The following is a 144,179-nucleotide window of genomic DNA, read 5'->3' as shown; positions in this document are numbered from 1 at the left end:
AACACACATGTGCATACGTATACGCATACATGCACATGTACAATGTACGTACCCGCTACTTATAGATGTATAGAACGATGATACATATGCACTTGTAGGCAATGCATACAAAGTTGGAAAACCTGTCTATAGCGGCCACCTGTATATACAATTGTAACGGCCACTTTTTTGTTTCCCTTGGGTGGCCGCTATAGACAGGTTTGACTGTACTATGATTTGATCATTGTTATTTGCTATCTATATTGTTAATACTGCTTTTCTTTCATTGCTAGACTCAAGTATTATTTATGTGTTTATTTTACCATCAAGCGCAGTGTTTATAATAACTATTAATGATGACAATCCTTTCGAGGCATGCAACTTTGGCAAATTGCCGCTGGCATTCAATGCATTGAGTAGACCAGAGCTTTTGCGTGCTATTTTCAGTCATAAATCTTGGCAAAACTTTTGCTGAAATTTTGGGTTTTACAGTATCCAACCTGAGACTGGACCATGAGGAAGAAGATTTGGGGAGTCGTAACGCTTCAGTATCTCTCTGGCTGAAATTGTGAATGAGACACGTTTCTTCTGGCGAGCTCTATCACTGCCTGAAACAGAAGAAAATACAAGTCAGATTAGATATGAAAAATATGATACATCCAGAAATACTTCAAATCGAATGTGGTGAACATTGGAAATTTGTGACAACAAAATAAAAACAATTAAGTATGCACTCGGTTTCTCTTTCATTCTGAGACTGGCTACATAAACTCCTTTACAGCAACGATGAATTTCATCAAACCATTATTTATGAAGAGTCACACAAAGCATTATAATATACAAGATTTCATACTGATAAAATTTCAGAGATTGAAGTAGGATTTCAGTATTAAATAGTAGTGAAATAGAAATGGATTATGGATAATGGATTATTTGAAACGTTGTAATGAAATTAACTCAAAAAACACATGGCATCAATTCAATATTTATCCATTCTGTTTCGGAACAACTTGTGCCCAAAAACAGTCGATAAGGTTTCATGGATCTAATATTTGGAACTCCGGAATTCCAGAAAATCTTAAAAAGCTGCCTCTGAACAATTTCAAGAAAAAATTTTGATATGCTCTTGCCTTCTCCTCATTTTAGTCAAAATAGGAAATTTGAATTACATTTTTTTATTAAGTATTTTACATGAGCTGCAATCGGGAATGTCTTCTCGTACTGTTTCCACGTATTTTTGTAGTCTCATTCTATACCTCGTTCTGTTTTGTTTGCTTTGCTTCATGTGATGTTGTTTGTTTTGTCCTCTGTCTTAGTATGTTTTATTCTCTCCATGTTTCCTTGATGTTATTGGTAATTTCTGTTAATTTTAATTTCGTGCTTGTTCAAATAAGTTTCATTCTCTCTGTGCTCATTTTATCATTTGATATTTTAATGTTTGAATCGCAATATGTGCATGATTTGTTTTTGAGGGTACATTCTATTTTAACAAGCCTCTGGCTTTCTCAGAACTGTACCTGCCACATTTTGTAAACATCTTATATCGAAACGATTTTTATTACTGAATAAATGTATGAACTGAATTGAATTGAAGAGGCTTCTCAAGTGGATTATGGCTAAGTAGATGTCTCTGTCTCCGGTTCACTGGGGGGGGGGGGGGGGTACATGAAAAAGCCCTCTTATGCTCATCATTTCAATAACCATTAAACATCACAATGTCTTGCACAAGTGTGCCTGCCCAGGGTGGGCACAACTCTCTCCATAGCAATTACATTAACATTTTAGCAACTGAAGATTCCATACATGTAATGGTCTATTATTAAATGAAAAGTACAGTAATATTACTTTCATGTCAATAACTTTCTAAATTACGCAAGATAGATCAATGCATGTTAATTTACATCTATTTCAAATTATGTTAATTTGAAAGCCTCTTTAATATAAAGACTTTACCAAGAGACTTGTGGGTCACAGAAATAATTCTGATATTCCTTTGTTGACCTCCAATGTTTTTAAACTTATCCAATTATATATTCAACACTGTATATATAAACAATAAAAACAGTGAGGCATAAAACCACAAAGAAAACATCAGACAGTTTCAGGCAATTCATCTACTAAATGGGTACTGGCATAATTTTCCAGATCTTTTGATTTATTATCTATCTTTCGATTTATCATTTATTTATTTATTTATCTATTTATCTATTTATTTTTAATTTATTAATTCACTTATTTACTTAACTATTTACTTATTTATTCATTTATCTATCTATCTTTTTAATCATTCATTTATTCATTCATTCATTCATTTATTAATTCATTTATTTATTTATTTATTCATTTATTCATAACTTTCATGCAAGCTGGGCATTAGAGTATCTAACCTTGGTCAGGGCCATGAGGCAGAGGACCCACAAGCAGGTATTTCTTCTTTTGCGCTGTGGCTGCAGTAGAAGATGAGGCACCTTTGTTCTTCTCCTGGGGCGCTTTATCACCACCTTCAAAAGAAAGAAAATTCAAGTTACAGCGCTTAGGGAAAATGGACAAAGATGCACTCGTATAAAAAAACAAGGTAAATGTAAAAGTTATGATCCGATTATCTGTCCAAATAAGGTGTCCCCTCCCATCCTCCCACAAGTATAACTTCTGAAACTTAAAAAAATGAAACCCCAAATTTGAATCATCATTGATTTCCACTTTTACTACATCTCGGGTCGCTTGGCTTCAAATTTTGAGACAGGAAACTTGCAAATTGCAGCCTATGTTCTTTTTTGTTGCGCGAAAATAATAGCTAGTTACCATTGAATACTGTATACGCTATATATTTCGCGGGGGTTTTATTTTCGCGAATTTCGCGAGTCGAGAGCTATTCGCGAAATTAACAACACGCGAAAAATATTACCTTCCAAAATGAATCCCTTGCTTTGATGATACGAACATTTCAGTACTAGTATACCATGTCACGGCTTACCGAACAGACCATACTGGCTAAGCTTGTTTACGCTCTTCCACGTCTACTTACGAATACTGTAGAGAGCCAATCCATTATCGCAAGGGGACCATTCGTCAGAAATCTAGCGCGATGGACTTAACCACTTCAAAAATGTTGAATTCTAACTTACTAGTTTGCAGAGTTTGGTAAGTTTTTTTCATGCAGTGTATAACTAGTATCATTCTTATTTGCTAGTAAGTTGAAAATTCACACTTTCTTCGCCACTTCATATTTTCTCTGGTCCCCCAATTGCGAATTTAACCACTCGCGAAAATGTGTGACAGCGACAATTCGCGAAAATTTATGTACGCGAAAATTATAGCGTATACAGTACTACATCTTGATTAGGAAATATTTTTGATTGCTTTTAAATACAGTGCGCTCTGCTTTAACCCTAACTAGGCCAGGCTATTTAGGTGTTGTAGTTGATAGAGCCGGGGAAGGGGGCCTCCCAGGCCCACCCCCCCCCCCAATCTCAACCGTCGATCGCGCGATCGCGATGAAAATTGGCACACATATTGCCTATGATGTAATCTAAAATACCTTGAAGTTAACTTTTCAAAAAAATTATCATTTTTGCTAAATTATGCTAAATCATGCATAATGATGCATGAAATCAGACAATCTGGTATAAATCACAAAATAAAGCTAAAAACAGGCAAATTTTTTGTGTAAATATCCTTAAATAGTGTCCTTATCACATGTAATAAAAAAGACTGTGATATCAGAAAAAGATTCTTAAGTATTTTATTGTTTTTTGAATTTCTTATGTATTTCTTTGTTTTTTTGAGTTTGTATGTTTTCCTTTGTTTTTTCGATGAAAAAAAATTTTCGCTCCGAACAATAAAATATGTTATTCATTGATTTTAATCAATAAAACACCAAAATAATCATGCTTTTATGAAATTTGCCTGTAAGCACAGTTTGCATTGAAATTGTACACGAGTTCACGTTTTCGAGCAATTTTTGGTCTGACATACATGTACATATTTAAGCGTAACTTTGGAACCGCGCGCCCGAGTGTCGCAAATTTGGTGTCAAAAGATGCAGGAGACTCAAAAGAAAAAAGTCATGAAACGTCGAGGCGAAAGCTTTTTGCGATTGCGATATATCGCGCGGAACGTTGGGGGGGGGGCCTCGGAGGCCCCCCGGCCTAGTTATAATAATAATAATAATAATAATGTATCAATTTATAAAGCGCAAAACCTATAGACATATGTTCTTCTGCGCTGCAAAAGCTTCTGATGTGCTTGATAATAACGAACATTTAATGAAACGGTGTGTTTTGAGTCGTGATTTAAAGACTGCTACTGTTGGGGATTTCCGGACTTCTAATGGTAGATCATTGCAAAGTTTTGGGAGCTGCAAAGGCAAATGCTCTGTCTCCCAATGTTACTTTTGTTTTACATGTTGGAATCTGTAAAAGAAGAGTGTCCTTAGAACTAAATTATGAGTATGTCGATGAGATTTAAACACTAATAATTCGGATATGTAACTGGGGGCTTGACCGATAAGTGACTTATACACAATCAACAAGATCTTAAACAATATTCGTTTACGAATCGGAAGCCAGTGTAAATCTTTCAGAAGAGGAGTAATCCTTGAAAATCTAGGTTTGTTACAAATAAGCCTTGCACAGGAGTTTTGGACTTGCTGCAGGTGCCCAACTTGAGAATCAGGGAGTCCATATAATAACCCATTACAATAATCCAATTTACTAACAATACATACTTGGACAATCATTTTCATACTGTTCTCATCAAAATATTTCCTGATACGTCTAAGGTTATAAATCATATGGTATGATGATTAGGGTTAATGGGCTATTTTTTACATGATTTCTGCTTTAGTGGACTATTTCTTTACATGATTAAGCCTAAAAGGTCCATGAGGGGAGAGGGAGGGGTGGAATCTGCCCCCCCCCCCCTTGACATTTCCTGCAATACATTGTATTTGTGCAGCATGAGGCCTTGTCCTGAGTCTTCTAGATCTCCTTTTTCTTTAAGTCTCGCGCAAACTTTTGAGACCAAATTTGCAACATCCGCATGGACTGTTTCTGTAACAAATGTCACCCCAAAATGGGCACAATTTTGTGATTTTGCATACAATTTCTTTGAAAAAAATGTGTGCTGTTATTAAAGTCATAGAAACCTCATAATTTTTACTATTTATCATTTTGAATGATTATTTCTTTGCTATGTATGGTGAAAAATTGGTCAGAGACAATTTCGAAAAGAGAAAAAACAAAACAAAAGCTGAAAAACAGTGAAATAGATAACTAAATTTTGACTCTCGATGATTTTGCTTTTTAATAGTGTTCAACTTGATAGAACAATATCTTGGATATTTTATTTCCAAAATGAATTAATCTAAATTTAACATTGACACTGACAACAAATCTCAAGTTGCAATCTTGTATATCATAGTGTGGATGTGGAGTGTTTCAAATTTATCTATTTTGTTCATTCCACGTTTACAACAACTTTACATGATAACTTATCTTTTTGAGACATAAAACTTTCACAAACTGTCACTGGTATTCAATGTATTGAGTAGACAACTAAGCTATTCTGTGCTATTAACTTTCACAAAACCTGGCTCCTTGTGAAATTCGCAAAGGTTTCATGCATGCTAAAATTTTTGGTCTTGCAGTATCTAACCTGCGACTGTGGCAGGAGGAAGAGGGCCTTGCTTTGGAAGCCCTTTCTGTTGCTCTGTGGATGGCGTTGTGGCTGAGTCATCAGTGGTCTTCTCCTGGGGTGCTTTATCTTTATCTTAAACATAAGAAAATTCAATATATAGAGTACCAGGTAGCATAAAGAAAATAATATGATATGATATAATACAAGGCAAGTACCAAATTGTGTCTCGCCCATTCGCGTACAAGAAATCTTGATACTTTTCTAACTCCCAGAAGTTCATTGACCCACCTATGACCTTTGACCTTGTGGTGACCTTCAACTTCCCAAGGGACATTTACCATCCAAGTTTGGTCACAAACGTACAAAGCAATCAAAAGTTCAGAGCCATAGTCGAAACACGCCATAAAAACTTAACAATGGGCCCTAAAAATTTGTTGACCCCTTTCTGTGACCTTTGACCTTGTCATGACCTTCACCTCCCAAGTGACATCTACCATCCAAGTTTGGTCACAAACGGACAAAGGGATCAAAAGTTATGAGCCATAATCAAAATGCACCATAAAAACTTAACATTGGGCCCTAAAATTTCGTTGACCCCTGTCTGTGACCTTTGACCTTAAGGTAACCTTCAACTTCCCAAGGACATCTACCATCTAAGTTTGGTCACATACAGACAGATACATCAAAAGTTACAAGCCATAAACGAAACGTGCCCTAAAAACTTAACATTGGGCCCTAAAGTTCATTGACCTCTGCCTGTGCCCTTTGACCTTGAGGTGCCCTTAATATTTGATACAATGTGTAACTTTGTATTTATACTCTTCCCTCCAAGTTTGATTGAAATTGAAATCCTCAGTAGAGAGTTATTCAAGTTTTTGTAGCGTTACGGACAGACGACGGACGGACGGCTGACGGACGGACGACGGACGGACAGACGCCACAGGCGATCCCTTAGTCTCCCCACACCTCAGGTGGGCTTGACAAAAATGGAGTAAAACAGAATGCAACTATACATGAGACCATACATCACAAAACGAACAAAAAGTCACACCCCTTGATTTCACGCGAGTACTCAAAAAAGGTGAAACTGGTCAACAAAGTCAATATTGGGATTTTCATAGTTTGTGGAAGAGCTACCCTTCTTCTACATTATTCTTTACTTTGGGATCATGGGAAAGTGCATTTTAAGCAGTTTTTCGAGTAATGAGATCAGGTACAGTATGTCTTTAGAGGCCCCTCTTCATTTCCTAACAACCCTTTGCACACTCTTCACTTCCAAGTCTAGTAAAACTTTTTTCCTATATAAGGGATAATGCTAATGCTTTGAAAGTTGGCACTAATCATGACCAGATTAATTTCACCTTAATCTGATTACATGTATCTCTTCATTGTTACAGCTCCAGTGGTTTACATCCTGTTTTTTGTCCCATTCATCGCACAGCTAGCACAGTTTGGTGAAATTAAGCACTTGAATAGACCCTGTAACTTCAGGGCCTCTTTTCTCGGTTCACACTTTTCCAGAGTGTGTGCTTTTTTGCCAATATTAAGATATGTTAGGAGACTCCATTTAAATTGAGCTACCTAAACATTTTACAGCTTGAATATATAGTCTGCTCTTTCAGAATCTGCCCTTTACTAAAAATCCATGTATGGCAAGTTTTTGTTGGTTTTGATGGTCGCAAGTTGCCAAGTGGCATTTAATGCAATGAGTAGAGAAGAGCATTTGCGTGCTTTTTACTATCGCAAGTCTTGGCTCCTTGCAAAATTTGCAAAAGTTTCAGGCATCCTAAAATTTCCTGTTGTAGAATACTGTATATGTCAAATATTTCATGAGGTTTTCACTTTTGTGAATTTGTCAAGTCAGGTGCAATTCGCGGAATTTAAGACACGTGAAAATATTGACTCTGATCCCGATGTGAATGTGATGTACGCCTGTACATTTCTCCGTTCAGAACAAGATTCCACAACTGCGAATCTAACCACTCGCGAAATAGTCGGGAATTCCCCAATCGCGAAAATTTATGACGTTTACAGTATCTCACCTGAGACTGGAGCATGAGGAACAGGACCTTGAATCTGACTCTTCTTCTTCTGGCCCTTTGTCCTTGTGTGGCCTTCGACACTTCTCTGGGGCGGTGTAGCTTTATCATACAAAGAAGAAAATTCAATGAATAGTACATGTAGTACTTACCAGGTAGTACAGAAACAACATTGCAAATACGGATGGACAAAAAAGGTACAGATTCTGTGCCTAAATAAGGTTTTTCCCCCTCCCCCTCCCTCAAATAGTATACAGTTGTATATGTAACTCTTGATTTTTTTAGAAGAAAATAACACCAAAAATTTGAATATTGATGATAGCAATGATATCAGTATAATAATGATAATAATGATAATAATAATAAAAATAATTACAATCGTCATTATTATTAATATTATCATTATCATTATTATTACTACCATCATTATCATTATCATTATTATTATTATCATTATTATAATCATTTGAAATTGTACTGCTCAGAAACTGATTCCATTACATATGCTCAAGGTGCAAACATGTGTGCAAGATGCAAATTACATTCAGGTAGCAGGTGTACATATTTAGGGAAAGAAAACAAGGTGAAACAGTACAGGACAATGAAATTGCAGGATCGCAGGATTCTTCACTACCCATTTTATAAAATTGCGCGGCTGACAGTAACAGTGTGTAATGACACTTCTGTCCTGAGGGAGAAAGATTTGCAGTGAAACCATGTGTATACAGTATACAAGGAGTCCTTAACCAGATCGTTGTTTGGCAGAAGAGCCTAGAAAGAAGAGAGTTGAAGAGGGAAGCGACGTATGGAGGTTGTAAGGAGGGAAAAAAGTGAAGAGTGGGGGACAGTAATGGGCTAGAAGTTGAAGTTGCACTAGTGGAGATGGTAGAGAAAGGAACAGAGAGAGTGGTAAGGAAGAATAGAGTGAGAATCAAGTAAGATGTTTGGACATCGTTAAGAGGAAGATGAAATAGAAGGGAAGAGGAAGAGGGAGAAATTGAATGTTGGAAAATCATGGAGATAGGAGAGAGAAGTGAAGATTCATGAAACCAAGAGAAGAACACAGTCAGCGAACAATGTGGACTATGGAATGCGGAATCAATGAAGAAAGGATGAATAATCTCGCGAAGGAAAGGCAAGTCAAAGAGAGATGAGACTATGTTGAGAGAAGGGAGAGAGAGTGCAACTTCAACTTCTAGCCCATTACTGTCCCTACTCTTCACTTTTTTCCCTCCTCACAACCCCCATATGTTGCTTCCCTCTTCAATTCTCCTCTTTCTAGGCTCTTCTGCCAAACAATGATTCGATTAAGGACTACATACACATGGTGTCACCACAAATCTTTCTCCCTCATTTACTTCACCATGCAAACCTTCAAACAACAAATAACTTCTGTCCTATCTGCATACATGTTGTGATGATCAACCAATAGGATAGCTACATCATGATTTGGGAAATGAAAATCTTACTATGGGGCTGGGGTTTATTATAACAGAAAGTGCTTGCATGTACCCCTAGATTGTTTCACGCATTTCAAACATGGTATCCAACCTTTCTTTGGATCACAAGGACGAAGAACTGGTACTAGCACCCACTGCCAATTCTTTGGAGGTGGCCCGACCGTTGAGACGTCTTTGCTATAGTGTAGCTCAGGAAGCTTAATGGCACTCTCAGCTGGTGGAGTGTCACCTTCAGTGCTTTCCTCGGGCACGTCAGTGTTTGCTGGTGGAGTAGCCGATGTGTTATCTTCAATAATTTCCTCTACGTCATCTTCAATAATTTCCTCTACGTCATCTTCTATAATTTCCTCTACGTCATCTTCCATAATTTCCTCTACGTCGTCTTCAATTATTTCCTCGGGTATGTCAGTCTCTGGCTCTGCTGGAGGAGTAGCCAATGTGTCATTGTCGGTCCTTTCCTCGGGCACATCAGCACCATCTTAAAATGGAAGAAAATTGAGAAGATAAATTCTCTAGATACAGCACAGGGGAAATAATGTTGAAGACCATGTCCTTACAAAATGAATGCATGAAAGCCAATTGTACACGAATTACTAAAGAATCAGACACTCCGAACTCCAAGCCCCTTCTGATCTGGAGATTCTCCCGTCTGACTCTGAATCCACCCTAGCAAACTGGAGTCTCCTCTCCTGGTTAGTGGTGGTCCAACTTGATGGGCAGCAAGTCCCTTGCTCGGTCAGGGTTGATGGATGCTTTCTTATAAAGTCTCAATGCTCATGCTACATGTATCTCAGCCTTTTTCTTTTCTTTCTTTTTTTTTAGACATTATACTTGAGTGACCCGCACCTCGTCATAGTTAATGTTTGCGCATATTTGAATCACATTTCGCCACTGAAATTCTCTGAAATCCAACTCACATACAGGAAAAATGCTGAAAATTCCAATTATGGAATCACAAGTTCACTGATCGATAACAAAAATTTGCAGCTATCGTCGTCAAATGCTAACGATGCGGAATAGTTGTGCGCAAAGGAAGGGGCCTGTAACTCGTCACCAGCGCTCCCATAGACCAGGGAGGTGTAAGAAAAGGAGAGACAACTCGTTCGTAATTCATGCAAACACATGTTTGGTTTCAAAGCGTTACAATGGGATGTCTATCATTCCACTATACGCTTTGAAGTCATGCTCTGCACCGCTCTAGTTGCAAGGCGAAGTTCGGAGACGAGGAACGCATTTCACCTTTCGTTGAATTACAAGCTTTATTCCCTCGTAAAATTTTAAATGAAATACTCGAATTGATTTAGAAGAGTTTAGGAAAGAATTCAATATTATGAACATGTATTTCTAGTTTCTTCGTAATGCGCAAATCGAAACGAAATGAAAATTAGGCCCTCTTAAAAACCTAATATTTTTCTATAATGCGCACATTTCCGCATGTTAGTTCTTTATCCTTTAATCTGGGATATTTTGATCTTTCAAATAAAGTACTTCGCTAAAGCGTGCTCCAGCGTGCTTTTAAACTATTTGCTGTTAAAATTGTCAGTTTTACACTGCATTTTGGTTCGCTGCTCCAATTCAAGGTACACAAATTCATTGTTGCCATCACATTGAAAGAGAGAGAGCGAAATGCAGTAGGGGCAAGTATTCTAGATGTGAGAGCGCTAGTCCCGATTATTGATGCTCTCTTTTGTCAAAGCACCTGATTTCCACCTGTAGTTAAGCGCATAACTTTTCGGCGGTGCCGCGCATCCTTCAAAGGAGAGCAGGAGTTGTCTCTCCTTTTCTTACACCTCCCTGCATAGACTTAGCACGGAAAAGATGTAAGTGGGGAAAACCGTGATGTTCCCATAGATACGTACGTGAAAGATGCGTGCCAGTGACTTATAACATGTATTCCTATACCCTATTAAAATGTCAGATTTTCGCGAAAAACTGTTCGGTTTTCACCACAATTTGCTTGGTTGTGGTAGCCTTGCCAAGTTTCAAGCGTACCGAACACAGTCCCGGGCATGAATTTTTGTTTAGTACGCTCAAAACAATTTTAAGCGGGGTGACGGTATTCGGGCCCCTGACAAGGTGCGGGCACCTCACTATACAGTCTAGACCATACTCTACAATGGCAGTAGGGGCCTACATTGTAAGTAATATTAATTCAAAGATTCAATTTGGCTTAAATTAGACTTCAATTAATAACTTTAAGCACATTTTATTCTATTCATCTTATTAGACCCCGTTTACAGTGCGAGGCTCGGCCGCGGCCGAGCCGCGGCCGAGCCCAGCCCCGCTTGAGTGTAAACGCGCAAAAGGCCAAATGCGAGGCCAAAATTGGCCTCGCATTTGGCCTCGCTCTGGAGGTGGGCCCTGCCTCTTCTTGGTGTAAACGCAAACTGGGCCAAATGCGCGGCCAATTGCGCGGCCAATTTTAGTCTGCCTTCCAGACCCTCTGCCCGTACTATTTCGCTATTCACGATATTAACCCCCTCAACGTGGAAAACTAGTATAGTTTAAGGTGGTTTTGTCCTGCAAAGGATTTTTCCTTCGGCAAAGGCCTTTGCCCGAACGGCGACTTCGTCGCCACGGAATTCATTTGGCAAAGGGTCTAAAAACCAGACAATACCAAATTGCGTTTGTTTATAAGCAGAGCGCCACTACGACAAAATATTGAAAGGTTTGAATCAAAAGCGCGGCCGAGCCCAGCAGTGTAAACGGACAAAATTGCGAGGCTCGGCCGCGCAATTGAGGCCGGACTCGGCCGCGGCCGAGCCGCGGCCGAGCCCGGCCCCGCACTGTAAACGGGGTCTTAGTTTACTAGTATTTTCATGCATGCATTGGCTGGAGATCTCCCAGGAGAGTTGGACTCTCTGCAGCTCCCAGGGGCCTAACGACGTTAACAACTTATACATGTAGTGGCCTAGACCCTAGCTAACGTTAACGTTAGATGTTCCATAATTATCTACTAAATTATAAAATGGGTTCAAGAATGCAGCCAATTGGAAGCGCTGAAATGAGTCACGTGTGCGTGCATTATTTTCTTACTAACATGCACCGCCGTGCAAAAAAGCGTATAGTCACTGACGTCACAATGTTTACACTAGCAGTACGTGCACACTCAATCAGTTGTTATACAACTATCGTTAAAAGTGTGTCGCGCGCGCACTACTACTATACGCGCTGTCAATCCTGTATGCAGGGCTCGACACTAACTTTTTTGTTTGGTGGCCCGATGGGGCCGCCAAAATCCTCAATTTCACATTTTTGGTGGCCCGAGAGACCAATTTGGTGGCCCCGAAAAAAAAAACAATAAAAAAACATTAAAAGTCCTGTTTTTTTTAATGAGTCAAATATCTAAGTTTTATCCAGTCATAGTAAGAATTGGAAGTTGGACATACATCTACTCATAAATAAACCTCAACAAACTCGCAACACTCACTCTCAGGCACTCATTCAGTCCTTTTAATCCATCTTTTAAACAAATATAACTGCTAATTTCCGGCGCAAAAAGTTACAAATTAATTGTCGTACTTTTAAAAAAATTTTGGTGGCCCGAGGCGGGCCACCAAATTTGCCCTTTTTTAAAATTTGGTGGCCCGACTTTCAATTTTGGTGGCCCCGGGCCACCGGGCCACCGTTAGTGTCGAGCCCTGCTGTATGTAATGTAAACAACTTCTAACAATTACTAGTTCGGGCTGCCAGCCGGCCTTTCTTGTGCATTTACATGTGGTGTATCCCACATACCGGTACGTATACGTACAGTAGGGTCTACTTGAGTACTTATTAACTTATATGTGCGGGATTTCCGAGTGCGACGTGCGTAAATGTTTGGGACGAACATCTTCGGACATCTTGACTTTTGAGCGAGTGCTACATGTAGCTGACTGGTATTGACCCACAAAAAAGTACATGAAAAATGCGGTTAGTTTTCGACCCATATCTTTATAAATCAAGTACAGTTGAACCTCTCGTATCCGGACAAGTCGGGACCGGGGCTCATCCGGATAAGGGATTTGGCCGGATACGGGAGACTCAATGCTTTATACATGTACATATACACATGTACCGATGTAGCCCATTGTAGTACCACATGTAGTAATGTGTATACTGCAACCTTTTCATTGTTACATTTGGGGATGTTTCGGGATGTTGAAATGTCTGAAGGTAAGCAATTTTGAAGGAAATTTGATGTAATGTATGTTAATCATATTGGAAGTAATATGTAATTCATGTGTGTTTGGGTAGGAGTTCTCAAGGAGTTGGGAATCCCCCTTTCTTCCCGTAATTATTAAAAAAAAAAATCACGGCGAGATTGTGTCCGGATAATAGAGAGATCCGGATAAAGGGAGGCCGGATAATAGAGGTTCAACTGTAATACACAGGTTTGAGTTTGTGACGTTAGTGGAGATGCAGCTCACTGGAGTCTCGGGTATTTACAATGTCTGGATGTGCTGGATGCGTGATGTGATGTGACGTCCAACCGCGGGATGATTCCAGGAAAGCGCCAAAACTGGCAAAAATTAGGGGACAGCGCGGAATTGACAAAGGAAGTGAACTCGTCATACCTACAAAGTTATTAGTTTGCTAACAAACTGGAGTACCCACCTACTCTATCACTCAGTGTGGAATAGTAATAAGGAATATATGGACATGTATGCACAAGATCAGATTAGTACTGATTTCATTTTTGTCGTATACGAATTTGTGTAAATAGATGTCAGACTTCAGCTTCACGAGGCTGATTCGCGCGCGGAGATGTGGGAGCCGCAGAAAAAAGCACCGAAAATATTTTGACGGATCAGGCCGCTAGGTGCGGCAGTCTGGCCTTGTGCGAACACGCTGGCACCCGTGTTTTGATGGGCGCTCTGCATCGGTTGATTAAAACTCGATTTTTGAAGAAAAAAAACAGACAGGATTTTTTCTTCCATGAAAATCACTGTGTAAAGTTGCGACAATTTATACGTCAGATGTGAAATGAAAAAGAAGTGAATAGGGGTCCTCTTGAGGTCTTTCCCCAGGGTCCGTATGACTAGCACTGTTAAAGATAATAAAAAGTTTTGGTACCTCAAAAATTTCCTTGTCTTAGTTTGTGTTTCAGATTAAAGTACCTTTCATATAACGAACACTGTGAGACTTACTCGCCCCAAAGTGCTCTCATGTCTTAGTAATCATGCAATTAACTGCGACCAGCAGCCCCATACGCATAGCGACCAGCAGTCCCATACGGATAGCGTAATCGGGCTTCGCATTGTAGCATTCAGGATCATGACAGATTTAGTATCGCGGGATAAATGTTAACTTAAAATCCCAAAAATTCTTCAATTTGAAGACTTACCAATTAAGGTGAAGTATTGAAAACAGGCTTCGGGCAACGTTTGGTTCTACCTATAGTCCCTTTCTGTTCGAATTGATGACTGAATGTGACTCGGCCGAGAGGACCTTGGGAGAGCTACATACACCATGTACACTGAATACTACAGCCAGTACATGTGAACACATCACATGCGCACAAATTTCAAATCCCATATCAACGGATAAGATGTTTGTGTGCGCATGCGCTGGTCGTAGTAGTCAGTGTATGCATCGGTCCATGGTGTACAGTAGCTCTCCCAAGGTCCTCTCGACCGAGTCACATTCAGTCATCAATTCGAAAAGAAAGGGACTATTGGCAGAACTGAACAACTAGCAGAACCAATCGTTGTTCGAAGCCTGTTTTCAATACTTTAACTTAATTGGTAAGTCTTCAAATCGAAGAAATTTTGGGATTTTAAATTGACATTTACCCGCGATACTAATTCGTCTCTGTCATGATCCTGAATGTTACAATGCGAAGCCCCATTACGCTATGCGTATGGGGCTGCTGGTCCCAGTTAGCTATGCGTACATAACTACAATGGGCTGCACGCTGCTGGTCGCAGTCAGTGGTTTTGTACAATATTTATCGCACTGTACAGCGACGGCTCTGGTACGAAACCATTATTGCATGATTACTAAGACATGAGACTAAAGAGCACTTTGGGGCGAGTAATTCTCACAGACAACGTACTTTAACGTGAAACACAAACCAAGACAAGGAAATTCAGGGAAACTTTTGAGGTACCAAAACTTTTTATTATCTTTAACGTTAGAGGAATCTCCGGGGTCCTCATGAGGCGGCCGGGCAGTCCCCTTAATGCTAGCGTTAGTCTTAACAGTTAAGGGGGAGCGCGAGCGGTCCTCACGAGCGGGTTTCCCGGGCCGATAGATTTCATTTTGTGGAAAATTACTTGAGTTGAATAAATATTGCCAAAAAAAAACGTAAGTGTCCGAAAATTGGGGGTTTTACTCTAGAGGTCTAACATTTGTGGAAGGAAGCCCCCCCCCCCCCCCCCCCACCGCCGTGCTTACCTACCGATGAATGCCACACAAATGGGGCTACACCTTGAACCTTGAATGAGAACTCTCCCCAAAGCGAAGACGCTGTCCTGGAGGCGTGTTTTTTTTAGACGGCACAGATTGGGGAAACTAAAAATCTATCGGGGACCCTATCCCTAAACCTAACCCTAATCCTAATCCTAACCCTAACCATCAAACCCTAACCCTAACCCTAACCCTAACCATAACCATAACCAAAAACCCCAACCCAACGTTTTTCCCATAGGTTTAACACGCGCCATGCCCCAATCTGTGCCGTCTTAAAAAAAAAACGCGTCCTGGAGAGGGCTGTGCTGTGCGCAACACACAACACGCAGTGCTATGCACTGGTGGGACTGTGACCTCTGTGTACACGGAGATCCCACGCCCCCCCCCCCCCCCCCCCAAACAGTATGACGTTAACCGTGTACACGGAGCGTCCCGGGGTTAAATTCACGAGTACTAAACGCTATAATTATAGGCGAGCCGCCGTAGTAATTTATTTAGTACGGGCACGCAGTGGTGTAACTATACACAGCCCAGTCGCTGTACATGGTAGTACGTCGCATAGCGTAACAGTGTCTGGTTAGGCTAGCAGTGGTGGGGCCTATTTCACGAGTATGCCAAGAACCTCACCATTTGCCGGATTTGGCTGTGCCGTTGCCTTTGCCTTTCGTTTTGGTCTCGGATTTCCCGCTTTCAGAATCCTCACTAAACTCCTCTTTTTGTTGAGCCCTCTGGTGGACTTCGCAGGGCGTGTGTTGGACACCAGAAATTTGTAGCATGTTCTGCATATGAAGGAGGAAGGTTTATAAAGTGCCGGCTTTCCAAACACAGTCGTCCAGGTGTTTTCCGATGTAATTCTTGCCACTCGAAACCTGTTCCACCCCTTGTCTTTTCGAGTGAACGGTTGCCTACAATATACACACAAATCCCTCGACATCCCCGTACTACAGTTTACACACAAATCCTCCCCATACTCGGTTTCACAGTAAAAGCTCTTCGAATTTGGTAGTTCTACTAGACAAATGACGCACGTTGGTCATCGCATCACAGCAGCAGACGGCGACGGCTTCACCAGACAGCTAGCTCAAGACACGCACAAATGACAAATGTAGGTCGCGCGCGCTCACTAAATTGGATCAAAGTGTAACTCGGTGCCTAGGCTTCTGAAAATGTGTCTTGCATATAGAGCGCCACCTGTGGTTTTGGATAAGTTTATAGGCCAGGGGGAGGGGCGCACCGGGCGTCCCCCGCCCCCTCTTAATTTCCAAAGCGAAAAAGTATAGCTACAAACGGCAGTTTTTTTGATTGCAAAATGTCAAAATTTTCAAGCTCGCTGGCTCCGCTCGCTGGCATTTAGTCGTAATGCCATTCTCCTGAAGTTGCTGCCAGTAATTGCCGGCAGCTCCACCCGGTGCGCCCCCCCCCCCCCCCTTACTGCAAAAAAAAAAAAAAAAAAAAAAAAAAAAAAATATATATATAACTATGTTATATATATATATATATATATATATATATATACATAGATACAAACGGCAGTTTTTGGACTGTAAAATGTCACAATTTTCAAGCTCGCTCGCTCCGCTCGCTCGCATTTAAATTCTCCTGATATTGCTGCTAGTAATTGCAGGCAGTTGCGCCCGGTGCGCCCCCCTTAATTTCGAAAGCAAAAAGATAGCTTCAAACGGCAGTTTTGGGACTGTAAAATGTCAAAATTTTCAAGCTCGCTCGCATTTAATCTTTGTGCAATTTTTTATTCCCCTGATGTTACGGCAGTTGCGCCCAGTGCGCCCCCCCCCCTTAATTTCCAAAGCGAAAAAATATAGCTACAAACGGCAGTTTTTCTACTGTAAAATGTCAAAATTTTCAAGCTCGCTCGAATTGAATTGTTATGCAATTCACCTGATGTTGCTGCCAGTAATTGCCAGCAGTTGCGCCCGGTGACACGCGCCGATACCACCCGGCCCCCCCCCCCCCTTTTTTCCAAAAAAAAACAACAAAAATATGACTAAGAACGGCAGTTTTTGAACTGTAAAATGTAACATTTTCAAGCTCGCTCGCATTTAATCGTTATGCAATTCACCTGATGTTGCTGCCAGTAATGGCCAGCAGTTCCGCCCGGTGCGCCCCCTCCCTAAATTTCCAAAGCGAAAAAATATGGCTAAGAACGGCAGTCTTTGGACTGTAAAATGTGAAATTTTCAAGCTCGCTCTCTTCGCTCGCTCGCATTTAATCGTTATGCAATTCACCTGATGTTGCTGCCAGTAATGGCCAGCAGTTCCGCCTGGTGCGCCCCACTCCCTTGATTTCCAAAGCGAAAAAAATACTGCTAAGAACGGCAGCTTTTGGACTGTAAAATGAAAATTTTCAAGCTCGCTCGCTCCGCTCGCTCGCATGTAATCATTATGCTCTCCTGATATTGCTGCCAGTAATTGCTAGGAGTTGCGCCCGATGCGCCCCCTTAAATTCGAAAGCGAAAAAATATAGCAACAAACGGCAGGTGTTTTTTTTTACTTTAAATTGTCAAAATATTCAAGCTCGCTAGCTCAGCTCGCTCGCATTAATTGTTATGCCTTTCTCCTGATGTTGCTGCCAGTAATTGCTGGCAGTTGCGCCCTCCCCCTTTATTTCCAAAGCGAAAATATAGCTCAAAATGGTAGTTTTTTTACTGTAAAATGTCAAAATTTTCAAGCTCGCTGTCTTCGCTTACTCGCATTTAGTCATTATGCCATTCACCTGATGTTGCTGCCAGTAATTGCCAGCAGTTGTGCCCGGTGCGCCCCCCTTAATAAGCAAAAAATATGGCTACAAAACGGCAATTTGGGGACTGTAAAATGTCAAAATTTTAAAGCTCGCTCGCCCCGCTCGCTCGCATGTAATCGTTAAGCCATTCTCCCGATATTGCTGCCAGTAATTTGTCGTTTCACACCGTCATTCCATATCCATTTAGGGGGACAACCCCCTCCCACAACCCCCCCCCCCCCCCTTGCTCGTTCCGCTTGTTCGGGCTCGGTCGCGTTCATGACATCAGTGTAAGAATTATTACTAGCAGTTTATTTGAATTATACCATTTATAGGCAAATTGTTCAAAAACAATTTACTTCAAATGTACTGATACCTTAAACAAGTGGGACTGTTTCAAGTCGATAAAACACGCAAAATACCTGCATCAAATTGCACCATTTACAACATCAAAATGGAAAAAGTACTCACCGTGGGAGGGGGACACTCCTCCCATCCTCCCCCTCGCTCACTCCTCTCGCTCTTGCTTGGCCGCGTTCATGATATTCAGTGTAAATATTAAACAGGATGTTTATTTGGATGATACTATTTTATAGGCAAATTGTTCGATATTAATTTACATCAAAATATACTGCTTTACTTTAAACAAGTGGGACTGTTTCAAGTCGATAAAACAAGCAAAACATGCATCAAATCCCCCTCGCTCTCTCCGCTTGCTAGGGCTCGGTCGCGTTCATGACATCATTGTAAGAATCAATACAAGAAGTTTATTGAAATGATATAGTTTATATAGGCACATTGTTCAACAACAAATTCCATCAGATTTATACTGCTACCTTAAACAAGTGGGACTGTTTCAAGTCGATAAAAACACGCAAAAAGCCTGCATCAAACTGTTGCACCATTTACAACATCAAAATGCAAAAGTTCTCACCATGGGAAGGGGGGACAACAGGCACTTCCACACCCTCCCCCCCCCCCCCCTTGCTCGCTCCCTCGCATAAACACCCCCCCCCCCAAGATGAAATCCTAGCTACGCCGGTGCCTTTTCCCCGCTAGGTTTACCTAAAAAACAGTAAAAGTCTAGGGATTGAGAGCTTCCTATATTCCAAATGTCTGTCAAAAAAAAAAAAAAAAAAAATCTCGTTACATTAGGGTCAAAACGCACCCTCCTTGAAAAAAAAAAAAGCTGGTGACGCCCCTGATGCACATTCATTCTTTTTTCCTTTAAATCATGGAACGGTACATAGTAATCTGATATTTTCTGAGATTTCGCTGAACGCTGAAAATGATTTTGATTCATAATTTATAGCAAAATAATGCTGAAGAAAAATTAATCTTACAAACAAAATAAGACATGCATGATGAAAAAAAAAAAACTCGTAATTGTTCTATTTATCGTTGATTTTGCTCTTTTTTCTTCATTTTGTTCTTTTTCTTTTAATGTATCAAACCTATAGCTCATGTCTGCATCCCCCTTCCTATTATATTCTGAAGTACAGGCATCTTGTCCTAATTATTGTCCGTGCTCGTATGTCTCGAGATGTGGTGTGCTGCGTTGTATAGTAACTATTTTCATTCCTTAGTTCTTTGTGCAAAAAAAAAAAAAAAAGTTTGTTTCCTTTCTTTTCCTCTCTCCAGTTGCCCTCTAATCTATTTCTTTAGAAAGGTTATACTCTGAGGAGTACATTGTACATGTCAAGCTATTGCTTTCTAGTGAACTCCTACTCATTAAGTGTTATTAATCTGTAATAGTTTGACATGAATTTTGTTATTTCGTTGGTGACAAGGTATCATAAGGTCCTTTGCTTAAGTAGTTTGTATTAAAGATTCCATTTATATCATGTTGAAGAACAAGTGAATTCAATTGAATTGAACTGAAATGAACGTGCTTGATGATGACAAATGTATTATTTATCATGATTTTGATACCGCTAGTTTGCAGGCACACACCCTTGTTGGTCGAAAATGAGTCTGCACCACAGGACCATGGCACTGAGCCTCTCTCCCATGGGAGATTGGCACAACGAAATGTGTGCTCGACCGCTGCATACGCATCGCTCTGACACATTTTCAGAAGCCTAGGCATCGAGTTACACTTTAAGACGGGGGTGCTGTAAGCGCGATCCTTATTTCGATCCTAGGAGCGCGCGTAGGACAGAAAATAGGATAAGGACAGGCAAAATCGGTATGCTGTAAAATCTACTTGATACTGAAATTACTTTTTTGAACGAAATACTTAGTATCTATCGCTCATCATGGCTCATGAAAATACACACGACGCTTAATAATATAGGCATGAACAACCTGTGGAACACGTGTGAAGCTACAAGTCGTGAATGGATCAAAGCATCGGTAGAGCGCCGACTCGTTGATATACACAAACAAAATTTGTCGTCCACTATCTTTGATAATTCACAAACCAAGACTTATCGTATATTCAAACAATCACTAAATTCTGATATTGAGAATTATTTGATTGAACTCCCGAAGAGAGATAGAATTATTCTTTGTAGGTTTAGGTGTTCAAACCATCACTTACCAATTGTTTCTGGGAGATACACAGATACTCCCAGGAACATGAGGATCTGTAGTCTTTGTGATATGAATACACTAGGTGACGAATTTCATTATCTATTTGAATGCCCTGTTTTCGACAACGATAGGCAATTATATCTTAAAAAATATTTTGTTACTTCACCCAATACGTTGAAAATGGAACAAATGTTTAACTCCTGCAATCCTAGAACACGTTCTAATTTTGTCATAAAATAATGATTTTTTTTTCAAGAACTCATAGAAAACTTATGGTAAACATTGTTACTATAATGTTAATTTCCTGTCTGATTTGTCATTTTCGAATATCAATTTTCCGCATTGTATCATCATTTACTGGTGCCAACCAGGACCATCCCTGTTTTTGCATTGTTTTATTATTTTTTCTTGTACAGTTATGTTACAGATTTAGTTATTTGGTTATTTGGTTAATTGCATAGCATTATACAACTTTTTTTTTCTTTCTTTTTTTCTCCAGTAGATTTATGTACCTTCATTGTACTTTTTCATAATTATTATTATTTTTTTGTTTGTTTGTTTGTTTTTTTTGTGTTTTTTTTTTGGTCGATATGTAATCTCAAATGCATAATTCACATGGTTATCTCCAATACCCTGATTGGGTGACATGAGATAAATAAAATTGTCATTGTCAATTGTCATTGTCAATAAAATTGTCAATTGTCATTGTCAATTGTCATTGTCATTGTCAATTGTCATTGTCATTGTAAGCCTGTCCTAAGCCTATCCTAGGACAGTCATTTATGAATAATGAATATTAATGAGGAAAGACAGGACACGCCCGACGCAGTATCTATAAGCCAATCATCTGGCTAATTTTACGCAATGCGCGCCCAAGATCTACATTGCTCAAGAGTGCGCTTCACGCAGCTCTGTGCGAGGAGCTAAAAATGTATTGTCAATCTACTAGTAATTATACAGTTAAGAATACAATTTTGATTATCAAAGCTTTAGCACGCACTTAGCCCACCATAATAAATGTGACCTTACGAGTTCCATTAATTTGCATTTAAAGTTTTTGCAGAAATTAGCTCAAATTTTGAACTTTTGGAGGATGTTGGGGTAAACAGGGATATCATCACTGCATGCCAAACTTCGCCCTTGATTCAAAGTTATTACCTTGATTTTCTTAATTGAATATAAAGAATAATAATAACAATAGAATATAAAGAATAATAATAACAATAGATGCAAATAGATGCAAACAATAGATGCAAACAATAGATGCAAATTTTGGGGCAAATTATTTGTATAGGGCCCCATTTCTCTCTCTCTCTCTCTTCTTTCGATCTTTAAAATAACAACAACAACAATAGATGCACACACCCACACTCACATGCACTCACATTATTCTATGATCGATATGCTTGTAATAATAATGTCTTGCTTATAGTTACTGTTTGTCCCACTTAAACCAAACCAATGTTCCACTTCTCCCAGGAAAAAAAAAAAAATGATAACACAAATACGACGCTTATAGGAATATAGCGTAGCAACCCGTTATGTGGCTAGCATCAAAAGTCTTTTGGTCCGATACATGTGTGCCCCATTCTAAATATCAGAAAGTTATTCGAGAAACTTCATCAAATCACAATTTTTGTCCCACTTAATTCACCCTGCTAGCTCTCCCCTATCTTTATGGTAGTATAGACTTACATGCTGGGCAATGATAACAGAATAAATAAAGGAGATTACTGATAGATTAAACAAAGATATAAACATAGAGCTGCTCAATGATATCCTTGTATAAACACGTAAGTTCACTACATTTTGAAAAAAAAAAAAAAAATGTTAACCCATGCACGAATGGACTGTTAGGTCACCGGCTTGCGTCACACACTACGTACGTCTTGTACGTAATGTGTGCGTATGGATCGTTACGTTACTAGTACTTTTATTCTTCACGCGACCTAGAAGCGCACTGCGTACGTTTCTTTTCCTTTGGTTACTAGATCTTCACAGCAACGACTTCGAGGGTCACGTAATGTGGGCGGCGGAGGTAGGCTGCTTGCACTGCGTCCGCATGACGTTCGGGCAGACGTTGAGCATAATAATAGTGATAACAACAATAATGACAATAATAATAATAATAATGATAATGATAATAATAATAATGATAATAATAATGATAATAACAATGATAATATTAATAATGATAATGATAATTACTATTATCATTATTACAATATCAATAAAATAGCTTTTGTTGTTATTGTGTACATAATGTACTTTTTATTTATCTTGTGCCGAATAAAATGAAGTGTAAATTGAATTGAAAATGGCGAACAACAAACAAATAAACACATACCAGCTAGATAAAGAATACAATTGTTTCGAACATTATGGACTGCAGTTTTAGAATCCTCAGTATGAGAGGAACAGATAACTCTGTTATACGATTCATGTATTTATTTTCTTGTTCATGAACATACAAAATAAGAAACAATACGTCGGCTGAGAATGATAAGGGCTCGTCAGTAGGCCTATATACGCAATAGCCCGGCATAAAGCGCCAGAGAAAGATTGCCTAGAGGCTATCCTTATTTTTGCTCCTAAATAAACTTGATCCTACTTGTGCTTGATCCTACTTGTACTTGTCCAACGATAGTGACGTCAGCGATCCTTATTTCTCTCCCAGTTTAGGATAGGGGCGTAACTTGATATGTAAATTAGATGTAAGTAGATGTTAATGAGATCTTAAGATAAGTGGTATTCTGTAAGCACAAGTAGGATCAAGTTTAGGAGCAAAAATAAGGATAGCCTCTAGGCAATCTTTCTCTGGCGCTTGGATATCCTTACAGAATACCACCCCAGGACAACTCGCCCTCGAGACAGGTCGCCCCGGAGACAGCTCGCCCTCGATTTCCGAGGGCGAGTTGTCTTGGGTCCGAGGGCGAGTTGTCTCAAGTGGCGAAGGAATAAATACTAGTATACCCCGAATGTTTGATTTAATTTCAGACAAAATATGATTGCAAATGACTTTGCATTTATCTGAATGCACACAGTTTCTATTTTTTCTGATTAAAATCATTTTTAAAATGAAAACTATGGCATTTTGTTATCGCATTTTCCCAGCCCTGGCTTGAGATCGCTATAGAATTGCCGAATCGTCCATGCCCGATGTGAGCTCGCCCCCTGATTCTTCTCGACAAACTGCAGTAAATTTTTTGACTTTGAATCAATGGCGTAAATCCGTACTGAGGAGTGGGGGGGGGGGGGGGTGGTCACCATCACCACGATTACAAGCCCATAACCGGACCGGCGCAGCCTTGAGGGGGGGGGGGGGGGAAGGGAAGCTTCAGTGAACCCCCCCCCCCCCCACACACACACACTTTACAGGGATCGGATGTCCCATTCTTTTGCATGGAATAAGTTATAGTGCGAGGAAAGTGGCAGCAAAAATATGAAGACGTTTTGTTCTTGTTGCTTTTTTTTTGCTTGTCAGATGACTTTCGGCGGAAAATGAGACCTTAAAAGTATATGAAAACATTTTTCTTTTTGTTTTTGAAATATCTGTGAGAGGGAGCGGAACGACCGAACGGGGGGAGGGTGTGTATCCCTCTCCCACACGAGGAAGATTTTGCATTTTCAGACCTGAAATTCAGCGATCTGGTGCACACTTTTGGTGAAATTTTGTTTTCTTTTCTTTAAGAAACAATAAGAAAATGAAATATTCACAATATATTATTGAATGACTAAATCGTGGTATTTCAGCTCTTGCATGCTCCGCCTGTGCGACATCACTGTGAAGGCCTCCTAAATAATGGGGCCTATCACCGGCGTAGACAGGATTTGATCTTAATTATAATAGAGGAGCGGTTATGTGCCACGGAGGGAGCGAAGCAAGCGAGGGGGGGGGGGTATGGTAGGGAGGTTTCCCCCTCCCACGATGAAATCTTTTTGCATGAATAATTTAGACATTTTACAGTCCCAAAACTGCCGTTTGTAGCTATATTTTTCGCTTTGGAAACTAAGGAGGGCCGCACCGGGCGCAACTGCTGTCAATCACTGGCAGCAACATCAGGAGAATGGCATAGCAATTAAATGCGAGCGAGCGGAGCGAGCGAGCTTGAAATTTTTGACATTTTACAGTCTAAAAACTGCCGTTTGTAGCTATATTTTTCGCTTTGGAAATTAAGGGGGGCCGCACCGGGCGCAACTGCTGTCAATCACTGGCAGCAACATCAGGAGAATGACATAGTGGTTAAATGCGAGCGAGCGGAGCGAGCGAGCTTGAAAATTTTTGACATTTTACAGTCCAAAGACTGCCGTTTGTGGCTGCATTTTTTCGCTTTGGAAATTACGGGGGGGGGGGGGGGCACACCGGGCGCAACTCCTGGCAATTACTGGCAGCAACATCAGGAAAATGGCATAACGATTTAAATGCGAGCGAGCTAAGCGAGTGAGCTTGAAAATTTTGATATTTTACAGTCTAAAAAACTGTCCTTTGTGGCTGTATTTTTTTTTGCTTTGGAAATTAAGGGGGGCGCACCAGGCATAAACTGCTGGCAATTACTGGCAGCAACATCATGAGAATGGCATAATGATTAAATGCGAGGGAGCGAAGCGAGTAAGCTTGAAAATTTTGACATTTTACAGTCTAAAAAACTGTCGTTTGTGGTTGTATTTTTTCGCTTTGGAAGTTAAGGGGGCGCACCGGGCGAAAACTACTGGCAATTACTGGCAACAGCATCAGGAGGATGGCATAATGGTTAAATGCGAGCGCGCGAGCGAAGCGATCGAGCTTCAAAATTTTGACATTTTGCAGTCCCAAAACAGCCGCTTGTAGTTATATTTTTCGCTTTGGAAATTAAGGGGGGGGGGGGGCGCACCGGGCGAAAACTGCTGGCAATTATACTGGCAGCAACACAAGGAGAATGGAATAATGATTAGTAATGCGAGCGAGCGAAGCGAGAGAACTTCAAAATTTTGACATTTTACAGTCCCAAAACTGCCGTTTGTAGTTATATTTTTCGCTTTTGTTTGTCCCACTTTTATGGGGGAACCACCCCCCCCCCCATCGACGCCTCTTCATTTAAGTGAAAGATCTGCTCCACACTCTTTGATAAATTAGGGAAATATACGTCAATATCAAAAGTGTACAAAGTTTATCGAAAGGGATCCAGTATAGCAGAGCATTTGCATGTTTATGATTGCAATACAACGATCTGGTGCATAATTCTGGCGATATTTGGACAATATTTTCCATTAAGAAAGTTCGAGATTTAATAATGATTCAGGAAATGGAGGGGGTTCAATTATGGCGATATATTTTTTGTTATTGTTTGTTTGTTTGTTTTCTTACATATTTTGCAGATGGTCCCCAGTTACTCGCGTCATGTTTACATGTAGGCCTATACTATTTGACGTTGTCAACGTCTGAGCCATACCTCGCAGTGTATGTCAATGTTACTTTCTTCGCGAGCGAGCGAAGCGAGCGAGCGCCTGAGAAAATTGTGTATACATTTACCTACAAGATAGCATATAATTGTTCAGCTCTGTTACCTGTCTAAGGCCGGCGTACAAACGTCATGCAATATGCCAAAATTTATACATATCACATTTCTGCTTCCTCCATTTTTTTCCTAAAAATTCAGGGGGGGGGATGATTGTACAGGCCATCCCCCCCCCCTCCTCCATTTCAGGGGGGATATATCCCCCATCCCCCCCCCCCCCCCGGGATTTACGCCCATGCTTTGAATGCACCTCTTAGACTTCATTTATGATTCAGGTTTGTACGGTATTATTGATTAATGATGCTAGATAGTTTAATTCGATTAATATTTCACTGTCTTCGTTTATTCAGCAAAAGAAGAAGAAAATACGATCTCGCCCTCGCCTCTTTTTCTCCCGCTGGCGCGGCGTGTATTGTGGGCTGCATTGTGCTCCCGTTATGCCAGAGCTGAGCGTCGCGCGCCCGCGACTCCAGGGTAAACTTCTCTGGCCTCCCGTTGGCTTTCCACTGCCGGTCGGGTTTAAAGGGACTGTACAGTACTGGTTGAGGTAGGGATTCATGTTTTGACCATTCCTAAGTGAGATAATGAAAAGCCTCTTTTGAAATATGAAGGAGCATGTAATTTTAAGAAGGATTCAACGTTTATTTGATGAAAATTGGTTTTCAAATGGCTGAGATATCAAAAAAAGTGCCAATAATAAAAGGCGACATGCCACAACTTTATTAGGATCTCTTTGTTTCACCTTGTTTTTGGATATCTCAGCCATTTCAAAACCGATTATCATCAAATAAACTTTTGATACCCCTTAGAATTGCATGATCTTTGACATCTCATACAGTGGTTTCTGAATATCTCGCAAAACGTTAAAAGCTAAATTCTCACCTCGACCAGAACTGTACACACCAAAGAGATTATACCACAAGAGGGCGTAGTCCAGTAGAGAGGCAGCCGCGCGAGGGAGCTGCCATTTTGCGTTGTGGGAGCCGCCATTGCACGGATCCTGTACAGTAGATGGCAGCGCACTGTTAAATGCGCTCGACTTGAATATTCGGCACAGTGACCTTGCGTTGTTTTATTGTGATGTCACAATGGTCATGTTTAAGCGTCATAATGGTGCTGATGTTGTTTGATTTTATGGCGTGAGTGGGAATGTACGCGAAACAAACGTCATAGTGCTCAACTATGAACTGTCTAGTCTACACCCAAGTTCCCACTGTTAATTTTGCGAACAACAAAAAGGTCTGGACTCTACTAAATGGTTCAAATGATATGGTATCATCGCAGAAACTAATATTTAAACAATTAACCACATTGCGATTCTGAAAATGAAAATGTGTAATGAAGAATAACATATCACTCCAGATATGATATGAGAAGATATGACTTGAACGTAGACTTCGATCCAGTGCCAGGAGCTGAGTGTGCGCTCCCTCTTCAATTTTGGACGCACTATTTGTACGCACGCGTATGGCGACTACTTACTCTATTGACCGATTCTGTGACGCGCTATGTGTATTTTTGGCATGGGCGCAGCCATAGTGGGTGTATCAGCCGACCCCCCCTCCGCACTCCCCCACCCCTCTCCCTACATTAGCACGCGCGCAGAATGAAAAAACTGCTTTAGCCAATAGGCGTCTCGTACTGAGTGCGCGAATGCTTGCTTAGTGCGCGAACCTTTGTTACAAGTGCGTGTAAACATGTTGCCCCGGGGTGGGGGAGAGCAGGGGGGGGGGGGGGGGGGTCGGCTGATACACCCACTATGGCTGCGCCCTGTGCCGTAAAATGTCTGCTGCCCTCAACGAACCCGAATCGGTCAATAGGTATAATCTCTTTGGTACACACCCTTCAATGTGTCGCCGTCTTCATGATTTGAAGTTGAATTTGGTATAATAGTTTTGATGATGAACTTGACTCCGAGTGGGTGAACATAGCCCTAATTTCGATTGATCTCTTAAATGAATGGCCCTCTACATGAACACATGAAACCCCGCCGGCAGTGGAAAGCCAGCGGGAGGCCAGAGGTTTACCCCCGGAGTTGCTGGCGCGCGACGCCAGCAATAGAAACTGTGTGCATTCTGAAATTCAATTTAGGCAGATAAATGCAAAATTATTTTGAAGCAGCTTTTATTTTGTCTGAGATTAAATCAATCATTCGGGGTATATTCCTTCGCCACTTAAGACAAATCGCCCTCGGACCCAAGACAACTCGCCCTCGAAAAACGCGAGCTGTCTTCGGGGTGACTTGTCTCGAGGGTGAGTTGTCTGGCGCCCGTCTATTTCTCTCTCCTCCTACGCGCGGTGTTACAGAATACCAATCGCGTATTTAGGAGAGAGAGTTGTCCTAGGGTCCTTACAGAATACCACCCCGGGTTACACCGTAAACAGGCGAAGCTCTCTGGCAAGGTCTTGGTACTTCTCTATCTTTTCCTTAGAACTCCTTCTCGGCCACTCTGCTGTCTCCCGGTACCGCGACATCGATGATTGTGCACATCTGTCGAGCCCTTTCTCCGACGATGATATCCGGACGCCTGTGCTTGGATGACATACGGAGCCCAGACTAGGAACGGACGGACGTGGGGAGCCTGACCAGCCAGACGCCGGCCGGGCATGCACTGCACTAGCAACGCCTCACATTACAATCGACGTGTATTTGTGCGTGTTCTGATCATGTTTACATATGCATGCTAGATGCTGTCTGCTGAATTGCCATCTGCTGTACGATGCAACGACCAACGTGCGTCAGCTCAAAGCTTTTTGTCTAGTAGAACTAAATTTATCAAATTCGAAGTTGACGAAGAGCTTTCATTTACTGTGATTATGAATCCGAATATGGGGAGGAGGTCTAGCCCGTATGTGTGTGGGGATCCTTTACCTTTCTGTGTAAACTGCCGTCAACCGTTCACACGAAAATACAAGGGGTGGAACAGGTTTCGAGTGACAAGAATTACATCGGAAAACACCTGGACAACTCTGTTTGGAAAGCCGGCACTTTATAAACCTTCCTCCTTCATATGCAGAACATGCTACAAATTTCTGGTGTCCAACACACGCCCTGCGATGTCCATCACTCATTATGGCAGGAGTTTAATGAGGATTCTGAAAGGGGCAAAGCCAAATCCGGCAAATGGTGAGGTTCTTCATCATGCATGTTGCCTCAAAAAGTCTAGAAAACGTGTTTAGGATCTAACATGTTAGGAAACTACACTGCACATCTACTCCTTCGCAGACGTTGTCATTTTTCAGTGGTGGTTGTGCGACTCCTTCATGAATATCTTTTTTAATCGTGGAAAACTAAAATATAAGGAATCCCCATAATCTATGATAATCATCCAATAATCGGTATGCGTATTTTTTTTTAATTACGTAAAAAACCTACCAAAATCCGTCCTTAAAATCAGGTCTGTGAGCGTCCGTATTGCTTCACTCCTCATCTTCTGCGTGTTATTGAATGGCAATCACTCTCCTATGCTACAACGTAGGTAGGATAGTCGGAGGTAGTCGGAGTGACGTCATATCATGAGAGCAGCACGCGCGGAAATACATGGTAGAAGACGACAAGCTTTACGTAACACACGAAACGCATGGGCGTACGTAAAATGCTAACACGGTATCTGGGGTTGAGGGTTCGTGGCTGTTCGTTTATTTTGTGAATCATCGCACAATCTACTCCGAAAAATTCAACAATAAGGTTTGGATACCAACAAAACACCAAATTAACTCAACCATCAGCAACATACGATATAGGTGGGTGGTATTTCCTGTTAAAATCAAACAAAATAAAAGACATTTTTGTGGTCTTGCCGTCAAAAGCGACAGTCGTTTACGTACGTTTAAACACTAGTACATGTCAGACTGCTGTGCTGTGCACAGCGGTCTGGTCAGGCTAGGATCTAGGGTAAGGGCACCAGTATTCGGTCAGCCCCCGGTATTCGGTCAATTATTACTACTAGTCACCAGCCAGTAAGTTCAACTGTACAGACACACACATATCACATTGATTCACATACATGCACACTCATTCACAACAGGAAACTCCCTTAGCCCCCTCTAAAAATCCATCCAAAATCCCAAATTTTACCGTCAAAAGTGCAGAATCGGCGCTACTTTCCAAAAGCGCGCGCGGATAGGCCCAGTCTTAAGAGTACGGGTCGCCGAAAAAGCGCTAAAAATCGAGAAATATTCCGTTCTCTTGCGGGATTTTTTGCTTTTGAGTAACTCTTAGATCTATATCGCAAGCTTGGAGTGTGATGGTATCCTCAAAAACGCAAAAGAAAAACAAAATTTCCGTACGTGCCGATACAGTGTCTCAATGCACAAGGATTGAATGCAAGTGCCGAGTCCCCAGTATTCGGTCACCAACAGGCGCCGCAACATCCCCGATGCAATTTTGCGCCAACAAGGTAGCGCGCGCGCGCGTTTTTCAGCTGCCTTGAACACACATTGACTTTGAACGCGCATATCGCGTGACCGAATACTGGAGCCGGTGACCGTATACTGGGGAATTTTCAAGGTGATATATTTTGCGATTTTGTGAAATTCTGTGTGATATTTAACAAAATAAAAATTGAGATTAAAGAAATTTGATATATTTCACATACATTGCTGTAGATATGATGTATGTATGTATTATTTTAGTTTGAAAAATATTGCAAAAAAGCTTAGGTGACCGAATACTGGGGATGTTACCCTACTTGTATTAATTTACCTTTTTTTTGGTGTGTGTAAATTAGTAGGGTCCTTACGCGTTGCTTCTAAGTAATAAACATGGTCATGACACTGATGGTAACCCTGTTGCCATGGTTGCGGGGTGCTGTAAATAGTAACATACTTTACGCTACGGTACGTATTTGTCCATATGGGGTCGCTGCTGCAGTTAGCTAGAGCCTATTACACTAACAGTTGTTAGACAAACTAATGGGCATATGCCAACTAATGTTAGAAACGAACATCTTGTAGCTTTTTTTTTTTTTATTTTTAAGCTAAAAGTAAAGTAAGGCCTTGCGCCCGCCCTGGTGGCCTGGCTGGCTGGGCCTTGACCGAAAGATCGGTCTGTACCTGTCTGTCGGGGAATGTTCTGCGGAGACTGCGTCTGGCTTCAGCCTTCACGGATCCCAGGACAGCGTTAATGGCAAAATATAAAAGAGTCCTCCGGACAGACGGATCTTTCTGTCTAGGCTGGGCCCTACCCCTGTACCTGGCCCTGCAGAGAGACTCCGACTTCGTAGAGCCCGAGCTCCAACTCTCCCGAGCGAGTCCGGCTTTCAATGGGAGATCTCCAGAGTCCAGTTGATGCATGAATGAAAATACTATGTTAGACTCTAGCCTTTGTAAATCTGAAATGGCATAACTCTTTACTAACCTTAGCTTTATTTGCCATGGTGGAAACCCCCTGGCCCCGTGAGGCTGTGTGCCACATTATTCTGAGACACATACCAAGGAACCGTGCTAACGTTAACGTCATGTAGAATCTAGTCATGCTTTGAGAAAGAATTCTGTTTTTCCAATCTACTTTGCTTCTACTAGTTCTTTATATGGCTAGGTTCTACTCTAGCCCCGGAGACCGCGCTGCAAGACCCAACGCTGCATGTTGGGGCTGGTCGCAGTTAGTTCTACTCTAACTGTTAACTGAGTGTGATTACGGTACCAGTGAGCAAAGTTGAAGAGGAATGTCAAGCTTTGCTTTGATACAAATCTATTTCTACGTATATATTTATTTTTTTAATGAACAGTTGCTACATTACTGAGTGAATAGGCACAACCTTTACACGTGAAACCGTGAGAGAAACTTAGAATTTACATGCAGATTTAGTTGGGAACACTGCTTCAGTGCTTTGTAAATGGAGAATCAATCACTAGACACTAGGCCTACATACCTGTACGCTGTAGACTGCAAGCTGTATGTACTATAAAGGAACAAAAGCGCGAGAAAAGATTTCACTGGGTCTGTAGTCCTACAGTGGGATTAGGCGATTTCTCAGTTGGTTTAAACGGATTAGTGCGTTTGAGCGGAATTATATGCAAAGTTGGTATGCTGTCATTGTCGACTGAGTGGGACGTGCGAACGTGGCACATACAAGTGTAAAGAGTTTACTGTTATCCATTGAAGTCTTATTTATTCCAAAATATTTGATTTAAATTATTGAATTATTACTGACTGCCTTGTAGAGTATGGTCATGTTAGACTGTATGTCTAAAAAAAAAGAAAAGAAAAAGGTTGACATACGTATGTAGCATGAGACTTTTTAAATATAAGAAAGCAGAAGTGGTAGAACCCTATTGACCCATTAAGGGACTTGGCGCACAGCAAGTTGCACCACTACTAACCAGGAGTCTCCAGTTTGCTAGGGTGGATTCAGATGGGAGAATCTCCAGATCAGAAGGGGCTTGGGGTCGGGAGTGTCTGATTCTGTAGTAATTCGTGTGTACAATTAGCTTTCATGCATTCATCTTGTAAGGACACCTTCAACATGTACATGTAATGTATGTATTTCCCCTTAGCTGTATCTAGAATAAAACTTATCTTCTCAATTTTCTTCCATTTTAAGATGGTGCTGATGTCTCCGAGGAAAAGACAGACAATGACACATTGACATTGGCTACTCCTCTAGCGGAGCCAGAGACTGACGTGCCTGAGGAAATAATTGAAGACGACGTAGAGGAAATGATTGAAGATGACGTAGAGGAAATTATTGAAGACGACACATCGGCTACTCCACCAGCAAACACTGACGTGCGCGAGGAAAGGACTAAAGGTGACACTCCACCAGCTGAGAGTGCTATTAAGCTACGTGAGCTACACTATAGCAAAGACGTCTCAATGGTCGGGCCACCTCCAAAGAATTGGCAGTGGGTGTTAGTACCAGTTCTTCGTCCTTGTGATCCAAATAAAGGTTAGATACCATGTTTGAAATGTGAGAAACATTCTAGGGGTACATGCAAGCACTTTCTGTTGTAATACACCCCAGCCCCGTAGTCCCTGTAAAATTTTCATTTCCTAAGTTCACCATGATGTAGCTATCCGATTGGTTGATCATCACAACACATGCAGATAGGACAGAAGTTATTTGTTGTTTGAAGGTTTGCATGACGAAGTAAATGAGGGAGAAAGATTTGTGGTGACACCTTGTGTATGTAGTCCTTATTGTAAACCGAATCATTGTTTGGCAGAAGAGCCTAGAAAGAGGAGAAATGAAGAGGGAAGCGACATATGGGTTGTAAGGATGGAAAAAAAGTGAAGAGTGGGGGACAGTAATGGGCTAGAAGTTGAAGTTGCACTCTCTCTTCCTTCTCTCAACATAGTCTCATCTCTCTTCGACGTACCTTTTCTTCACGGGATTATTGTCCTTTCTTCATTGATTCCGCATTCCATAGTCCACATTGTTCGCCGACTGCGTTCTCATGGTTTCATGAATCTTCACTTCTCTCTCCTATCTCCATGATTTTCCAACATTCAATTTCTCCCTCTTCTTCTTCCCTTCTATTTCATCTTCCTCTTAATGATGTCCAAACATCTTACTTGATTCTCACTCTATTCTTCCTTACCAATCTCTCTGTTCCTTTCTCTACCGTCTCCACTAGTGTAACTTCAACTTCTAGCCCATTACTGTCCCCCACTCTTCACTTTTTTCCCTCCTTACAACCTCCATATGTCGCTTCCCTCTTCAACTCTCTTCTTTCTAGGCTCTTCTGCCAAACAACGATCTGGTTAAGGACTCCTTGTATACTGTATACACATGGTGTCACCGCAAATCTTTCTCCCTCAGGACAGAAGTGTCGTTACACACTGTTACTGTCAGCCGCGCAATTTTATAAAATGGGTAGTGAAGAATCCTGCGATCCTGCAATTTCATTGTCCCTGTTTCACCTTGTTTTCTTTCCCTAAATATGTACACCTGCTACCTGAATGTAATTTGCATCTTGCACACATGTTTGCACCTTGAGCGTATATATGTAATGTATGTATTAAATGGAATCAGTTTCTGAGCAGTACAATTTCAAATGATAAATAATAATAATAATAATAATAATAATAATGATGATGATAGTAATAATAATGATAATGATAATATTGATAATAATGATGATTGTAATTATTTTCATTATTATCATTATTATTATTATTATTATTATTATCATTATTATACTAATATCATTGCTATCATCAATATTCACATTTTTGGTGTTATTTTTTTATAAAGAATTCATAAGTTGTATATTTGAGGGAGGGGGAGGGGAAAAAACCTTATTTAGGCAGAGGGTCTTGTTCCTTTTTTGTCCATCTCATTTGCAATGTTATTGTTATTTCTGTACTACCACACTTTAACCTGGTACTACATTTTTATTTATTTATTTATTCAGTTTTATTAAAAAAAAAGAACAGGGTAGTCACGTTCAGGGCCCAAGGGCCTGCTTTTCAAGTGAGCCCTGTTACAAATAGTACATATTGCGAGTAAAAATCACATAATACAACAGCAACAAAAAAGAAAGCAAACGAACACATAGAAACAAGCAAGATGTGATATCTACATTTAAGTAAAAAAGATACAAAAATTAACAAATTAAAAGTAAAAATAGCAGGAGATTACCATATGCAAAAACAAAATAAATTATGTTACCAGAATGTACAAAAATAATGGCCAAAAAGTGATATGGCAACGAGTAAAAAGTGCACTTTCACACTTTGTTCAGAATATTGAAATGTACATTTAATTTTTTTTCTGTGTATGATAAAGCTACACCGCCCCAGAGAAGTGTCGAAGGCCACTCAAGCACAAAGGGCCAGAAGAAGAAGAGTCAGATTCAAGGTCCTGTTCTTCATGCTCCAGTCTCAGGTGAGATACTGTAAACATCATATATTTCGAGAGTCTAAATTTTTGCGAATGGGGAATTCCCAACGATTTCGCAAGTGGTTAGATTTGCAATTGTGGAGTCTTGTTCTGAACGGAGAACTGTATAGACGTACATCACATTCACATCGGGATCAGATTCAATATTTTCACGTGTCTTAAATTCCGCGAATTGCACCTGACTTGCCAAATTCCCGAAAGTGAAAACCTTGTGAAATATTTGACGTACATGTACATGTATACAGTATTCTATAACTGGAAATTTTAGCATGCCTGACACTTTTGCAAATTTTGCAAGGAGCTAAGACTTGCGATAGTATAAAGCATGCATATAGGCTCTTCTCTACTCAATGCATTAAATGCCACTGGCAACTTGCTTAAGTTTCATGCCTCGAAAAAGATTGCTATTTTTCAGAGTTGGTGTTAATGCCTGCATTGAATAGAATAAAAAAAAAAAGTAATAACAACTGCAACAAAATTAAAGCAGTACAGTACTCTCTTATTCATCAGGTACCCTTTATTGAATCGGGTTCCCCGCCTTATAATTGACTGACAAATTGAACGGCAGTTCCAATGCATGTTAAATTTAGTGGACAATCAGATACGTATTTCGGGTATTGAAAACGAATAGGCATTTTCCAGATATACAATCTATTTCAGGTTTCCCATAGAAAGCCTTCGAACAATATTTGTGTTAACCTGTTGAGAATGGGCAGCATTTCCCAGACACACTTTCCTGAGTATACTCGGGACTGGGCTTTGATCTGTTACTGTCATTGAAGTGGATTTTTGGCACGAGTAATTTTTAACGCTTGACGAGGTATATGTGGTGAGTTTCGTTAATGTTTTGAATTCTGCAGAATCAAGAAATCAACTACGGACACATTCATGTATGGCATGCGAAAGTGTTTGCATGTTTTTATTTCGTGCTAATTTCTGGTTTCGCAAAAGGCATGAAAAAATTCCAACAATTTCAAACAATATCTGTAATATTTACTCCAGTCCCCATTGTCTTTACACACAAATGAATGCAAAATATTGAATTTTTCATGATGTGCCATGTGAAAGGGTGATGCAACTCTTTAATCGCACATAAATCCATGTTAATTTGGTATCAAAAGTTGCGCAAAACTCGATAAAAACGAGTTGTAAAATGGCAGCGCAAAATCTTGAAGTGTTACAAAATAATCACAGTTTATGTTAAGGGGGTCTTTCAGTTCCCCCCCCCCTCCCCGGACTTTTTAGGGTAAAGGTTAATTTGAATTTTCTTCCATTTATTAAAGATGGTGATAAAGCGCCTCAGGAGACAACGAAGGGTAACTCATCCTCTACTTCATCTGCAAAGGAAAAGAACCGATATCTGATTTTGGGTCCTTATCATCAAGTTTCAGGTTAGATAACTGCCAAACAAGACGTTTTAGCATTTGTGAAATTTCTGCCAATTTTGCAAAGAACCAAGATTCACTAAAGTAAATAGCATGCAAATGCTCTTGGCTACTCAGTACAATAAAAGCCAGTGGCAATGTGGAAGTTTCCTACCTCAAAGTGATTGTTATCACTTAAAGTTATAGAAGCTGTAATGATAGACATTTGAAAAAAAAATAAATAAAAAGAAATAATACCAGCAATGGAAGGAAAGCAGAATTGGTGACAGAAATAACAAATAATAATGATCAAGATCTGGTATTCATCTGTAGCTTGCAAGTATTAGAGTTGAAGGGCAAATCATTAATTCAAATTGAGATTTATTTTCTTTGGCAAAATCTTATATTTGCGGGAGGGAGTTGGATTTTTAGCTCACCTGAGCCAAAGGCTCAAGTGAGCTATTGCGATCGCCCTTCGTCCGGCGTCCGTCGTGCGCCGTCCGTCGTGCGTCGTCCGTCGTCCGTAAACTTTTACATTTTTATCTTCTTCTTGAAAACCCCAAGACCGATTTTCATCAAACTTGGCAGGTAGCATCCCTAGGGGGTTAGGAACTCAATTTGTTAAAATGGGCACCATGCCCCACCCAGGGGGCCCCAGGGGGGCCCAAACCCCCCAAAATTAAGGAATCTGTAAAAATCTTCTTCTCTAGAACCAGAAGTGATAGAGCAAAGTTAATACTATGAGTTAGTACATTGATGACTGCAGTTTCAAGTTTGTTCATGGCAGAATCAGGGGTGCCCCCCTTGGGACCCAGGGGAGGGGGGTGGGGAGGGGTCCTAATGGGGCCTAAATTATACATTTTCATCTTCTTCTTGAGAACCCCATGACCAATTTTCACCAAACTTGGCAGGTAGCATCCCTATGGGGTTAGGATCTCAATTTGTTAAAATGGGCACCATGCCCCACCCAGGGGCCCCAGGGGGGCCAAACCCCCCAAAATGAAGGAATCTTTAAAAATCTTCTCTAGAATCAGAAGTTATAGAGCTAAGATAATACTATGAGTGAGTACATTAATGACTGTAGTTTCAAGTTTGTTCATAGCAAATCCAGGGGTGCCCCTCTTGGGGGCAGGGGGGGGGGGGTTTGGGAAGGTCCAAATGGGGGCCTGAATTGTACATTTTCATCTTTTTCCTGAAAACCCATGATGGATTTTCGTCAAACTTGGCAGGTAGCATCCCTAGGGGGTCAGGATCTCAATTTATCAAAATGGGCACCATGCCCCACCCAGAGGGCCCCAGGGGGCCCCCAATCCCCCCAAATTGAGGAATCTTTAAAAATTTCGGCCCTTATTGTACATTTTCATCTTCTACTTGAGAAGCCTGGTCAAATTTTAGTAGAGCTGTGAATAATTTAGATTAGTGACTGCGTGAAAGGTGAACTTGCGATACTCAGGTGAGCGCTAGACCCGCGGGTCTCTTGTTTTTTTACCTTTTTGTTTCATATTTGTTTTATATCATATCATATTGTAGTATATTATATTAAATTATATTATATTATATTGTACTATTGTATATTAAATGAAATTATATTATGTAATATTATATTATATCAGATAACAATATATTTTATCATTATATGTGACCCTGCACCACAAAACCGACAAAAAGTTGCCAGATATGGATTTTTAGTTAAGGGCAGACTCTGAAATAGCAGACTATAAGCTTTAAAATGATGTATAGCTCAATTTAAATGGATTCTCCTATTTGAAACCCATCTAAATATTGGGGAAAAAGCACACACTCTGGAAAAGTGTGAACCGGGAAAAGAGGCTCTGAAGTTACAGGGTTTATTCAAGCGCTTAATGCCACCAAACTGTGCTGGCTGTGCGATGAATGGGACAAAAAAACAGGATGTATACCACTGGAGCTACAACAATGAAGAGATGATCAGATCAAGCTAAAATTAATCATGCTCTATCAACACATTCTGGTCGTGATTAGTGCCAACTTTTAAAGCATTAGCATTATCCCTATGAAAAAAAGTTACTATACTTGGAAGTGAAGAGTGTGCAAAGGGTTATCAAGAAATGAAGAGGGTCCTCTGGAAAGATATACGTTGTACCTGATCTCACTACTCGACAAAGAAGGGGGGTAGAAAAACTGCTGAAAATGCACTTTACCATGATCCCAAACTAAAGAATAATGTAGAAGAAGGGTAGCTCTTTCACAAACTATGAAAATCCCAATATTGACTTGGTTGAGCAGTTTCACCTTTTTGAGTACTCACGTGAAATCAAGGGGTGTGACTTTTTGTTCGTTTTGTGATGTATGGTCACATATAATGTTGTATTCTGTTTTACTTCATTTTATGATATCATATCATATCATTTTCTTTATGCTACGTGGTACTCTGCTCTGTATATTGAATTTCCTTTTGTTTAAGATGAAGATAGAGCGCCCCAGGAAAAGACCACTGATGACTCATCCACAACGCCATCCACAGAGCAACAGAAAGGGCTTCCAACGCAAGGCCCTCTTCCTCCTGCCACAGTCGCAGGTCAGATACTGCAAGACCAAAAATTTTAGCATGCATGAAACCTTTGTGAATTTCACAAGGAGCCAGGTTTTGTGAAAGCTAATAGCATGGAAAAAGCTTAGTTGTCTGCTCAATACATTGAATACCAGTGGCAGTTCATGAAAGTTTTATCCCTCAAAGAGATTTGTTATCATGTAAAGTTGTTAGAAACGTGGAATGAACAAAATAAATAGATTTGGAACACTCGACATCCACACTGTGATATACAAGATTGCAACTTGAGATTTGTTGTCAGTGTCAATGTTAAATTTAGGTTAATTCGTTTTGAAAATAGAATATCCAAGATATTGTTTAATCAAGTTGAACACAAAGCAAAATCATCGAGAGTCAAATTTAGGGTTTTTGAAGTTTCTTAAACATCTTCCATAACTGTACATCAAAAAGAAAAAAAAAAATCAGAAAATTATTGCCATTCTTGTATTCACATTTTATTCTTTTTATGCCTCCGCCACGAAGTGGTGCCGGAGGCATTATGTTTTCGGGTTGTCCGTCCGTCCGTCCATCCTTCCATCCGTCCCTCCGTCCGTCCGTCCGTAATGAATTTTGTGGACAAGGTAACTATCAAAACCTGTTGAGGTATCCTAATGAAACTTGGCATGTATGTGTATTAGGGGGCAAAGTTGTGCCTATCAACTTTTGGGTGCACATGCGCAAGGTCAAAGGTCAAAAGGTCAAGGTCAAATACATAAAATTTCACTATTTCCACCATATCTATTGAATCCCTGAAGATATTTTCTTGAAACTTAGTGTATTCATGTATTACCCAATTAAGATTCTCTGGTGAAAGTTTGGGTCATGAGGTCAAAGGTCAAAAGGTCAAGTAAAAATATTAAAACTTCTTTTTTTTTTCTCCATACCTTGGAAAATTGTTCAAGGTATCTTCATGGAACATAGTATATACATATACTGACTGGAAGTGATTATCTAGAGAATGTAGGGTTCATGGGGTCAAAGGTCAAGTGCAACCCTTCAAAATTTTACTATTTCCCTCCTATCATGCAATGCCAGCAGGGTTATTTTTTTTTACACTTGGTGTATGCATACATGTGTAACCTAATAGAAATTCTCTGGAAAGTTTTTTTTTTCTTCTTTTTTTGCCTCAAAGGTCAAAAGGTCAAAGATCAAGTGAAAGTGCTGAACTAACTTTTTCTTCCATATCTCAGAAGTGGCTCAAGTTATCTTACATATTATGCATGTTCTACCTGAAAGTGATTATCTTAAATTTAGGGTCAAGGGCCAGATGAAAATGGTAACAATTTACTATTCAATTCAGAAATTGCACTTTTTCTCCACACCTGTACCTTGAAAATTACTCAATGCCTAAATGTATGAATGGGTCAAAGTCGAGTTAAAGTCCTTCAATCCCTAGATACATGCTCTCCTATTCATCCAATTAAACCTAGGTCAAGGAAGGTGAACATTCAACACAAATGTGACAAACTTGTCATTTCAATATTTTGCCAATTTTGTGAAAATGTAATCACATATTGTCCACATGTACTATCTAGACCTATTGGGAAAATCATGCATTATGGCGGAGGCATACCAGTCCCCAAAGCGACATTTCTAGTTGGAATTTGTTATCTATTTCACTGTTATCGAGCTTTTGTTTTTTCCTTTTTTTCAATTCGAAATTGTCACTGACCAATTTTTCACCATACATAGCAAAGAAATAATCATTCAAAATGACAAATAGTCAAAATTATGAGGTTTCTATGACTTTACTAACAGCACACATTTTTTCAAAGAAAATGTATGCAAAATCACAAAATTGTGCCCATTTTGGGGTGACATTTGTTACAAAAAAAAACGGTCCATGCGGATGTTGCACATTTGGTCTCAAAAGTTAGCGTGAGACTTAAAAAAAGGAGATCTAGAAGACTCGGGACAAGGCCTCATGCTGCACAAATACAATGTATTGCAGGAAATGTCAAGGGGGGGGGGCAGATTCCACCCCTCCCTCTCCCCTCATGGACCTTTTAGGCTTAATCATGTAAAGAAATAGTCCACTAAAGCGGAAATCATGTAAAAAATAGCCCATTAAAGCAGAAAGCACTGTATTTAAAAGCAATAAAAAATATTTCCTAATCAAGATTTAGTATTCAATTGTAACTAGCTATTACAATACTGTGCATTCCCAATACAAAGAACGCAGTTAATATAAACAAAAATTTTAATTTAGCAATATGGAATTTGCTGGTCTTGATAAGGACTTCTTAACGTGGAGGTCCACTGTATGGTCAGGTAGCAGAGTGAAATTACTGTTATACACGGTGGATAAAAACACAAACTTTGGAGAGATGATCTTTCAGGATCTACTCATTAATGTTAGAGTAGGAGTCCTCTAGAATTTTTTATGCCTCCGCCAACGAAGTGGCCGGAGGCATTATGTTTTCGGGTCGTCCGTCCGTCCGTCCGTCCGTCCGTACGTCCGTACTTCCGTACGTCCGTACGTCCGTACGTCCGTCCGTCCCGTTTTGTTTTTGTCGATATCTCAAGAACCGTGTGGTGGTTTTGCATCAAACTTGGTATGAGGGTATATCCTTGGGGGATGATACTTTGTGTGGATTTTAGGGTCACAGGGTCAAAGGTCAAAGGTCACAGGTTATTTTGTGAAAAAAAAAATTGAAATTTCATGTTTTTCTCCATATCTTGCAAATGGTTCAAGGTATCTTCATGGAACTTAGTATATATGCTTGTACCGATGGGCAGTGATTATCTAGGGAAGTTTGGGGTCATGGGTCAAAGGTCAGGGGTCAAAGGTCAAGGTCAACTCCTCAAAATATAACTACTTTCCTTATATTTATGCAATGCCTGAAGGATTTTTTTAAAACTTGATGTATGCATGTATAACCCAATATATATTCTGTGGGAAGTTTCTTGCCAAAAGGTCAAAGGTCAAAAGGTCAAAGGTCAAGTGAAAGTGCTAAATTGCACTTTTTCCTCCATATCTCAAAAATAACTCAAGGTATTGTCATGAAACTTACATATTTATGCATGTTCTACCTAACAGTGATTCTCTTTGGAACTGTGGGGTCAAAGGTCAAAGGCCAGGTTTCGATAATACTATTTTACCATTTCATACTGAAATTATACTTTTTCTCAATACCTTGAAAATTACTCAATGCATAAACTTGTAAAAGGGTCATTAAGTCAAGTGAAAATCATCAGTTCCCCCAAATACCTGCACTCTGACGTTTTAATCATTCATCCAATTGAACCTAGTTCTAGGAAAGTGAACATTCAGCACATTTGTGGCAAACCTGTCATTTTGATATTTTGCCAATTGTGTGAAACTGTCATCACACATTGTCAAGACATTGTACTATAGACCTATTAGGAGAACCATGTATTATGGCGGAGGCATACACCAGTCGCCGTAGCGACATTTCTAGTTTAGAAATTTATTTTCGTGGTATAAATGCTGAATTTTACTTTGGAGAAAATTTGTGTTGATGAAACTTTCACAAATTGCTCAAGGAGTCCAGAGTAGTGGAAGCAAAATGTGCGCAATTCTGAACAGTGTATTGAATGCCAGTGATGATTTGTGGAATTTTCATGCAGCAAAAAAGAAAATAGGCTGCAATTTGCAAAGGTTTCCTGCCTGAAAATTTGAAGCCAAGCGACCCGAGATGTAGTAAAAGTGGAAATCAATAGTGATTCAAATTTGGGGTTTCATTTTTTCAAGTTTCACAAGTTATCCTTGCGGGAGGATATGAGGGGACACCTTATTTGGACAGGTAATCGGATCATAACTTTAACATTTACCTTGTTTTTTATACGAGTGCATCTTTGTCCATTTTCCCTAAGCGCTCTTACTTGAATTTTCTTTCTTTTGAAGGTGGTGAGAAAGCGCCCCAGGAGAAGAACAAAGGTGCCTCATCTTCTCCTGCAGCCACAGCGCAAAATAAGAAATACCTGCTTGTGGGTCCTCTGCCTCGTGGCCCTGACCAAGGTTAGATACTCTAAAGCCCAGCTTGCATGAAAGTTATGAATAAATGAATGAATAAATAAATAAATAAATAAATAAATAAATGAATAAATGAATGAATGAATAAATAGATAGATAAATGAATAAGTAAATAAACAGATAAGTAAATAAGTGAAGAAATAAATCAAAAATGAATAAATAGATAATAGATCAATGAATAAATAGATCAATAAATAGATAAATTAATTAAATTAATCATGCTCTATCAGCACATTCTGGTCGTGATTAGTGCCAACTTTCAAAGCATTAGCATTATCCCTTATGAAAAAAGTTACTAGACTTGGAAGTGAAGAGTATACAAAGGGTTATCAAGAAATGAAGAGGGTCCTCTAAAGACATACCTGATCTCAGTACTCTACAAAAAAGGGTGGTAGAAAAACTGCTGAAAATGCACTTTACCATGATCCCAAACTAAAGAATAATGTAGAAGAAGGGTAGCTCTTTCACAAACTATGAAAATCCCAATATTGACTTGGTTGAGCAGTTTCACCTTTTTGAGTACTCACGTGAAATCAAGGGGTGTGACTTTTTGTTCGTTTTGTGATGTATGGTCACATATAATGTTGTATTCTGTTTTACTTCATGTTATGATATCATATCATATCATTTTCTTTATGCTACCTGGTACTCTGCTCTGTATATTGAATTTCCTTTTGTTGAAGATGAAGATAGAGCGCCCCAGGAAAAGACCACTGATGACTCATCCACAACGCCATCCACAGAGCAACAGAAAGGGCTTCCGACGCAAGGCCCTCTTCCTCCTGCCACAATCGCAGGTCAGATACTGCAAGACCAAAAATTTTAGCATGCATGAAACCTTTGTGAATTTCACAAGGAGCCAGGTTTTGTGAAAGCTAATAGCATGGAAAAAGCTTAGTTGTCTGCTCAATACATTGAATACCAGTGGCAGTTCATGAAAGTTTTATCCCTCAAAGAGATTTGTTATCATGTAAAGTTGTTAGAAACGTGGAATGAACAAAATAAATAGATTTGGAACACTCGACATCCACACTATGATATACAAGATTGCAACTTGAGATTTGTTGTCAGTGTCAATGTTAAATTTAGGTTAATTCGTTTTGAAAATAGAATATCCAAGATATTGTTTAATCAAGTTGAACACAAAGCAAAATCCTCGATAGTCAAATTTAGGGTTTTTGAAGTTTTTTAAACATCTTCCATAACTGTACATCAAAAAGAAAAAAAAAATCAGAAAATTATTGCCATTCTTGTATTCACATTTTATTCTTTTTGGAATTTGTTATCTATTTCACTGTTATCGAGCTTTTGTTTTTTCTTTTTTTTTCAATTCGAAATTGTCACTGACCAATTTTTCACCATACATAGCAAAGAAATAATCATTCAAAATGACAAATAGTCAAAATTATGAGGTTTCTATGACTTTACTAACAGCACACATTTTTTCAAAGAAAATGTATGCAAAATCACAAAATTGTGCCCATTTTGGGGTGACATTTGTTACAAAAACGGTCCATGTGGATGTTGCACATTTGGTCTCAAAAGTTAGCATGAGACTTAAAAAAAGACTCGGGACAAGGCCTCATGCTGCACAAATACAATGTATTGCAGGAAATGTCGGGGGGGGGGGGCAGATTCCACCCCTCCCTCTCCCCTCATGGACCTTTTAGGCTTAATCATGTAAAGAAATAGTCCACTAAAGCGGAAATCATGTAAAAAATAGCCCATTAAAGCAGAGAGCACTGTGTTTAAAAGCAATAAAAAATATTTCCTAATCAAGATTTAGTATTCAATTGTAACTAGCTATTACAATACTGTGCATTCCCAATACAAAGAACGCAGTTAATATAAACAAAAATTTTAATTTAGCAATATGGAATTTGCTGGTCTTGATAAGGACTTCTTAACGTGGAGGTCCACTGTATGGTCAGGTAGCAGAGTGAAATTACTGTTATACATGGTGGATAAAAACACAAACTTTGGAGAGATGATCTTTCAGGATCTACTCATTAATGTTAGAGTAGGAGTCCTCTAGAATTTTTTTAGAAATTTATTTTCGTGGTATAAATGCTGAATTTTACTTTGGAGAAAATTTGCGTTGATGAAACTTTCACAATTGCTCAAGGAGTCCAGAGTAGTGGAAGCAAAATGTGCGCAATTCTGAACAGTGTATTGAATGCCAGTGATGATTTGTGGAATTTTCATGCAGCAAAAAAGAAAATAGGCTGCAATTTGCAAGTTTCCTGTCTCAAAATTTGAAGCCAAGCGACCCGAGATGTAGTAAAAGTGGAAATCAATGATGATTCAAATTTGGGGTTTCATTTTTTCAAGTTTCATAAGTTATCCGTGCGGGAGGATGGGAGGGGACACCTTATTTGGACAGGTAATCGGATCATAACTTTTACATTTACCTTGTTTTTTATACGAGTGCATCTTTGTCCATTTTCCCTAAGCGCTGTTACTTGAATTTTCTTTCTTTTGAAGGTGGTGATAAAGCGCCCCAGGAAAAGAACAAAGGTGCCTCATCTTCTCCTGCAGCCACAGCGCTAAATAAGAAATACCTGCTTGTGGGTCCTCTGCCTCGTGGCCCTGACCAAGGTTAGATACTCTAAAGCCCAGCTTGCATGAAAGTTATGAATAAATGAATAAATAAATAAATAAATAAATGAATAAATGAATGAATGAATAAATAGATAAATGAATAAATAAATAAACAGATAAGTAAATAAGTGAATAAATAAATCAAAAATGAATAAATAGATAATAGATCAATGAATAAATAGATCAATAAATAGATAAATTAATTAAATTAATCATGCTCTATCAACACATTCTGGTCATGATTAGTGCCAACTTTCAAAGCATTAGCATTATCCCTTATGAAAAAAGTTACTAGACTTGGAAGTGAAGAGTATACAAAGGGTTATCAAGAAATGAAGAGGGTCCTCTAAAGACATACCTGGGCCCCATTGCAAGAAAGTTGCAATCAATTGCAAATAATTGCTACTTTTGAAACAACCATTCTGATTGGCTCAGGGTCTGCCCTATTAAGAAGACATGCATGCAACAATGATTTTGATCGGCCAGTGACAATCAGTTGCAAGTTGCGTTTAAACGCAAAGTTTCTAGCAACGGGGCCCTGATCTCAGTACTCTACAAAAAAAACAGGGGATAGAAAAACTGCTGAAAATGCACTTTACCATGATCCCAAACTAAAGAATAATGCAGAAGAAGGGTAGCTCTTTCACAAACTATGAAAATCCCAATATTGACTTGGTTGAGCAGTTTCACTTTTTTTGAGTACTCGCGTGAAATCAAGGGGTGTGACTTTTTAGCTCACCTGAGCCGAAGGCTCAAGTGAGCTATTGCGATCGCCCTTTGTCCGGCGTCCGTCGTCCGTCGTGCGTAAACTTTTTACATTTTTATCTTCTTCTTGAGAACCCCATGACCGATTTTCACCGAACTTGGCAGGTAGCATCCCTAGGGGGATAGGATCTCAATTTGTTCAAATGGGCACCATGGCCCACCTGGGGGCCCCAGGGGGGCCCAAACCCCCTAAGATTAAGGAATCTTTAAAAATCTTCTTCTCTAGAACCAGAAGTGATAGGGCTTAGTTAATACTATGAGTTAGTACATTAATGACTGTAGTTTCAAGTTTGTTCATGGGGGAATCGGGGGTGCCCCCCTTGGGACCCAGAGGAGGGGTCCTAATGGGGCCTAAATTGTACATTTTTATCTTCACTTTGAGATCCCCATGTCTGATTTTCACCAAACTTGGTAGGTAGCATCCCTAGGGGGATAGGATCTGAATTTGTTCAAATGGGCACCATGGCCCACCTGGGGGCCCCCAGGGGGCCCAAACCCCCTAAAATTAAGGAATCTTTAACCCTAATCAGGCTGGGCTTTTTTGACTATGCTATATCTGGGGGGGGGGGGCGGATTCGGCCCCCCCTTCAGATCTCGCCTATGGAACGTGATCGCGATCGCGCCGAAAATCGGCACATGCGACACCCGCGACGTATTCTATCAAAATGTATGGTTGCTTTCTCCGAAAAATTTTTCTTATATTTTATATTAATTAATTATTGTAATTTATGCATAAAATCAGTTTTGGGCTCTAAATCACTTATTTATGCTCCATTTAAGCTAATTTCTTTTAAAAAATGTTTCTTGTATCATTCTTCTGAGACATAGGATAAAAAAAAATCTGTATCGAAATTAATTTCTTATGTATTTCATTGTTTTTTAACCTTTTGTTTTTGTTTTTTTTTTGGCCAAAATTTGTCACAGACATTTTTCAAAGCATTATTATGCTAAAATAAATTAATTTCGGCCATTCTAAGTGAAGATATGAATTTTTATGTGAATTAATTGAAAAAACACAATTTGCATTGGATTTGTACACAAAATCACGTTTTGGAGCAATTTTGGGGTTGACAAATTTTTTTCGAACGGGCGTCGCGTCAAAACGGTACGCGCGGGCGCAACAATTTGGGTCTCAAAAGTTGCGCGATACTTGAAAGAAAGAAGTCATGAAACATCGCGGCGGGAGCTTATCGCGTTGCGAAGATATTGCGCGAAACGTCGATGGGGGGCGGATTCCGCCCCCCCCCCCAGCCTGATTAGGGTTAAAAAATCTTCTCTAGAACCAGAAGTGACAGGGCTTAGATAATACTATGAGTTAGTACATTGATGACTGTAGTTTCAAGTTTGTACATGGGATTGGCGGAATCAGGGGTGCCCCCCCCCCCCCCCCCCCGATTCCAGGAGAGGGGATGGGAATGTGTCCTAATGGCACCTGAATTGTACGTTCATCTTCTTGTTGAGAACCTCATGATGAATTTTGACCAAACTTAGCAGGTAGCATCCCTAGGGGGATATAATCTCAATTCCTTCAAATGGGCACCATGTCCCTCTTGGGGGCCCCTAGGGGGCCCACCCCCCCCCCCCCCCACATTAAGGAATATTTAAAATCTTCTACTCTAGAATCAGAAATGATAAAGCAAATTTAATACCATGAGTTTGTACATGAATGACTTTAGTTCCAAGTTTGTCCATATACAGTTGAACCTCTATTATCCGGCCTCCCTTTATCCGGATCTCTCTATTATCCGGACGCAATCTCGCCGTGATTTTTTTATAATTACGGGAGGAAAGGGGGATTCCCAACTCCTTGAGAACAAACACACATGAATTACATATACTTGATACATTTCTTAATAATTATTTAGGTAAATCATCCCAAGAATTTATAAAAGAAAATGATTTCATTCTTGCAAGTTACACAAACCTCTATTTTTGGGGTCTGTTACTGAGTGTAACAATGAAAAGGTTGCAGTATACACATTACTACATGTGGTACTACAATGGGCTACATCAGTACATGTGTATGTATATGTACATGTAAAGTATAAAGCATCGAGTCTCCCGTATCCGGCCAAATCCCTTATCCGGATGAGCCCCGGTCCCGACTTGTCCGGATACGAGAGGTTCAACTGTATGCAGACCTAAGTTTCCAATGTTCTCAGGTATGAGTGTGCAAAAATGCATGGAAGGTGAAATTGCAATACTCGGGTGAGCGCGTGACCCCCGGGTCTCTTGTTGTTCGTTTTGTGATGTATGGTCACATATATTGTTGTATTCTGTTTCACTCCAGTTTTGTCGAGCCCACCTGAGGTGTGGGGAGACTAAGGGATCGCCTGTGGCGTCTGTCCATCAGTCATCCGTCCATCTGTCCGTCTGTCCGTCGTCCGTCATTCCGTCGTCTGTCCGTAACGCTACAAAAACTTGAATAACTCTCTACTGAGGATTTCAATTTCAGTCAAACTTGGAGGGAAGAGTATCAATACAAAGTTACACATTTTACCAAATATGAAGGGCACCTCAAGGTCCAAGGTCACAGGCAGAGGTCAATGAACTTTAGGGCCCAATGTTAAGTTTTTAGGGCACGTTTCATTTATGGCTCGTAACTTTTGATTTATCTGTCTGTTTGTGACCAAACTTAGATGGTAGATGTCCCTTGGGAAGTTGAAGGTTACCTCAAGGTCAAAGGTCACAGACAGGGGTCAACAAACTTTTAGAGTCCAATGTTAAAGGGAAGATAAACCCCAAGAACAATGTGGATTGAGTGAGAGCAGCAACATTAGTAGAACACATCAGTGAAAGTTTGAAGAAAATCGGACAATCGATGCAAAAGTTATGAATTTTTAAAGTTTTCGTGTTGGAACCGCTGGATGAGGAGACTACTAGAGGTTATGACGTATGAGTGGACTACAATATCAAGGAAATATAAAGAAAATACTACAAAAATCCATATTTCATGAAAATTACAAATTCCATCAACTTGATATTGACATATGTTAAGGGTAGCAATTATTCCCCCTGCTTTCTGAAAGCGGTTGGTCCACTGCTCTTTCATAATTCTAGAAAAGTGAATTTTTGTTGAATATCCTTTATATTTTCTTTGTATTGTTGTCCACTCATACGTCATATCCTCTAGTAGTCTCCTCATCCAGTGGTTCCAACACCAAAACTTTAGAAATTCATAACTTTTGCATCGATTGTCCGATTTTTCTCAAACTTTCTGAATACTCCCCTTCAGACTCGGCAGATACTGACTGCCATTATGATGATGAATATGCGGCACCATTTTTGGGCCGAGATATGGATGAAAACTCGGTGATTATCCAACCAGGTCAAGGGGATCGTTGTCAGGATGACAAATTTGATACTGAAGAAGGCGAAGTTCCCCCTCCTGTAGTGGAAAAAGTTCCAAACATTGCAGCCAAATTTGCTGTGGCTGAGGAAGTTGGTCCCCCCATTGACCCAGAAATTGCTAAGTCTACAGCCTACCTTCTGACCCACCAGCTTGAGCCCAAAGTGGTAGATGATACGATCACTAAATACCCCATTCCCAGCAACTGTGAGCTGGTGGATGTGCCGAAAGTCAACCAAAGAATCTGGAATGGGCTACCTGCCTTTTCAAAGACACGAGACCTCAAATTTCAGAGACTCCAAAAGAATCTCACGAGAGGCATCAATGCCTACATACATACAGTGTCGGCACAGAATATTACTGAACAGCAGCAAGATGCACTAGCACTTCTGTGCAGTGCGAACTTTGAGCTAAATTCCTTACGTAAGGAATTCATGAAACCAGACATTGGTTATCAATTCCAACATCTCTGCAAGCCCTGTACACCGGTCTCCAAATTCCTTTTCGGTGACGACCTGGGAAAGCAAATGAAAGACATTAGAGATGAACAAAAAGCAACTGAGGGTGTCCTCAGGAGTGAGCATAGCAGACAGTACAAAAAGCAGCGTTTCAGCCCGTATGACTATGGCAGGAGTGCATATGGCAAGGGCAGGAGCAAGATTACATCAGGAAGCTCGAATTTGCCCCAACAGTACCGCGACGCGGGCTGGACTACATCTCGTGCAAGCACAAGTGATGTGACTAGGCCTACAGGTGCAAAAGGACCGTGGACTGGAGCTACCAGCCATGCTTTTTTGGGCCAGCGCCCCAAGGGGAGGGGGAAGCCGCCAGCTCCCCACACCTTCACACATCCCAGCCAGCACCAACCGCACTGCGGCAGCAAGCAAGGCTCAGGGATGAAGAGAGCACGATAACCTCCAGTTCAACTGACGAGGTAAATATAACATCCTTTTCTAGTGATCATGCAAAGCTATGTCATCATGATAATGTAGAACCTGTGGTAGGAGGTCGACTGAAGCAATTCTTCCCAAAGTGGCGCAAAATTACTTCAGACCCACATGTGCTAAATGCTGTAAGTGGTTACAGGCTTGAATTCAGTAAAGAGATGGGTGCACCATCTAGAACTAAACCCCCTTACATTTTTCGATGTGATAAAGCCGAAGAGGCTGATATTGATCTTGAAATTTCTAAACTCCGTGACAAGGGAGTAATTGAACAGTGCCAGAGGGAAACTGGAGAATACGTGTCTAATATTTTTACACGGCCTAAAAAAGATGGGGGTACACGCGTTATCCTAGACCTGTCTGATCTCAACAAATATCTCCAGTACCAGCATTTTAAGATGGAAAATATCCATACTGCTATTGAACTCATTTCAGAAAATAGTTTCTTAGCTTCAGTCGACCTTCGGGACGCGTACTATACAGTACCTGTGCACCCAGCACACAGGAAGTTCTTAAAGTTCTCCTGGAAAAATCAACTTTGGCAATTCAAAGTACTGCCTAATGGCCTGAGCACGGCGCCAAGGTTGTTCACTAAACTACTGAAACCTGCATTCACATTACTGAGAGAGCAAGGGCATGTAGTAATTGGATACCTTGACGATATCCTCATTATTGGAGAAAGTGAGAATCAAACTAATTTGCAAACGGTTTTGGAAACCACTAGCATCCTTGCACAACTTGGGTTCTTGGTGCACCCAGATAAATCAGTACTATGCCCCACTCAAGAAATACAATTTCTTGGTTTCATTCTCAACACTCAGACCATGACAATTCGACTGCCTGATAACAAATCAGAGGAAATACAGTCCTTGTGCACTGAACTTATGCAAATATCAAACCCCAGTGTCAGGCAGGTGGCTAGAATTATCGGGAAAATGGTAGCATCATTTCCCGCAGTCCAGTATGGACAGCTCTATTACAGGGCTTTAGAAAGGGACAAAATCAAAGCACTCAAAATGAATAAGGGGCATTTTGACAGAAAAATGAGCCTATCTTTGGAAGCAAAAGAAGAGCTGCAATGGTGGATAGACAATGTGCAGTCTGCTTTCTCACCCTTACGACACCCTAAACCTATGCTCGAATTGTGCACGGATGCCAGTGGCAAAGGCTGGGGGGCATCTGATCATACCACCCATACAGGGGGTAGATGGAATGAAGACGAGCTGCAAAAAGCCAGGGAGAATAAGATTAATTATCTGGAGACCCTGGCTGCTGGCATGGGACTCAAGTCCTTCTGTTCTAATTCACAAAACATTCATGTCTTGTTACGGCTAGATAACAGTACTGCTGTTGCGTACATTAATAACATGGGAGGCATTAAATCCCTTGACTGTGATCGGGCAGCCCGAGAGATTTGGCAGTGGTGCGAAACTCATAAAATTTGGGTCACAGCAGCACACTTGCCAGGAAAGCTGAATGTGGAGGCAGACCGCATGTCTAGAAAATTCAATGACCGCACAGAATGGATGCTTGACCGCACAGTTTTCCAAGAAATAACCTCACGTTTTGGGACACCAGAAATAGACCTATTTGCCTCCAGACTTAACAAGCAGGTAGAGAACTATGTCACATGGCTGCCCGACCCACATGCCAAGGCTGTTGATGCCTTTACTCTCGATTGGGGAAGGTGGTACTTTTATGCATTTCCTCCTTTCTGCTTAGTTGCTAAGTGCATTCAAAAAATCAAATCTGATAATGCAGCTGGGATACTAGTAGTCCCAAAATGGCCAAGCCAGCCATGGTTTCCTCTCCTAAACAGGATGATGAATGAACCACTTGTTATTCATAGGAGTGAATCCTTACTAACATTGCCAGTTTCTAACACTCCTCACCCACTTCACACTCAGATTGATCTTCTTGCTTGCAGGTTCTGTGCAACCCCTTCAGAGATGCGGGATTGAATGCACGGATAATTGCTGTAATGGCCTCTTCTTGGAGAAAAGGGACTAAAAAACAGTATGCAGTGTACATAAACAAATGGAAAGCATTTTGTGACAAGAAATGCAGCAACTACTTGTATTCAGATGTTCAAGCTGTCCTGGAATTCCTGAGTGACATTTTCTTCGAAAAAGGGGCAGGTTACAGTGTCATAAACTTAGCACGGAGTGCTCTATCTTCATTTGTGATACTTCGAGATACTATGTTTACAGTTGGAAATCATCCCTTTATCCAGAGGTTTATGAAGGGAGTTTTTCAGCTACGCCCACCCAAGCCTAGATACATGGAAACGTGGGACGTTAACCTTGTTTTCAATTTTCTTCGTTCTTGGTCCCCAGCGCACGTATTGGACCTGAAAAAATTGACGCTTAAATTGTGTGTGATTATTGCATTAATCTCAGCACAAAGGATTCAATCATTACACTACCTAAGCTTGGATGATATGGTGTTAAGAGAGAATGCAGCCACCTTTCACCTTCATGATCTCCTAAAACAGAGCAAGCCTGGAAATTACTCGCACAGTGTCAAGCTCCAGGCATACCCACCAGACAGGAGACTTTGTGTGGTCAGGTACTTGCAGGAATACATCAGAAGGACCCACAGGATCAGAGCTAGTGAGCGGTACCTTTTTGTTAGCTACAAGAAACCGTATCACAGGGTATCCTCTCAAACAATCGCTCGCTGGATTAAGGAGGTTTTGGAGGCTGCGGGTATTGATACAGGGACCTACAAGGCGCATTCTACTCGGGCAGCGTCTACCTCCGCAGCCAATAAAGGAAATTTCCCAGTATCTAAGATACTTGCGCAAGCCGGTTGGGCCAACGAAAGAACCTTTCGCAAGTACTACAACAAGCCCTGTCCTGCTGAGAAAAATTTTGTAGAAACAATTATCAAAAAATAGACTGTGAAGCCCTAAGATTTGAGCAGACATGTCTTGAACTGCCTGAACTTGTGAACTCTTGGAGACACAATATCTATGCAGCATTCAGCCTGAATGAGAATGGCAATGGAACCTCTATCTAAGGTATGCTCCCTACCCCTTTTCGGGGGGGTTGCCTCGAGAATGTAACCACTGGCTTCGAAATCTCATATATGACGTAATCTCTCACGAAATTACGATATAAAATGGAAGATTAAACGAGAACTTACCGTTTGAAGTTTAATATTAATTTTATGAGTAATTGGAGGGTGAGATTACGTCCCACCTCACCCTCCCTCAATTTCAAACGGTAACTTAATATCTCGTTATCTTCCTACATCAGTGGTCACATTCTTGCTTCTAATATTGAGTGGCGCGCGCACTAGCGGGATCTCATATATGACGTAATCTCACCCTCCAATTACTCATAAAATTAATATTAAACTTCAAACGGTAAGTTCTCGTTTAATCTTCCATTTTCTTATGTTTAAGATAAAGATAAAGCACCCCAGGAGAAGACCACTGATGACTCAGCCACAACGCCATCCACAGAGCAACAGAAAGGGCTTCCGACGCAAGGCCCTCTTCCTCCTGCCACAGTCGCAGGTTAGATACTGCAAGACCAAAAATTTTAGCATGCATGAAACCTTTGCGAATTTGACAAGGAGCCAGGTTTTGTGAAAGTTAATAGCATGGAAAAAGCTTAGTTGTCTGCTCAATACATTGAATACCAGTGGCAGTTCATGAAAGTTTTATCCCTCAAAGAGATTTGTTATCATGTAAAGTTGTTATAAACGTTGAATGAACAAAAAAAAATTGATTTGGAACTCTCGACATCCACACTATGATATACAAAATTGCAACTTGAGATTTGTTGTCAGTGTCAATGTGTAATTTAAATTAATTCATTTTGGAAATGAAATAATCCAAGATATTCTTTTATTAAGTTAAACACTAAGCAAAATCATTGAGAGTCAAATTTTGGGTTTTTGAAGTTTTTTAAACATCTTCCATAACTGTACATCAAAGTGAAAAAAAAAAAATCCGAAAGTTATTGCAATTCTTTTATACACATTTTATTTATTTTGGAATTTGTTATTTATTTCACTGTTTCTCAGCTTTTGTTTTTTCTTTGTTTTTCAATTTGAAATTGTCACTGACCAATTTTTCACCATGCGTAGCAAAAAATTAATCATTTAAAATGATAAATAGTAAAAATTATGAGGTTTCTATGATTTTAATAACAGCACACCTTTTTTCAAAGAAAATGTCCGCAAAATCACAAAATTGTGCCCATTTTGGGGTGACATTTGTTACAAAAACGGTCCATGCGGATGTTGCAAATTTGGTCTCAAAAGTTTGAGTAAGACTTAAAAAAAAGGTCTAGAAGACTAATGACAACGCCTTCTTGTGCTGCAAAAATACAATGTATTGCAGGAAATGTCAAGGGGGGGGGGGCAGATCACACCCCTCCCTCTCCCCTCATGGACCTTTTAGGCTTAATCATGTAAAAGATAGTCTGTTACACAAAGCCCATTAAAGCAAAGAACACTATTTTTACAAGCAATTAAAAATATTTCCTAATCAAGATGTAGTATTCAACCGTGATTAGCTATTACAATACTGTTTGTACTGTACAGTACTGTTTGTAAAGAACACATTTATAACAAAATTTTGATCTAACAAAATATGGAAACTGCTGGTCATGCTGACTCCCTTAAAGTGGGAGTCCACCGTATAGTTGGGTAGCAGAGTGGAATTACCATTATACATGGTGGATAAAAACACCAACTTTGGAGAGATGATCTCTCAGGACCTACTCATTGATGTTAGAGTAGGAATCCTCCAGATTTTTTTTTCAGAAATTTATTTTTGCGGTATAAATCTCTCAGTCTGTTCGTCAGAGATCTCAAGAGTTATTGTAGATAAGCATCTGAACTTTCAACAACATATTAGGAATTCATGTCATTCTGCTGCTTTGGGTATTTGTAAAATTGGTAAAATCTGTAAGTTATTGGATCAGTCTTCCACTGAACGTCTCATTCACGCATTTGTCTCCTCTCATCTTGACTACTGCAATTCCCTTCTTGTTGGTCTCTCTGCTTCAAGTACTGCGCCCCTTCAAAGAATTCAAAATACAGCTGCTAGGCTTATGACCCTCACAAAAAGATCTGACCACATTACTCCAGTTCTCCAATCCCTCCACTGGCTCCCCATTCATCAACGTATCACTTTTAAAATCCTCCTTCTTGTTTACAAGATATGCAATAATCTTGCCCCATCTTATCTTAAAGACTTAATTTCCTTCCGCTCCTCCACTTCAACCCATTCTCTCCATTCTGCCTCCACTCTCCAATTATCACATGGTCCCCGCACCTGAACACGTTATTGTGATAGGGCATTTTCTGTTATTTCCCCACTCCTTTGGAGTAAACTCCCTTTCTATATTCGTAACGCTGAAAATGCTGATAGGTTTAAGTCATTGTTGAAAACTTATCTGTTTGCACAACCTTAATTTTGCTGTTGTTGTTGCTGTTGTTGTATCATGATATGTACATAATGCTGTATTTTACTTTTGCGATGTATTTTTTCTTCTTTTTTTCCCCGGATTGATGCGCTTAGAAACATCAGTATTAAGCGCTATATAAATGTTATTCATTATCATTATCATTAAATGCTGAAATTCACTTTGGAGAAAATTTGCACGGATGAAACTTCCACAAATTGCTCAAGGAGCCCAGAGTAGCGGAAGCAAAATGTGTGCAATATTCTAAACAATGTATTGAATTCCAGTGCTGATTCGTGGAATTTTTGTGCAGCAAAAAAAGAAAATAGGCTCCAATTTGCAAAAGTTTCCTGTCTCAAATCTTGAAGCTAGGCGACCTGAGATGTAGTAAAAGTGGACATTTTATTTCGGAAGTCTCAAAAGAGACTACGATGCATAAGAGTAATAATAGGAGAGCCCGCACGCGCGTCCAGCAATACGTTTGCGTTCGTTCCAGCCGACAGGAGGTTCTCCTGCATAGCTCCGCGGTTTGATTTCTATCCATTAAATTCATCGCTTTCAATTTCCTTCTCGCGAGGAAATTTTTCTTCGCCGGTCATCCGGAACCAACTGAGAAGTGTTTTGACGCATCTTTCGAGCCTAAACTTTACGGGGGCTCGATGAATATGAGCTCGAAAGAGCAGCACGATCCTTCCTTCGCTTTACGTGCTACGCGTGGACAGGAGGTCTGTGCCACGAAGCAAGAGTTACCACCACCAGCGCCTCCCTCCGGCGATGCCGGTACGGCGCATGTACAGAAGAATGTGAGCGTCGGAAAGGCTATGGCTCAAGATTCGGGGAAGAAGCAGATGAAGAAAATTCCCAAAAAAGCTCCTCATACGGTATCAAAAGCCCCTTCCGAGGATCGGGCGTCTACCTCCGGGGACGTTACTTCTCGTCTAGACAAACTTGAAAATCTCCTCGCCGAAGTGGTGAAACAAGCTAGGCGACCTGAGATGTAGTAAAAGTGGAAATCAATGATGATTCAAATTTGGGGTTTCATTTTTCAAGTTTCATCCTTGTGGGAGGATGGGAGGGGACACCTTATTTGGACAGATGATCGGATTACTGCTAAAGTAGAAATTTTCGTGGTGTTGAAAATTTTCGCGCATTTTGCGCAACCAGAAACTAGCGCGAAAATAAAAGCACACGAATATCTTTGCTTGCCATACATTCCTGTGCGTAATGTCTTGATTCTGCAGAATTAAAAACATGCGAAACTCTTCTGATCCGGCCTTGCGCAAAAAATTAGTCGTGTGAAAATATCCACTTTTACGGTATAACTTTTACATTTACCTTGTTTTTTCATACAATTGCATCTTTGTCCATTTTCCCTCAACGGCTGAAACTTGAATTTCCTTTCTTTTAAAGGTGCTGATAAAGCGCCCCAGGAGAAGAACAAAGGTGCCTCATCTTCTACTGCAGCCACAGCGCAAAATCAGCAATACCTGCATGTGGGTTCTCTGCCTCGTGGCCCGGACCAAGGTTAGATACTCTAAATCCCAGCTTGCATGAAAGTTATAATAAAATGAATAAATGAATAAATGCATAAATGAATAAATGAATAAATGAATAAATGAATAAATGAATAAATGAATAAATGAATAAATGAATAAATGAATAAATGAATAAATGAATAAATGAATAAATGAATAAACGAATAAATAAAAAAAATTTTGAATTAATGAATAAATGAATGAATGAATAAATAAGTAAATAAATAAATGAATAAGTGAATAAATAAATAATAAATAGATAGATAATAGATAATAAATCGAAATATAAATAATAAATCAAAAAATAAATAAGAAATCAAAAGATAAATGATATATCAAAAGATCTGGAAAATGATGCCATTACCCATTAGTCACTGAATTTCCTGAAATTGTGTGATGCTTTTTTTGTGTGGTTGGTTGGTTGGTGGTGGTGTTTATTGGCGCTTTTCAATGCCTTACTGTTTCTATTGTTACGGTTTTATGCTTACGGTTTTATGCCTTACTGTTTTTATTGTTTATATATATATATATATACAGTGTTGAATATATAATTGGATGAGTGGAAAACATCGGAGGTAAACAAAGGATATCAGAATTATATCTGTGACCAACAAGTCTCTTGGTTAAGTCTTATTAAAGATGCTTTCAAATTAACATAATTTGAAATAAACACTAAACAAAAAGTAAGTTCCCCCTAAAACAAACCTCTGTAATTTATGAATCAGGAACCTTTGAGGAAATCTGAATACGTGATTATGTAGCTGTATTTCTCGGCTACCTTTCATGTGAAATTCAGTAGATATCACCTGGTCACGCTTGAGTGAGCATGACTTAAAGTCAAAATGGTCACTTTTTGAAGTTCACAAGCCCAGTTTTGCAACTTTGATTTGGTGATATCGGAACAAATTTCAATTTTCCAGGATAAAAAGGCATGCAACGTATAATTTATGTGCTTCTTATCGTACCATGTGACTTGTGCACAAAATTTCACGGTTGAGTGAACACGGGGAGAAAATTACCAAAATGGCCGATTTGACATGTTTCTCGTGGTAATTTCTGTCAATTGAGATTGAATTCGTGTGTTGAACAGTTTTTACACACAATTCACGTAATTTCACGGTTGAATGAGCACATTAAAAATAAAGAAAAATAACAATTTAAATTGTGCAGTAAGAATTGCGATAATTTGCACACTAATATCAACTGTATGATGCTTTTTTTTATATTGTGCTAATACCCACACGCATATCAGTGACCACCTGACATTTCAGTCATGCTTCAATAAGCACGTGAGGCTGGAAACCCTTTTTGTACCCTACATAATGAAAAATTGGCAGTTTGGCCATAATCCCCATGGTAAGTTCATGTGAAGAGGAGGAATTTATATTTTTGAAAGCTAACAATGGCTTATGCATGCAATGTGGTTTATTTTACGGTTGAATGACCACATTATGAAACAATGATTTATCTTATTGAAACCATCCAGCAGGTGTTGCTTTAATATTCTGCATTTAAAATCAACTGAAAAACATTTCATTATTGCGTTTTAGGACCGATATAAATGTCTCAGTGATCCTTTGCATTCCTTCAAAATTTTACACGTCAAAGGGTACCTGGGGCCGGAAACCCCCCTTATAATCCATGGCTACCTTTGATTAAATATTGAAGTATTCCTGGGAAATTGGTCTGCCTTTAGTTTGATGACATTCCCTTGTTGGGGCAGAGATGAGATATTATGCAAATAAAATCTCTGGGCCTTTGTCCTCGCTACTGAATACTGATTTTGGCATTAAGTTCTTGCTGTCTTTGTGACGTCATGAAGTCATACATTAACTCAAGAGAAAATAGATGCAATTGGTCATTGACATGGTACCAAATTTCACTTTTGTTAAACATCAATATCCTCCCGTGCTGCAAATATGCACTGAGAGTCTGGAGACAGATATTGATTGTGGTGAGATAGTGGCCTTTGTTGTTCATGTGGTGTTGATGATTGTGATGGTAATGATAGTTGCTTAAAATGTTGGTTGACTATTATGCGATATAACACAGATTGGGTAGCATCTTCACTCACTTTATAGGCTCTATCCGCCAACACCGCTGAATATGTCTTCATAAACAAAACAAATGTAAATCTTATGGGAATTTCAGCCGCGAAAAATGGTTTTGACCCGCACACTTTGCTCATTTTATGTGCTCACTGAAGCATGTCACCATGTAATTTTTTATTGAAATGTTATTTTTTTCATTGAAATCAGAGTAATTTCCCAACATTGCAACTAAAACATAAAAAAACAATGAATACTTTTTTATTATATAGGGTAAAACGGGTTTTTCAGCCCCACATGCTCATTGAAGCGTGACTAAAATGTCAGGTGATTACTGTATGCACAGTGGTATTAAACACAATACAAAAAGCATTAAACACTTGATTTCAGTGCGCAAAATCATCGCAATTCTTACTGCACAATTTAAATTGTTATTTTTCTTTGCTTTTAATGTGCTCATTCAACCGTGAAATTACGTGAATTGCGTGTAAAAACTGTTCAACACAAGAATTCAATCTCAATTGACAGAAATTACCACGAGAAACATGTCAAATCAGCCATTTCGGTAATTTTCTCCCCGTGTTCACTCAACCGTGAAATTTTGTGCCCAAGTCACGTGGTACGATAAGAAGCACATAACTTATACGTTGCATGCCTTTTTATCCTGGAAAATTGAAGTTTGTTCCGATATCACCAAATCACAGTTGCAAAATTGGGCTTGTGAACTTCAAAAAGTGACCATTTTGACTTTAAGTCATGCTCACTCAAGCTTGACCAAGTGATATCCATTGAATTTCCCATGAAAGGTAGCCGAGAAATACAGCTACATAATCATGTATTCAGATTTCCTCAAAGGTTCCTGATTCATAAATTACAGAGGTTTGTTATAGGGGGAACTTTCTTTTTGTTTAGTGTTTAGATGAAAATTAACATGAATTGATCTATCTTGCATAATTTTGCAAGTAATATTACTGTACTTTTCATTGAACAATAGACCATTACATGACTGTATGGAATCTTCAGTTGCTATAAGGTTAAAGGGTGTGTACAGTTCTGGTCAGGGTGGTTATTTAGCTTTTAACGTTTTGCAAGATATTCAGAAACCACTCTTTGAGATGTCAAAGAGCATTTAATTCTAAAGGATATCAAAAGTTTACTTGATGAAAATCGGTTTTGAAATGGCTGAGATATCCAAACACAAGGTGAATCATAAGAGATCCTAGTAAAGGTGGGGCATGTCACCTATTATTATTATCACTTTTGGGGATATCTAAGCCATTTGAAAACCAATTTTCATCAAATAGACGTTGAATCCTCCGTAAAATCACATGCTCTTTCGTATTTCATAAAGAGGTTTCTCATTATCTCACTTAGGAATGTTCAAAACATGAATCCCACCTCAACCACTACTGTACAGTCCCTTTTCATTGCTATGGAGAGAGTTGTACCCACCCTGGGCAGGCACTTGTGTGAGACATTGTGATGTTAAATTGTTATTCAAATGACGAGCATAAGAGGGCTTTTTCATGGCCAACGTCATTGTCAGGAAAGAATACTTGGCTTAATCACAGACACTCTCTCATGATAAAGATTTCAGCCGAAGAAAATTCCTTCAGATACACCATCTGCAATTAACCCTAAAAAGGCTGGGCTTTTTTGGCTATGCTCAGACCGGGGGGATGAATTTTGCCATCGATGGTGCGATCGCGGTAAAATTTTGCATGCGTGAGACCCATGTCATAATCTGCATGATTGTGTCATAAGGTTTTTTGAAATAATCAATTTCTAATTTTAATGAATTAATTATGCAAATTAAGCTCATGATCATATTTTAGCCTAACTAATTTCCTTGTTTTCCAGCTTTTGTTTCTTTTTTGTTTTTTCATTGGAAATTGTCATTGACCATTTTTATACCATAATTAGCACAAAATTAATCAATGAAAGTGATTATTTGTAAAAATAATCAGGTTTTTATGACTTTCATGACAGAGCACGGTTTTCCATAGGAAATGTACACAAAAGCACAAAATTGTGCCGGTTTTGGGGCGACATTCCGTTACAAAAATGAGCGTAGCTTTGCAAAAGTCTCAAAAGTTGCGCAAGACTTGAACAAACAAAGTCAAGAGGCCTCGCGACGAGCAGGCCTTCTCGCGTTACAGAATTATAGCGTGAAACGACAAGGGGAGACGGATCCCCCCCCCCCCCCCGCAGCCCTTATAGGGTTAAACCAGAACATCTTTTGATTTACAAAGAGCTACAGAAGTCCAGTTTCTCTGATATTTGTGACCTGTCATGTCAAAAGCAGCCACAAGTCACAGTCCATCAGAGAAAAATCAGATATGAGTTGAGGAACCACTAAAAGACACAATTTTTATTACTAGCTGATTGGAAACTATAGGATTTTTTTTCTACCACGAGCTGCAATATCAAGGAGTCACTTCAAAAAAAAAATTGTAATTGATTTGTTAATTTTAGGCATTTTTATGCCTCCGCCACGAAGTGGTGCCGGAGGCATTATGTTTTCGGGTTGTCCGTCCGTCCGTACGTCCGTACATACGTCCGTACGTCCGTCCGTCCGCTTTCGTTTATGCGATAACTTGAGTAATATTTACTGGAATTTTACCAAACTTGGTCCAAGTATGAAGTATGATGGGGCAATTATTTAATTAGATTTTGGGTGAAATCGGCTAAAGGTCAAAGGTCAAGGTCAAATCATGAAATTGTATCCGTTTACGCGATAACTCAAGACTGGGTGGAGCAAATTTCACCAAACTTTGTTGGAGGATGATGTATGATGGGAAAATTACTTGATTAGTTTTTCAGTGAAATTGGACAGAGGTCAAAGGTCAAAGATCAAGGTCAAATCCTAAAATTTACCTGTTTACGTGGTAACTCAAAACTGGATGAAGCAGCTTTCACCAAACTTGGTCCAAGGATGATGTATGATGGGACAATTAGTTGAGTAGATTTTAGTGACATTGGCAAGAGGTCAAAGGTCAAAAGGTCAAGGTCAAATGCTACAAATGTTGCAATTTCCCCCATATCTATGCAATGCCCGAAGGTATTTTCTTGAAACTTGGTGTGGACATGTACTACTGCGTAAAGATTCTCCAGAGAGTGTTTCATGTCAAAGTCAAAGGTCAAAAGGTCAAAGGTTAGGTGAAAATGTTGCAATATTACTTTTCTCGCAAATGGTTAGATGTATCTTCGTGGAACTTGGTACATATGCATGTACTGTCTGGCAGGGATCATCTAGGGAATTTAGGGGTCATGGGTCAATAGTCAGGGGTCAAAGGTCAAGGTCAACTCCTCAAAATTTTACTTGTATTTCCTCATATACTAGTATATGCAATGCTTGCATTATTAGTTTCAAAACTTAATACATGCATTACCTAATGGAGATTCTGCGGGAAATTTCCAGCCAGAAGGTCAAAGGTCAAAGGTTAAGGGTCAAAGGCCAGGTTTCAATGTCCCCCCCCAAAAAAAAAAAAAAAATCTATTTTGTACCGTCATCACACTCTTTCTTTGTACCTTGGAAATTACTCAATGCATAAAATTCCCCAAATATGTGTACCTGCACTCTTAGAAAATTATAGCAAACCCAGTTCAAAACATTTCTGACAAACCTGTCATTTCAATATTTTGCCAGTTATGTGAAACTATCATGGATCACACATTGTGAAGACATTGTACTATACGCCTATTGGGAGAATCATGCATTATGGCGGAGGCATCAGTCGCCATAGCGACATTTCTAGTTCTTTTTTGCTTGCCAACTATTTTGCTGCACAATTTGAGAGAGGATTTGCACAGCAATCTCACAAGCTCTGTCCCTTCGCAATTGCTCAAAGCAGATTGGCTCCTTATGACATATTTCTGTGTTTTTCAAATGATCTCAGCCTCTGTTGTACCCCCCCCCCCTCCCCCTGTTCTACTTTACCAGTGCACTGGAGACCGAGACACCTATTTGGCCATAAGCCGCTTGAGAAGCCTCTTTCTTTTTTTTCACTACTATTTGAGACAGAAATCCTTCTTCAATCTCTGAACTTGTATCAGTATGAAATCATTTATGTTATAATGCTTTACTAAGTGTGAATCTTCATATTAAATGGTTCGATGAAATTCATCGTTGCTGTACAGGAGTTTATGTAGCCAATCTCAGAATGAAAGAGAAACCGAGTGCATACTTAATTGTTTTTATTTTGTTGTCACAAATTTCCAATGTTCACCTCATTCAATTTGAAGTATTTCTGGATGTATATTTTTCAAATCTAATCTGACTTGAATTTTCTTCTGTTTCAGGCAGTGATAGAGCTCGCCAGAAGAAAGGTGTCTTATTCGCTGTTTCATCCAGAGATATACTGAAGCTTTCCGACTCCCCAAATCTTCTTCCTCAGGCTCCAGTCTCAGGTGGGATACTATAAAACCCAAAATCTCAGCATGTACAAAACTTTTGCAAGTTTTGCCAAGATTTATGACTGAAAATAGCACGCAAAAGCTCTGGTCTACTCAATGCATTGAATGCCAGTGGCAATTTGCAAAATTTGCATGCCTCGAAAGTCGTCATTAATACTTACCGTGGTATTATAAACACTGCGCTTGATGGTAAAATAAACACATAAATAACACTTGAGTCTAGCAATGAAAGAAAAGCAGTATCAACAATATACATTGTAGATAACAAATAACAATGATCAAATCATAGTACAGTCAAACCTGTCTGTAGCGGCCACCCAAGGGAAATGAAAAAAGTGGCTGTTATATACAGGTGGCCGCTATAGACAGGTGTTCCAACTTTGTGTGCATTGCCTACAAATGTATCATTGTTGTATGCATCTATAAGTACCGGGTACGTAAATGTGCATGTATGCGTATACGTATGCACACGTGTGTTTTATGCATTGAACAATGCCAGTGTTTTTGAAATAATTATTGTTGCACAGTAGCACGTCTGCAGTCGTGGAGAAAGCTCGAGAGTAAATGAGCGATGAATGCAGCGATGGCGATCACTGAACGTTGCCATGAATGACTGGCACGGCTACTAAAAACAGAAAAACACGCTGAATTATCAGCTCATTGGCTGCTCCTGACAGGTTAAAAGCCATCACGGGAAACAAAATTTGTGGCCGCTGGGCGCGTTAGACAGGTGGCTGCTATACACAGGGTCTTTTACAGGGCTTTTCTCTCGGGGGAGGGGGGGGGGGATTTTTCGGTGGCCGCTATATACAGGTGGTCGCTAAGGCAGGTTCGACTAGCTATAAAGGTATATGAGAAGCAGTAGAAGGCTTAACAATTCAAATTTAGAGTTTTTGTTCATCTTGTTTTTTATGCCTCCGCCACGAAGTGGTGCCGGAGGCATTATGTTTTGGGGTTGTCCGTCCGTCCGTCCGTCCGTATGTCCGTATGTCTGTACGTCTGTACGTACATCCGTCTGCATTCGTTTACGCGATAACTTGAGTAATATTGACTGAAATTTTACCAAACTTGGTCTAAGTATAAAGTATGATGGGGCAATTACTTGATAGGATTTTGGGTGAAATCAGCCAAAGGTCAAAGGTCAAGGTCAAATCATTAAATTGTATCTGTTTACGCGATAACTCAAGACTGGATTCAGCAAATTTCACCAAACTTTGTCTGAGGATGATGTATGATGGGACAATTACTTGATTAGTTTTTGAGTGAAATTGGACAGAGGTCAAAAGTCAAAGATCAAGGTCAAATCCTAAAATTTATCTGTTTACGTGATAACTCAAAACTGGATGAAGCAGCGTTCACCAAACTTGGTCCAAGGATGATGTATGATGGGGCAATTAGCTGAGTAGATTTTAGTGACATTGGCAAGAGGTCAAAAGGTCAAGGTCAAACGCTAAAAATCCTATTTCCCAAAAAAATCCATGCAATGCCCGAAGGTATTTTCTTGAAACTTAGTGTAGACATGTACTACTGCATAAAGATTCTCCAGAGAGAGTTTCATGTCACAAGGTCAAAGGTCAAAAGGTCAAAGGTTTGGTGAATATGTCACAATTTCACTTTTCTCGCAAGTGGTTGAATGTATCTTCATGGAACTTGGTACATACGCATGTACTGACTGGCAGAGATTTTCTAGGGAATGTAGGGGTCTTGAGTCAATAGTCAGGGGTCAAAGGTCAACTCCTCAAAATTTTACTATTTCCCTCATATACTATTATATGCAATGCTTGCATTATTATTTTTAAAACTAAAACTTGATATTATGTATTCCCTAATGGAGATTCTCTCGGAAATTTACAGCCAGAAGGTCAAAGGTCAAAGGTTAAGGGTAAAAGGCCAGGTTTAAATGCAAAAAAATATATATATTTTATACTGTAATTACACTCTTTCTTCATACCTTGAAAATTACTCAATGCATAAACTTATAAAAGGGTCAGTCAGAAGTCATGAAAAAATTCTCAATTTCCCAAATACAGGTACCTGCACTCTTAGACAATTATAGCAAACCAAGTTCAAGGAAAGTGAACATTCAAGATATTTCTGACAAACCTGTCATTTTAATATTTTGTCAGTTATGCACTTATTGGTATAATCATGCATTATGGCGGAGGTATCAGTCGCCAAAGCGACATTTCTAGTTTATTCATGAAAGAAACTAGCACACAATCACTCTGGAGTACTCAGTGCTTTGAATGCCAGTGGCAATTTAGTGAAAGTTTCATGCCTCGAAATGATTGTTATCATTTAAAGTTTCTAGTATTATGATGAAGGAAAGAAAGGAAAGCAATATACATAACAAATAATAATGATCAAGATGAAATGTTCAGATGAAGCTATTATGGTATTAGAAGCAGTGGAGGGGAAATTATTGGTGATTCATATTTTGACTTTACACAGTATTCATCTTGTTTTTGATATAGTGCAACCTCACCCATTTTTCATAATTTCTCTAAATTTTATTTTCTTTCATGTAAGGTGGTGATAAACTACCCCAGACGACGAGCAAACGAAAATCAACCTACTCAACTATTCTCTCCTCAAAGCGACGGAAGCAGTCCGTCTTGACACACCGTACTCTTCCGCGTGCTCCAGACACAGGTTCGTAAAAACCAGAAATTTTAGCGTGCGTCAGACTTATGTGAATTTCTGTGTTCCCAAATTCTCTCTGTAATTTATTCCCTTTACATTTGTGCTCATTTCCAGTGATATTTAAAAACAATAGAATATCATAAAATAAGCCATGCGTAATAAAAGAATTAAAAAAAATAGATTATGGGCACTGATGAGACAAGGAGTAAAGTCAAGGATAGAAATAGAAATTATATTGTTGAATATGTAGATTTTTACGGTGAAATAGTAATGAGCTATGATAGTAGGAGAAAGAGGAGAAGGGTAAATTCTTCATGATACAAACGTTGGGTTTCATTTAACCCTAACTTACCTGGTGGGCGGGCCATAATGGCCCCCCCTTGACACTTCACGCGACATCTCCACAATGCGAGAATGCATCCACTTGGCGATTCATGACAATTTATCTCGAAGCCTTGGGCAACTTTTAAGAACAAATTCGCGACGTCCGGTTACGCGGTTTTGAAGTTACGCAACATTATGTAAATGCATGTCAGACTGAAAATTGCTCAAAAACGTGATTTTGTGTACAAAACCAATGCAAATCAGGTTTCTATCTGAAATTTGTAATTGTATCATTATTTCTACTTTTAGTGATTAAAAACGATTAATTTTATATTTCTTATGATTGAAATAATGTTGACAATGATTCCCATCGAAAAAACAATAAAAAACAAAAAGTAAAAAGAACAAAGAAATACATGCGAAATCATAAAATCAATAAATTACATAAGAAATTTAAATGGATACCAATTCTTTTTTTTTTACTTAAATTAACTCTAATCAGGCTGGGGGGGGGGGCGGAATCCGCCCCCCACTCGACGTTTCGCGCAATATCTTTGCAGCGCGATAAGCTCCCGCCGCGATGTTTCATGAAGCTAACTTTTTTCTTTCAAGTATCGCGCAACTTTTGAGACCCAAATTGTTGCGCCCGCGCGTACCGTTTTGACGCGACGCCCGTTCGAAAAAAATTTGTCAATCCCAAAATTGCTCCAAAACGTGATTTTGTGTACAAATCCAATGCAAATTGTGTTTTTTCAATTAATTCACATAAAAATTCATATCTTAAACTCAGAATGGACGAAATTAATTTATTTTAGCATAATAAAGCTTTGAAAAATGTCTGTGACAAAGTTTGGCCAAAAAACAAACAAAAACAAAAGGTCGAAAAACAAGGAAATACATAAGAAATTCAAAAAACAATCAAATACATAAGAAATTAATTTCAATACATAAGAAATTAATTTCGATACAGATTTTTTTTATCCTATGTCTCAGGAGAATGATACAAGAAACATTTTTAAAAAGAAATTAGCTTAATTAGAGCATTAATAAGTGATTTCAGAGCCCAAAACTGATTTTATGCATAAATTACAATAATTAATTAATATAAAATATAAGGACAATTTTTCGGAGAAAGCAACCATACATTTTGATAGTATACGTCGCGGGTGTCGCGTGTGCCGATTTTCGGCGCGATCACGCGTTCCATAGGCGATCCCAACAATCCCAAAGCACCAAAAATGATCTTCTGTTTGTGAAATTCTGTGAAGATCTTGTAGCTTTTATTTTTATCTTGTCATATGTACACGTAAGTGAACCCCACCCACCTTTTTTCTCTTAAAATGACAATTCTAACATGACTTTTATTCCACGGTACACAGATGGTGGAAAGGCACCATCCACTTTACCGCTTGCCAAGCGTTGGACCTCACAGATGAAGCAAAATTCTGCTTCAAACACAGGTTAGAAACATTGGAAATGTGGGGGCAATGTAGGGGTGTGTTCCAGCACTCTCTTAAAGGGATGTTATAGTTTTGGTGGAGACAATAATTAGGCTTTTAACTTACTGTGAGATACCAAGAAACCACTTACAAAATAGTACAGAGAGTACCGTTTTAAGAGGAATTCAAAGTTTATTAGATGGAAATCAGTTTCGGAATGGCTGAAGCATCCAAAAACAAAGCAAAAACAAAGTGATCCTACGTAGTAAAATGTGGGTCGCATCTCTTTTTATGCCTCCGCCACGAAGTGGCAACGGAGGCATTATGCTTTCGGGTTGTCTGTCCGTCCGTCCGTCCTTCCGTCTGTCCGTAATGAATTTTGTGGCAAGCATAATTTCATTAACTAAAAAAAACATCTGAGGTATCCTAATGAAACTTGGCATGTACAGTCAAACCTGCCTTAGCAGCCACCTGTCTATAGCGGCCACTGGAAAATTCCCCCGAAAGAAAAGCCCAGTTAAAGACCCTGTGTATAGCAGCCACCTGTCTAACGCCGCCAGCGGCCACAAATTTTGTTTCCCGCTGTAGATTTTAACCTGTCTATAGTGGCCAAAAACCCAATGGAGCTGTAGCCAAGCCGATAATTCAGCACGTTTTTCTGCTTTGTAGTCGTGCGGGCAACGTTCAGTGATCGCCATCGCTGCATTCATCCCTCATTCAGTCATAATAATGCACTAGTGTTAGGCTTTCTTCACGACAATACACATACTACTGTGCAACAATTTAATATACATCGGCATGGTTAAATGCATGAAACACACGGTGTGTGCATACGTACACACATACAACATGAACATGTAAGGATACAATGATGATACATGTACATGTAAGCAATGCACACAAAGTTGGATTACCTGTCTATAGCGGTGACACGACATTTGGACCTGCGACAATTGCTCCGGTCTCATTTTCTCTAAGGACTTAGGGTTAGGGTTAGGGTTGTGATAGGGTTTTCGGTTTAGTTTGATGTGAGAATTAGGATTAGGCTTAGGGTTATGTTTATGGGTTGAATTCACGTTTGGCTTAGCATGCAGATATATCACGGGAGTAATTGTCGCAGGAGCAAATGTCATGGAATTGTCTATAGCGGCCACCTGTCTATAACGGCCACTATAGACAGGTTTGACTGTATGTGTATTAGGGGGTGAAGTTGTGCCTATCAACTTTTGGGTGCACATCACTGAACTCTATAGTGGAAGGGGCACTGTGCACGCTTAGTGCGCGCGCGCGCTACACACCGAAAAGCCACTACGCTCGTGTTGCGCTGTGGGTAAAAGCTTGAAGCCACCGGAAGTGCTGGCCGGTGTCGGCCATTTTGGGAGTTTGCTATGGGGCACCAATAAGGTGCCAATAATCGCATGGCTATTTCGTTACGAAATTAGTAATTTTGTCCACAAAATTGCGTTGAAGAAATTTTCATTTTGTCAAAAAAACAGTTGTTTCATTAGGACATGTTCATTTTGTCGACTAAAGAGCCATTTGGTAATGAAATAGCCTGTGCGATTCTTGGCGCCCCATGATTTACACCAAAGTAACTTTCCACTGAGGAATGTGCACTTCTTCTGCGTACCATCAGCACAACCAAAGCGTCTTTGTGCACAACGCAACAATAGCGTAGAGTAAAGTGGGCAGGGCCTAAAGGTGGAGTCCTAAAATTGCAGCGCCAACTAAAGCTCTTCCGGTGGCTTCGAGCACTGCGTGTAACATCAATTCCAATATAGAGTTCAGTGGTGCACATGCTCAAGGTCAAAGGTCAAAAGTTCAAGGTCAAATATGTAAAATTTCACTATTTCCTCCATATCTATGCATTGCCCGAAGATATTTTTCTGAAACTTGGTTTATACATGTATTGCCCAATTAAGATTCTCTGGTGAAAGTTTCAGGTCATGAGGTCAAAGGTCAAAAGGTCAAGTAAAAATATTAAAATTTCACTTTTTTCTCCGTACCTTGGAAATTTTTCAAGGTATCTTCATGGAACATAGTATATATACATGTACTGAGTGGCAGTGATTATCTAGAGAATTTAGGGTTCATGGGGTCAACGGTCAGGGGTCAAAGGTCAAGGGCAACACTTCAAAATGTAACACTATTTCCCTCATATTTATGCAATGCCAGCAGGATTATCTTTTTTAACACTTGCTGTATGCATGTATAACCCAATAGAGATTCTCTGGGAAGTTTTTCATTTTCTTTTTCTTTTTCTTTTTTTGCCTCAAAGGTCAAAAGGACAAATATCAAAGTGAAAGTGCTGAGCTAGCTGTTTCCTCCATATGTAGGAAATGATTCAAGATATCTAGAAACTTACTACATATTTATGCATGTTCTGTCTGACAGTGATTATCTTAATATGAATTTTAGGGTCGAAGGCCACATGAAAATGGCAACAATTTACTATTCAATACAGAAATTGCACTTTTTCTCCATACCTTGAAAATTACTCAGTGCATAAAACTTATGAATGGATCAAAGTCAAGCTAAAGTTCTTAAATCGCCAAATACATGCTCTCCTATTCATCCAATTAAACTTAGGTCAAGGAAGGTGAGCATTCAACACATTTGTGACAAACTCGTCATTTTAATATTTTGCCAATTTTATGAAAATGTAATCACACATTGTCCACATGTACTATAGACCTATTAGGAGAACCATGCATTATGGTGGAGGCATACCAGTCACCATAGCGACATTTCTAGTTTAGTATTGCTCTTTTTGGATATCTAGCCATTTCAAAACCAATTTTCCTTAAATAAATGTTGAATTTCTCTTGAAATTACATGCTCTTTTATAGTTTACAAGAGGCTTCACATCATCTCACCAAGGAATGAGAGAAACCTGAAGTTTGGTCTCAACCAAAATTCTACGATCCCTTTGGAGCAACTCATACCATACTGAGCCGAAAATGAACCACTTCCCAGTGTTCACGAATACCGCACCATTGTACCATCAACCCTACTTGAAGTTGGCATCATGACTCAAGGAGTTGATTTTCTTCAAAGAAAGAAAATTTCAGACATTGTCTGCAATTAAATTGATTCATATGTTAGTCTATAAAGCTATGAGAGACCAGTTCCTTTTATACAGTGTGTTTGACATTATTGAATAAAGAGATGATCAATTTAAGGCAGAAAATGGATGAATGTTGTCAAGAAGCTGTGAAAGTCTTGCAGCTTTTATGTTTGTCTTGTTTTTAATGTACTAATCACATTACCACCTGATTTCTGGAAGTACTCAAACTTGAACTCTCTTTCATTTAAGATGGTGATAAAGCGCCCCAGGAGAATACCGAAAGTGACTCAACTACAACTCCATCCGCGAGGCGACGAAAGCAAGTTTTGACACCAGGTACTCTTATTCGTACTTGAGACACAGGTCAGATTGTGAAACCAGAAATTTCAAAGGAGACCTCTGGATGATTTTCAGATTTTTACATGTGAACCACTATAAATTATTTACAGACAGCAAAGAGAGAAAAAAATAAAGCAAAACTTTTTGTCTCAATCAACCCTGGACGATTTGTAGGTGAATATATAACTGTACACCATATTAGCCATATTTCACAAGTCTAAATTTTCACAAGTCTAATTTTTCACGAATAATAATAATAATAATAAATCATTTATTAAGCGCAGAAACTATGTCTATATATTCTACTGCGCTTCAAGAGCTCTTAAATTCCTATGTTGCACAATGCTGCATGGGAAGAACAAAAAGAAATAAGCCCATGCTAAAACAAAAAAGTTTTCACTTTTGATTTAAAACTATTTAAAGTCTGACATTTCCGAATGTCTAATGGTAATCTATTCCACAACCTAGGGGCTGCACAAGAAAATGATCGGTCACCTAAGGTAACTTTTGTTTTGATTTGGGGTATCTGCAATGTCAATCTATCATTTGTACTGCGGAGATTATGGCTATGAGTCTGAGATTTAAAGTTCAATAATTCACTGATATAACCAGGACTTCGCTATGATTTTGCAAGTACTTAATTTCGCGATCCTAGAGTACTGTACTGAATGGAGAAATATATACTTGTGCATCACATTCATATCTGGATCAGAGTCATTATTTTTGTTACTGTGTCTTTAATTTCATGAATTGCACATGATTCGCAGAATTTGTGGATGAAGAAAACTTGCAAAATATTCCATAAATACCAGTACAGCATATCATTGTCAACAAACCTGTGTACACTTCAAACTCTGATTCCTCTTTGAAAGATGATGGCAAAAACGCACCAGAGAGCAGAGGTCTTACAACACCGTCACACCTCCTGCAAAATGGAGAAGACGCCAATCTGGAGAGAAGCATTCCATTCTCATCATCTCTTCCGAATGAACACTCAGAGGACGATGAAGTTGACGATCGGCCCCCGCCCCGACGTAAAACTATGAAAGATCTAGCCATAGAGTACATTATAGCATCAAAATATCGACTCGCGTTCAAAAAGTTATATGAGGAATCTCAACAGGCAAGGAAGGCGTTTTTGGCCTTTGCACAGGAAATGATCCGGAAGGAGGTATTTAATAGCGATCCTACAGTTTTGGTTGAGACCTATTGTGTGGTGAAATAATTAGAAACCTCTTATGATATATGAAAGAGCACATACAGTGTAATTCTATGAGGAATTCAACTTTTTGTCCCCGCCGAACGAGTTCGAGCAGGGGACTATGAAACGGGCTGTACGTGTGTGTGTCCGTGTGTCCGTCCGTCCGTGTGTCCGTCCGTCCGTGTGTCCGTGTGTCCGTGTGTGCGTCCGTGTGTGATCAAAATGTTCAAAATGCTACTCCTTCGCCATTTCTAACCCGATTTTGATTCTGTTTGCTTTATATGATAGCACTACATGGGAGCTTTGAAACTTCTATACAGAATTTCAGTTGTGACCTTTGACCTTGACCTTTGACCTATATTGTACATTTTGCTTCAAAATGCTACTCCTTCGCCATTCCTAACCCGATTTTGATTCCGTTTGCTTTATATGATGGCACTAGGTGAGGGCTTCAAAACTTCTACACAGAATTTTGACCTTTGACTTCTTTGACCTTTGACCTTGATTTTTGACCTATATTGTACATTGCCTACAAAATGCTACTCCTTCGCCATTTGTAACCCGATTACAATTCCGTTTGCTTTAAGTGATGGCACTAGGTGAGGGCTTCAGAACTTCTACACAGAATTTTGACCTTTGACTTCTTTGACCTTTGACCTTGATTTTTGACCTGTATTGTACATTTTGCTACCAAATGCTACTCCTTCGCCATTTCTAACCCGATTTCGATTCCGTTTGCTTTATGTGATGGCACTAGGTGAGGGCTTCAAAACTTCTACACAGAATTTTGACCTTTGACTTCTTTGACCTTTGACCTTGATTTTTTTTACCTATATTGTACATTGGCTACAAAATGCTACTCCTTCGCCATTTCTAACCCGATTTCGATTCCGTTAGCTTTATGTGATGGCACTAGGTGAGGGCTTCAAAACTTCTACATAGAATTTTGACCTTTGACTTCTTTGACCTTTGACCTTCATCTTTTTACCTATATTGTACATTTTGCTACTAAATGCTACTTCCGGCGGGGACATATATTACGCACCGCGTAATTTCTACTTTTCCTTGTTTTGATAGAAATTGGTTTTGAAATGGCTGAGATATCTCAAAAAGAGTGATTCTAATAAAGTGTGGGACCACACTTTATTATGATAGCTTTGTTTTACTTTGTTTTCGGATGTTTCAGTCATTTCAAACCCGATTTTCATCAAATAAACTTTGAATTCCTCTTAGAATGGTATTCTCTGTACTATATCATAAGTATTTTCTTAGTATCTCGCTAAAAGTTAAAAGCCCAATTCTCATCTAGTTTTACGAATTTGCATGTGCCATCAGTATGACAATATGCCCACAATGGTATTATTACACATTTTCTTTCAATTTCCATTCCTCTCCAAACAGCTGATGTCAGAAAAACCCTGACAGGCAGATCATTTTTGTCATGTTCTGGAACTCTCTTACAATTATGAAAATGATTTGCATTTATTGACAGCAAACTCATTTACACTAGTGACTTTTTTTTTTCTTCAAATTAGTCACTTCTCTATAAAAAGAGGAGAAACATTAATACTTGTTAGTTCTGAATTGTTTTAATTGCTTAAACATGTTGCAATGTTGGTACTCTTGTATATGAATGTATGTCATCCAATTTTTGTCGAGCCCACCGAGTGGCGTCTGTCCGTCCGTCGTCCGTCCGTCCGTCATCTGTCCGTAACGCTACAAAAACTTCAATAACTCTTTACTCTGAGCTTCAATTGCAATCCAACTTCGAGGGAAGAGGAGTCGTACAAAGTTTCACATTTTACCATATATGAAGGTCACCTCAAGGTCAAAGCTCACAGGCAGTTGTCAATGAACTTTAGGGCCCAATGTAAGTTTTTATGGCGCGTTTCTATTATGACTCGTAAATTTTGATCCATAGGTCCGTTTGTTATACAAAACTTTGATGATAGATGACCCTTGGGGAGTGGATGGTCACCACAATGTCAAAGGTCACAGGCAGGGGTCAACAAACTTTTAGAGCCCAATGTTAAGTTTTTATGGTGCATTTCTATCATGGGTCATAACTTTTGATCCATAACTCCATTTGTGACCAAACTTGGATGGTACTGTAGATATCCCTTGGGGAGTGGATGGTCATCACAAGGTCAAAGGTACATGCAGGGGTCAACGAATTATTAGAGCCCAATGTTAAAGGACAAGTCCATCTTCATATACATAAGGATTGAGAGAATGCAGCAATATTGATAGAACACATCAGTGAAAGTTTGTGGAAATTTGGACAATCCGTTCAAAAGTTGCAAATATTTCAAATATCTGCGCAATCACTGCTGGAAGAGAAGACTACTACAGTGTATGATGTCACATGCGTACAACTATGTAAGGAAAATAAAAAGAGAATTTCACAAAACTTAACTTTTTGAATAATGTGCACATTTCTTTGACTTGCTACTGACGTATGTTAAGGGTAATATTATTCCCCCTGCCTTCTGAAAGAGAGAAGTGGAGTGTCCTTTTGTTATGCGAGAAAAATGGAAATATGTTGAATTTTCTTTATTCTTTCTTTATATTGTTGTACTCATGTGACATCACAAGCTATAGTAGTCTTTTCATCCAGCCTTGACTGAGCAGAAACTTCAAAAATTCATAACTTTTTAACGGATTGTCCGAAGTTACTCAAACTCTCACTAATGTGTTCTACTAATATTGCTGCATTCACTCAACCCACATGTCTGTGAGGGTGAACTTGTCCTTTAATCTTTTATGGTGCATTTCTATCATGGGTCATAACTTTTGATCCATAACTCCATTTGTGACCAAACTTGGATGGTAGATGTCCCTTGGGGAGTGGATGGTCACCACAAGGTCAAAGGTCACAAGCATGGGTCAACAAACTTTTAGAGCCCAATGTTAAGTTTTTTATGGCGCGTTTCTATTATGGGTCATAACTTTTGATCCATAGGTCCGTTTGTTACCAGACATGGATGGTAGATGTCCCTTGGGGAGTGGATGATCATCACGAGGTCAAAGGTCACAGGCAGGGGTCAACAAACTTTTAGAGCCCAATGTTAAGTTTTCATGGCGCGTTTCTATTATGGGTCATAACTTTTGATTCATAGGTCCGTTTGTTACCAAACTTGGATGATAGATGTCTCTTGGGAGTGAATGGTCACCACAAGGTCAAAGGTCACAGGCAGAGGTCAACAGACTTTAAGAGCTCAATGTTAAGTTTTTATGGCACGTTTCTTTTTTGCCATAAATTTTTACTCTTTTTATCTGTTATATCTCTTTTTTTGTCCCCGCCGAACGAGTTCGAGCAGGGGACTATGAAACGGGCTCCGTACGTGTGTGTGTCCGTGTGTCCATCCGTCCGTCCGTGTGTCCGTGTGTGCGTCCGTGTGTGATCAAAATCTTCAATTTGCTACTTCTCTGTCATTTATGAGCCAATTTTGATTCTGTTTGCTTTATATGATAGCACTACATGGGAGCTTTGAAACTTCTACACAGAATTTCAGTCGTGACCTTGACCTTTGACCTATATTGTACATTTTGCTACAAAATGCTACTCCTTCGCCATTTCTAACCCGATTTCGATTCCGTTTGCTTTATGTGATGGCACTAGGTGAGGGCTTCAAAACTTCTACACAGAATTTTGACCTTTGACTTCTTTGACCTTTGACCTTGATTTTTTGACCTATATTGTACATTTTGCTACAAAATGCTACTCCTTCGCCATTTCTAACCCGATTTCGATTCCGTTTGCTTTATGTGATGGCACTAGGTGAGGGCTTCAAAATTTTTACACAGAATTTTGACCTTTGACTTCTTTGACCTTTGACCTTGATTTTTGACCTATATTGTACATTTTGCTACGAAATGCTACTCCTTCGCCATTTTTAACCCGATTTCAATTCCGTTTGCTTTATATGATGGCACTAGTTGAGGGCTTCAAAACTTCTACACAGAATTTTGACCTTTGACTTCTTTGACCTTTGACCTTGATTTTTGACCTATATTGTGCGTTTTGCTACAGAATGCTACTCCTTCGCCATTTCTAACCCGATTTCGATTCCGTTTGCTTTATGTGATAGCACTAGGTGAAGGCTTCAAAACTTCTACACAGAATTTTGACCTTTGTCTTCTTTGACCTTTGACCTTGATTTTTGACCTATATTGTACATTGGCTACAAAATGCTACTCTTTCGCCATTTCTAACTCAATTTCGATTCCATTCGCTTTATGTGATGGCACTAGGTGAGGGCTTCAAAACTTCTACACAGAATTTTGACCTTTGACTTCTTTGACCTTTGACCTTGATTTTTTACCTATATTGCACATTTTGTTACAAAATGCTACTTCCGGCGGGGACATATGTTACGCACCGCGTAATTTCTACTTTTCCTTGTTTTATCTGTTATATCCCATTCACGTACAATTTCTTGTTCGCGAATGGGTGAGACACATTATGGCACTTGCCTTGTTTTCAAGACCCACCAGGTTGCCGTTCATACAATTGTAAGATAATGTAGCTGATTTTTCGCTTCGCCTTTTGATTGAAATTCTCCTTGTTTTATTTGAGGTGAAAGCCATGAAGTGCAAGAGACCAGCAAGTGGTTACAGTCAGCCCTTTTCAATCGGAAATGTTCGAGATTTCCGTTGGGATGAACTCGTCGATGAAACGGAGAAAGTCATGCCGATCACCTTTGCCTGCATGTCAGCCATATTGCCATCTACAGAACGAATCAAGCAGCACAGACTGAAAGGCAAGATAGGCGCAAAAAGGTATGACTTACGATACGTAAATGTGACCCGCTACAAAAAAAAAAAAAAAGGATCCAAAAGGCAGGGGAGGACAAGTTTCTGAAAATGGCATGACATTATTCTCTTACTCTTCTGCTTGCATATCGAATAACTTTTCCATCATTGAAACACAAGCAGTTAAAGTCAAATTTAGTATGTATCATGATCTAGAAGTGTAGTTTTGCAAGACACCAATGTGTTAGTGTAAGGAAAATGTGTTGCCATGGTAACCACTCATTTTTGTATCAAAATAAACCATTCAAGCTATGAAGGTCAATTTTGGTTTGTATGATGCTCTTCAAATGTAGTTATGCAAAATATCCCTTGTGTTTGTATCAGACAATGCATTGCCATGGTAACCACACTTTTTACCCAAACCTTGTGGAACCAACTGGTACCATAGCACTCAAGCAACTGTGGTCACGTTTTGTTTGTATGATAATGTGTAAATATTGTGCAAGACGCCACATAGACTGTGCCTGATACTGGGGAAAGCATGTTTCCATTTGCTGTAAGTTTTATACTCAGTGTCAACTCTGTAATTGTACAGTAAACTGAAATTATTCTGTTTCCAATTCGACAAGTGCACAAACTTTGGTATTAACGTCAATGCCCTCATGACATCCACATACTCTAAAGTGACGCTAGGGGCGGGCGTATTAATCACCTTCAGTGATAATTCTAGGTTTTGTTTTTTTTTGAAAAAAAAATGGGGTTTTGAGTGAACCGCATGAGATTCATGCATCCTAGCAGGATATACACGTATCCCTGCATTGGTTCCTGGCCAGATTCGTGGGTCTTAGGGTGGTTTTTGCCGCAAGGAGTCTCTGCTAGCACTAAAATGAGCACATGAACCCCCAATTTGTATGCCTCGGCCACAAAGTGGTGCCGGAGGCATTATGTTTTCGGGTTGTCCGTCCTACGGTGTAGGTTCCGTCCTTCCGTCTGTCTGTAATGAATTTTGTTGGCAGCTTAACTTAAAATCTTTGGAGGTACCAGTATCCCAATGAAACTCGGCATGTATGTGTATCAGGGAGTGAAGTTGTGCCTATCAACTTTTGGGTGCACATGCTCAAGGTCAAAGGTCAAAAATACGTAAAATGCCACTATTTCCACCATATCTACACGTATATGCAATGCCTGAAGATATTTTCTTGAAAATTAGTGTATGTTACCAAATTAAGCTTCTCTGGTGAAATTTGGGGGTCATGAGGCCAAAGGTCAAAGGTCAAAAGGTCAAGAAAAATATTAAAACTTCACCAATCTTTTCTGTACCTTGGAAATTGTTCATGGTATCTTCATGGAACATAATACAGTATATACATGTACTGACTTGCAGTGATTAGAGAATTTAGGGTTCATGGGGTGAGGAGTCAAAGGTCAAGGGCGACACTTCAAAATTGTACTAAAAAGTGTATTTCCCTCATGTTTATGCAATGCCAGCAGGATTATTTATTTTTTTTAACTTGGTGTATGCATGTATAACCTAATAGAGATTCTCTGGAAAGGTTTTTTTTTTTTTGCCTCAAAGGTCAAAAGGTCAAAGATCAAGTGAAAGTGCTGAACTAAGTTTTCCCTCCATATCTAGGAAGTGACTCGAGTTATCTTGAAACTTACGATGTATTTATGCATGTTCTCCCTGACTATGATTATCGTATGAATCTTAGGTTCAAAGGCCAGATAAAAATGGTAACAATTTACGATTCATTACAGAAATTGCACTTTTTCTCCCTACCTTGGAAATTACTCAATGCATAAACTTGTGAATGGGTCAAAGTCAAGTTAGATTCCTTAAATCTCCAAATTCATGCTCTCCTATTCATATAATTAAACCTAGGTCAAGGAAGGTGAATATTCAACACATTTGTGACAAACTTGTCATTTTTATACCCCCGCCAAACGAAGTTTGAAGGGGGTATATAGACCGATTCAAGTGACTGTTCATGGAAGTGCGCCCTCTTAAGGCGACGCCATTACTGGGGGCCAACCAGGCCGGGTCGGCAAGCGCCGTGCGTGCGTGGCAAGGGTGCCAGCGGCAGCCAGTGCTTTTACCACCCGGCGCCAGCAGGCCAGCTAGCTATCTCTGGCGCTGGCAGCGATCGACGCATCTGGATTTGTGACAACTCTAACGTCTACTTTTTTTTTCGTTAGCTAATTAATAAAATTAAACAACTTATACCGGCTATGAGCGAATGGGTAGATGGCATATACGGCTGTAGCCAAAACTTGAACTTCAAGGTAAATATCGGTACGATCCGTGAGTGGAATTGTATTAAACACGTTAGACTCTATTTCTTTTGCGATGACCTGGGTACTCGCGTGTAAGCCCCTTAACATTAGATCTATTCACATTTGTGTAAGAGGATAAAAAACAACTATGGCTAGGCGCAGACAGACGTCTAGATAGTAAGCCTAGACTGTTGAGCAGTTTACTGATATAATTAGATACAAATAATGAATCAGTTTTGAGCTAGATAGTAGATGGCGCTATCAAAGCAACTAATAAGATCAGTTAACTTAAACCTTTTTAGGCTTTTGCCTTTTCTCGGACCAGTGGGGTAAAGTCTGTCTAACGTTTTTTAGATCTTGTCTAGAATTCTAGGCAACAATCCAGACTAGATCTAGACCCGTCTAGACCTATTGACTTCTACCTAGAACCCTCTAACGTTAGCTACATCCTATATCATTTTCGGTTGTCACTAACTTCCGGCAAGTCTAACTAAGTAAACCAAACTGAAGGCAAATCTAGGCGTTTCTAAGCCGTACAAACTTAAGAAGTTAATTTACGTCGCCTGATGTCAACAACCAAACATTCTACTGTTTAAGGTCTAAGTAACCTTGCATTTAACATCGCGCTAACGCCTAGAATTATAATCTACAAAAGTGATTTTCAAATCAAACTTTCTTAATATGAATTATGCTTATGAAACGGATGTTTGCCACCATTCATGGCAGTTTAATATCTATAAGTATCACTTTGTCAAAAATTAATTCAAATTCAGAGTTCCAGGCCCAAATTGAATATGGTCAATTCAATGCTGAACGCTTAGTGAAGAAGTAAAAATTTACAATATAAGATTTTTTTTTTTTTTACACATCTTGAAACATACATTTGGCTGTAGTGTAGGCTTTAAAATGTTTGCAATATACAATGTAGTATACTAGTAGCCAGGAAGTGTATTCTAACTTTTGTAAGTATTGCACCAAGCATTTAACCCTAACTAGGCCAGGGGGGGGGGGGCCTCCGAGGCCCCCCCCCTCGACGTTCCGCGCGATGTATCGCTAATGTGAAAAGCTATTGCCACGACGTTTCATGACTTTTTTCTGTTGAGTCTCCAGCATGTTTTGACACCAAATTTGCGATGCCCGGGCACGCGGTTCCGAAGTTTCGCACAAATATGTACATGCATGTCAGACCAAAAATTGCTCAAAAACGTGAATTCGTGTACAATTTCAATGGAAACTGTGCTTACAGTCAAATTTCATAAAAGCATGATTATTTTGGGGTTTTATTGATTAAAATCAATTAATAACATATTTTCTTGTTCGGAACAATGTCGCGGACAAGTTTCATTGAAAAAACAATGAAAAACATAAAGTCGAAAAAACAAAGAAATACATAAGAAATTCAAAAAAAATAAAATACTTACGAAATTTGTTCGGATAGCTCAATTTTTTTCTCTTATTTTTGCTTAGGACACTAAAAAGAATATTTACACAAAAAATGTGCCCATTTGGAGCTTTATTTAGTGATTTATACCGAATTGTCCGATTTCATGCATCATTATACATAAATTAGCATAATTTAGCATAGATGACAATTTTTTAAAAATCTAACTTCGTAGTACTTTAGATTACATCATAGGCAATGTGTGTGCCAATTTTCGTCGTGATCGCGCGGTCAACGGCCGAGATCTGGAGGGGGGGCCTGGGAGGCCCCCCCCCCCCCCCGGCTCTATGATCTACCTAAATAGCCCGGCCTAGTTAGGGTTAAAATATATATATATATATATATGTATATTTAATCAATTCTCAAAATCTTTGATCTGAACCTGTCTTCGAAAATGAACAACTTTATTTCACGAATATGAATATGCAGTGATTTAGCCTAATCAAATAGAGAATCTATTAGGCATAGGCCAAAGTTTGTTTCAAAAAATCTGTGCATTTTTTATACCGCTGTGTTTCACTTAAGTGTATATTATATTCATCATGCGTCAGTAGTGTCTGAATTTCACACACTGACGTGCAGCTTCCATTTCCGTTTTTTCGCCTGTTATTTTATTTTGTGCACCCAAACAACTGCACAATATGTGGTTTTTTTTTGTCTGATCCTTTGAAGCTTTCATTAATTTTAGATCGATATGTCTGAATTACTCAATTTGTCCAAAAGAAAGGCATTAAATGCCGCTGAATGACTTTTCCACAGTGAGTAAAACAATCACAATTTTAGCGCGGCGGTCGCCGACCCAGCGGCCGCCGGTGGCGCATGCGGCCGCGCCCGGCTAAGTATGCGCGATGGGTACGCTGGGCTGCTAGCTGCAAGTGCAACTCGCTGGGTAGCTAGCTCGCTGGGAGCCCCCGTTGGCCCCCAGTTATGGCGGCCGTTATAGCGCCGCTAGCGGCGGTAGGTGAATAGGCCATCGAAATTGAAACGGTCTATAGGAATCAGCGGACGGTCGGGCGGTCGGTCGGGCGGTCGGGCGGTCGGTCCGTTGCAAATCTTGCGTCGCGAACTACTTCCTCAGTTTTCAACCGATTCCCATAAAACTTGGCACAGATGTGTGCCTTGGGTTGTAGATGTGCAAGACGTATTTTTTGACAGTACCCAAAAGTACGTTGCCATGGTAACGGCATATTATGGGCAAAAATGGGTACAAACCTTTGCGTCGCGAACTCCTCCCACAGTTTTTGATCAATTTTTATGAAATTAGGTACAGATGTTCATCTGAATATGTTAATGTGCAAGACATATATTTCCGCAGTGGCAAAAAGTGCGTTGCCATGGTAACGGCATGTTATTGGTAAAATACAGGGCAAAATGCTTCATGGCAAAACTGCTTCATCAGTGTTCTTCCAATTCTCATGGAATTTATATTGAATGTTTGTCTTAGGATATCAAGTTCAAGTTCAATCATAGTTTATTTCCAATCAAAGAAAATCAAAACGTAATGCAAAGTATACATATCATAAAATGATATTGTCTACACTTTTACAAAAGGTTCATGTAATATACGAAATAAATTATATACATCAACATATGTACAATAATCAGAAGGAACGATGCGTATACATGTATACTTCGCGAGCTTTCAGAAAATAACTTCAATTTTGGAAAATAGCGATCCACAAAAAAGCAAAGCTTGTAGGACGTGGATCCCTAGATAATTGATGAGTAAGCAATATATTGTTCAAGTTTGTTTTATTATTTTCTTACAGCATTTATGTTAAATATAGATTACTTAAGTCGTTTGTAAAAATATAGCTATACGCTGGCTTCGACAATAGTAGGAAATAAGTATCAATGCTAATGCCCAGACGGTGTTCATTGAACTGGTGTACCGGGAAAATATAAGAAGGACGACACACTCGTACAGACATTCAGTTACCCACACACATATACGACGCGAGACAGTACCGAGAAGAGAGAAGACGGTGACAATACAAGTCTACGAGGAACAAAGACAGGAAGGAAGAGGAAAGAAGAATAAAGAGAGAAGAGAGGTCTGCATACAGAACACGCCAAGTGCTGCGACATCAGGACAGGTGAAACCTCAAGCATAAATTAAAACAATTAATTCAAATTATCTAGAATTATAAGTAGATAACAAATGTTTTCTGAATTTGTATTTAAATGTGAGGAATGAGGGTGAGTCTTTTAAGCTATTATCTAGATTATTCCAAAGTCTGGGTCCGGTATACAGAAATGTATTTTGGGCATGTACGGTTCTCATGAATGGAAGATGGAATTCGTTGGATCGTCGCGTAGGATAGTTATGTACATGACTGTTTCGATGAAAAGAGTCGTGAAATATTTTGGGTAAAAAGTTGCTGTTATAATTAAACATGAACTGACCAAGTTGAAACACATACAAATCTTTTATTTTTAGTATTTTATGGTAAAAAAACAAAGGATCTGTATGTTCTCGTGTAGTTAGGTTAAAAACAGTTCTGAGTGCTTTCTTTTGCAATAAAAAAAGTTTATCAAGTAATATCTGATATGTATTACCCCAAGCAAGAATCCCGTAGTTTAGATACGGTAGTATCAAACTAGAGTAAAGAGTTAATAATGCACATGAAGGAAGATAATATTTTAATCTGTTCATTACGCCAATGTTTCGTGAAATAGTTTTACATATGCTATCAATATGATTCCTCCATGAAAGCTTGTTATCAACGCAAACACCAAGAAATTTAAAAGTAGAAACTTCTTCTAGGGGAGTAGTATCAAATGATATATTGCCCGGGAGGCTATCTAAAGAGTTACTAAAAAGCATAAATTTTGTTTTTTGAATATTAAGTGACAATTTATTTGCGTATATCCATTGTATAACCTTTTTCAGTTCTTCGTTTACTGTTCTTGCTAAGATATTTGGGTCGGGATGGGAAAAGAAAAGGTTAGAGTCATCCGCGAATAATATGAATGATAGTTTCTCCGAGGATCTATGAAAATCATTGATATAAATAATGAATAACAACGGGCCTAGTAAGCTCCCTTGTGGGACACCACATGTTATCGTTTTATTTTGAGAATCAAAACCATTGACATGTACAAATTGGGATCTATTTGATAGGTAACTCGTGAACCACTCCAAGGCCTTTCCACGTATGCCATAATGGGATATAGGTCAGCATGACACATTTTTTGACAGTGACAAAAAGTATGTTGCCATGGTAACAGCTCACATATTATGAGCCAAAATGATGGAAAATTTTGTGTTGCAAACTACTTCCTCAGTTTTTGCCCAATTTCCATGAAACTTGGTACAGATGTGTGCCTTTGGTTGTAGATGTGCAAGACGCATTTTTTGACAGTACCCGTAAGTACGTTGCCATGGTAACGGCATATTAATGGCAGAAGATCAAGGAAAGATCTTGTGGATTGAACTACTTCCTCAGTTTTTGACAAAAGCTTATGAAATGTGGCACACACAATAGTCTTGGTGGGAAGATGTGCAAGACATATTTTTCGGACGTGTCGGAAGCTGCGTTGCCATGGTAACGGCATTTAAATGGCAGAAGATCAAGGAAAGATCATTCCTTGGGTAAGACTGTCGTCACGGGGCGGGGGTATTAATCACCTTCAGTGATATTTCTAGTAATATTTTGCCAATTTTGTGAAAATGTAGTCACACATTGTCCACTTGTACTATTAGGAGAATCATGCCTAATGGCGGAGGCATACCAGTCGCTATAGCGACATTTCTAGTTATACCCCCGCCAAACGAAGTTTGAAGGGGGTATATAGGAATCAGCGCGCGGTCGGGCGGTCGGGCGGGCGGTCGGTCCGTTGCAAATCTTGTGTCGCGAACTACTTCCTCAGTTTTCAACCGATTCCCGTAAAACTTGGCACAGATGTGTGCCTTGGGTTGTAGATGTGCAAGACGTATTTTTTGACAGTACCCAAAAGTACGTTGCCATGGTAACGGCATATTATGGGCAAAAATGGGTACAAATCTTGCGTCGCGAACTCCTCCCACAGTTTTTGATCAATTTTTATGAAATTAGGTACAGATGTTCATCTGAATATGTTAATGTGCAAGACACATATTTCCGCAGTGGCAAAAAGTGCGTTGTCATGGTAACGGCATGTTATTGGTAAAATATAGGGCAAAATGCTTCATGGCAAAACTGCTTCATTAGTGTTCTTCCAATTCTCATGGAATTCATATTGAATGTTTGTCTTAGGATATGGGTCAACATGACACATTTCTTGACAGTGACAAAAAATATGTTGCCATGGTAACAGCTCACATATTATGAGCCAAAATGATGGAAAATTTTGTGTTGCAAACTACTTCCTCAGTTTTTGCCCAATTTCCATGAAACTTGGTACAGATGTGTGCCTTTGGTTGTAGATGTGCAAGACGCATTTTTCGACAGTACCCGAAAGTACGTTGCCATGGTAACGGCATATTAATGGCAGAAGATCAAGGAAAGATCTTCCTCAGTTTTTTGACCAAAGCTTATGAAATGTTGTTTTGACCAAAGCTTATGAAATGTTGTTTGGCGGGGGTATAACCAGTCGCTGTAGCGACATTTCTAGTTACAGTTGTTTTGCATTAAGTAACCCTTCTTCTACAATTTGATAAAGTTTCGTAAAAATGACATGGGTTTGAATGTACAGCATGACATTCATGAACCCTACGTAATATCAGGGCACCCATGATAGGTTTATAACCATATTTTGTGGTCCTAGGATGATTTCTATCAAAACAAGCACATGACCCCCCCCCCCCCCCCCCACACACACACAACACACTTTTTATCGTTTTTCTGGAATTAGTAAGCCTTCTACAATTTGGTCAAGTTTCATGAAAATGACTTGGGCTTTGAATGTACAAAGATTTAGACCATTATTTTTGTCGATTTAGGTTTTTTTCGGAAATCGAATCTTTGATATGTTTTCTACATCTACATGTACACTAAATTTCATTGCATAAGACTAAGTTTTTCCTATCGAAAATGGAATTTTGAGCACCCTATGTTGGATCCCACCCGTCAGTTTCAAGCTTCTTTCGAACGCCGCGCCAATATCCCTAGTGTTGCTACGGCGCAGGGTTTTGCATGCGATTGGCTGGTGGGTCGCATACATTTCCATAATTCGGCTTTCGGAGACACCAATTGCGGCGTTTGGGGAATGCTTTGTCCACACGTGCACGATTACATGCTCCATTGTTCTTGCTATAGTGGTTTATATACGCTCGCGCTGTAGTGCGTGCTGTTCATTTGGCTTTCTATCCAAACTATTCTACCGCAGTGTTTGACATTGGAAGGGAAACAAAAATCATGTAGCATGACATAATCATGTGAAAAGAAAACTAAATATTCTCAAATTTGTCTACTTGTACATTTAGTAAAAATTATGACAGAAGGTAGATGAGAGGAAAGGAGCAGTCACATGTGACCAATTATATCAAATAATACACGTCAAGATAGCACCAAACTAAAAAGTTGTGTTTGTTTGTTTGTTTGTTTGTTTGTTTGTTTTACATAATTCAATTTGCACCACCGAACAAAGCAACATATATAATGCATATCTTGTAAAAGCAAAACAAACAGGAAGCATGACCCTTGCCAGCACTAGCAATTTTCTGCCCTCAAAAGGGTTGCCAATGATTAAGACTAATCAACTACAATGAATACTCGACTTGTAAATGTGTGGATTTGCCACTGCTCCTGTTACATGCACACAGTCATGGCGTCTGGATGGCCAATTGTGTAATGCGTGCACCATACACATGTACATGTACAGTATACATGCAATTATCGTATTCGCCATCTTGAAAGACGTGCTGTTTAACAAACCTTAGCGAAACGCATTGTTTTTCGGCTCCATACGCTGAGCTCCGAGGAAGGTGCCCGGGAAATTTGACTCTCTCAGTGAGCCAATCAGAAGGCGATGTGGTTGCTAGAGGCGGAGCTTAATCAGGCAAAAGTGAGGAATTTTGAAAATTCATTTTTTCACTGAATTACATTGCCAATTTCCTAAGCTTTGCATTGATGTTAATACTTGTATTCTTAGGCACCATAAGTGGGCATAGAAAGAGATGAAATAAAATGCACTTTTTACGTTGTAAGTTGCTAGCCTGACAAAATTGCGAGAAAACAGGCTTTGAAGATTCAACTCTTTCTCAAAGACAATGTCCAAGTGGCGATGCAAGGGGAGAATCACCCATACGTACGATGGTGCCAATCGATGTTAAGCTCCGCCTATAGCAACCACATCGCCTTCTGATTGGCTCACTGAGTACTCGTACGGATGGGTGATTCTCCCCTCGCATCGCCACTTTGACATTGTCTTTGAGAAAGAGGTGAATCTTCAAAGCCTGTTTTCTCGCAATTTTGTCAGGCTAGCAACTTAAAAAGTGCATGTTATTTCTCTTTCTATACCCACTTATGGTGCCGAAGAATACAAGTGTTTTACATCAATGCAAAGCTTAGGAAATTGGCAATGTAATCCAGTGAAAAAATGAATTTTCAAAATTCCTGACTTTTGCCTGAAACCGTTGTCGCCGGTCACATTTTATCTCCTGTGGCGACCAGGGATGACATGTTATAACGGCTTTGTATCCAGTGGAAAAGGCATTCTATAAATGTCTATTATTATTATTGTTAACCCAGTCCAAAATAAAAAGAGACTTTCCAAAACAGTCTACAAAAAAGCACTCGATTTTGGGAAAAATTTGTTACAAATTGATCCATCAATGTGCAAAAAATGGCTTTTGCTACTGAAAATGATGCTCCCAGGTTCGCTAGAAAGCGAACCCTGGCTGCCCTGCCAGGTTCGCCAAAAAGCGAACCTGGCTGCAAGGTTCGCCAAAAAGCGAACCTGGCTGCAAGGTTCGCCAAAAAGCGAACTTGGCCGCCAGGTTCGCCAAAAAGCGAACCTGGCTGCCAGGTTCGCCAAAAAGCGAACCTGGTTGCAAGGTTTGCCAAAAAGCGAACCTGGCCGCCAGGTTCGCCAAAAAGCGAACCTGGCTGCAAGGTTTGCCAAAAAGCGAACCTGGCCGCCAGGTTCGCCAAAAAGCGAACCTGGCTGCAAGGTTTGCCAAAAAGCGAACCTGGCCGCCAGGTTCGCCAAAAAGCGAACCTGGCCACCAGGTTTGCCAAAAAGCGAACCTGGCTGCAAGGTTCGCCAAAAAGCGAACTTGGCCGCCAGGTTCGCCAAAAAGCGAACCTGGCTGCAAGGTTTGCCAAAAAGCGAACCTGGCCGCCAGGTTCGCCAAAAAGCGAACCTGGCTGCAAGGTTTGCCAAAAAGCGAACCTGGCCGCCAGGTTTGCCAAAAAGCGAACCTGGCCGCCAGGTTCGCCAAAAAGCGAACCTTGCCGCCAGGTTTGCCAAAAAGCGAACCTGGCTGCAAGGTTTGCCAAAAAGCGAACCTGGCTGCCAGGTTCGCCAAAAAGCGAACCTGGCTGCAAGGTTTGCCAAAAAGCGAACCTGGCCGCCAGGTTTGCCAAAAAGCGAACCTGGCCGCCAGGTTCGCCAAAAAGCGAACCTGGCTGCAAGGTTTGCCAAAAAGCGAACCTGGCCGCCAGGTTCGCCAAAAAGCAAACCTGGCTGCCAGGTTCGCCAAAAAGCGAACCTGGCTGCAAGGTTTGCCAGAAAGCAAACCTGGCTGCAAGGTTCGCCAAAAAGCGAACCTGGCCACCAGGTTCGCCAAAAAGCGAACCTGGCCGCAAGGTTCGCCAAAAAGCGAACCTGGCTGCCAGGTTCGCCAAAAAGCGAACCTGGCTGCTAGGTTTGCCAGAAAGCGAACATGGCTGCCAGGTTTGCCAGAAAGTAAACTTGGCTGCCAGGTTTGCCAAAAAGTGAACCTGGCATACATCACAAAATCCTTTTCAAAGAAGAGAAAATATTAGGTGCATTTTGATGAGCCTATCTAATTGCTATCTAATTGTTTTCATTATATTTTCCTTCGGTAAATATGAAATTACCACTCTTGGTCTTGTGTATGAAGAGTTTAGATAAGTGCACAAACATTTGTCAGTGACAATCAATTTTACCTGTGTAATTACTCTGTACTAATTGTTAATATCAGCCCATTGGGCCATGTATGTCCATAACAAAACAAAAAAAAAACATGTTTTTTTTTTAAGTTTTACAAATTAAGCACTCAGTAAAGAAGAACATACTAATTGAATGCAAAGCAAGCTCATAACCCTCTTCCGAAACACTCATAAAGAAACTTCTGCTCTGTAATAATTAAGTAGTCAATTATTGTTAAAAAGTGTACATCTGTAACAGACACATAGTGTGACTGTATGTGAGCTTTATAATTTCATAAGGATTGATTTGTTGATTTTATTTTCCGATGTTTATTTGTGATTTAATTGAAAGGTAGCATGGAACATCTCGATAACTACGATTAAGTTGGAATACTTGTTAATTAAACTAATTAGCAGTGTTTGTTTGTTTGTTTTGTTTTTTGTAGATTGCATTGCACACATATTAAAAAACGACTTTTGATAGTGGGTGTGCATGGAAATTAAGCCTTTTTGTAATTTTGTAATTCGCAGAAAGATGATAAATGCAGCCTTTAGGCCTATGCTTCTCCTATATTTTCTACATCGCACCTGAGAACTGGATGGTATTCGGCTATCAATAGTATTGATAGATATAGCCCTGCATGTGGTGTGTGAACATACATACATGTAATTATCCATACATGCCAGGGCTGTCAACACGGGAAACTAGTTGAGAGTGAGACTCCCATAGGCCAATGCTATAATTTAGGAGTCAAAATGCGTGAGATCAATAGAAATGCATGGAAATGAAATAAGTTTTAGATCGAGTGAGAAAGGACCTCAATGCATGAGAGTTGGCAGCCCTGACGTGCACATGTATGCAAAGTTTGTATGTGCTAGGCTTTGCATTATGCGTAACAAGTTTGAATATTTTGCACACTGTACACAGCATACACATGAAGTGGAACATTATCATTAAATGCAATTTACGTGTAATGGTAAAGCAAGAACTGTAACTACCGGTACACAATCAATGCAATATTTTGCAACAACATTCCCGCATGCATATTGATCAGAAGAAAGCTATATAAAGTTATAGGGCCAGTACCAGGTATCGCACAAACATTTGATGAAGTCCAAATGTCAAATTGACAAACACAAGTAAGTCAAATGCTCACAACTCGTAAAAGGATATACAGTAGTTCTGGACTCTCAATCGAAATGTTTATTCACAGCTCCTAATCATTGCATGATCACCATCCAGTGCACCACTGGCCTCATCCTGTGAAGTAAACAGTTTACAAGAGAATATGGGATAGACTTACAGTTGTACAAACTACGTACTATGAAATCCGTTTAACAATATTTGTGAGTCAGGACACTGCTCTCTTGTCACAGTCGTCATCTTATGGCGAGTCCTCTTCTTCAAATGGCCATGTTCACGATGAGCAACATATACATGCTGGTTTCAGAGGATTTATATTGTGGGGATGGAAAGTGTGGAACGATGTCTGGCCCATGTCCATCAGTGCAGGGGTCAGAAAAGGTCAAGACCTAGCCAACTGCCAAATCCACAGAGGGTTCAGTGAGTGGAATGTGATAATTCAGACACACTAGCACAGTGTCTGCACTACACGTAGCTATACAGTTCTCATGGCAGCGTGTGTGCAAACCAAGGTTATTGATAATGTTTTGGTGGGAAGCCACTTGTATGAGGTGTATTAAACTAACAATCCCACCTCATCCCTGCTTGTGAATATATCATACACTTGAACATTATAAAAGGGGATGGTTAGTACAGGGCTGCCATAATTGGAAACTAGTTGAGAGTGAGACTCCCATAGGCTAATGCTATAATTTAGGAGTCAAAATGAGTGATATCAATAGAAATGCATGCAAATGAAATAAAGTTTTAGAGTGAGAAAGGACCAAAATGAGTGCTAGCAACTGTTCAGTGGGAATGCTGGGGGATGATTGTTCCAATCCTTGTGGGATAGAGTACTTTATATACTGGTATCTATTGTTGTGTGAAAATTATTTGCTTGAGAATTAATGGTCTCATATTTAGTTATTATTCAAGTAATGTGCAGTTCAATGTTTCCAGGTTAGCATGCCTGACAGTGATGGGGCATATACTGCACATTACTTGAATATGAGATCATTCTGAGGCAAATAATTTTCATTCAACATACTCATAAAAGAATCCCACAAGGATTGCAACAATCACCCCTCAGCATTCCCACTGATTCCCACTGATCAGTTTGGTAATACAGGCTATCCCCTGTAAGTATGCATTTCAGTTAATTGAAACAGGTTTGTTTAGTATTTGCTTGTTCATGTGTTTGCTTGTTTTGGTGATCATGGCGATCATGGAAATTTGACAGAACTCCACAGTAACATACCCAGTTTCATGTTGATTGTGAAGTTAAGGCAATTTAGATGATTTTGATAATTTACATGTGAATGCTGGAAGCTTAATAAGAATTATAGTGAGCTGCATGGTTTCTTTATTGTCCTAGAAGCTGCCTCTAAAAATCCACTTCTTACATATAGACATACAAATATCAGGATACTCTTTTGCTCAGGCGTATATATAACTTAAGCTTAACAGTTGGGCCGTGGGTGTGTCATTCATGGTGCGGCAACTGATCTCTTATAAGATCAGTGATGCAGCTTGCTTGGAGCATACATAGCCCAAAAAAACTGTATGGTGTCTTCAAGAAAGCACATTGAAACAGCATCCATATCCATGATTAATGGTAGTGCAACGATCGTATGGCATGTAGGCCTACACAGCAATAACACTGCTTTGGCAGTACCCTGTAGGCCTATGTTTTTGGTAAAAGATGATTTAATTCATCCGTTCAAAGAATAATGAGCGGGGTATTACGTAAACAGGAGAAATCAGAAATTCAAAAGGAATGGTGCTAAAGTATACTAGTGCATTAAGATAAGTACTCAATTAATGAATGAAAATTCATTAGCATTTGATGAGGACTATAAGATCACAAATGAAATTGGGATCCTTGTTCAAGCAACATACAGACTCATACATTTGCTATGGAGAGCAATTACCTTCACATTGACATATGAAAATCATTACTCAAAGTGAACAGAGGGGCTACATTGCATCTGCAGACATTGATAACAGGAGGAAACCCATACTTGATATTCATAATCTGTATTTTTTGACATCCTTTTCTCAATTGAGTTATTGCGTGTGCTCTTTGTGCGGTGTGTGTTGTGCGTCATGCGTTAATTTTGTACTTTCATTTTCTTCTTGAAAACCCCATGACTGATAGTTCACCAAACTTGGCAGGTAGCATCCATCCCCAGGGGAATAGAATCTCAATTTATGCAAATGGGCACCTTTTAAAAAAAAAGTTATTTATGAAGTTTTCAGGTGGAGAGGCAGTCCTTTACATTGATCCAAGTGTTTTCAATTTCTTTAAAGTTTTTTTTTTTTTTTTTGTGTGTGTGTGTTTTGCGTTTGTGTTAAGAATTATTTAAACGAAAAGTGCAAAGATGATGGGATGTACCCATGATTTTTTTTTCTTTTTTTATGTCTAGAACGTCTGGTATTATTTTATAGAAAGCTGTTTTTTTTTAAGTCACCTTGATATGAGGTCCTCATCCTTTTCATCCAATTTAGCTATACTGCCATGTAATTGATTAACTGTAAGCCCTAGGGATCTCACTAATCTGACTGTGGTGACAGAACAATAATGTTTGTATAGGCCTATGCCAGAATGAATGTATTTGCAAAAGTTAGGGGTCCCTTTAAGACACCCAAACTTGGTGGCACACAGAGTGTATGGTGCACACAGCAAAGTGCAGATACAGTGGGCTAATGTTACTTTACTCTCCCCTGACCATGAGTCTGGTGAATGTTTTGGCCAAGTCTTATCAAGGTGACATTCTTTTTGACCCCTGAACTGTACAGGGGCAAAAGTTAAATACTTTCCCCACAATACAGCATACACTGGACACTCACAGAGCTACCAAGTCTCACGCATTCTGCGTGAGACTCGAGCATTTAGGGTCTGTCTCACGATCTCACGCATCTGGTGAAGTCTGCAATTTGGGCCAAAAATGAGGAGCATAGCTCAAAGGATTAAAGTGATAGTTGCAATTAAAGGTATATTTCCCTTTTGCCTTTCAAAATTAGTAAAAAATAGTCACTAAATTAAAGAATTATGCACCAGATCGCATCATTAAAAGCTAATAATTTAAAAAAGCTCCCTACCATGGGAGTGGGACACCCTCCTCGTTCGCGTGCGCATGCGCGCGAGCGCCGAGACGCCGAGTCATAAAAATCTCACTCATAAAAGTTTTTTGAACTTGGCATCTCTGCACTCATTGTGAACATACAACTTCCTGCATTGAGAAAGTATAGTGTCCAGGGCCCTTTTCATGAAACTTGTTATGAGTGCCAAATTGCAATTATAGCTGTTGTAATGAAATCCTTACATGATTGGATTGGCGCAGAACAAATTTGTCACAGAAATGTGGTAGTTAATGTCACAGATAACAAGTTTTGACTTTGGACCCCTGATTAAGAATATTGTTAACAGGTTCCATACTTTAGTTGCTAAAATTTTTTCAGTTACCCCTTTTTCCTTTAATAGCAATGTTCTAAACTGTTTTGGCATTGTGATATTGTTATGCCCTAAAATTGAAATCAATATTTTCTTGATTTACCCTTGACTTCAACAAACCTCAATTATAAGGCTTTACATTGTTTCATTAGGTGATCATATTCGTGTCAGGTGGTCGCGTTACCTACTTTTCGTGAATAACATGGCCTAATATACAAAGAGTTGGGTAAGCAGAGACTCCATACCCTCCCATTTTCGACTGGCGATCTCCCGCTGAAAGCCCATTTTCGCAAAATCTCCCGTTCTCCCGATTAAGATTTGATTTCTCCCGCCCTGGCTCTGTGTCTCCCAGTGGAAAGGATTTCTTACTTATTGCTATCGTATGTTGAAAAAATAAGCCTTAGATAGCACCAGAGAACATCTAAAACCCTAGGAACTTCGCGCTTCGCACACATCAACTTGGAGTCTCCCGTCTGTTAGGGGTTTCGGGCGGGAGAATCTCCAGATCAGAAGGTGCTTAGGGTTGGAGTCTCTGGGTAAGGTCAGGTCATTGAATGCAAAGTATGCTGCTTCCAGCCACCCAAGAAAGGGTATGTGATTGCAGTCTGATTAGTAAAACTTTTTTTTTTCAATGTTTTTATTGAAGAAAACACATGACATACAAACAAGAACAAAACACTACATGCATTATAATATGATACAAAATATCAAACAAGGCCTGACATTAAAGACCTAATAAAATGGTTTGGACATTTTTTTCTTAATGATGTAATAATATTAAATGTTAAATTCTAAGTAATTCTATGGTCGTGCGGGTTTTTTTTACTGTTCTAAATTTTGTTCTACATTTGTTAACATAATGGATGCAATTTCCTCGGTTTTGGAAAACTTTCTATACTTTGGCACTATCACTTCTAAATTGTGATGACGTCTAAGAACAGAGTCGTCGATATTGATTGTCTGGTTGATAGCCAGTGAACTAGCAAGGCTATGCTAGTGCAGCACAGCGACAGCCGGCCGGCGGCTAGCGCTGGCAGGGGAGCGAGCTAGCGAGCGCATAGCAGGCGCTGCACTATTGTCATTGGCTAAGCCTTTAGACAAAAGAATATTTAATGAATTGTATCAGATTTAATACTGCCAATAATACAGATTACAACTGTGGTACGCTTGGATATCCATAATTTTTGGCAAACTCGTGAAATAGGCCCCACCACTGCGTACGTGTCTGTACTAATACTACGGCGACTGGCCTGTTTAAATACTCGTGAATTCAGCCCCACCGTGTGGCGTTCATCGGTAGGTAAGCACGGCGGTGGGGTTGCCTTCCATAGTCAATACTCGTGAATGCGGCGAAAATGACTTCCTAATATGTCCCTCGACTAATTTTACGGCCAATTTAACCATAAATACAACCCTACCTAACCCTAAACCCTAGGACCTACCCTTTGCTTGCTATAAACACACGGGTACGGTGCACGCGCACTGCGGTGGGGCCTATTTCACAATAGCCCCACCACCACTGCGTGTCTGTACTAATACTACGGTGACTCGCCTGCTTTATAGGCCTAAACCTACTCGTGAATTCAGCCCCACCATGGCGTTCATCGGTAGATAAGCATGGCGGTGGGGCTTCCTTCCACAGTATGATTTGTAGCATAAAACAAAAACTACTCGACCAAAATTGACGATCATTCTTGGTATCGTTTTTCTTAGAGAATGGCGCATCTAAATTACTGATAACAAATATTGCAGAAACTGACCATGGGAAACTGGTTAGGCCTTTTTTTTTTTTTTGGAGCCACGACCCACCCTGTACGAACATATCTTTCTAGAGTGTAACCTCTGTACTTCTCGTATTCCAAACAGGCTTTTGCTAAACAATCAGATCACAGATGCGGTGTGGCTAGCTGGGGCAAAATTAGCCCATAAAAGCTTTATACGCGTGTCTTCAAGGGGACTCATCGAAAAGAGCCCATATCACGGGATGAAAACCGTTCAAATTGATATACAGAGAGAAATAACACTTAACAAAGAATAAGAAGAGAAGATGATGGAATCATAAAAAGGGAAAATGATGATTGACAAAGGATAAAAGGGGAGGAAAGATGGAAGATGAGATGAAATAGAACAATACTGTAAATAACATAAGGGGAGGAACAGTGGGAAAATATGACAAGATAATATAAAACATAAATGACATATCATAGGGAAAAGGATAAAGATTAACAAGGTATAGCTCAAGGTGTATAACTCCGTGCAGACATTGCCTTACCTCAAAGATATGTAAAGAAAAATGAACTCTTGTCAGTAAGTTAGAAAATTGGTGTGTTTATCTGTTTTTTTGAACAATTCTATTAAATGGTACCATTGATGACTATTATGTACAAAAAAAACAACAACTTCAGTCTCCAAATTGCTTCATTGAACTGAAATCAGAATCAACCTAAGATGAGATAGGAATGGACAAAGAAAATGATGGGTAAGCTAAGATAGACAGCAAGGAAAGAAAAAGAAAGAGCTACATCCACACAGATTGGAAGCTCATCGCCCGAAAATAAAAACCAAGAACAGCTTTTCATTTACTATGATTTTTTTTTACACTGTAGACGTTCAAATTCTTGTTAACTATCAAATAATAACAAAGAATCAAGTCAATGCTATTAAATTTCAGTATCAAGAAAAATTGAAGTTGCAACAAACGGAGACGCTATAAGGAGTACAAACACACAACTTAGGAAAGCAGAATGGTGAAAGTAAAAGAAACACACGCACACACAAAAAAAGTTAAGACTGATGTCAGAAAATACAGATTACGAATAAGTATAGGCCAACACGTACTGTAGGAATCTCCTCTTGTAAACAAAGCTTTCAGAAGCAATGTCTATAATGAATATTAGCCCCTCCGTCCACTTTGAATCATGATTTTTAGGTTAGCCTGAGGGTAAAAACATTAAATGTATCTCCATAACAGTTATTAGTCATTCATGAATTCCAATACGAATTGGATCTTGGACACGACACATCTTTGCTGCATTGTTTAAACAATTGGGATCCCCATTTTGAATGCTAGTGCCTTCATAATATTTGTGAATTCAGCACTCATTTTGTACCCTAGTAGTGTACAATTTGCACCATTCTCATAATTCCAATTTATTCTCCTGTTAGTTACCCAAACCATTATTTTTTGAAATATTTAAATCATTTTTCACCAAAAGCATATTGCTCAAACAATGTTTTGATACAAGGCATATGTTTATTGCAGGCCGATAATGGATATGGATGCTGTTTTCAATTTGTCTCCTTGAAGACACCATACAGTATTCTGGGACTACTAATTTCGCCACAGCAAGCCGCACTGCGCCCGCGACCTGCCTGTTCAGTGAAAGCACACTGACATATGCATAAATGCAAAAGAGTATCCTGATATTTGGAATAGAGTAACATATCACAAGTGGGTTTAACCAGGTTTAAAAAGGACCAATTACTGGGAATTAAAGTTATATTTGCGACAGGACAATAGCAAAACCATGTTTATCTCTATGTAAAATATCAAAATAAAAATTGCCTGTATCTTCACAGTTATCCTTAAATTGGGTATGATTATGTAGTTCTGTCAAATATCCATGAACACAGGCCATCTCCAAAAACAAGCCCACAAAAAATAAACATGTTTCAGTCGTGTTTCATGACGTGTATAAATTTCCATGATCGTCATGATCACCAAAACAAGCAAACACATGAACTAACAAATACTAAACAAACCTGTTTCAATTAACTGAAATGCATACTTACAGGGGATGGCTACTTTTACCAAACTGATCAATGGGAATCAGTGGGAATGCTGAGAGGTGATTGTTGCAATCCTTGATCATCCTCCAGCATTCCCACTGATTCCCACTGAACAGTTACTAGCCATCCCCTTTAATGTTCAAGTGTATGATACAGAACTGTATATCCACGAGCAGGGATGAGGTGGGATTGTTAGTTTAATATATTTCATACAAGTGGCTTTGTCCCACCAAAACATTGTCTATGTCCTTGGTTTGCAGACACACTGCAATGAGAACTGTACAGCTACAATGTAGTGCAGGCACTGTGCTAGTGTGTCTGAATTATCACATTCCACTCACTGAACCCTCTGCGGATTTGGCAGTTGGCTAGGTCTTGACCTTTTCTGACCCATGCACTGATGGACATAGGCCAGACATCGTTCCACACTTTCTATCCCCACAATATAAATCCTCTGAAACCAGCATGTATAGGCCTATGTTGCTCATCGTGAACATGGCCATTTGAAGAAGAGCACTCGCCATAAGATGACGACTGTGATAAGAGAACGGTGTCCTGACTCACAAATATTGTTAAACGGATTTCATAGTAGTTTGTACAACTGTAAGTCTATCCAATATTCTCTTGTAAACTGTTCACTTCACAGGATGTGGCCAGTGGTGCACTGGATGGTGATCATGCAATGATTAGGAGCTGTGCCTGTGAATAAACATTTCGATTGAGTGTCCAGAACTATATCCTTTTTTGAGTTGTGAGCATTTGACTTACTTGTGTTTGTCAATGACGTTATTTGGACTGTACGTATTAAATGTTTGTGCGATACCTGGTACTGGCCCTATAACTTTATATAGCTTTCTTCTGATCAATATGCATGCAGGCCCGTAGCCAGGGGGGGGTGCGTCGGGTGCGTACGCACCCCCCCCCCAAATTCTGAAAGGTCCACTTTTTCATAATAACGGTTTTTAGCAATTCTCAAGATAACAATCCAAATAAATATAAAGACACATTATATGCTACGTAAATTTGGAAGAGTACGTTTAACAATGTTAAAAATAATTGTACGAAACCCTTTTGTTGTATGAACCATCGGATCGTCCCCATGCACACAAACACAAATGTTATGTATCAATTTGTGTGAGCTATTATTATATTGGCACTGCATGCCATGGCCCTTGGCGCGTGTGACCGGTGTTTTTTTTTTCCACTGGTCGCCCGAGTACGTGCGATTCGTGGATGACATTGAGGTTGACACTTGCATTTTTTCACAGGAACAGAGGTAAGTGGATGAAAATCTAATATCCTCAAGTTTACATATATGATAAAAATTAAAGAAATTTCCTCGAAATTACTATAATCGAAAACCTGAGACATTTTATATCTACGTCTCACAAAGATATAGTACATGTATATATAAGTACATGTTGGCATGATAATGCCTGGGGATAGATTATTATGTCAACTATTTTCCATTATGAATGCATGCTCCAATCAAATTTTGAAAAGGTGGTCATGAATTAGCATTTCTTAGAATTAGAATTAGAATTAGATCAGGAGAGACAAAACAAAATGAAAGGCCTGTCTTACTCCAGTTCTCTATTAGTTATACATTTTCTCATGTTGTGACAGTTCGATTGGTTCTCATTTTGAAGTGAGCCAAAACCTAAGAACATTCTCACTTATAATTTCCAAAGAGTATTATGCAGGCACGCAAACTCAATTTAGTTGTATTTCATTTAAATGTAATGGGTAAGAGGGTATGAGAGAGAATGGAAAGTGCTGAGCTATGAAGTAAAATGGCAAAGTAAAAAGTTTGTCAGATAGTATTACAAAAGCCTGAATATTGCAAGAGCTCCGGAGTAAAAACAGTCAGGGAAAAACCCTATGTATGATAACATTGTGAGAGCGTTAGACTGCATTGTGACGCGTCGTTATTTAATTTACATTCTTTATTCATATTTTTCATAAAAAACACAGGTTATGAGCCGGATTGGGTTAAAATTCTCACTTACTGCTTTGTAGAAGTGTGAGTCAACAGTATCACACAGTACTTCAAGACGTATTAGTACAAACGATTTCTTGAGCCTGCACCGTTTCAGGCTCTGTTCTGGATACGGCGGTAGAAACTCATTCTTTTTTGTTGTTTATTTTATCATTATTTACTAATCTCTTTTCTAACTTACAGGTAGCGGATTTCTTTGCAGGCCAAATTCGGAAATGTACTGTTGATTGTTACTTATACATTTTCTCATGTTGTGACAGTTCTATTGGTTCTCATTTTAAAGTGAGCCAAAACCTAAGAACATTCTCACTTATAATTTCCAAAGAGTATTATGCAGGCACGCAAACTCATTTTAGTTGTATTTCATTTAAATGTAATGGGTAATCTATTGAGGGTATGAGAGAGAATGGAAAGTGCTGAGCTATGAAGTAAAATGGTAAAGTAAAAAGTTTGTCAGATAGTATTACAAAAGAAACTCATTCTTTTTTGTTTGTTTATTTTATCATTATTTACTTATCTCTCTTTTAACTTAAAGGTAGTGGATCTCTTTGCAGCCCAAATTCGAAAATGCCTAGAGACAGCTAGTAACCAAATATGCTACTATAATTTAATAAATAAGAAATAACTATTCCAGTATGTATCTTAGTGTGCACAGTAAGACAGATCAAATCAAATAGGAAAACATATGAGCACTAAGCCTGAGGTCTGAATTTGCACTCAACTTCTTCCAAAGGCTAACGGATGTTTAATTTTTGAATTTCACTGACCTCCAAATTTCACAAAGAAAACCTTCTTAGCATGATGGTTAATATGACATTTGACTGATATTGGAGATGTTTGCGAATCGGATCTACTACCTTTAATATTATTAAATCTAAAATGATTATTTGAAAGTTCGGAAATGCTGGAAATATCCTACCACAAGGAGGCAAAATATAAATGGTTCACATTTACAATTCATTTTGTTTTAAAAATTTTCTTATTTATTTTCGTTTTTGACAAACTCGCATACCAACGGCTGATATACTGTATAGTAAAGTGAATGTTTCATCTTCCAAACAGCATCCAATGGGATGGAAAACTCCAACTGAAAGGTGGACACCGTGACTATACTCGCTAAAGAAAACGCGTAATAGGGGTCGTTTTTTCTCACGGATTAGATGGAAAGTGTGATGTACGAGCGTATATAATCAAAGGGTATCAAAAAGGCCGAAATTTGGGAAAATGGTGTATTGTTCAATCATGATGAAGTACTTCTTTAGGGTGCAGGAAACATTTAAGGAATACTTGTTTTTAAGGCCCGAAAAAATCATATGATCATTACTCGTTTAGGGGCCATTTTGAAAGTCCATGTATGAGCATGGTGTCTACCTTTTGATTGTCGCTACCCCTCCCGGGACAGTATCAAAGGACCGGCAATCCCCCCTTCCTTTAAAAATCCTGGCTTCAGGCCTGCTAACGCGGGTATACAATAGAAAAAATAAAAGTTAAAACAACACCATGAAAATCACTATTCTCAATTTTGCGGCGCGCTATGCGCGCAGAGTCTCGAACACAATTAAACTTTGCAACTTCCTGGCAAAATGAGTTTTTACTATTTCCTAGATGAAATACCGTAACGCGATTGCATGCAACAGACAAAAATACAAATTTCCTCGAGACTTTAAAACGTCATTAAAACAGTCCAAATTCACAATTTGTGGCGCGCTTTGCGCGCAAATTCTTATTCAACTTTTGTAGTTCGGTCGTCCAAAGAATATATATCTATATATATATATATATATATATATATATATATACATATATATATATATAATTGTGTGTGTGTGTGTGTGTCATCATTGGTATTGGTACCGAAGGTCCGTTTTTTTAGTGACCGCACCCCCCCTTGAAAAATCCTGGCTACGGGCCTGTGCATGCAGGAATGTTGTTGCAAAATATTACATTGATTGTGTACTGGTAGTTACAGTTCTTGCTTTACCATTACACGTAAATTGCATTACATGATAATGTTCCACTTCATGTGCATGCTGTGTAGTGTGCAAAATATTCAAACTTGTTACGCATAATGCAAAGCCTAGCACATACAAACTTTGCATGTGCAAGGCCATGTATGGATAATTGTAAACATGTACAATGTATGTATGTTCACACACTCACACACACACCACAAGCGGGACTATCTATCAATAGCCGAATACAATCCAGTTCTCAGGTGCGCTATAGAAAATATAGGAGAAGCATAGGCCTAAATGCTGCGTTTATCATCTTTCCGCGAATTACAAAAAGGCTTTCCATGCATACCCACTATCAAAAGTCGTTTCCAAAGCCCTGTGATAAACGTCTTCCAGAAAAGTTGCGTTTATTGATTCATAGCAAATAGTAATCATAGCTAGGCTAAGAGGGTGTATACTCTCGCGATATCGCACAAAAATGGATGTACAAATGTAGTACGCCATTGGGCCTCACATGGAGCCCAACGGCGGCCATTTTAGTAATGAAACCGCAAGCTTCATAACACGTGAGCCTATGGAGGGAATCCTACCTTCCTTTCATTTTCTTCATTTTAAGGAGACACATCACAGCGGTAAAACTGCGTATCAGGCTTCAAAATATCAGCAGAAGTATATTTTCTGTTGATACATTAAAAAAATTTGAAGTAATGTCACTACTTTTCAATCTGTAGTGCATCAAAGTTTGTGTTTGAGCTGAGAAACGCCATCTATCTCTTTCTCTCTTGTTTTCATTGTCTTTTACGGGCAATTCCATAATTACAAACGTACATTTCGTACACTTTAAAAAGCTCTAACAACTAGACTTGATTTCATTCACAAGATTTGATACTTTTAATTTCTAACACCCATCTCGAAGGTAAAGTGATCACAAAATTATATTCAATATGATCAATACTTTGACCTTGATATGATGAAAATAGGGCCGTTACAGACGTACTTGCATGAGTTGAAATTTCTGACATTGGAATGTAAAGTGGAAAACTCTGTGAATTGTGGGGTACTTTCCAGCAAATTCATTCTTTTCATTTCAATTAGATGTTAAACACCCCAAAAGTGCAGAAATTAAGAATTTTTTTTTTTTAAATTAGCAATTAATTGCACCCTTTTTGTGTTACGGACGTACAGTATTTTACAGACGTAGAAAATTTCCATTACAGACGTACGTTTTGAAATCGTTATTAATTTTATTATTTTAATGGATTTATTTTAAGATCCCTTTACCAGAATTCAGTGACTTCTCATGCTGTAGGGTCTTAATCTTAATAATTTGAGATGACAATCGCATTTTTTTACTGAAATCTGCAAAAACCTTCCCCAAATCATCACCTTGCATACAGTTCATGCTTCACTGAGCAACAGGATGATTACATTATCCAAAGAAATATCCTTTCATGGTAAATTAGCTTGTCAGTTGATCATGTTGTAGCCTATTTCATTTTGACAAACACATTATTGTCTAGAATATTAATTTGTAGAAAAGAAATTAATTCAATATTGGAATCAGATTTAACTAATACCACATATAACTATCTAGGGATCCATTACTCATGTATGCAGTACACACAAAGCAGTGCAGAAATGGTTTGCGCCACACATGAAAAATTGATGGTGTAGGCCTACTATATTTTGCAAGCATTTCAAACAAAATCCTTTCAAACATATCTGAATTGTAGACTCTATACCTGATCAAAGTTTTGAAATAAATAAAAAAATAGATACATTTGTACATAAAAACAAATTGACAGTAAACTATCATGATCACCAGAATAATAATCTTAATGTGGATTTTGAAAACATATCATGGTGTCCCTTGCTCTATGAATTGTGAGTATTCCAAAAATCTTCTATTTCTCAGCATGTTAAAAACAAAATTATACTGGTTTGTATGGTTAAAATTGAAGTAATAATTTCACTTTTTGGGGGTATTAAAAATAGTGTAACATGGAATGATTGAGATATTAATGGATGAAGGACATAATTTACAGAGCAAAGAGTTTGAATGCGAGTCCAAGACTCCAGCTACGTGTAAACTGACCACGATTGCCATCAACTGTTTGTAGTATGATTTTTCTGGCAGTGTTTTTTTTGTGGGTTTTTTTTTTGTTTTTGTTTTTTTTAACGGAAAATATTTGATCTGGTGATCTGGTGACCACTTGCAGGATGCTTGACATTGATCCTGAGATTCCTGCCCTTAGTGCCCCTATTTAAAGAACCTCACCAGGAAATGTTTCCATGTGATATTCATCTAAAACACTAAATCCCCAACATTTACATCAAGTTTATCATTCACTGACGTGTCATCTTCAGGTTTCTCATCTAGACTGACAATGGAATCATAGATCTTAAACCTGTCTAATTGGACTTTCCTGTATTCTAAAGCATTCAATGGTACTTTTGATACTCACATTATGCTCCTTATATACTAGTAGGCCTAATGACTGTGTGAGCATTTGGTACAGGTACAGCTATTTGCAAATAGGGGTGCCTTTGAATCCAACTTCTCTCTCAGTTGATATCATTTCCTTTAGTAATCACATCTTTTGTGGGATTCTTAGTATTTCTACCTCATAGGTTGTTTGTGGGGTTGATGTAGCTGCCCGCCCATTTTACACATATGTCATGTATCTCCAAACTGCTTTTTTTTTCTTCTTTTTTTTTTTTTTGCAGTACTCACTATCTTGTCCATCCACTGAGAACACACTTTCGTTGTACACCCTTACCATGACAAAAAGCCACTTTATCATTATCTGCATTGATAGTTTCCTTCTACTTTTGTATCAAGGAAGACTTGGCTTGAACTGGGTATGGGTACATCTGAAACCACATGGATTGTGGGTAGTTAAAGGTACTTTTTGTTTAATCCTAATCAAGATATGTTCCATAATTATGTAGATCTACATGTATAGATGTTTTGCTTGTGTTGTATAGCTCATCTGACACAGTAACAATGCTCTTTGTTTTACTCTCTGTCTCCTGATACATCGTGGCCAAAAGATGAGAGATCTATGCAATTTAGCATTTCCATATACTTTAGGTCTTTCTCGGAAATTTTGAATATGTGTGCAATGCGATTTACAAAACAACAACAAACAAACAAACAAAACAAACAAACACTGCTAATTAGTTTGATTAACAAGTATTCCAACTTAATCGTAATTATCAAGATGTTCTATGCTACCTTTCAATTAAATCACAAATAAACATCAGAAAATAAAATCAACAAATCAATCCTCATGAAATTGTAAAGCTCACATACAGTCACACTATATGTGTCTGTTACAGATGTACACTTTTTAACAATAATTGACTACTTAATTATTACAGAGCAGAAGTTTCTTTATGAGTGTTTCGGAAGAGGGTTATGACCTTGCTTTGCATTTAATTAGTGTGTTCTTCTTTACCGAGTGCTTAATTTGTAAAACTTAAAAAAAAAAACATTTTGTTTTTTTGTTACGGACATACATGGCCCAATGGGCTAAAATTAACGATTAGTACAGAGTAATTGCAAAGGTAAAATTGATTGTCACTGACTAATGTTTGTTCACTTATCTAAACTCTTCATACACAAAACCAAGAGTGATAATTTCACATTTACTGAAGGAAAATATGATGAAAACAATTAGAATAGCCTTTTGGAGATCAAAATGCACCTAACATTTTCTCTTGTTTGAAAAGGATTTTGTGATGTATGCCAGGTTTGCTTTTTGGCGAACCTGGCTGCCAGGTTCGCTTTTTGGCGAACCTGGCGGCAAGGTTCGCTTCTTGGCGAACCTGGCAGTCAGGTTCGCTTTTTGGTGAACCTGGTGGCAAGGTTCGCTTTTTGGCGAACCTGGCAGCCAGGTTCGCTTTTTGGCGAACCTGGCGGCCAGGTTCGCTTTTTGGCGAACCTGGCGGCAAGGTTCGCTTTTTGGCGAACCTGGCAGCCAGGTTCGCTTTTTGGCGAACCTGGCGGCCAGGTTCGCTTTTTGGCAAACCCGGCAGTCAGGTTTGCTTTTTGGCGAACCTGGCGGCAAGGTTCGCTTTTTGGCGAACCTGGCGGCAAGGTTCGCTTTTTGGCGAACCTGGCAGCCAGGTTCGCTTTTTGGCGAACCTGGCGGCCAGGTTTGCTTTTCGGCGAACCTGGCAGTCAGGTTCGCTTTTTGGCGAACCTGGCGGCAAGGTTCGCTTTTTGGCGAACCTGGCAGTCAGGTTCGCTTCTTGGCGAACCTGGCGGCAAGGTTCGCTTTTTAGCGAACCTGGCGGCAAGGTTCGCTTTTTGGCGAACCTGGCGGCCAGGTTCGCTTTTTGGCGAACCTGACGGCCAGGTTCGCTTTTTGGCAAACCCGGCTGTCAGGTTCGCTTTTTGGCGAACCTGGCGGCCAGGTTCGCTTTTTGGCAAACCTTGCAGCCAGGTTCGCTCTTTGGCGAACCTGGCAGCCAGGTTCGCTTTTTGGCAAACCTTGCAGCCAGGTTCGCTTTTTGGCGAACCTGGCAGTCAGGTTCGCTTTTTAGCGAACCTGGCGGCAAGGTTCGCTTTTTAGCGAACCTGGTAGCCAGGTTCGCTTTTTGGCGAACCTGGCTGCCAGGTTTGCTTTGTGGCGAACCTGGCAGCCAGGTTCGCTTTTTGGCAAACCCGGCAGCCAGGTTCGCTTTTTGGCGAACCCGGCGGCCAGGTTCGCTTTTTGGCGAACCTGGCGGCCAGGTTCGCTTTTTGGCAAACCTTGCGGCCAGGTTCGCTTTTTGGCAAACCTGGCTGCCAGGTTCGCTTTTTGGCAAACCTGGCTGCCAGGTTTGCTTTGTGGCGAACCTGGCGGCCAGGTTCGCTTTTTGGCAAACCTTGCAGCCAGGTTCGCTTTTTGGCAAACCCAGCAGTCAGGTTCGCTTTTTGGCGAACCTGGCAGGGCAGCCAGCGAACCTGGCAGTCAGGTTCGCTTTTTAGCGAACCTGGCGGCAAGGTTCGCTTTTTGGCGAACCTGGCGGTCAGGTTTGCTTTTTGGCGAACCTGGCGGCCAGGTTCGCTTTTTGGCGAACCTGGCGGCCAGGTTCGCTTTTTGGCGAACCTGGCGGCCAGGTTCGCTTTTTGGCAAACCTTGCAGCCAGGTTCGCTTTTTGGCGAACCTGGTGGCCAAATTTGCTTTTTGGCAAACCTTGCAGCCAGGTTCGCTTTTTGGCAAACCCAGCAGTCAGGTTCGCTTTTTGGCGAACCTGGCAGGGCAGCCAGGGTTCGCTTTCTAGCGAACCTGGGAGCATCATTTTCAGTAGAAAATGCCATTTTTTGCACATTGATGGATCAATTTTTAACAAATTTTTCCCAAAATCGAGTGCTTTTTTGTAGACTGTTTCGGAAAGTCTCTTTTTAGTTTGGACTGGGTTTGTTATTATTATTATTATTATTCTTATTATTGTCATCATTATCATTATTAAATCCTTTGTATTTTTTTTTCTACCAAGGCATATGACTGATGAAGAGGCTCAGGCCCATTTTAATCGCCGACTGGGGCAGATGGTGGCCATTGGTCTGTTCACGAATCGTCCTCGCATTTTCAAGTTTTTGCAGACGTGTATGGGCTTCGATCTGTGGCGGCAAGGCGTGTCGACCAAGGTGTTCCGTATGCTGAATCACAGCGGCATCTGCTTGAGCATAGCTTCCGCAACCGGTTACGTGGAATCGCTTACAGAAAACCATGACAAGAAACTAAAGGAATGGAAAAAGACGTTCGAGGTGATGTACTTTACACACACTGTATATTTTGTAAGGTTTTTTTTTGTCGAGCCCACCGGAGGTGAGGGGAGACTAAGGGATCGCGTGTGGCGTCTGTCCGTCGTCGTCCGTCCGTCGTCCGTCTATCCGTCCGTCCGTCTGTCCGTCCATCTGTCCGTCCGTCCGTCCGTCCGTCCATCCTTCCGTCCGTCGTCTGTCCGTAATGCTACAAAAACTTCAAAAACTCTTTACTCTGGGCTTCAATTGCGATCAAACTATGAGGGAAGAGGGGGTCATTACAAAGTTTCACATTTTACCTTATACATAGACCTAATGTACATAGATGGACTGTTCACAACAGTCTTTCTTTGATGTAATGATCGTCACCGACACCTGATTATGTGCATCTTAATGAGTACATTCAGGTGTCTTGACAATAACGATTGTGTAATCATGTATCGTCACTAACAAAAGGATCGTTTCCCTCATTTCAGTCTTGTTTCGCTGATGTGCCTTTTTTAGACGGAAATGTCTTTGACTAAATACAGATGATGAGGAGCAGCAAACCTGAGATCATGACAAATTTTGTGCCAAAAGATGGGTAATTGCTGATTTGCACATTTTCGCACACGCATAAGACCTTGCCCAATGGCAAGATACACCGTGTATATCTGTTCTCTACCATCACCATCCCTTTTTGCTCTGGAATAAGCTGGAGAAAAGTAAAATATTGAGATCACAAATGACAATCATTCTGCCAAAATGTTAGCTTCCTTTTAAAAACTGCCTACCTCTCCCAAGCGAAATTGCTTGAGGTATGATTTCCTAACATACACCACAACTGGACATTCACTTTACTTGATTTTTGTGAGTTATTTTCTTCTGCACATATAGTTTTAGATTTCTCGAATCTCCGTTTTGTTCTTCTCCCGGCTTGCTGGCGGTGACGATCATGGGATCAAAGCAGTGAAGCATGCTAAAAATGTCTTTGAAGCGCTTTTGAGATGTACGGGTGCATGAATTAATTAATGATACGATGAATGTCCTTGTGTATTAGGTCCATGCCTTATATGAAGGTCACCTCAAGGCCAAGCTCACAGGCAGATGTCAATGAACTTTAGAGCCCAATGTTAAGTTTTTATGGTGCGTTTCTATTATTGGTCATAACTTTTGATCCATAACTTCATTTGTGACCAAACTTGGATGGTAGATGCAGAGATGCCAAGTTCAAAAAATTTTATGAGTAAGACTCTCATGACTGGGCGTCTCGACGCTCACGCGACGCGCGAGCGAGGGAGCGTAGCGACCAAGCAGGGGGAAGGGTGGAGTCCCCCCTCCAGCGGTAGGGACCTTTTTCAATTCTTAGCTCTTAATGGTGCTATCTGGTGCGTACTCGAGTAACTATTTTTTACTTATTTTAAAAGATGAAAGGGAAATATACCAGGTCCTTCAATTGCAACGTTCACTGCAATCCTTTGAGCTATGTCCCGATGCGTGAAAAATGGGTACCATATGCGTGAGATCGTGAGACAGACCCTAAATTTGTGAGTCTCATGCAGAATGTGTGAGACTTTGTACATTGTAGCTCTGTAGATGTCCCTTGGGGAGTGGATGATCACCACAAGGTCAATGGTCACAAGCATGGGTCAACAAACTTTTAGAGCCCAATGTTAAGTTTTTATGGCGCATGTATGGGTCATAACTTTTGATCCATAGGTCCGTCTGTGACTAAACTTGGATGTTAGATGTCCCTTGAGGAGTGGATGGTCACCACAAGGTCAATGGTCACAAGCATGGGTCAACAAACTTTTAGAGCCCAATGTTAAGTTTTTATGGCGCATTTCTATTATGGGTCATAACTTCTGATCCATAGATCCGTTTGTGACTAAACTTGGATGGTAGATGTCCCTTGGGGAGTGGATGGTCACCACAAGGTCAATGGTCACAAGCATGGGTCAATGAACTTTTAGAGCCCAATGTTAAGTTTTTATGGTGCATTTCTATTATGGGTCATAACTTTTGATCCATAGGTCTATTTGTGACCAAACTTGGATGGTAGATGTCCCTTGGGGAGTGGATGGTCACCACAAGGTCAAAGGTCACGGGCAGGGGTCAACAAACTTTAAAGACCCATTGTTAAGTTTTTGTGGCACGTTTCTTTTTTGCCATTAATTTTTACCCTTTTATGTCTTTTTCAAGGTCACAGTACAGTATTTCCCTCATGTTTATGGAATGCCAGCAGGATTATTTATTTTTTTTAACTTGGTGTATGCATGTATAGCCTAATAGAGATTCTCTGGAAAGTTTTTTTTCTTTTGTTATTGCCTCAGAGGTCAAAAGGTCAAAGATCACGTGAAAGTGCAGAACTAAGTTTTTCCTCCATATCGTGGATGTGGCTCAAGTTATCTTAAAACTTTCTACATATTTATGCATGTTCTACCTGACAGTGATTATCTTATGAATTTTAAGGTCAAAAGCCAGATGAAAATGGTAACAATTTTACAGGAATTGCACTTTTTCTCCATACCTTGGAAATTACTCAATGCATAGTTAAAGTCCTTAAATCCCAAATACATGCTCTCCTATTCATCCAATTAAACCTACATTGTCGGTCAAGGAAGGTGAACATTCAACACATTTGTGATAGACGTGTCATTTTAATATTTTGCCAATTTTGTGAAAATGTAATCACACATTGTCCACATGTATATTTTGTACTATCTAGACCTATTAGGAGAATCATGCATTTTGGCAGAGGCATACCAGTCGCCATAGCGACATTTCTAGTTTTGCTTTTGTGATGCATGGTCACATTTTTTATTATATTTATATAGAACTAAGTACACTGTAATGTAACACACTGTGGACACTGATACAGTATCCTGGAATATCTCCCAACAACCGAATACAATAATTATAGATCCACATTTTTTTGAATATTGATGAGATTGATTAAAGTTGTAATAAGACATAGAGCATTACTTTGCATATCTTACAATTAAAAACAAACCAAATACTGACAAAAAAAAATTGATTGCGATAAAAATATAGATTTTGCATAATTGAATTTGCTTGCCAGTAAGTGTTGGTATTACAGTATCATGATTAAAATGATTGTCAACTGTTTCAGAACCATTCAATTAGTTTGTCCAGTACACTCCCAATGACTCAAAAGTCATGCATATCTTGTGTTCCCTCAGTTCTTTTGTGACAAAAGTAATAACAGAAAAAAAGATATGTAGAATTCCTTTGTACCATTTATGGACATTAAGCAAAATATTCCTGTACGCAGGACGCGATACCTAATACTCGTACCAAAGGTTATCAGAAGCGAGTTGTTACTTCTGCTCCAACGTTTGGCTTGCACTTCAATCGCGTGCTGGAAGAGACCGAATCACCACACCTGGGTGGGACGCCGGGTAACAAGTTCTTCGTGCAACAAACCATGTGTTACGCTGCCAAGGACCGCGTGCAATACAGGATAGTGACCTCTCCAGTGGCCACTGTCGCTCAGGCGGCCGAGACTCTGGACGCCTTCACGTTTCTGCCCGCCCCTGACGTCCTAGACAGGCAGCGGTTGCGCCTCGTGGACGTCGTGGCCAACATCATGAGCAGGCACATGACTTTCTTACAGGATCTGTTGCGTGACCTTCCCATTGCTCAAGGGCATGAGAAGAGTGATTGTATGTCACAAAAGTCTGAACTGGTAAGGAGTGTGATTAGGGCCAAGCTATGTATCGACAGGGTTGCTCCTTTTTTATTGAAGGAAACCAAATCCCAAAGAGCAATGTGAGTTGAGTGAAAGCACCAACATTAGTAGAACACATTGGTGAGAGTTTGAGGAAAATCAGACAATAGAATCAAAAGTTATGAATTGTTAAAGTTTCGGGGTTGGAGGTTGAAGGAAGTACACAGGGAATTCCACAAAAATTCATTTTTCTTGAAAATTGCACATTCCAGTAACTTGATACTGACGTACATATTGTCTGTAAAGGGTAGCAATTATCCCCCTGGGTTCTGAAAGTGGTTTGTCAATTTCAATGAATTTTTGTAGAATTCCCTTTGTATTTTCTTTATATTGATGTCCACACAATCATGATGTCATTACACAAAATTTCAAAAATTCATAACTTTTGCATCAGTTGTCCGATTTTCCTCAAACTTTCACTGATGTGATCTACCATTGTTGCTGCTTTCGTTCAATCCACATTGCTCTTTGGGTTTTGGCTTCCTTTAAAGGGGCATTTCAGTCAATCTTTTATAATTTCACATCATGTGCATAATATTGATTGCTCCATGTACAGATTTGTAAAATTTATCGTGGTCCTTGAGCAGAGAAATCAGTACTTTGAAGAACATTGAATGAATTACATTGAACAAAGATGATGACACAGGAGGCTCACATACACGTATTTCAAAAATGTTGCAGTGTAATTTTATTATGATACCATTTGCTTAACAATGTCGCATGTGTATAATCTATTATGCATTGTACCTTCTTTGTTTTGCTTCCTTTGAGCCCTGTACCATGTACCTCATGCATTCTTATGGTGAGAGGCTGTCATGTCATCATCCTTATTCATTGCAATTTGCTATGAATTTCATAATATTTTGATATTCTTCATCCAAATCATATTAAAATTTGAAACTCTATTCTCAGTATATAAACTAATTTATGCTTGTTGAATATAAAAGTCTGGAAATCATTTGTAGGGCTCCTTTGAGTAGATTTGAATATATTTATGGTGGAGAGGCCATGGGGCATCCCAGAGAGTTTTCGTAACTCCACACCATGAAGTAATAAATCAAGAGTGCCATGTACAGATTTTTGTGGAATTCATTCTACATTGTGGCCTTTGAGTAAACCTTTTATAGTAATAATGAGCTTTATGGTCTCGGGTCATCATAATGGTCATAAGAAACATACAATACTGCGCAGTCTGAAGGACAACGTGTTGCTGTTGAGTCATTGTCAAGTTCTCTCTCATTCCAGGTGACATTGGGAATCGTACCCACTAACCCCGGCACGACGCAAGGGATTGAAACGGTATTAGAGCATCTCCAGCAATACCTCCCTGCCTCCGTCAGGGGAGGAGGCGCCAATCCGACCCTCGTCAGTGGCAACGAATCGGCCATCAAGGGCGTCCTGCAGGCTCAGAGGGTGCGAGCGGACCGTGAGACATGGCAGGAGCGTCTGGAGGGGTACATCCCAGTGCCCCAGGAATACGACAAGGAGATTCTTTTCCTGCAGGTTTGTTATACGTTGAGCGTACTCATTTATTCTTTTCAGAGGAGAAGAAAGAACCTAAATGCACATCAGATTAAATTCAATATTTTCATCATCTTTATTCAGCAATAGGAATTTGTGAGTGTGGGGTCCCTGATCGTGAGCATAGCTGTTTGGCCCACGACTGTGATGATAATTTTGCAGTCAAACCTCATTAAAAGGAGTCTTAGCTGAATTACAATGTATGGGTGTTCACCAAGGTGGTACTGGGGACTTTTTCTTTAATTTCAGTTATAAAATGACCTGGGCAGTTCAGTAAACAAGTGCAAGAGTAATGCAAGAGTAAGGTCCTGTTCTACAATGGAAATGGATGCCCACGAGATTGAAACCTTGTTGAATATTGAATTACCTCGGGTAAATTGGATATTTTCGGCGATTGATTTGCTGCGCTGGGCTGGGTGTAAAAAATTTTGTGTGTATTTAGTTTTGTGGGATTGAGACATTTAACAGGAATGTAAGTAACAAGCAAAAGTAATTGCGTGCTTTTATTTTTGTGCTAGTTTCTTGTTGCAGGAAATGTGCACAAAGTTCCACACCACAAAAAATTCTATTAAGGTGTTTCAATGAGTGAATCTATGAGATGTTGTAATTACATGTAGATTGCCTAATGTCTAGCATTGCTGAGATGAATACAGAAGTATCCAACCAACAGCAGTGCTAAAACTCTTTCAAACTCACTAATTTTACCATATTTTGTTTGTTTGTTTTGTTTGTGCATTATATGCAAAACATTATTTAACTTCAGGGCAGTGTACCCGGACGTCGCAACATTGGTTTCAAAATATGCGGGAGATTTCAAAGCATAAAGTCATAAATTGGTGCAGCAAAATCTTTGCGTGTTTGAAATGTCGAGGGCGGGGTCAATTTGACATTTCGCGAGCGCCAAGATTCGCGAAATTAAAATGCACGCGAAAGTTCTTGTCTACACTATTGCTTTGAATGCCAGTGGCAGTTCGCGAAAATTTCATGCCACAAAAAAGTCCGTCGGCTCCAATTCACGAAAAATTCATGCCGCGAATATATCATGTTTTACAGTAACCCTAAAAAGACTGGGTTGGGGGGGGGCCTAAATGCCCCCCCCCCCCCCCGACACTTCGCGCGATTACTCTGCAACACGCAATGCTCTCACTTCGATGCTGTATGATTTTTTTTTCTTTTGAGTTTCCCCGCACATTTTGACACCAAATTTGTGACGCTCGGGGGTACGGTTCTGAAGTTACCTAACTTTTTGTACATGCACGTGAGGCTGAAAATGGCTGAAAAATGTGATTTTGTGTACAAATTCAATGCATACTGATTTTTTTTTACATGGTTCATATAAATATGCTTATTTTTACTCTCAGTGGCTAAAATTCATTTGTTTTAGGAGTATCATGCTTCAAAAAGTGTCTGCCACAAATTTTGTAAAAAAGAACAACAAAAACAAAAGGTCGAAAAAACAAGGAAATACATAAGAAATTCATGAAACAAAATAAATAAGAAATTTAGTTTGATACCGATTTTTTTTTCAAGTACATTTGCTAAGAATGCCACAAAGAATAATTACACCAAAAATGAGCACTTTTGGAGCTTAAACTGATTTAGATCAAAGAGTCTGATTTCTCGCATGAATTGGCATAATTGATAAAAATAAAATTAAAAAGGGCTATTTTTTCAAAAATTTGAATATACCATCTTGTAGATTACATTGCACACTACCATTGTGCAAATTTCCGCGGCGATCGCGGTGTCCATGGCCGAGATCTTAAGGGGGGCCCTTTAGGCCCCCCCCCCCAGTCTTTCGAGCTACCAAAATAGCCCACTGAGTCTTTTTGTCTTGCCCACCAGAGGTGAAGGCCAGACTAAGGGATCCAAATGGCGTCCGTCCGTCGTCCGTCCGTCGTCCATCCGTCATCCGTCGTCCGTCACAAATGTTAAAGTTTACCTGCAAGACTCTCTTATGATGCATAATTTGGCAACTGCTACAGCAATGGCAGCCACACTTGGGTGATAGAAGCACTAGGGGTATCTTCATGTTATGGTGTTGTCAGAGGTCATGTGATGATGTCAAAGGTCATTTGAGGTCATATATTAAAGAGTATGTGCAAGACTCTTTTCTATGTTAAAGTTTACCTGCAAGACTCTCTTTTGACAAATAACTTCACATAAGTTGCTTGGATTACAACCTAACTTGGGTCATAGATGCACTGGGGGTACCTTCATGTTATGGTGCGGTTGGAGGTCACAGGATAAGGTCAAAGGTCATTTGAGGTCTTACGTTAAAGTTTACTTGCAAGACTCTCTTATCACATGTAACTCGACACATGTTGTTACAATGGCAATCAAACTTGGGTGTTGGATGCACTGGGGGTACCTTCATGTTATGGTGCCGTAAGAGGTCACATGATAAGGTCAAAGGTCATTTGAGGTCATACGTTAAAGTTTACTTGCAAGACTCTCTTATCACACGTAACTCAGCACATGTTGCTACAATGGCAATCAAACTTAGGTGATAGATGTCTCTTGGGAAGTTGAAGGTAACCACAAGGTCAAAAGTTACAGACAGGGGTCAACGAACTTTTAGGGCCCAATGTTAAGTTTTTAGGGCGCATTTCGTTTATGGCTCATAACTTTTGATCCCTTTGTCCGTTTGTGACCAAACTTGGATGGAAGATGTCCCTTGGGGAGGTGAAGGTTGTCACAAGGTCAAAGGTCACAGACAGGGGTCAACAAACTTTTAGGGCCCAATGTTATGTTTATTAGGGCGCGTTTTGATTGTGGCTCATAACTTTTGATCTATGTCCGTTTGTGACCAAACTTGGACGGTAGATGTCCCTTGGGGAGTTACAGGTCATCACAAGGTCAAAGGTCACAGAAAGGGGTCAACAAATTTTTAGGGCCCAATGTTAAGTTTTTATGGCACGTTTTGATTATGGCTCATTACTTTTGCTTTTTGCTTTTGCTTTTACTGGGGGGGTCAATTTGACTCCCCCTTCAGATCTCGGCTGCCCAGTTAGAATAGGGTTAACTCAGAAATTGTAACATTACAGCTGCTAACAATTTGAAATGCAAATTACTGCAACAGAAGAAATCATAACTGATATAATTTTTTCTTCTTCAAGGATTCAAACAATGTCTTCTTCGATGGAGAAAGCGCTTCTGCAAAAGGGACAATTGCACAGTTGAAGAATGAGTTCAATTACACCTTCTTCCGGAAAGAAGTTCTGCAAAATGTGCAGGAAGCATGGGATATGTACGAGGTGAGACTTTACTCGGTAGCAGTAAACACTATAAAACATGTAGCGCAGTCTGCAACCCTAGACTAGTAGAGCCTCAGATTCAAGGTACATTGTATGACTACACGTTATCTCATAATGCTAAAGAGATTTACCTTCTTGCTGGTGTTCTACTAGTCTGGGCTTGCAGACTGCATTCTTTATTTATTACACTAAGGCTCTTCTATTGTAAACTATTGTAAACTCTTTACTTAACATAGTTTTGCTTACCTCAATCTTAACTTGATGTAACTTTACCTACAACTGTAAGTTATGTAGCACTTGTAAGATCAATAGATAGTATTAAATGGGTTAGTCAACTACCGGTTAGTGGATTGGCTAAACACAGTCACGTGATGGAGGTACACTCGTTATGCTCGCCCATGGGCGAACATTCTTGGTAATCTTCTCCCATGGGAAAACATTTTCACGTAACAAATTACAGAAGGCTTAGGACCGCGCGCGCACTGTGAATTTGACTCTGCACGAGCGAGCGAATGAGTGCGTTGTGCTGCATCATGCTGGTGGCCGTAATTGCAAAGATCGTACACTGAATCTCTACGATCTTTGGTGGTTGACGTTGACGTATTTGACTAACCCATATAATATAACAGATGATGACTTTTATTGTCGGGAACATGTGCCAAACATTCCACCCTGAGGGTTTGACATGCTATTTTGGGACTTATAGCTTCCCTCAGTAGCATTTCAAACCCTGAGGTTATAAGTCCCGAGACGAAGTCGAGGGATTTATAACCTCCCTCAATAGCATTTCAAACCCTTCGGGTGAAATATTTGTTACGTTCCCTCCCCCGCCAGTCATCATCTACATATAATGTCACTCTAGTGCTCCCTGCTCTTCATTACAATCGCAATGTCCTTCGTGTCTTGAAGACCAGTGGGAGCTCTGAGTGTGTCTGTCCATTATCAAAGAAAGTGATACAGTGAAACCCCGTTAATGAGTTTGGTTAAAACGAGAAACCGTTTGTAATGAGGTGATCGCGTTGGTCCCGTTTTCATTTGAGTGTTAACCTATGGCAGAACGAATCGTTTGTAACGAGTTCGGTTATAATGAGATTCCAGCTATAACGAGGACAATTTCGGTGAATCATCGTAAAGAAAAACATTAGCAATTTGATCGGATGTATCGAGGTTCCACTTCTTGACTATATTGCCGCTTTCAAACACAGGACAAACAAAACACTGAAAACCGAATTCACGCTATCCACATCTTTTTTCCGTTTTGCAGAGAACCGTTCTTTCCATTATTTCTTCTAAATCACGCGATAAGACACAGGAATGCCTTCTTATGTTCCTCCTACATAATTGAACATAATCATTTGATTTTTAGTTCCAACTTCCAGTTCTTTTGCTGGTTAGCAAATATGATTGTGGATGATTAAAGCCTAAATAATTTATGAAATTATCGCGATCCCGCCGGGTGACAGTAGCGTAAAAATAGTTGAATAATGCATGCTAACCTACTTAACTGGTGTTCAGAAAAAGAAACAAACGCATATATTAATTTGAATAGATTGGGATTTGTTCATTATCATTCTACAAATGATAATTTAAATAAGAGTGTGTATGATTAAAACCAAAATGATTGATGAAATCATAGCGATCTCGCCGGGGGACAGTAGCGTAAAAGTAGTTGAATAACGCATGTCACTATACTTAATCGGTGTTCGGAAAAAGAAGCAAACGCATTTGACAGTTCAAGAATGTACAAAACGCGAAGAGATTTTCGAAAGAAAATAAAGAATGTAGTTTTAATCCCTTCAGACGCCACTATCATACATTGTATAAAATTACGGCAGAAATGATTCATGAAATTATCGAATTCCCGCCTGGCACCAATGGAGTAAAATACCTGGCAAGTTAACGGTAAACAACGCATGTATGCTACATGTACTCTGAAATTATCGCGATCTCGCAAGGTAACAGTAGCTTAAAAAATAGTTGAATAATGCATGTTAACCTAAATCAGAAAAAGAAACGAATGCATTTATTAGTTTGAATAGATCTTGGTTTGTTCATTATCAGGATTTTAACGCTGCATTTCACAATGAAGATTTTTCTCTCTTTCAGATGGTCTATGAGGTATAAATTTGCATAAAAGGACCACAACGTATCTTTCCACATTCAATCCTGTCGCATATTTTTCAGGAACGGATGTACAGAACGCGAAGACATTTTCGGAAGAAAATAAAGAACGCATATTTTAATCCCTTCGACGCATTTGACAGTGAAGATCTTTCTTTCTTTCAGAATGGTCTATGAGGTATAGATTTGCGTAAAAAGGATCACAAGGTAACCTTCCACATTCAATCCTGTCGCATATTTTTCAAGAACGGATGTACAAATGGCAAAGAGATTTTCGGAAGAAAATAAAAAGGATCACAACGTAACCTTCCACATTCAATCCTGTCGCATATTTTTCAAGAACGGATGTACAAATGGCAAAGAGATTTTCGGAAGAAAATAAAGAACACATTTTTAATCCCTTCAAGTACAACAATCATATATATTGTACAAGATTACAGCCGAAATGATTCATGAAATAATCGCATTCCCGCTGGGCACCAACAGCGTAAAAATACCTTGCTAGTTACGTAAACAGTGCCAGTATTTCACTCTATTTGCGCTAGTTTCAAAAAAAAATTAACAAACAAGAATTACAATGAAGAATGAACTTATTTCAACCCCTACTTTTTTGTCTAATTCACAAATAATTTCCCTTCATTATCTCAGTACTAATGATCCATAATCGTGTAATAACAACGCAAAGGATGTTCTTATGATCTTAAGTTTCATTGATAGGTACATTGTATATGATGTCGTGCTTATGTTTTTCTTTGTTTTCGATGCGTACGGTTATAACGAGGTCCCGGTTATAATGAGGTAATATTGCCGGTCCCACGGACCTCGTTATAACGGGGTTTCACTGTATGTGTTTGTGTGTTTGCCCCCCCCCCCCCCCCTCCAAAAAAAAAATGAAATCAAATTTGAATTTAATTGACTTGAATTGAATAATTGCATTCATTTTGCACATAACACACAGCAGTGGCATTGTTTGGATATTGTGAAGAACGATTCATTGAGAATTGTCATATACATCTTTTTGTCCTTGATTTGTTACTTTGTGTAATTATTCTCAATTAACCGTTGTTCTGTGTTATTTTGTTGGAGGGCCCGCAGGAATAAACATGTTTAAACCATGTTTTAACTTGCATGTATGCAGACCTTGTTTTTTTACCAAGACAAACTTGAACATTCCGGTGAAGGTCCATTTTAAATTCTGTTCTGCATAATTTTTATATTTATATACTTCATTGTGATATATGTGAGAACTATGAAAATAAATTGAAATGAAATGAAATGAAATGTACACACATATTTGTTATATTTTGTACTGATTTTCTTACTGCGCAGTTTGTGACTGAAGGATACTCTCTCCTCTGTGCCTTGAAATTCTGTGGAACATCATCTCTACATGAAGTCCCTGCCAGTTTTCCGGCTAGAGGCAGCAGACATGATAAACTCCTCTGGGTCAAAACTGTGGCCCAACGAGTTGTGGATTTCGTTTACCAGGAGCCGAAAAGGTCATCGATACAGCTTGCAGCGGATGCTTACGGTGATAACACAGATAACGAAAGGGAGGCTGCCGTGTTGTGTTGTCGCTGCCGAGCCGGTAAGAATTATGGTCTACTATATTGCAGTTCAACCTCAGTTGACTGGCGGGGGGGCATCCGGATAAGTGAGATTTGGTTGGATAAGAGAGTTATGCTCAAATACAGCCTAAAGCATGAAATTGAGACTGACCTGAATTTATTTGTGTATTGGGTTTACATAGATAATCAAGAATTGTGACAGAAGGCATTTTCACATCAGCCTGATGTTTTGGAATAGCGTGCTATTTTCTGACTTGGAAAATTGGGGGCATCCGGATAAGCGAGATTTGGTTGGATAATAGAGTTAAGCTCAAGTACAGCCTAAAGCGTGAAATTGAGACTGACCTGAATTTATTTGTGTATCGGGTTAGATAATCAAGAATTGTGACAGAAGTTGTTTTTCACATCAGACCGATGTTTTGAAATAGCGCGCTATTTTCTGACTTTGGAAATTAACCCAATCACAAAACAGCACACTTTTTGATAATGTGAACACAAATTAGCACACTTGTCTAATTGTATCGCTCTGATTGAGAAAATTTCGTGAGTCCAACTCAGGAAATTTCCGAAATAGCGGGATAACATAGCGAACTAATGTGAAATCGCTTCAAGAAATTAGCGCGATGCATCCCATCATGCCTGGCGTGTGTGACCCGAAAGCGTGCGCTCTACTGGAATACCCAACACTCTTTGCGCATGCTCAGCTGTCGAATTAGCTCCAAAAAATTTCGGGTAATTCTCTTCCTGCTGATGTGAATAGGAAATGAAATGGCGCGCTAATAAGCCAGTTCGGGGTTCCACATTGAGCATGAGCAGAAAAAGGTCATCTGTACCGGCAGAGCATGTTGGTTTTTTATTCACTGAGATAAGCATCTGTGATGTAATGATTATTCAAGTGATCATTATGAGTGGTGCTTGCCAGCACACATCCACCTGACAGCAAAAGTGGTATTTGACAATATCAATAGAAAAAGATTGTTCATACATTCAATGTAAAATAATGAAATGGATGCTTTCCAAAGTGCTAATTGATGGATCATTCTGGTCACCTGGTCTACGCAAGTTCATTCTTTGTTTGAACTTGACTGATGAATTCCATAAATTGTTACGTCGGGTAAGCTGAAATACCTTCTCTCGCTTGAAAACTCGTGGAGTGCCTAATCAACTGAGAAAGAAGAAAGGTCGTTTGTACCGATGTGCCCATGAGCTAACCCCGAACTGGCTTATTTGCGATTGCAAAAAATATCTCGAGCTTGGATTTTTATCGGGCTGATGTGAAAACACGTGGAGATCCCTGTTGCCATGGACATGCATCGCTCATTGATTCAAACACCTGTGTCTGTGAAAAGCATCGCAGGATGCTTTCATTATTTTCTCATTATGCATCAACAACAGCCAGCCTTGAGTAAAAACAACAGTAGACGGCGCTTTCAGATGTCTAAAAACCACATGCGCAGAAGATAATAAATCTCTTAAATAAAGAAAAATGCGTGTGCAGTTGATACATTGGGAAATCATCGCTCAGTTAATTTCATTTGCGAAAAAAATGCACATACTTTACATGAGAAAGCAAGGGTTGTGGTAGGTTGTAATTTGTAATCTAATTTTTCCCATTTTCAGCACATTGTTTCAGAGTAAACTTGGACAGTATGGTAGATGACATGTATGTCTTTACCATTATGCAACGTTACATGCGCATCCACGAGCATCCACTTCAGTAATTACTCATTTTGCGACACAAAATGTGTCATTTTTTAGGTTTGTTGCTCCCCATCATTGGTGTTTTTCCAAAGGCAGTTAAGTCTGAAAAAGCACCTCAGTGAAATAAAACCGAAATGAGGGAAACAAATTTTTTGTCAGTGACAATGAACGATTACACAATCATTATTGTCCAAACATCTGAATGTACTCATCTAGATGCACATTATCATGTGGCAGTGATGCAGGTCGGATCTAAGAAAGACCCCGTTCATAGTCCATGTGTGTAGTACAGTGTAGGTCCATGTTTTATTCATCATTTTTAATTACTCACAAGCTAGCCATGCAATGTACAGTGTGTGTTGTAGTTCACAGGAACATGTAGAATGTATAGCAAATAGAGTGTCACTTTGTGTGTCTGTGTGTCTGTGTGTTAGTGTGTTTGGTAGTGTGTGTAGTGCTGGTGCGAGGGTTTGTATACATGACACTCCAAAATGCATCTACAATGTACTTGTACCAGTCATACAACAAATCTGTCATACACTACACATTTAATTGCTTGAAACATCAACTTCACTCTTTATTGACTGTCAGCACTTCACAGTGAATCTAATTGACACAAATCTGAAAGGCTTTCTGTGGGAAAATATTAAAAAAGATAGGGTATATCTGAAAAAATTCCTATCCGTTTCATTAAAATAGATCAGGTTAATCTGGAAAATTTGTACCCGTCTTTCAAAATACCCATCCTGTGTACCCGATTATCCAGTAAATATAACACACATCTGGAATAGTTTTTCAATTTGCAAGTCAATTATGTGTCCGGTAGAGTGCCTGATTAACTGGCATCCAATTATTAAACGGAGAGCGCTGTGTGAATTTCCTACACAGTGAAAGATGAAGAGATGATCGTGTGCTGCAATGCTATGTGCCCCACGCCGTGGTATCATCTGAGCTGTGCGGGACTGACGGCTACCCCCGAGGACGACTGGTACTGCTGCCACGAATGCTTGAAGAGTCGCAGCTACACCTACTGTCTGTGTAAGCGGAAAGAAGATGCAAGAGGTGGTACGAGAATGGTGCAGTGCGCTAAACAGGAGAACTGCAGGGGCCATGAATGGTATCACTATGGATGTATAGGACTCCAAGACACTGATGTGCTACCAGGTGAGTTTTTTTCTTCTTCTAGTTAACTGTTTTAGTTTGATTGTGTGTTTGTTTTCATACCTCCGCCAAGGGAGAAGGTTATGTTTTCGTTACTGTTGGTTTGTTTCATTGTTTGTTTGTTTATTTGTTTGTTTGTCTGTGTGCAAAGTAACTCAAAAGTAGTGAACGGGTTTGGATGAAACTTACAGGAAAGTTTGACAGTGACACAAGTATGAAACAAATGATAAAATTTTGGTAGTGATCCGTGAATTTGGGGGGAATCTATGAAGGATTTTAATATTTTGACAGGTTGGGTCAGTGAACTTGGGAGTTCAAGCTGCGCATTTTTTAGGTTTTCAAATGCGCACTAAAATGCGTGCTGTAGTTTCTGCATGGGTGAGGGGCGCCGCGCAGCTGAGGGTTTATGACGTATAAAAGGCTTTGATATTGGGAAATCAAGCAATTTTTCAACATGTACACCTATGGGTGGAAATCACTGATTTCTATGGAGGAGCCCAAAGAGCTTTACCCCAGTGGTGGAGAGGAGAAAAATCTCTTTGGGAAGAGCAAGATCATCGGTGGAAAGTAGCTGCTTGGCGGAGGTCTGCGCTCTCAGAGTGCTTTTCAAGTTAATAAATGTATTCATTTGTTTGTTTGTTTGTTTTATTTCTTTTTGCCACCTGAGAAGATGACTGGATTGCCCATAGTCAGCAGCAATAGCTGGTCTTCTGTAGGGTCCAGTTTGATGTGAGGCAGAATCACTTCATCAGGTTATGCTCCCTCCTCTTTGCAATATGAACTAGAGAAGCACTCTCGAGAGCGCAGACCTCAGCCACGCAGCTCATTTTACCACTCTGTTTTTCCATAGAGACTGGTGATTTAAGCAAGACTGATTGTAGTGATAAATGTGGAACATACAGTACAACTGTACATACAGCTAATGCAGCATTTAGTCATTAAGGTCAATATTGTTACATGCTTTTGTTGTTAGAATATTACTAAATGTATCATACATGTCAGACTTTGTTCAACCTGTGCAGCAGCCCATATATGAAAAATCCCTGATATTGTGTGATGCGATTTGCTAAAATATATTTCACTTTTCACTGAATTACTGTACAGTATGTTCCTGCAAAAAATTATGATCAGATTTTCGCATTGATAACACCCAATATGCTTAAACTGTCTAAATGCCACTCTCGGGTATTTAAATATAAAGTCTTAGCTCTTTTTTGCAGGAAACCCCATTCAATTTGGTTAAGTGGTCACAGCATGTCTTGAGTCTGATTCTTCCAAGTTTAGCACTTGGATGCTCTATATTTGTGTGTGAACTCAATAGACAAAACTTGTAGGGAAGAGGTATCCTGACATGCTCTACAAAATTGCTCATTTATCTTTGACCACTGAAGCAAATCGAATGGGGTTTTCTGTAAGATGTGGGCAATGACTTATTTTTTCATACCCTGAAATTGTATTTGGATTGATTTATACTATTTATAAAGTTATCATTGCAGAGGGTCCCATTGTAATTTTTTTTTTTTGTATTGTCTTGTTTTGTTTTGTTTTTGTAGAGAAATGGTACTGTGGAGAGGAGTGCGCCCTCGATGCCGAGAACGATGACCATGTGCTGAACCACAGTAGGGCCCTTACTCTGGAGGGTCTGCGCCATCTAGCCAGACAAGCCGCTGTGCGGACTGGAAATGGACCGGTCATGGTCGAAGACTGGAAAATTGACCTCCTGTTGTTCTGGTCAAGAAGGCATCAAGACTACCTCGCCAATGCACATTACTTCCTCGCATGTGAGTCCAGCAAAAATCTCTATAAAAGGCTGGGGGGGGGGGGGAGGGGGCACACAATGACATTTTTTGCGACTGCTCTGTCACCTGAAACTTTTTGATTGCGCCGTTCGCTGACTTTTTACTTTCAAGTCTCGCGCATCTTTTAATTCTATTTTCCTGAAAATCGTGCATACCGTTATGACACTGCACGATATACATGCCTGTCAGACTGAAAATGGCTCAAAAACGTGATTTTGTGTATAAAATCTATGCAAATGGAGTTTTCTCTCCTTATTCATAGATATGATTATTTTCACTTTCATATGCTGAAACTGATTGATTTTAGCATAATTATGCTTGAAATAGGTTCTGTCACAAATTTTGCGGAAAAGAAAATGATTAATGATAAAACAAAAGGTGGAAAAAACAAAGAAATTCATAAAACAATAAAATACATAAGAAATTGATTTTGATACCGAATTTTTTTTCAAGTACATTGTTAGGAATGCTACAAAGAATGTTTTCTCCAAAAAGTAGGATTCTAGGAGCTTTAATTTCTGATTTAGAGCAAAATGTATGATTTTATGCATATATTAGCATAATTGATTATTATGACAAAAATGTCCATTTCTTTTTGTATAGTTGGTAGATTACGCCACAGGTAATGCACGTGCCAAATTCCATGGCGTTTGCGCGATCAACGGCCAAGACCTCGGGGGGGGGGGGGGGGTTGAATCAACCCCTCCCCGTTAAAGAGAAAAAGATGAAAAAGAGTAAAATCTTATGGGGTCAGCAGTAAAAATTTGACTGAAATGTGATGAAAAATAAGGAAGTTATGACATTCTGAAATTTTGACAATTTCTCCAAAACAGTTCTTTTACAGTGGGCAAATGAGTGAGCTAACCATGTCATAACCTCACAATTTTCCACTGATCATTTACAACAACAAAAAATGATGAAAGCTCAATTTTTCTGTCATTAAAATCTGAAACATGATGTTATTTCTGGTTGAATAACTATAGATTAGTGTTGATCAGTTAGATAAACCAGGATTTAAGCCGAGGGCATAATTGTGTTTGTATGAAAAACAGGAAATTTCACTATGTTCAACTATTATGGTAAGTTGTGAGGGGATGACATGCTCACTCTGCCATTGCATTTTCATATCAGCTGTTCAAGAACTGTTTCCTGAAAAATTAGCAGAATCTCATAATGTCATCATTTTCTTATTTTTTACCTGATTTCAATCAAAATTCTACTGTTTAACTCATAATATTTTACTCATTCTTATCAGATTAACTAATATGTCGACTGGATTTGCCCTGTGATATAGTAACATGCAAAGAATTCAAAATTTCGTTTGTGTACTCGCATGTTCAGTTACAGTGCGCTTCTGTTATAACAGACACTAGTATAATGAAATTCTCGATACAACAAAGTAAGAATTTAGGCACAAACATTATCATCTACTGGGCTTTTATGTTTAGCTGTAATGAAATTTCGATATAATGGCGTAAAGAACTTTGTTATAACGAGAGTGCACTTTATCAGATGAAATAGCAAAGATTACATTGGAGTCCAGCTATAGAAAGTCCTTGGCACTGCCAGTTTTCTGACGTTACATAAAAATTTGGTAGTACCCACACAAATGAACAATAAAAAACATAGAGTGGACAATGTTAAAGTAGTGGGGCTGTTTAGCTCGAAAATTCAAAGGAATTGTGCATTTTGTGATACAAGCACCAAATTTGGCACACATGTACATTAAAGGTACTAGCCCACATTTGCAAACCCACGAAAATCAAAACTGCATAAAACAGGTCCAATATGACTTCAAGTACAAGTTTTAACAGTAACATACCTCACCTGTTGCTCTTTGTCTATACCATTCGATAAAAGAGAGAAAATCATCGTTTTAAGATCAATTTTCAAACCGGGTCAACCCGACCCAAAATCGAATTATGAGCGCGGGCTTACGCACATTAACTTACACATGTATCGCATGCATGTAGTACGTGCGTGGACCGCTAGCGAGCGTTTTTATACGCATGCATACGGTGCATTTTCATTTATTTTAATGAAAATAATGGACTAATTGGAACGAAATTTTGCACAGGTGTTACTGCAATCATATCCAAACTCCATGCTAACTATGAGACCAATTGCTGCAGGTTTACAAATGTGGGCTAATACCTTTAACATGTTACAAACATTTTTAGATATTGGGCCACTTGGAATTCTGTCTTTATGTCCGCCATATTGGATTTCAAAATGGCCACCATTTGAAATCTACATTTGCTATTATCTCTGGGTCTAATGGTGCTATTGACTCAATTCTGGTATCTAAATGTATGTTTGGGGGGGGGGGGCAAGGAATCCAATGGTAACAATCTGCATTGTGTATTTTCACCAATGGGCCGCCATATTGGATTTCAAAATGGCCGCCATTTGAAATCTACATTTGCGATTATCTCTGGGTCTAATGTTGCTATTGACTCGATTCTGGTGTCTAAATGTATGTTTTTGGGGGCAAGGAATCCAATGGTAACAATCTGCATTGTGTGTTTTCACCAATGGGCCGCCATATTGGATTTCAAAATGGCTGCCATTTGAAATCTACATTTGCGATTATCTCTGGGTCCAATGCTGCTATTGACTCGATTTTGGTGTCTAAATGTATGTTTTCTGGGCAAGGAATCCAATGGTAACAATCTACATTGCGTATTTTCACCAAATGGGCCGCCATATTGGATTTCAAAATGGCCGCTTTACATTACATGGCCGCTTCTCGATCTACATTTGTCGTTATCTTTGGATCTAATAACTTGATCCTGGTGGTGGTGGTGGTAGTAGTTGTAGTTGTAGTGGTAGCTGTAGTGGCAGTGATGATGCCAGAAATGTTACATTGTGTCATTCCATGTTCATCGTGATGCATGCATGCCTGTAGACTGACGGTGCTGGTTTTTGTTCAAGACAGTTCCACCATGTCCAAGAGGTTCAAACTAGCTCATGCTAAGCGAACTTCACCATCAACATCACTGCACCTCACCACAACTGACTGCAGGTTGTGCCTCATATGTCAAGAAGACAAGATGGAGACACTGACCAAACCTGACCAATCAAAGAGGAAAGACATTGGTAGTGGGTACACTTCACTCGCAGAGAACTTGATCAAATTCAGTGAACTTTGAGAGCTTCCAGGATCATTTCATATGGAAAGACTCGATGGTAGTCATGGCATTGAAGCTGCGATGGTTGCACACGATGTACAATACCACCAGACGTGCAGGCTCCAGTACAACAACACCAAACTATAGAGGGCACAAAAGAGAGCACTCAAGAAAGAGGACAGAGACGGTCCCAGAAACTTGTTTGTCTTGTGTGTCTACTGTTTGCGGTCTACAGTATTGGTTCCCATCTTGGAATTCTTCGATCACCCTAGCAACCTCCAGTCCCGCAACCATCCAGTGACGAAGGGCACTAGGGTTTCAGTGAGCCCAACTACGCCACCATCTCCTTTGATGTGGGCATTATTCTGCTCATATGCCTGGTCAATCGGGATTGAAGAGAACACCCTCTGCATTTTCTGAACTGTGAAGTGGCCTTCACTGAATTTCCTGGCTACATCTGGGTGTTTGGTAGTGAGTTTGGCCATGTCCTTTAGGTGCACTGGTATCCACCTAGCATAGGTGGGACTTATAGCTCTGTCAGAGCACCGAGGTACATCATCAACGATCCCTGCCTGAGAGAACGCACATACACTAGAACCAACAGTTCTAATTCTAGCACAGTTGCCCAGTAGCGAAACTGGGGGATGTTGTCTCGTCTCTGGCGACACCAGTCTTCAAATACAGGAAGGTCCTCTGTGTCCCTGGTTTCTCCTAGACAATAGTGGTTGTAGGCATGACGTTGCAGGATGTACAGTGCTGCTGCAGTCACTTGATGTGCTCTTCTTGTGCGCAAAACATGAAATGCTAGCAGGAATGAGTCTGCTGTCCCTGCTGTCATGATCGCAATCTCAGTTTGCACAAGACTTTTAGTGCTTGCACCCAATCACTCCCTTGCAGTCAGTCCTTAATTGTTTTCAGTGCCGCCATCTCTATGTGGAGACCACCAAACATCACCACTATGTGGTCTTCACCACAACTCTCTGGCCACTTCCACTGTATCTGCTTGGGCAAAGCAAACAGTAGCTGATCAAAGGTGACTACTGGTGTCTGTCCAGGATTCAGGTGTTCTACAGCATTTTTCACAACATCCATTGAATGCAGAATCATGGCCACAATGTGAGCACTTTCCAGGAAGAGTGGAAGCAGCGACATGGGGCAGATGACTCCAGCATTTGGTGGCTGTTGGCTGGCATGAAATCCAGCCCAAGATGACGAGAGAGAGATGCTCAGGCCAACGTGTGACAGTCTGTCGACCAATTCCTTCTTGCGTGTATGAGCATGCAATATCATCCCTATGTATGTTGGAAATGGGGTTTTCTGGGCAACAGGTGGATGATGTGGTGCCACGTGTTCACCTGTGTTTGATGCTGTTAAACTTCAGTATCTGGGCTGCGGTAAGTGCTGCAGGGTTAGTGTCTACGGTCTGGTCCTTGATGCTGGGTCTCTCTAGGATCATGCAGACTAGGGCAAGCAGCAACGGTGGCACAGATTCTTTTTGACATCCTTTATGGAATCCTGTAAAGGGCTTGGCCTCTCCAAACATGTGATTGCGAACAATGTGAGCAGCACGGGTAAGATGGACTGCATCACTATCACTGTCTAGCTCGCAGGCTTTGTCAAGAGCAGCACCGAGATCTTCTTCAAATGCCATCAGGATGTCTCTCCCCTTGGTGTGCGCGCGCATGTCAGGAAACCGAGATGGCAGTCTCGGTTTCAGTCGTGTGGAGTGGACTCTCGTGTCGAGCTGCACTCCAAGCTAATTAATTCTGGACTGATAGAGGTGGAAAAGATCGACCAATCTGAATACTGGTGCCGTCTCTTCATCTTGTCTGGTTTCTTCAATGTAGAGGACGGGTTCAGCGAAGACAACTGCCGACATTGCTCGCTCGTGGTCTGAGTCCTGTAGTCCTGTTGACTGGACCTTTCTCGCGCAGTTGTGAAGTCCTATCAGGCACTGTGGGTGATACTGGGCGTCCAACACTACCATGTCCCCTCCACTGAGACGGCTAAGCAGTTCTGTATCACCAAGAAGGGTTGCACAGGCACGTACCCGTCTGTCCATTTAGAATGTTGCAGCTTTCCAAAGAATGTTAGCCCCAGTAGGTTATCCACAGAAGAAACAAGCTTCTGGGACCTTCTCTGTACTCGATGAACATGAATGTGCCCTGGTGCATTTGCATGAAGATTGTTCCTCATCGCTCTGCCCTTCTTTCTTGAGTGCTCTCTTTTGTGCCCTCTGTAGTTTGGTGGTGTTGTACTGGAGCCTGCACGTCTGGTGATATTGTGCAACCATCGCAGCTTCAATACCATGAACATCATTGAGTCTTTCCAAGTTAATGATCCTGGAACCTCTCAAAGTTCACTGAATTTGATCAAGTTCTATGCGAGTGAATTGTACCCACTACCAGTGTTCTTCCTCATTGATTGGTCAGGTTTGGTTAGTGTCTCCATCTTGTCTTCTTGACATATGAGGCACAACCTGCAGTCAGTTGTGGGGAGGTGCAGTGATGTTGATGGTGAAGTTCGCTCAGCATGAGCTAATCTGAGCCTCTTTGACAAAAACAAGAAACCAGCACTGTCAGTCTACAGGCATGCATACATCACAATGAACCTGAAATGACATAACGTAACATTTCTGTTATCATCACTGCCACTACAGCTACCACTACAACTACTACCACCACCACCACCACCAAAATCAAGTCATTAAATCCTAAGATAACGACAAATGCAGATCGAGTAGCAGCCATTTTGAAATCCAATATCCAATATCCAACACAGATTGTTACCATTTGATTCCTTGCTCCCAAAACATACATTTACATTGTAGACACCAGAATCGAGTCAATAGCAGCAGTAGACCCAGCGGTCGTGATTTGGCAAAAAGGTGTATGTCTGCCGTTTTACAGCGACTACAAAGCCGAGAAAATCGACTTTAAAGTTTTGGCAGTTTCCTTGACCGTAGAAGCCATCTTAACTGTGCAGCGCTCAGGGATTTAATTCCATGATTTAGTATACACTTCGAATTTCATTTCCTGATAATTTTCTTGCATCTAACTTTAAAAAATACTTCAGAATTAGCACTTTTAGCATGTTTAGAGACATACACCTTTTTGCCAAATTACGTTTACAGAGACTGCAACCCACGCTATTTTGGCAAAAAGGTGTATCTTCACATACACCGTGAGAAATCATGCATTTAACTTGGCAAAAAGGTGTATGTATAGAGATACACCTTTTTGCCAAATCACGTTTGCAGGGACTGTAACCCACGCTATTTTGGCAAAAAGGTGTATCTTCACATACACCGTGAGAAATCATGCATTTAACTTGGCAAAAAGATGTATGTATAGAGATACACCTTTTTGCCAAATCACGCTTACAGGGACTGCAACCCACGCTATTTTGGCAAAAAGGTGTATCTTCTCATGCACCGTGAGAAATCGTGCATTTAAGTTGGCAAAAATTAAACGATAACAAAATATACCAGAGATTTTGTAGGGAGAAGGGTGTTATGTGAGACCATTTCTAATCAAATGTTAACTCTTGACAATCTTTACTTCATTATTACAAAAAGATTAGAAAAATAACAGTAAAGAAAAATATCTGGATGCACAACTTTTTCATCAAACATAGAAAAATGTGCGCAAATTACAACTCACCCTAGAGTTTGAATATTAACAAAACATGGTCTCATGGAGATGCATGGTTGAGGATTACAGCTGAAGAGTTTTTCTTCTTCCTTCTCCTCCCTTTTTTTTTCAAAAACTTCTACTTCCAATGAGATGCATCATTATATTTTTAGCTTTGTGCCCCTTTTTTTCGACGAAAGGTTAGTTTGCTTTCTCTACTGAATGCTTTAGTAAACAAAAAGGCAGTTGTTTACACATCATGTATCTGTTCTTAAAAACGCAGTTATCATGCTGCTCCCAATTTTTGCACTAAATTGTGAAAATTCAGGTAGGATCATTTAACTGTTTGCATCCACTGAGCACTTTGAGCAGTACATCCAAGTATCATTTCAAAAGACAGGGACACATCTTTCTCTAGACTTTTGTGTGTAACTGCCACTAAATGTCTGTTAGGTAACAGCCCCATACGCATAGCGTAATGGGAAGCCGATCTCACAGTCACACAGCACACCATTACACTATGTACAGGCTTCTGCATGCACTGCACAGCACGGACAGTGCAGGGACCACAGGTCATTTTGAAGCGTAGAGAACTCTCATCCTACAGCCACACTTGCCGGAAAAGCTGTCATTTCAACAGAAATGCTAGATTTTACGAATCTGCGCATCTAATGGCATAGAAGTGGCCATAGAAGTCTAGGACAAACGTTAGATCTGAACTTCTAGATATTAGGTTCTATCTACTCACCAACTAGCAACAAGGAGAAACTTCTGCAGTGCAACGGGCTGCCAGTTTGAGTCAGGAGCATGGCCCGCCACCGCATCGACCGGTGAAACGGTACACATACATGCCAGCAGCACGTATAACAGAGTATATAATATACACAGAGTATAAAAGATACACCTTTCTGCCTTATCATACTTCGCAACTATAATTCATGATTCATTCGGCAGATGGATGTATCTAAAGATACACCTATCTGCCAAATCTTTAAGCTCTCCCCAGCGTGCACGGTTAGAGGTGTATCTAGAGATACACCCTTTTGCCAAATCATGTAGTTCTCTATCCTGGTACGTCATTGTATGTCAAGGGTGTATGTAAAGATACACCCTTTTGCCTAATCAAAAGCAGGAAAATTGATAAAATAATACAGAGATAGACCCAAATATCTCGGAAACAAAGGATCGATGACTTACGAAAGTTGGTCACATGAAAATTTCGGCATCGAAAACCCCCCAAATGGTAAAAACCAAAAACATGATATTTCTCAGACATACACCTTTTTGCCAAATCACGACCGCCAGAGATAATTGCAAATGTAGATTTTAAATATTTGAAATCCAATATGGCAGCCCATTGGTGAAAATACGCAATGCAGATTGTTACCATTGGATTCCTTGCCCCCGAAAACATACATTTAGACACCAGCATCGAGTCAATAGCAGGCAGCATTAGACCCAGAGATAATTGCAAATGTAGATTTTACATGACGGCCATTTTGAAATCCAATATGGCGGCCCATTGGAGAAAGTATGCAATGCAGATTGTTACCATTGGATTTCTTGCCAACCAAAACATACATTTAGACATCGGAATCGAGTCAATAGCAGCATTAGACCCAGAGATAATAGCAAATGTAGATTTCAAATGGCGGCCATTTTGAAATCCAATATGGCGGCCCATTGGAGAAAATACGCAATGCAGATTGTTACCATTGGATTCCTTGCCCCCCAAAACATACATTTAGACATTAGAATCAGGTCAATAGCACCATTAGACCCAGAAATAGTCGCAGCTGTAGATTTCAAATGGCGGCCATTTTGAAATCCAATATGGCAGACATAAAGAGAGAATTCCAAGTGGCCCAATATCTGATAATGTTTGCAATATGTTAATGTACATTTGTGCCAAATTTGGTGCTTGTATCACAAAATGCACAATAGGTTTGCTAAGCTGCCCCACTACAGCCTGAATTTTATTATAACCGGAAATTTCATTATAGCCATAGTCGTTAGAATGGAAGTGCACTGTATTTTCATAACTGACATAATAAAGATGACAGACATTATTTTTTCAAGACGTTGATAATGTTTGAAATAGTATAAAAAAAATAGTAAATGGTCACAAGTGCGATGGTACAAGATTTTGCATGAGGTGAAAGATCAAAGCGCTCTATACAATGAGGTGAAGCTGAGTTGAATAGTGCCCCTCATCTTTTACGGAAATCTTGTTCCTTTGCACGAGTCTAGACCATACACTATTTGTTTTATACAACACCTCAGACCGTCAAGGGACGTGGTTCCCGCAGATTCCTGAATTTAGCACAAAAATGGCAACCATTTTTGTGAATGGTGAGTTTAGTCACAGCAGCCCTCAAGTGTATGTGTGTATGTACGTGCACGTCCACAAAACAGATAGGCTAAAGTTGTTTACATAAAATGAGTGACAAAGGTATGCGCTTGCAAGCGTTCGCTTGTAATCATTGAGTGCACCGCGCGTGACAAATGTTTGTTCATTGTAACATCTGAGCTGTGCAATGTTAAACATGTGTTATCCATTTTGCTCAAACAAAATTGCATGGCTGACAGCCAGAGTGTAATGGTACTTTTATCTCAATGTCACATGATTTGCAATCAACCAATTGGATAGCTGCATTGTTTCTCGGTGTTGTATAACATGCATCGTCTTCCTTGGTGTTTCAGGTGTCGGAGGATTTGCTCAAAAAAACATCATTAAGAGCTTGATCTGGAACAGGGTGGTAAACATCAATGGACGACGTGAAGGAAACTTTGGAATGGACTATGTCTCTAAGCAAATCAGCAGGGACTACAAAGGTATGGACGAAGTTCCATGATGTCAAATGGGCCATCCCACTAGACCGACACCCACAAGTCATACAGCCCACAAGCTTTATGAAAACAGTTCCATCACTTCCATGAGTCATACAGCCCATGAGTTCGACACTAGGTAACAACAGCCCACGAGTTCGACAGATACAACATGGGGCTTAATGTGTTGGTCCCATGGGCCCTGTTATCTCAGTGTTGAGCTAATGGGCTGTTCGATTTGTGGGTGTCTGTCTCGTGACGTGCACCCTGTCAAATGACATGTTACCCAATTTTTTTTATCTCTGAGTTTGACGTTTGACTGACTTTACAGAGGGGATTTGGCGCAGTATGAATTCATATTATTATCAGTACAATCATGCAAAGTTAACCAATGCAAAGTTGACTGTACTACCGTGCATTAAACATAATTATAAAATGGGTTCAAGAATGTAGCCAATTGGAAGCGCTGAAATGAGTCACGTGTGCGTGCATCAATTTCTCACTAACATATTTACACTAGCAGTGCGCACTCAATCAGTTGTTACAAGTGCGTTGTTCGCTACTATACGCGCTGTCAATCCTGTAAACAACTTCTAGTTCGGGCTGCCGGCCGGCCTTTCTTGTGTGCATAACGTGTGGCGTACGTATACTCTTATACGTACAGTACTTATATGTGCGGGATTTCCGAGTGCGAAATGTTTGGGACGAACATCGACGAGTGCTACATGTAGCTGACTGGCATTGACCCACAAAGGTACGTGAAAAATGCTGTTAGTTTTCGACCCATTTTATAAAACAAATGATGCACAGGATTATTTCATGGCGTTAGTGGAGATGCAGCTCACTCTCGGGTATTTACAATGTACTGCATGTTTCACAATTGCAAATACCCTCGAATGCGCTACATCTCCACTAACGCACTCTATCCTGTGCATCATTTGTATAGTGTTTCGAAGTAGTTGACATGTTTGCCCAGCAAAGTATATTCACTTTTCATTGTTTGCAGGAACAGTGAAGTCCTACTACGGAAAGGTGTCAGACAAACATGCCGAGCAGTTGGCCAAGGTGAGCGGCATTTGTGGTCATGTTTTGGGTGAAATGTTCAGTGGCGCTGGGCCTTCCTCCACCCTGAAGACTCCGTGCCGGAAAAGAGCAGAGATTTTGTACAAGAAAGATGTTGAGTCGTTTGTCCACGGAAATCAGGGATCGGCACTGTTCAGCTACTTGCCCTGCAGAGAGCACAGGGGGTTCGAGGAATTTGATGGCAGGGAGGTTTTAAGAGACCCACAAAACCTCGGGCACAAGTTGAAGGCCCTCTCCAGGAGATTAGACACACTGCGCCGCGGTGAAAGGTAATAGGCTTTGACGCCAAGAGATAAACCCAGTGATGTACTGTATGCACCAGTGATCCGTGCTGTGGCAAATGCTGCATGGAGCTACCTGTGTGTTCCGTACCAGACACCAGCAGTGCCTTCAAGACTGACTGCCTAATGCAACGGGATGACTAAGAGAATCTCTCACATCTTTCCATAGGCCAAAATCTTATTGACCGAAATGGACAGTGAGTATGTGATGGCCTTTCTGGGTCACCCATCGTCGGCGCAGTGTCCTGCTTCTTGCCCGTATCTTTGAACATCAGCCTTGGCTCCCTCCCCCGAGTGGATGACATTGTTGACATCTTGAATATCTACACAGAGCCTGAAGGCGATCATTGCTGTACATTGTAATGATGCATCACAGTTTTAGACTCTGCCATGGAAAAGTCCCTGTATGTTCGGTCCTGGCTGTTTGAGTCCATTGATGTGTGGTACATATTAACATGTCAAATCTGTGCTGTGTATGACACTGCATAGGCTGGTCTTTGGGCATCTTCCTTTGAAGATTCATGAATCCATTTTAACAAGTCGCCAACGTGGTCAGTAATTTGTTGGAATAAACAATATTTCATGCATTTTGAACCTACCTCAACTGAGGAAACTCTGGAATTCATATCAGTCATCCTGAAAAGAAGACAAATAATTTGTGAAAACTTATTCATGAGCTCTCATTTCATGATGTTTTGCAGAAAGGATTTTTAGAAGATTTGAGTGGGCCACAGGTAGGCCCTAAATGCTTAATATTCCTTTTTGTTCTCCCCACTTATTGAACTTAAACATCCACATGTATCCCCATTGCTTAACATTATTTGTCAAGGATATTCAAATTGATCTGGTGTATTCTCCATATTTTGATCGGCCTAAGTTACATTTGGTGATTTTAAGATCATTGCTACTACGTAGCTCTATCTCAGCACTAATTTTTACATTAAAACCAAACCTGAATTATCAGTCAATGGTAGCAGGTTGACCACAAAATTATGATGTAATTCCGGTTGCTGGTGCTGTGCTCAGTGTTGAATGTTGTCCGCGGAACTGAGCTCCACTGTTTGTGTTGGCAATTTATGTGCGATGCATTTTCCCCATTGGCTTACTCTTGCCTCTAGGGATTTACATTATCGTATTTATCATTTCAAGTTTTGCGTGGGTGTCAATGATGCTAAACTATGTGCAAGACCCACATAAATACACGTAAATGTACATTTTACATGTAAGGTCAGTGCTATTGCGATGGCCACCCATGGCACGTAAATGCTTAACAGTCCAGTCATTTCGACATATATAGATCTTAACCTGGGAGCAAAATGAAGATTGTTGTGTTTTGGAGAAGGAATGAAATTTGTGTTTAATAATTTTCATCATTAAATCGTTTGTGTCTTAAACGAAACATCAACTTAACCATATCTCCGAGTATAGTATAACATTTGGCTATGCTCCATCACTTCTTCTTGCTGCACAATTCCAGCTCGATCCCACAGACTTTCTGGTGGTTAGATGGTAACACCCGGTGTTGGGGAACGACAATTTTGATCAGTATTGCTTGTGTGAGTATCGGTGTTGGAACTCAATTTAAGGCAATGAACTGAACATTGAACTTGATATCACACAGTGTGTGGAAAGTCTTTTTGTTTTCTTATTCAGCCATAAAAACCATGCCATGAGACTTCACAAGTTAGTTATCTACAGACAGATGAAATGGAAGATTTGGTATAGCAATTAATTAATATGCAGAAGTGATGGGTTCCCTCTGTAGCTTCTGTTCCTTTTTCATACATAAAGCTGCCAATATTTGCTTGTTCGTTTGCTTTTAAGATTTGTGTTAAAGTGTGTGGAACAGGTGATCCTTAACATGTGACAGGGTCTGGGGAATAGAGCTCCATTGAACTACTAGTTTGGGGACATTCACACACACTTCTTATGCACTCTGATCATTTGTTTTGTTTTTAGTGATGTCTATTATTCTGTATACTCAACATGAACTTTGAGTATGATGTGTAATAAAGCTGTTCAGTTTTTTGATAATCTGCGACCAAGTGGCCAATGATGGTTTATTTTGTGTGTAAATGTATAACAATAGTACAGTGGACTCCCGTTATGATAAACAGTTTTCTTTCATTACAGTATATATACTGAAATTTCATTAACACAGAACAAATAATAAATGCAAAGCATAGAGCGGATAATGTTGCAGCCTGAATTTTTACTTCGTTGTAACTGGAATTTTGTTATGACTGAAATTAATGTTAAACAGCTTCATAGTCTTAACTATACACAGCCCAGTCACTGTATAGTTCGCACGGCATCTGGTCGGGCTAATAGAGCTTATAGGGGAATTGAAAGTTCATTTAATGAAAATCGGTTTTGAAATGACTGGGATATCCCAAGAGAGCATAGAACAATGCGATTGTTATGTCGTAGCCTGTTGCATTTAATAAGGCTCGCTTTGTTTGGATATCACAAACATGTCAAGACCAGTTTTTATCAAATAGATATGTATTGAATTCCTTCAGGAATTACATGTTCTTAGTTTCATATTTCACAAGTGGTTTGTCATGATCTCACACGGAAAAACACACACACACACAAACGCAAACATGTTGGAAACCTTGAACCCTAATCCAAACTAAAACTGTACCATCCGTTTAAAGGAAAACCCCGCCTTGGAACCGCAATCGGCGTTTTCTTTTTACAATGATTGGAACACAAATGCATGATGTCGTTTGCTTCCTGCCAGACTGTTTATTTCTACTGCTTGTTAGTATGACTTGTAACCATATTTTGATGTGAGATATGAGATATGAGATATTTCTATTTTGCATTTTTCAAATTTCACATCATTATTGGTAACTGCTAAGAAAAATAGATAGATAAAGAGAGAAAAATCACTGTCCAGGAAGAGTGGCGTCCAGCATACATTTGATTCTACTGATTACTTTAGTATGCATTATGGTAACATCAATCTACATTGTATGCATACGATTTGCATGCCCTTGTCTGACGCCAGTTTTCTAGCTTTCGGCACTCATTAGTTAACATGACGTGTTGGAGGAAAGAAGATAATGCAGTAAGTTTCTTTTGTTGTTGTTTGGTTTGTTTTTAGGGAGGAAACCAACCTAAAGAGCCAACTGCCCTCGTTAGCACTTTCTTTCCTCTCTTTCAACACTGATCACTAAAACAATGCCTAAAAGGCATTTGGTGTCATTAGCGGCCTCACAAGAGCTATTGTAAGGTCAGCTATATTAATGTAAGTTTGGATGCCCTCCCCACAAACACATATTTTTTGTGTTCCATATTGTACAATCGCCCGGCTGACTTCTAAGGCACCAGACACTCATTAACACTTCATGAGCACGTGCTTTTTATAAAGTGAATACAATCTGTATCTATATAGGATGGGCTGAAGTGAGGGACTCAGTTTCTAACTTTTTTGAGACATACATCATACTTAGAAAGTGGTCCATGAAATTCAAAAGAGCATGCAATTCTAAGAGGAATTCAAAGCTTATTGAATTACAATTGGTTTAAGGGATGGTATAGTTTTGGTTGAGACCCAACTTCAGGTTTCCAATACTTTATTGGTGAGATAATGAGAAACTTCTTATGAAATATGAGAGAGAATGTAATTCCAACAGGAATTCAACACTTATTTGATGAACATTGGTTTGAAATGGCCGAGATATTAAAAAAAGAACAATGCTTATAAAAGGAGCGACCAAACTTTTATTACAATGGCATTGCTTCACCTTGTGTTTTTATGCCTCTACCACGAAGTGTCGCCGGAGGCATTATATTTTTCGGGTTGTGCGTCCTTCCGTCCGTCCGTCCGTAATGACTTTTGTGGACAGCGAAACTAAAAAACGTTTAAGATATCCTAATGAGACTTGGTAGAGTATGCATTAGTGGATGAAGTTGTGCCTATCAACTTTTGGGGGCACATGCTCAAGGTAAAAGGTCAAGGTCAACTGCTCAAAAATTCACTATTTCCCCCATATCTATGCAATGCAGGGAGGGTTTTTTTCTGGAAACTTGGTAAATACATGTAATACCAAATAAAGATCCTCCAGAGAGAGTTTCAAGTCATGAGGTCAAAGGTCAAAGGTCAAAGGTCAGAGGTTGAGTGAAAATGTTCAAATTTCACTGTTTTCTCCATATCTTCGAAATGGTTCAAGCTATCTTCATGGAACTTAGTACATACAAGTATGCATGTATAATACTGACTAGCAGTAATTATCTAGGGAATGTGGGGGTCATGGGTCAAAGGTCAAGGTCAACTCCTCGTAATTTCACTTTAATACTCATATTTAAATGCAATACTTGCCAGATTTTTCTTGAAACTTGATAATATACTGTATGCATGCATAATCCAATAGAGATTCTCTTTGAAGTTTCTTGCCCAAAGGTCACGTGAAAGTGCCATTTCATTTCTTGGTCCATATCTCGAAAGTGACTCAAGGTATCATCATGAAACCGAGTACATATCTATGCATGTTTTACCTGACAGTGATTCTCTTGGAAATTTTCGGGTCATAGGGTCATAGGGTCAAAGTTCCAGGGTCAATGGCCAAGTTAAAATGCAAATTTTTTTTTTTTATAGTTGATAGTGAAATTATGTACACTTTTTCTCCATACTTTGAAAGTTTAATCCATGCATAGACTTATTTTTTTAAAAGGGTCAAAAGTGAAAATCCTCAAATCCCCAAATACCTGTGCTCTTAGGCAGTATAGCGATCCATTCAATTAAATCTTGTTCAAGGAAAGTGAACATTCAACACATTTGTGACAAACCTGTCATTTTGATATTTTGCCAATTACATGTATGTGAAACTCATCACACATTGTCAAGACATTGTACTATAGACCTATTAGGAGAACCATGCATTAAGGCGGAGGCATAACAGTCGCCATAGCGACATTTTTAGTTTGGATATCTTAAACCGTTCCAAAACTGATTTTCAATTAATAAACTTTAATTCCTTTCAGAATGGTATGCTTTGTACTGTATTTCATAAGTGGTTTCTAGGTACAGTGAAACCCCGTTATAACGAGGTCCGTGGGACCGGCGACATTACCTCGTTATAACCTGTACCTCGTTATATCCATACGCATCAAAAACAAAGAAAAACATAAGCACGACATCATATACCCATAAATGAAACCTAAGGACATCCTTTGCGTTGTTATTACACAATTATGGGTCATTATTATTGAGAGAATAAAGGGAAATTATTTGTGAATTAGACGAAAAAGTAGGGGCTGAAATGAGTTAAATCTTTATTGTAATAATTCTTGTTTGTGAAGTTTTTCTAAACACCAGCGCAGATAGAGTAACATACAGGCCTTGTTTACCGTAACTTGCGAGGTATTTTTACGCTTATAGTACCCAGCGGGAATGCGATGATTTAATGAATCATTTCGGCTGTTATCTTGTACAACGTATGATCGTTGCGCCCGAAGGAATTAAAAATGCGTTATTTTCTTCCCAAAAATCTCTTCGCGTTTTGTAAATCCGTTCTTGAAAAATATGCGACAGGATTGAATGTGGAAGGTTGTGATCCTTTTTACGCAAATCTTTACCTGGTAGACCTTTTTGTAAGAAAGAAAAATCTTCTTTGTGAAGTGCAGTGTTAAAATTGTAATAATGAACAAACCCAGATCTATTCAAACTAATAAATGAGTTGGTTCCTTTTTCTGATTTAGGTAAACTTGCGTCATTCAACTTTTTGACGCTACTTTCACCTGGCGAGATCGCGATGATTTCAGGGTAACATACATGCGTTGTTTACCGTTAACTTGCGAGGTATTTTACGCTGTTAGTGCCCAGCGGGAATGCGATAATTTCATGAATCATTTCGGCTGTAATTTTATACAATGTATGATCGTTGCGCCCGAAGGGATTAAAAATGCGTTCTTTATTTTCTTCCGAAAATCTATTCGCGATTTGTACGTCGATTCCGTTCTTGAACTGTTAAATGCGTTTGTTTCTATTTTCGAACACCGATTAAGGTATTCAACTATCTTTTACGCTACGGTCATCCGGCGAGATTGCGATGATTTCACCACTTATTTCGTCTTCAATCATACACACTCATATTTAGATTATCAGATAAATACTAAATACTACATAGATGCGTTTGTTTCTTTTTCTGAACACCGATTAAGTAGGTTAACATGCGTTATTCAAACATCTTTAGTAATTTTACGCTACTGTCACTCGGCGGGATCGCGATGATTTCATTAATTATTTCGGCTTTAATCATACACACTCATATTTGCTAACCAGCAAATGAACCGGAATTCGGAACTAAACACGGAAAGGATAGTTTTTGAATGCGTTATCTTTTTTTTTTTTCGCCTCTTTACGCACGCGTATCTCGCGAAAAAGAAAATCGAATGATTATTGTTTAATAATTCAGTAGGAACATCGGAAGGCATTCTTGTGTCTTATTGCGTGGTTTGGAAGAAAAAATGGAAGGAACGGTTCTCTGCAAAACGGGAAAAAGACGGATAGCGTGAATTCGGTTTTCAATGTTTCGTTTGTCGCGTGTTTGAAAGCGACAATTTAGTCATGAAATGGAACCTCGTTATATCCGATCAAATTGCTTATGTTTTTCTTTATCATGATGCACCGAAATTGTCCCCGTTATAACCGGAATCTCGTTATAACCGAACTCGTTATAACCGATTCATTCTGCCATAGGTTTGCATGCAAAGGAAAACGGGACCGACGCGATCACCTCGTTAAAAGCGGTTCCTCGTTATAACCGAACTCGTTATAACGGGGTTTCACTGTATCTCTCAAAAAGTTAAAAGCCCAATCCTCATCTCATCCAATACTATACTACTGTATCCCTTAAAGGCGTCGGTGATGCCAAGTTTCAGTCATGCCTTTGTATTAAATTATGACAGTCGTCTTCTAAGATTTCAATTGTAATCGATGATGAAAGGGCCAGTTTGCAGTCAATAAATTATGAACCAAGAATATAATTTCTGTATGCATTGTGTGACCACACCCATGGAGGCTTAAAGGTACATGGATTCATGATCAAAGAGAGCACTGTTGGTTTGTTAAAATATCAACACCTGGCAGTGGGCCCTGTTGCATAAAACCCTTACCGCTGGACTTACCGCTCCTTTCTAGCGGTAAGTTTGCGAATTAGCGGTAAATTTTATAATCCTTGATGCTGATTGGCTGTGACGCCTAATTTTGATGGTAGTTGCCATTGAAATTCAATGGTAAGTTTTATGCAACGGGCCCCAGTTCTACAAGTGTATGTGATGTAAGCAGTTGCGACCAACATCACTACTCTGAAAACATAGGACTTCATGTTTGAAAACTGTACTAGTATCAGTATGATCTTATTTATTCAACTGTCTCCGAACATTGTTACATCATCCAGTTACGGAAACAAATTGAGTTTGTACTTTGTTGTTGTTGTTTGTTTGTTTGTTTGTTTGTTTGTTTGTTTGTTTTTTTTGGGGGGGGGGGGTTTATGGCAAGGAGTTTGCTACATCCGCTAGCGCTATATGATTCTCCAGTGAACAGTGATATTCATCAGAGTAAACCAGCCGTTGTAATACTGTTACATGTACACGTATTATGCAAGTGGATGTCGAGAGTCTTTACTTCCACCAGACTATAGCCTCATGTCTTGACATAGTGAAATGTACGATGCCAGAAGATATCTCTTTGAGGTATCGTGATTATTTCTGCAATGCATGTACCTTCTCTGATTACCTGTCATATAATATTATGTATGTTTCATTTTATGCATGATATATCATTTTCTTTGTACCATATGATGCATGTTATATCTGTATGTATGTTTATGACAGAAATGAAACAAACAAACAAACAGGTGTACTTACATAGTTGCAACATTTATTCCTTATCTTAAATGCAAAAAAACACAAGAGACCCGTGGGTCTAGCGCTCACCTGAGTATCGCAAGTTCACCTTTCACACAGTCACTAATCTAAATTATTCACAGCTCTACTAAAATTTGACCAGGCATTCTCAAGTAGAAGATGAAAATGTACAATAAGGGCCCAAATTTTTTAAGATTCCTTAATTTGGGGGGATTGGGGCCCCCTGGGGCCCTCTGGGTGGGGCATGGTGCCCATTTTGATAAATTGAGATCCTGACCCCCTAGGGATGCTACCTGCCAAGTTTGACGAAAATCCATCATGAGGTTTTCAGGAAGAAGATGAAAATGTACAATTCAGGCCCCCATTTGAACCTTTCCAACCCTGCCCCCAAGAGGGGCACCCCTGCATCTGCTATGAACAAACTACAGTCATTAATGTACTCACTCATAGTATTATCTTAGCTCTATAACTTCTGATTCTAGAGAAGATTTTAAAGATTCCTTCATTTTGGAGGGTTTGGGGCCCCTCCCCCCGGGCCCCTGGGTGGGGCATGGTGCCCATTTTAAGAAATTGAGATCCTAACCCCCTAGAGATGCTACCTGCCAAGTTTGGTGAAAATTGGTCATGGGGTTCTCAAGAAGAAGATGAAAATGTACAATTTAGGCCCCATTAGGACCCCTCCCCACCCCCCTCCCCTGGGTCCCAAGGGGGGCACCCCTGATTCTGCCATGAACAAACTTGAAACTACAGTCATCA

The 144,179-nt window shown here is 39.7% G+C and overlaps 4 protein-coding genes across 5 annotated transcripts in view; 3 read left to right on the top strand and 1 right to left on the bottom strand.

Moving 5' to 3' along the window:
• LOC140235838 (uncharacterized) overlaps positions 1-9,480 on the bottom strand; it is a 17,203-nt gene extending 7,723 nt beyond the window's left edge. Inside the window, exons 1-5 of the mRNA XM_072315836.1 lie at positions 9,207-9,480; positions 7,659-7,757; positions 5,635-5,748; positions 2,367-2,480; positions 480-587 (exon numbers count right to left, since the gene is read on the bottom strand). Of these exons, the coding sequence (XP_072171937.1) occupies positions 480-587; positions 2,367-2,480; positions 5,635-5,748; positions 7,659-7,757; positions 9,207-9,480 (709 nt within the window). The remainder of the gene's footprint in view (positions 1-479; positions 588-2,366; positions 2,481-5,634; positions 5,749-7,658; positions 7,758-9,206) is intronic.
• Positions 9,481-28,615: 19,135 nt separating this feature from the next.
• Positions 28,616-74,566, top strand: LOC140235837 (uncharacterized). Its single transcript, XM_072315835.1, has 14 exons — positions 28,616-29,401; positions 32,820-33,164; positions 35,007-35,105; positions 36,404-36,511; positions 38,928-39,041; positions 42,922-43,035; positions 43,734-43,847; positions 57,543-57,656; positions 64,018-64,125; positions 66,661-66,783; positions 68,478-68,558; positions 71,854-71,940; positions 72,816-73,114; positions 74,546-74,566. Exons 1-14 carry the CDS (start codon positions 28,963-28,965, stop codon positions 74,564-74,566), a joined length of 2,166 nt encoding a protein of 721 aa, XP_072171936.1. The 5' UTR covers positions 28,616-28,962.
• Positions 49,703-50,755, top strand: LOC140235988 (uncharacterized). Its single transcript, XM_072315974.1, has one exon. It carries the CDS (start codon positions 49,714-49,716, stop codon positions 50,677-50,679), a length of 966 nt encoding a protein of 321 aa, XP_072172075.1. The 5' UTR covers positions 49,703-49,713; the 3' UTR covers positions 50,680-50,755.
• LOC140235951 (uncharacterized) lies at positions 72,876-137,730 on the top strand. 2 transcript variants are annotated; one of them, XM_072315946.1, is made up of 10 exons: positions 72,876-73,114; positions 77,724-77,926; positions 111,006-111,419; positions 112,707-112,964; positions 116,102-116,239; positions 119,690-119,948; positions 122,518-122,793; positions 124,344-124,571; positions 134,056-134,187; positions 135,188-137,730. In XM_072315946.1, the coding sequence occupies exons 3-10, from the start codon at positions 111,159-111,161 to the stop codon at positions 135,535-135,537; spliced, it is 1,902 nt and encodes a 633-aa protein (XP_072172047.1). In that variant the 5' UTR covers positions 72,876-73,114; positions 77,724-77,926; positions 111,006-111,158; the 3' UTR covers positions 135,538-137,730. The 2 variants fall into 2 exon arrangements, with proteins under 2 accessions (XP_072172047.1, XP_072172046.1); XM_072315945.1 differs by lacking the exons at positions 72,876-73,114; positions 77,724-77,926 and adding an exon at positions 107,479-107,734.
• The last annotated feature ends 6,449 nt before the right edge of the window (positions 137,731-144,179 follow it).

The sequence above is a fragment of the Diadema setosum genome, chromosome 12 (genome assembly GCF_964275005.1).
Source record: "Diadema setosum chromosome 12, eeDiaSeto1, whole genome shotgun sequence".
Classification (NCBI taxonomy): domain Eukaryota; kingdom Metazoa; phylum Echinodermata; class Echinoidea; order Diadematoida; family Diadematidae; genus Diadema; species Diadema setosum.
Note: the sequence above shows the minus strand (reverse complement) of the source record. Positions and strands in the feature narration are given on the sequence as shown.

Bases quoted from the DNA above. Each gene is read 5' to 3' on its own strand.
- LOC140235951 (XM_072315945.1), top strand. From the start codon at position 107,516: ATGGTGGCCATTGGTCTGTTCACGAATCGTCCTCGCATTTTCAAGTTT. The intron at 119,949-122,517 runs GTAAGAATTATG...TTTCCTACACAG, and splicing joins GTGTTGTCGCTGCCGAGCCG to TGAAAGATGAAGAGATGATC. The intron at 134,188-135,187 runs GTATGGACGAAG...CATTGTTTGCAG, and splicing joins AATCAGCAGGGACTACAAAG to GAACAGTGAAGTCCTACTAC.
- LOC140235837 (XM_072315835.1), top strand. From the start codon at position 28,963: ATGCTGTCTGCTGAATTGCCATCTGCTGTACGATGCAACGACCAACGT. The intron at 39,042-42,921 runs GTCAGATACTGC...TTTCTTTTGAAG, and splicing joins TCCTCCTGCCACAGTCGCAG to GTGGTGAGAAAGCGCCCCAG. The intron at 64,126-66,660 runs GTGGGATACTAT...CTTTCATGTAAG, and splicing joins TCCTCAGGCTCCAGTCTCAG to GTGGTGATAAACTACCCCAG.
- LOC140235988 (XM_072315974.1), top strand. From the start codon at position 49,714: ATGGATGAAAACTCGGTGATTATCCAACCAGGTCAAGGGGATCGTTGT.